At 56.3% G+C, this 137367-nt stretch overlaps 5 protein-coding genes across 8 annotated transcripts in view; 3 read left to right on the forward strand and 2 right to left on the reverse strand.

The window, feature by feature from the left end:
• Window positions 1-1234, reverse strand: part of LOC136302167 (AN1-type zinc finger protein 5-like) — a 9635-nt gene extending 8401 nt beyond the window's left edge. Inside the window, exons 1-2 of the mRNA XM_066205521.1 lie at window positions 1124-1234; window positions 549-830 (exon numbers count right to left, since the gene is read on the reverse strand). The gene's annotated coding sequence lies outside the window, so the exon portion shown is untranslated. The remainder of the gene's footprint in view (window positions 1-548; window positions 831-1123) is intronic.
• A 16383-nt stretch (window positions 1235-17617) lies between these two features.
• LOC136302211 (nuclear receptor ROR-beta-like) lies at window positions 17618-33646 on the forward strand. The gene is made up of 10 exons (XM_066205581.1): window positions 17618-17730; window positions 25101-25186; window positions 25277-25418; window positions 25780-26193; window positions 26672-26793; window positions 27060-27192; window positions 28249-28356; window positions 28750-28860; window positions 29200-29312; window positions 29871-33646. The coding sequence occupies exons 1-10, from the start codon at window positions 17724-17726 to the stop codon at window positions 30030-30032; spliced, it is 1398 nt and encodes a 465-aa protein (XP_066061678.1). The 5' UTR covers window positions 17618-17723; the 3' UTR covers window positions 30033-33646.
• A 3670-nt stretch (window positions 33647-37316) lies between these two features.
• SCAMP4 (secretory carrier membrane protein 4) lies at window positions 37317-57879 on the forward strand. Of its 4 annotated transcripts, none has more exons than XM_066205570.1 (9): window positions 37317-37382; window positions 42022-42092; window positions 42482-42535; window positions 45394-45522; window positions 49210-49366; window positions 52299-52400; window positions 53599-53716; window positions 54808-54905; window positions 55466-57879. In XM_066205570.1, the coding sequence occupies exons 3-9, from the start codon at window positions 42529-42531 to the stop codon at window positions 55623-55625; spliced, it is 771 nt and encodes a 256-aa protein (XP_066061667.1). In that variant the 5' UTR covers window positions 37317-37382; window positions 42022-42092; window positions 42482-42528; the 3' UTR covers window positions 55626-57879. The 4 variants fall into 4 exon arrangements, with proteins under 4 accessions (XP_066061667.1, XP_066061666.1, XP_066061669.1 ...); XM_066205569.1 differs by lacking the exon at window positions 37317-37382 and adding an exon at window positions 37916-38113; XM_066205571.1 differs by lacking the exon at window positions 37317-37382 and adding an exon at window positions 39623-40252.
• A 4247-nt stretch (window positions 57880-62126) lies between these two features.
• On the forward strand, window positions 62127-104808 carry CSNK1G2 (casein kinase 1 gamma 2). Its single transcript, XM_066205417.1, has 12 exons — window positions 62127-62253; window positions 88053-88549; window positions 95690-95730; window positions 96258-96327; window positions 96706-96854; window positions 98897-99131; window positions 99335-99420; window positions 99777-99861; window positions 99939-100087; window positions 100507-100590; window positions 103768-103874; window positions 104299-104808. Exons 2-12 carry the CDS (start codon window positions 88363-88365, stop codon window positions 104351-104353), a joined length of 1248 nt encoding a protein of 415 aa, XP_066061514.1. The 5' UTR covers window positions 62127-62253; window positions 88053-88362; the 3' UTR covers window positions 104354-104808.
• Window positions 104809-107333: 2525 nt separating this feature from the next.
• On the reverse strand, window positions 107334-132378 carry BTBD2 (BTB domain containing 2). Its single transcript, XM_066205609.1, has 9 exons — window positions 131788-132378; window positions 125066-125185; window positions 121490-121646; window positions 117801-117906; window positions 116806-117003; window positions 113068-113260; window positions 111478-111565; window positions 110398-110544; window positions 107334-109926 (listed from the first exon to the last, which is right to left on the reverse strand). Exons 1-9 carry the CDS (start codon window positions 132372-132374, stop codon window positions 109765-109767), a joined length of 1758 nt encoding a protein of 585 aa, XP_066061706.1. The 5' UTR covers window positions 132375-132378; the 3' UTR covers window positions 107334-109764.
• Between the last annotated feature and the right edge of the window lie 4989 nt (window positions 132379-137367).

Here is a 137367-nt window from a genome sequence, read left to right on the forward strand (position 1 = left end):
ACGTGGGTAAGGGGAACGTTAGCATGGTTAGGCTGGAAATAATGGTAAGGTTTTCTTTCCAGCAGTAAGATGTGATTGCAGAATACCTTCCCAAGGAAAACAACTGACACGGTGAAACCTAATTTTAAATTTAATCTTAATAATTTCTCTCTGGATCACATGCAGTTACCTCCAACCCCAGGAACTGACCCCTTCCAGCCACACACGGTGTAGCATTTCCAGGGCCAAACCCACCGCAGTGCTCCAAATGAGAACCATGAGGCACAAACAAAAACCACACACAATTCCAATGCGTGTGGACAACGTGGCTGCAGCCACAGCTCTGACACAGAACAAGGGGAGAGGATGTGTGCAGGAGCATGGTGGGTGAGGGTGGCTCCAGCTCGGGCACAAAGCCACGGCGTTGGTACCAGGAGCTCCCAGCAGTGCTGTCTTTGTGGGAGGCATGAAGTACCCACCACCTCTCAGCCAGCTCTGCCGCTTCCCTTCCTGCTCCTACAAAACTTGTTTCACCGAGGGAATAAACAAGACAAACACGAAATGATTACCCTGCCAGGAGCGCTCCCGTGGGACGGAACCGGATCACCTCTGGTTTATCCCTCCTCGTCCTCGGCTGGGGGATGCGGGTTTTGCCTCCGCACCCGGGGGTCCCTCGCAGAGCTCAGACCAGCGCTCCCATCGCCGCACCGGGCTCCTCCCGGCCCGAACCGGCCTCTCCTCGGGCACTCGCAGCCAGGGCAGCCCCGGCAGCGGCGGATCCCTCGGGGGTCCCGGCTGGCGCCCGCTGCCACACGGACAAACCTTCGGCAGCTGCTGTCGATCGAGCGTCCCTGCAGAGCGAAGGGGGCCGCGGGCTCAGCCCTCCCCGAGCGCCGCACGGCCCAGCCGGCCGGACGGGCCGAGCCGCGGCCCCCGCCGTGCCCGGGCGGCCCGGACCCCCGCCCGGCCGGGGACAGACCCCCGCCCGCCCCCTCCCGGGACCGGCCCCGGCCCGCCGCCCCCGCCCCCCGCGGCCGGGCCCCGCGCCCCGCTCCCGGCCCGCGGCGCTAATCGAGGCCGAGGCTCCGCGGCCTGCGCGGAGCGGGAGCCCCGGGCAGGGCCCCGCTGGCCGGGCCCCACTCACCGGCGGCGGAGGAGGGCGGGCGGCCCCGGGCCGGGCCGGGCCGGCCCCGGGAGGCTCAGGCGGGCGGCGGGCACGGAGCGCTGCCGGGAAACATGGCGGGCGCGGGCCCCGAGCGCCTCCCCCGGGGAGGGCCCGGGACGGGGGGGACGGGACGGGGGGGACGCGAGGCCTGGGACGGGCCCGGGGGGGTTGGCGTGGGCCGGGGGCAGGGCAGGGGCTGTGACACCCCCGGGTACAGGGGCGGGGGTGTAGGGGAGGGGGCTGGGGGTGGGTGGGCTCCGGCAGTAGGGGAGGGGGCAGTGACCCCCCCGGCTGCGGGAACTGCAGTGTAGGAGTGCTCCGGAATAGCGGAGGGGGCTGTGACACCTCCCGGCCGCGGGGACTGGGGCAGCGGGGACGGGTGGGGTGGAGGTGTGCGGCAGCAATAGAGGCGAGGGCTGTGACCCCCTGGTTACAGGGACTGGGGCATAGGTGTGCCCTGACTATAGGGGAGGGAGCTCTGAGCCCCTTGGCTCTAGGGGCGGGCTTATAGATGTGCCCCATGTATAGCTGAGGGGGCTGAGACCCTCATGTGAGTGTATGGGGTGGGACGCAGACAGACTCCGCTGTGGAGAGCGGGGTCTGGGAGCCCCACTGCAGGCACCGGGTCACAATCAGAGCCAGGCTGTAGCAAGGGCGATGAGACCCTTGTCCCTCAAGCTATAGGGGCTGGGATACAGGTATTGCATGAATGTGGATGCTGGGACACTGTGGGGGCTTCAGCTGTAGGGCAGAGGACTGGGGACGTGGCTGTAACTGCCGGGGGAGAGGGTGGACAGCATTCTGCTCCCACCCCATCCTTAGGGGCGGGATGCAGCTCTACCCCAGCGGTAGGAGAGGGGCTGGGACCCCCAACTCTGGGGTCTGGGGCTATACACCATCCAGAGTGTGGATGGGTGGGATGCTCCAGGCGCTTCCAGCTGGAAGGGGTTCCCAACTACAAATTGTTCCTGCCGCTCTTCACCAAGCACGGGATGATGTGGAGGTTTATTCGATCAAAGCTTTGCTCAGGTGGCCTAGCTGGCCATGGGGCCAATTCCCTTTCTGAGCTCGTGTGCCCAGCCCTGCATGCAGGACCCCCCTCCGAGCCTGTGTGTCCGTGCTGGGGTCCAGGACTCCCCTGCCAGCCCATGCCGGGGGTCCAGTCCTCCCCACTGCCATCACCCCGCTGCCCGGGGCAGACCCCGCAGGAGAAAACACCCACTGCCAGCTGTGCTGGGGCTGGGGAACACGGAGCAGAAAAGCCCCCGGGGAGCCACGGCCGAGCTCTGCTCGGGTCTCCCCACCACCTCCCTGCCTGGGTTAGGGTTAGGACCCCTGAGCCCTGAGCTCCGGCGGGCTGGGACGCGGGGTTCGGCCCGGTTTTGGTTTGAGGAGAGGCGCGGGCCGCACTCCGCTCTCTCTGGGGCGGCACAAAGGTTTCTGCGGGGCCGGGTTGGGACATTTCCCGTTGGCACCCACCCCGGGCCGGGGCCGCGCGGCCACCAGGTGGCACCAGGAACCCACGGACGGGGGCGCGGGTACCCGGGAAGGTGCCCGGGGACGGTGGGTGCACGGGAACGGTGGGTGCACAGGTACCCAGGGCAGGTGGATGTACAGGGAACGGTGAGTGTACAGGTCCCCACAGACGGTGGGCACACAGGTATCCAAGGATGGTGGGTGCACAGGTACCCGCAGAAGGTGGGCACACAGGTTCCCATAGAGGTGGGCGCACAGGGGGGTGGTGAATACACAGGTACCCTGGGAAGGTGTGTGCATGAGTTACCAGGGAAGATGTGTGCACGGGTAACCACGGGGGTGAGCACAGAGGTGCCGTGGACGGTGAGGGCACAGGTAACTCACGCACCCGCACCTGCAGCTTCCCAGGCATCCCTCACTCACTGTCAGCCCCATGCTCCAGCCAGCCCTACAGAGGGGTTCCCTGGACCCTACTTTGTTAATGAGGGTCGCTCTGCTAACAAGGCGCCCTTGGCTAGTGAGGGTCCCTTGGCTATTGCAGACCAGGGGTGCTGGGGCTGCCAGCTCCAGCCCAATGTGCCCCGGCTCCTGGGGCTCCACTATGCACCTCTGGTGCTGCTGTCCTGCTCCCCAGGCCCTTCAGCTTTGGGGTCAGGGCACCTTTTGGGGGGACAAAGCCCCAGCAGCCCAGCTGGGCAGGTGGAGCACAGGGACTGCTCTGAGGGCAGTTACAAGAGGACCGGGTGGTCCCTGACCTTGGGGGCTCTGAGATCCTACCTGTGTCTGGGGCAGCGTGGCAGGAGCTGGGGACGCTGTGCTGGGGAGGTGGGGGCACGCAGAGCAGGCCAGGCCGGGCAGTGCGATATTAATACACATTTTCCCGTGATGCTCTGGCACAATTTTCAGAGCCAAAGCCGGAGGGAGTTCCTGGCTGACACAGCCTGGGTTTGTCCCTTCCCTGCTCCACTCTCCCCTCACCCCCAGATCCACCGACCCCCCACTCCTGTGAGTCCCACAGCACCAGGACATGTTGCTGGAGCATCATCTCCATCTGTCCTTGAGCCGTGGGAGAGGAGAGGGGAGCTGCCTCCGTCCCTGCCGGCATCAGCCCTCTCCACAGCATCTTCTCCGCCTGGGTTATCTAATGGCTGTGGCAGAGCCTTTAAATGTCACCCACTAAAGAGAGCACGACGGCGTCCGGGAAGGGAGGGGAGGCTGGGTGAGACAGGATGGGAGAAACAGGAGCAAAACAGTATCGATTTCCAGCCAATTATCACTGTTATCAAAGCAGAGCAATTAAAGGATGAGGCCACATCGCCAATACCCGGCTGCTCCTCCGAGGCGAGGCGCGGGCTCACCAGCTCTGTCAAACACACACAAATAAACACATCCAAGCGCCCTCGTTCCGTACATGTGTGTCCGTGTGTGCTCGGAGCACACGCGTGTGCTCATACACACACACACACACACACACGCACACACACAGGGGTCCTGAGCTCCGCGGCGTCTGCTGAGCTTGTTTTCCCCGTGGAGTTAATCTCCCCAGCCCGCTTCACTGCCTCGTTCTCCGTGCAGCCAAGATGTGCCTCCATCTGGCTCTCGCTGAGCGCAGGGAGGGTGGAGGGCGCTGAGGACGGACTGCCCGAGGCTCTCGCCCGACGAGGGGCTGGAGCTGCGGGAACTTAGCGCATTTCTCCTCCTCAGGTGGTCTAAAATGTTTTCTCTCCGTGTGCCCATCCCTCCTTCTCCCTCCTCCTTCCCGCCGCCCCAAGGTGCGGGGACTGGCTCCGACCCTGCTGCGCCACAGGGCTCTCCCAGGCTGCCAGCTGGGTACTCAGCCTATGCATGTTTTTGGCTTCTAACGCTCTTGCAGGATGGATGTCGGGGTCACAGCTCCGAATTACACCCTCCCTGTCACTCGGTTTGCTCAGCTGGAGCAGAGGAGACTGAGGGGAGGCTCCTCGGGGGCTGCAGCTCCGCCCGAGGGGAGGCAGAGGGGCAGGGGCTGAGCTCTGCTCTGGGACAGGGACAGGAGCCCAGGAAGGGCTGGAGCTGTGTCAGGCCTTGGGATGGAGCTCAGGGAAAGGTTCCTCCCCCCGAGGCTGCTGGGGCACTGCCCAGGCTCCCCAGGGAATGGTCCCAGCCCCGAGGCTGCCAGAGCTCCAGGAGCATTTGGACAACGCTCTCAGGGATGCTCAGGGTGGGATTGTTGGGGTGTCTGTGCAGGGACAGGGGCTGGATCAATGATCACTGAGGGTCCCTTCCCACTCAGAATATTCCAGGATTTTATGTTTCTATGATTCCATCACTGGTGAAATCATAGAATCATAAAATGGTGGGTGGTGTTTGGGAGCACCAAAGATGCCAGCAGGGACCAGACCTCTGGCTCAAAATGCAGCCCAGAGCAGCAACAGGGGTTCCACATCGGTCATACACGGTGCCACAACACAGTGATCCAGTGGCCCTGGCACAGGGTGCCCAGAGCAGCTGTGGCTGCCCCTGGATCCCTGGCAGTGTCCAAGGCCAGGCTGGATGGGGCTTGAAGCAGCCTGGGACAGTGGAAGGTGTCCCTGGCCATGGCAGGGGTGGCACTGGATGGGCTTTGAGATCCCTCCCAACCCAAGCTAGTCTGGGGTAATACAAACACCTGCGGTGTACAGCTTGAGACATGGCAGTGTGGTTCCAGTACTGGGAGGGTCAAACCCACAGCCAGGGTCAATCCCTGGATGGGCAGACCCCAAAGCCTCCCCTTGCCAGCCTGGCAGCCTTGTCCCCAAGGGCTGTGCTACCCACATCCAGTGGCACAGCTCGAGAGCAGCATCTCCAGCTGGCACCCCAGGAGATGCTTCCCGAGCTTCTGGGGAGGAAGGAAAACTGGGCTCTGGTCCTATTGCCTGGGAGGGAGTTTATATGGAAAACCACAGAGGCTGACAGTGGCAGGAGCCCTGTGCTCTTTGTCTGGCCTTGGCCACACTTCTCCGCAGCTCAGGAGCCCCGCACCGTTCTCACCACTGAGAATTGCTCCTTCCCTGGGGAACGAGCAGGACCTGAGCCACAACACCCTGCCTGCTCACTGGTCACCCACACTTCCCAGTCCCCTGGATCCCGGCCGTGCACAGCTAACACATTAACCTAGTGCTGCGCCAGCCCCCGGCCCCGCGCTCGCTGCCTGTGTGACACAGATCTGGGCCAGCAGAGAGGTGTAGGGGGGCATCAAATCCTTTTAAAAGGCTCAGTGGGTTAGAAACCCCCTTGCAATTACCACCTTCTTCTTGTCTGGCACACACAAAGGGCCCTCCGGGGCGCTGGGCATGTTCCTGACAAACCCAACACAGCCGCGGGAGCCGGGAGGAAGGGACGGACGCAGGAGCCTTTTCAGGCTCTGCTATTTGGTTGCAAACTGCTTAATTTCCTGAACAAAATGATATTTTTGTTGTTGTTGTTGTTTTGATGGAAAGGACAGCACTTTTTTGGCATGGTACAATCCCAGGGCTATTCATCCGTCACCACAGCAACGAGCTCCATCAATGGCCATCCGAGATTGCAGATGATTAGAGACAACATGTAAAAGGTGGAAGACGCTGGGCACCTCGAAAACCTCATCTTCCCAAATGACTTGAATTATCCTCATTATTTCTCCCCGGCCAATTCTCTCCCCAGTCCGCAGGAGACGTCGCTGTTATATAAACACGGGAAGAGCCAAGTTATGAGAGCAGGCGGATGAGAAGGGAATGGTCCCTTCTGCAGGGGACTGACCTGGAAAGCTCATGACATGGAGGATGAAACCCTCAGAGGTGTTCAGGGAGCTCTTCTGTGCCTGGAAGGACCATGCAGGAGTGGGGCCACGCTGCTGTCAGGGCAGTGGGGACCATGGCTGAGCCTTGGGGTGGGGTGACCGTGACCTCTGCTTTCCCCCAGTCCTGCAGGACCTCCAGCCACTCTTCCCTGAACTGTGCCAATCCATTCTGGGGACACAGTGAGGAGCTTGGTGTTGGTTTGCTCTTGTAGCACTTCAAGGAGCCAGCCCATCACCACCACCAGTTTTGGGAAAAACCAGAGAGAAAGACGTCACTGGAGCCTGGCGAAGGTGTGACACGTCCCGGCGGAGGGACTTCCCGTTGTGACAGTGTCCTGAAACATGGCAGCCCTGAAACTTTAATGCCCACCTGCAATATTCATGGTGCTTTCGACGGCAGCAAGGTGGGAATTGTGCAGAGCAGCCTGAATATTTCATGGGGGGCTCTGCCCTGGGATTTTGGGGATGGTTTTCTCCACTGCCACCGCAGTCCCACCCCGCCATGGAGTCTGAGCTATCCCGTGTGGAGGAAGAGTGATGACACCCTGATTTGCATCCAAAGAGTCTTTCAAAAACAATCAATGCGTGTTTTGGCCCCTGCCAAGGGTGTGGGAGGAGAGGTCGTGTCCTTTTGGGCATCTCCCTGCTCTGGGGGGATCAGGAGACCCTGGGTGCCAGGCTGTGGGTGTCCAGGGTGACGTCCCAAACCGGCTCTGGTGGATGTCCCCCACTCTGAGTCCCAAAGTTCCACAGAGGGGCCTCAAGTGCCCACCCTGGGCTGGGCTGTCCTGGTGTCACTACGAGGGACAGAGACAGCAGCTGTCCCCAGTCCTGTCCTCTGGCTGTTGCAGGGTTGTTTTCTTGCTAGAAGCCCTTGTCCCAGGGCCATGTAGTGGCACGGGAGGTGACGGTCACACGAGTGGCTGGGATCCAGGTCAGCTCTCCATTGGGACATCCCCACTGTGAGCCAGGTGCTCGCAGACACAGGATCCTGACCTGAATCGACCCAGCCCAGGATAGAAAAAGGTCCCCAGACCAGTGACACTGCAGTGGTGGGGAAGATGATGGTGAGAACATCAGTGATCTCTGCAGATGATGAGAACCCCAGGGAAGAGCAGCCCCTCCCCAGCCCCTCTCTAGCCCCCTCAGCTGGAGCCCTTCCTGAGCACTCCCTGCCTGCTCTGCAGCAGCCTTGGGGGGCTGCTGGGGAGTGGCTGCCTCTGAAGCCCCTCAGCTGGAGCCCCAAGGGCAGCAGAGCCCACCATGGCAGGGACAGGGCTCAAGCACCCTCGTGGTACCAGTGACGCCTCAGAGCCACCACCTCTGCAGAGGCCATCATGGTGCATGTCCCCTCCTCACTCCGTGCCTCAGTTTCCCCTCTGTATCCTGGGGATGAGCCCGCTGTCTAGGGTATTTTCCAGGACCTCAGGCAAGAGAACAGGATATCAGTGGGCTCCTGACTCCATCCAGGGACAGACCCCGGCCCTGATGGGAAGAATGGCCAGGGAACAGAGTGCATATCCTTCTCTTCATCCCAGCACAAGAAGGCAGAGTGTGGGTGCTGCCCCTGGGCTCAGCACCAGGCAGCTTTGCTTCCCTTCTGGAAGGATGCTGGGGCTTGTCCTTGGAGCAGGGGACTGGGGACTGCTGCCACCTCCCCTGAATGGCTCCGGAGGTACAGGGACATGAGGGACATCCCCCAGTGTGGGAAGGTGGCTGTCCTTGGGGCAGTGATTGGTCCTGGAGAGTGAACCTGGCACTGTTTTGACCTCCTTTCTGCTGGAGCCACCCTTGCTGTCCCCCAGTGCCACATGTGAGATGCTGGCACCTCTGCTCTGGGACATTTGTGCCATTTAGGGCTCCTGGCTTGGGCTCTTCCCCTCCTTCAGTCCCCACTGTGTCCCAGGTCCCCCTGCTTAGGGAGGACCCCATACTCAGGACACGCATCCCAAATCCTGCCTGGCCCCAGCTCCCCAAGTTCCCCTTTGGGTCCTGTCTGCTCCCCAGCAACCGCAGCACCTCAGGGCAGGGGAGAAATGGCCAAAACCGCAACAGGGTTTTTGCAGGGAGCCGTGGCTCTGATCAGGCTCGGTTGGAGCCGGTAATTAACAACAAGGGAAGATCGATAAGGGAAGCGGCTGTGCTGCTGCCAGGGACAGGGACTGGGCTGAGGCCCCTCCTGCCACCCAGGGGGTCCATGGAGCCCCTCTCTGGCACCCTCTGCCACCTCAGTGCCGGCTCTCTGCCCACATCCCGCGTTCTCACGGGAGGAGGATGGGAGATGCGCATGTAAGGGCACAGCCAGCTCCCCCGGGGAACCAGCCCACCACCAGGCTGGGGGTGACAACGGGGGGACCTCCCCCCCCATCCCGCAGACCCCAGGCCACACAGGCAACGGAGCCGGAGCCGACGCTCCAGGTCAGGGAGCTGCGGGGTGGGAGAAGGAGTTAATTCCTACACCGAAAAGCTCTTTGCCGGCATCTCGTCTCTAATGGAAGAGTCATGTCGGATTAGCGGGCGGGCGCGCGAGGCGCCGAGCGAGCGCCCTGCCTGCCGGCGCCCGGCCCCGGGGACAGCCGGGGAAGCCATGCGGAATGGCAGATCTGGGCCACTGTGCCAGCGCCGCCGGGGCCGCGCCGCACACGGCCAAGGACGGGCGTGAGGAGCGGCCCTGTGGAGCTCCCACTCGGGTTTCCATCCCCGTCCGCTCCCGGTGCCCGGCGATGCTCTTCCTCTGTTCCCGACCCCGGAGCAAACGGGGTTCGGAAGGGAGGATGCCCCAAGCCCCGGCGGCCCTGCAGCCGCCGCAATCCAATCGCCGAGGGCGAGCAATGCCAGGGCGATGGAAAAGTGGGTCAGGCACATGGGACACCATGTGCTCCTCCTCTCCTTTCACACTCCTTATCGCAGCCCCGATGGTAAATAAACCAGCCCGTCTCCCCAGCAACCCAGCCGGGCGCTGGGCTGTGCCGGGAGCGGAGTCCAAGGTGAGCCACGGTGGCAGCCATGGGAGCCAGCCCGGCGAGCTGGGAGCCAGGGATGAGCAGGATCCCCCAGCCCACGGGCACAGCGCGAGAGCAGGGTCTGCCCGGCAGCCAGGGAGAACCATCCCGATCTGCTGGCGTGGGAAATGTGGGGAAGGCCCGTGCCTCGGTGTGGTGCTGCCTCTGCAAAGGGCACTGAGTCCTCCCGAGCTGTTCACTGGTTCTGGCAGAGCCCAAGAAGGAAAAACTCTAGAAAATTAGAATATTTGCCATCAGGAAGCATAGTGAGGTTTTTGAGGCACCTGGTCTCCCTTGGGATCTGTCAGCAGGAGCAATGGCTGAGAGCATCAGAGCATCCCTGACCCACTGACCTGTAAAATCGAGGCATCCCAGAGGGCCCCACCCTGTATCATCCCACCGAGCATCTCCCTCCTCAGGTAACCCCAGTGGCTCCCCCGAGGCAGGGCTGGGTTGCTGCCACCCCCCTCCAACTGCTTAAATGAAGCAGAGCCCTTTGTTTTCTCCTTTCATATTATTTAATTCTCCTCTCCTCACTTGCACTGCAGGGGCAGTGGCTAAGCCCGGGGCTTTGCTAAGCCGGGATCGTATTAAAAGAACAGAGAGGAAGAGAGTTTCTGGTGCTAAGCTGCTTGTGGTAACAAAGATGGATTTAAGGAAACTGCTCCCATAGCGATATTATTGCCCAAAAGCACCCAACCCCAAGGGAAAGCAGCTGGGGATGCAGGGAAAGGCCCCAGCAGGTTCCTGCTGGGATGCACCGGCAGCAGCACTGCACTGCAGGGCTGGGGGTCTTGTGTGGAGCCACCAGGTGAAGCCCCCGGAGGCCACAGCTGAAGCTGGGACACATAACCAGAGCTGAGTCCCTCAGCCGGGGCTGGGACCGGCCCGTAGGTGCTGGGCAGCAGCGGGTGGCTCACCTGGGCTTTGGTTGCATTAAAAGCTAAGCCCTCCGGCACAGCTTTTTCCAGAGCAGCAGCCAAAAAGGTGCTTACGGGGCCGAGGCGGGCGCCTGCCAAGCCCTAATTAGGGCCGCTCAGCGGTGCAGGCGCTAATGCGCAACCTTTCGCCTCTGGAGACCGGGATTTAACGCACTGGGATCGCCTCGGGGTTGCGAGTGCTGGGCTTGGGGTGTTTGGTGAGAGGGGAGAAACGCCCCTCCCTTCCCAAAATTGCAGCAGACCAGGAGCTGCCAAGTCTTCCTGAGCCACCAGTGCTTGGCATGCCCAAAACAGCGGGATGCAGAGTGACCAGAGCCCGGGCCAGCTGCAGGTTTCTGGGCACTTTCCTCTTCCCTGCTCTTTACCTCGCCTTCTCTCTGCATTAACATGTTAACTTTGGCCAAGAGCTTTTCCCACTGACCTACTGATCTTTCCTATTTCGGTCCCTGGAATTAAGGGATTGCTGGGATTAACTTGCACTAAAGCCTCCAGATCAGCTCTGGAACGGGACGCCCAGGTACGGGCACCACGGGCAGCCCGGGGCACCGGGGGCAGGAGGAGGGAGCCCAGCACTGTCCGATGGCTCCAGCGTGGGTGGGACAGGGCAGCACCCCACCTTTGAGCAGCTCAGGTGCTGTCAGCTCCACTCCTGCATCTCCCATTCCCAGGGTTTGGACCTGCTGTGTCAGGGCTGGGTACCCACACAGGTGATAGGGAGGCTGGGGCGCCCAGAGCCCCCCAGCAGGGATGAATGGGTGCTCTGAGGATCAGGGTCTGTCCTGGCAGCAGGGATGCCACCGTGGGCTGTGCAGCTTCCAAGCCCCCTTCCCCAGGGAGCAACTGCTTCCCACGGCAGAGCCCTGAGTGGGCAGCCAGGACAGGACCTTGACCAGCACCATTTTCCTGCCACCAGCCCCAGCCTGGCGTCCCACAGTCATCCCCAGCTGAGCCCTGGAGGGGGGATGCTCCTGGCACCCAACGAGCACGTGCCTGCACATCCTGCCACATCCTCCGCCTGCCCCACAGGGTGATGCCCCAGTGTCACCAGCCCCCAGAGCCTCACTATCGGTGGTAAAGACAGGGCCACCATCTTGATGGCCTCGAGCCAAGGGCTATCTTTTTGCAGTATTTCCGCAATATTCTAATTTGGGGGCAAAATAAAATCTCCAAATATATCCTTCCCACCCCAGATTGGAAGTTCCCCTCAAAGGCAGGTGGCTTTTCCACCTGGAGGGAGCATCCCACATCCCTGCCCCAGCCCTAGGGACCATGTTGCTGCCAGGTGCCCTGGGACCCCCGTGCTCGCCGCCGGGTGCGGGAGAGAAGCAGCATCACATGAAACTCAGCAATTTTGTGGCTGGGAAGTTCAAAAAGATGGAGGTAAAGGAGGGGCTGGGGGGTGGGGGGGGGGGGCAGGAACAACCCAGCTTTGAAGGTGCCTGGAGATTAACTCAAGGCCATGGTTGAGGCTCGGAGACTTTTACAGCAAAACCTCATTAAGGCGGGAGCGGGGGGAACGGGGGGAGTCAGGAAATCTTCTAAGCAGGAGGAAAAATGTTTGATTCAGCAGAAACAAGTGGGAAAAAAGCCCCCTTGAGTCCCCCCACTCCGCTTTTATCTGTCCCGGGGGGATCGGGGCGGAATGTGAAATCTGCCCCTTTCCTCTTTCCTGTTTATCTCCTAATTATTACGCTGGAGATTCGGCGGTGCCGCGCAGTGCCCGGGACGGGGCCGAGCGGAGGCTGCGCCACCCGAGCCGGGGGCGAGCGCCGGGGGGAGCTGCCCGGGGAGCCCCCTGCACCCCACACTGCTGGACTGAGCCCCCTGGGGCTCCAGGGAGGGAGCGGGAGGCGGGGGGGGGGGTCAGGACCGTCCTTCAAGTGTCGATTTGGGCATCATTTGTGCAATGAGGTGAGTCAGGGCTCTGCAGTCCGGGCCAGGGAGACGCTGCCTTTGCCCCCTCCCCAGGGACCACAGAGCCCAATGGGGTGAGCAGGGGGGTGGGCTTGGCCAAGGCCCAGGGCAACCAGGGATAAAGGGAGCAAAGACCCCCAGGGCAGGTGCTGCACCCGCCCACGGTCACCCAACACCGCGGCCCACTGACCTACTTGGAGCATCACTGCACCAAGGGAGTGCGGGATGGGGATGGAGACAGGGATGGGGATGCAGGAAGGGATGAGGGTGCAGAGGGACAGGGATGCAGGACGGGACAGGGATGCAAACAATGATGGGGATGCAGGAAGGGATGGAGGTGCAGAGAGGAATGGAGATGCAGATGGATGGGGATGAAGGTAAGGACAGGGATGCAGACAGGGATGGGGATGTAGGAAGGGATGGGGATGCAGCAGGGATGGAGATGCCGTGCTCCACCCCAGTGGACACCCACAGCCTCTGCCCCGGGCACAGTGGGGTCCAGCCCGGCCATGGTTCCCCCCCAGCCCCTAACGAAGGCTCAGCAGTCACTAATTGCTTGGGACACCCCTCGGGGTGCAGGGGGGAGACTGAATGTTCCTCCCCCGGCAGCTCTGCTGGCCACGACTCCAATTAGCCTCGTTATCCTGCGTCGCTGCTGATTAGGGGCCGGGTAATTGCCGCGGCGTTGGGTGTCCCTTAGAGCCACATGGCAGCAGCTATTGCATAAGCACCGGGCAGGCATTGCGTGAGCGGGTCAGGCCAGCCCAGGGCTCCGGTTACACCTGGCCCTGCTGCCCCCCAGCCCCCGGCCTCGGGCGGTGACAGGGACAGCCCCGCAAGGGCTGCAGGACTCGGGGGAGCGCCCCACTGCTGCCTCAGTTTCCCCCTTCTGCATACTCTGCTTTGCACTCACAGTGTGCCCAAATGACACCCACCCTGCACCCAAGGCCCCATGACCACACAGTCCCATGCCATGGCCCCTGAACGCCACAGCCCCACACCATGGTCCCACAGCCCCATATCACAGCCTCATGGCCCCACAGCCCCACGCCACAGTCCCATCCCATGGCCCCACAGCCCCACGCCACAGTGCCATGACCCCATGGCCCCACACCACAGTCCCATCCCGTGACACCACAGCTGTTTTCCACGGCCCCATTACCCCATGGACCACAGCCCCATGCCACAGCCCGTGCCAGCCTTTGCATAAGCAGCACCAAGGTGCAGTGACTCACAGCACTGCAGCAGGGCCACGTGCCCAGCACCATGCCCAATCACCCTGGCTGCCAGGACTGGCACAGCTGGCAAAGCCACATCTCATCCTCATGGTCTGAGGGCACTGCCCTGTTTGGTTCGGCACAGCTGAGGGACCCTCATCCTGCACCATCGAGGCGCTTCAGCAGCAGGGCTGGGAGGAAGGGTGACACCGAGGGGACATGTCCACCATGGAGGGGACAAAGCGGTGGGACCCAGCCCCTGAGCAGAGAGTGCCCCCTTGTTTCACCCCCACAGCCGGGGGGACACAATAAGGCTCAGGGGTTGGAGGTGCTGCAGTTCCCCTGCAGCCCCCGGCCCCCACTGCTGCCCCTGCCCCCAGCCCGGTGTGGGGAGACACAGCTGGACCCTCACCCAGCCCTGGGACTGGGGGACAGGACACCCACCCAGCCTGGGGGTTGAGGGACAGGACCCCCACCCAGCCTGGGGGTTGAGGGAAAGGACTCCCACCTAACCCTGGGACCCCCATCCAGCCCCGGGAGTGAGGGACAGGACTCCTGCTCAGTCCTGAGGCTGGGGGCTGCCATGGGGCACATTCCCATGCCTGCAGCTGAGGATGTGATGTGGGGGCACCAATGCTGTGGGCCCTGACAGTGGATTCACCCCGTGACCCACTCCCTGCCGGGCAGGTCAGCCATTCCAGATGGGAAACTGAGTCACGGCGGGTTCCTGGCAGGGCCCCTGGCACAGAGCCCAGGGCAGAGACACCGCGGGGTCCGGCTGTGCCCGCCCGGGGCTCGCCGAGCTCGGCGCTGCTGCCCCTGCCCTGGCCGTGGTCCCCGAGCTGGGGTGAGGGGCTCTGGGTGTGGGACGGGCGATGCTGGCAGAAGGTTCCCCTCTCGCTGGGTGGGGCGCGAGGGAGAGCAAACAGTGATTAAGGCGCGATGGTGTCATCTGGAATTCCTGCTCACCTCCGGGCCAGCCAGGGGCCGGCTGGGCTGATCCTGGTGGCAGAGATGTGCCTGCCGTGGCCACTGCAGTGGGGCTGCCACAGGTTGGCAGTGCCCCGCCGTCTGCCCTGGCCCCGATCACAAAGATTTGGTAGCGAGGCTGGGCCAGGAGGAGAAGTGCTGGCTGGTGGCAAGTGTCACTTTCTGGTTCCTTATCCCTTCCTGGTGGCCATTCCCTTCCTCTGCCACTGGTGCCACCTGTGCTGGGCTGGATCCAGCCCCGCTGGACCTGTCCCCCAGCATTGCCCCGGTGGGTGCAGCTCCTGGCACCGAATCCGGGCCTGGCACCACCCAGGAACCAAAGGCAGCTCTGGCCCTCCAGCCCCGCTGCTTCCCATCAGCAGGAGCAGCCCCAGGGGGATATTGGAGTGAGGGTCTCTGCACCAGCCAGCTGTGAATGCAGCTGCACCAGCTCCTGTCACGGCGTGGGGAGGGGGAGAGGATTTTTTGGGGGCGTTCTGTGACCTTCACTGCTGCCACAGCAGAAACAGCCCTGGTCAAGGGCCCTCCTCTCCTAGAAACAAATGTTACTCCAGGGCCTCAGCCACGACTGAACTGGCTCCTCCTCGCTCTGGCTTTCCTGGGGCCAGGACCCGAATTAAAACCCAGCCAATTCCATGGGGTGAGACCCCACTCACGGGAAAAACGGGGCCTGCTCTGGTAGAGCCTCTCCACCTCCACCCTTGCGGTCCCAAAACCGCGGGGCTGAGTCCCAGACCTGCAGCACCCAGCACATGCCCAGGCAATCCTGCAGCATCGCCCTCTCCCCCGGGCCTTTCCCCGGGCCGTTCCCGAACCTGCCGGTGCCGGACCGGGTGCAGCACACGAGGGGTTAAGGGGACGGCGGCGGGGAGCGGGTGCGTGGTTGCTGCGTGGGTCCCGCGTTGCTCACGGCAGGTGTGGTGCCGCTTATGTAACCTCATACTTTTGGGTTGCGCTGAGCGCTCCGAGAGTATTTTCGCTCTCGCTCTGGCGCGATTCAGCCGCGACTGTCCCAACAGCAGCAATCGGCGACCGCCTTTTGGGAGGGGCGAGTTCGCCGGGGCCGGACCCTGCGTGCCACGGAGAGTCACTGCGCTACTCTCGGTCTCAGTTTCCCCATCTGAAATGGGGCTAATGAGGGTGACCTGCTTCGGGCAGCTCCCGTGACCCCGGGGGACGGCAGCGGCCTCGCCGCGCACGCCGCCGGCGCAGGGGCTGCCCCCGACCGATGCGCACCGGGGTGGGATCTCTGCCTCCATCCGGGGCTGCGCTCGCAGGAGCCGTGCTGGAAGCAGAGCCTGCGAAGAGCGAGGCGAGACGTCGGCCCGCGTCCCGTCTGCGTGCCCATCCATGCGGAGGAGGCAGGAAAGCCGGGAGGAAGGAGCGAATCCGACCGGCGAGAGCAGCGAACCCGTTCCCGATCGCCATCAGCAAAATCATGTCAGACAGCAGCACTGGAGCGCGCTGGGCCCCTCCGCCCCCCGCACCTCCCACCCCCAGCCCGGTCCCCCTCCCCACCACAGCCGCTCCCGCGCCCGAGCAGAGCCGGGTGGTTCTCTGCACAGGGGTGGGAGCACACAAAGTGCCACCACGGCTCAGCCCCAGCATCCCTCTGCCACTGCCACCGGCTTGTGCTGAGCACAGGAGCAGCAGGGGAACCCCTCTGCCAGCGGCCCTTCAGCATCTCTGCACCCCCGACTCGGCTCAGCGTTTGGGATGGATGTGGGTTGAAATTGCCCCCTTCAGCTGCGATCAAATGGTTTGATTTGCGTGTTGGGGGGCTGAGGAGTCCCCTCAGGGCCCAGCTGCAAGGGCAGGAGGCCATCCAGGGAGGAGGCAGTGATGCCCTGTGTAGTGATGGTGATGGTGATGGTGGATGCCTCTGGTGGATGTTGTCTGTACATCCATGGCTGATGTGGCTGGGCTGTGCTTGTGACCACGACTGGATGCCATGCTCATGGCAGATGCCACACTCATGCTCATGGCAAATGCCACATCCATGCCTGTGGTGATGCCAGGACCACGCCCATGGTGGATGCCAGGTCCATGTCTGCAGTGGGAGGTGTGCTCACACCTATGGTAGATGGCTTCTCCACACACATCAGGTCTCCAGGCCAGTGCCACTGTCCCCAGGCATCTCCGGGCACTGCTGAGCACTGACCCTGGCACCTGAGCCCTGGCCCAAGGTTACCAGGACCAGCTGCCTCCACCCCTGTGATGTGGCACCAGGGAGAACTCTGGTGACCTGGTGCACCACAAACCCCAGCCAGGAGACTTTGCCCCGTGCCGACATCTCAGGCTGTGCACGGCGAGGCCTTGTTGCCTGGTCCAGAGCCACCATCTCTTTGCACGTCTTAGGCAGAGTGTCCCAGTGTCCCCTCAGCTGGGGTACAACCCCGGGCCCCAAAGCCACCTGTGCGTATCCCAGCATGAAGAACGGGGTGGGAATGTCTCCCTTACACCTTCAAAGCTTCCCACTACATCCATGGTGCCATTCCCGACCCGCAGGTCTCCCAGGCGGGATGTGCCCCCAGACCTCAGCATCTGCACCCCGGCACGGGCACATTGGGCAGCCGCACGGGGGTCCCGGTGCTCCCGACGCCCCCCCAGTGCCGGGTGCTGCCCCTTCGGCAGAGGTCCCCCGCCTTGCCCTGTCCTGCCGGGGGTTTTTTGGAGTCTCTGCGCCGAGCAGGGTCCCTGGCGGGGACAGCGGGGCTGCACGGGAGCGAAGTGAAGCAAGGGAGCGGTGATTCAGCGGGACACGCAGCCGGCCCCGTGCCTGGGCGAGCCGGGGCAGGACTGGCACCGGCACGGCCCTCCCGGGGGCGGGCAGCCCCGGGGGCAGCTCCGAGCGCCCCGCGGCCACAGCGGGGCGGGGGTCGCGCAGACCCCGGTCCCAGGGAGGCGCCGGCAGCGCCCGCGCAGCGCCGAGCACCGGGCGGCGGAGCGGCGGGGATGGGGATGGAGCGGGAGGAGGAGGAGGACGAAGGGCAGGAGGTGGGGCTGGAAGTGAAACCGATTGGGGGGGGCGGGGCGGGCTCGTCATGTGAACGGCCGCATGCTCGGGCAGAAGTGGGTCACGGCGCGGCGGAGGGGCAGGTGCCAGAGCCGCCCGGTGCCGCCCGGTGCTTCCCGGTGCCGCCCGGTGCCTCCCGGTGCCGCCGCTCCCCGCCGCGCCCCGCGCTGCTCCGGACCCCCGCGCCGCCCCATGCGCCCCCCGGCGCCCTGACCGCGGCGGACACGATGCGAGGTGGGTCCGGGGGGCTGGGGGCTGCGGGGGGCAGCGGCACAAGTTGGTCCCGGTGGGGATCGGGGAGACAGACCTGCATCAGCCCGGCAGAGGGGGACGGGGAGGACCCGACGTCAGCCCGGACGGGGATACGGGGAACGCGCATCAGCCCCGCCGGTGAGGGACGGGGGGACGCGGTGTCAGCCCGGACAGTGACAAGGGGGGATCCGCAGCAGCTTTGCTGGAGGGGGACGAGGGCACCCGTATGAGCCGCGCGGAAGGGACGGGAAGGACCCCGCACCAGCCCCACTGGGGACACGGGGGGACCCGCATCAGCCCCGCTGGAACGGGACAAGGGGGGGCCCGCACCAGCCCCGCGGAGGGGAGCAAGGGGGGAACCCGCACCAGCCCCGCCGGGGCCGCTCTGCCTCCTCCAGCTCCCCCTTCGTTAGGAATAAAATTCTTGTTTATTTTGCTTTGCTTTCCGACGCCGGCTTAGACGCACTCTTAAGCTTTTCCCCGCACTAAACCCCTTAATCTCCTCTTCAATATGTTGCTCCCACCAGGGCTGGATTTATTGTAGTTTTTTCCCCCTCCCCACGGCGTGGGGGGCAGTTTGGGAGGCTCCTGCAGGGACGGGCGAGGGATCCGGTGATGTTTTGGGTGCCCCTTGCCCAGGGCAGGGGTGAGTTGTGCCACCACCAGCCTGGTTTTACCCGTTACCAAAGGCAATTCCTACTCTTCACCCCTCTGCTTTGCCAAGCAGGCGGCGGTGAGGAGGAGGATGGAGGGAGGAAGGCTCCAGCGGGACAATCCAGCGGGGCCTGGTGATGGTGACGCAGCGGTGGCCGGACTCAGCTCTGTTCCCAGCGTGCTGGGAGCACCGCTGCACCCTGGGCTGGGATCTTCATCCTCCTTTAAATCATTTTTTCATCATCCCCTGCCTTCCCCGAGCCCTTCACCCTGCCAGAACTCCTTCATGCCCCTCCATGGGCGTGTTTTGGGGGTGCACGTCCTTAGGCATATTTTGGGGTGTGGGTACCAGGACGTTCATCCCCGAGCTCCTCAAATCCTGCTTCCTCCCTGCGCCGCGGGTGCTGCGGCTCTGCCCCTGCCGCACTCTTGTGTAACGGTGGGGCCGGGGTGGGTGAGGAGGGCGAGGCGAGCCCCCCACATTCCCTTCCTGCTCCTCGACACCCTGGGTTTTCACCTTTATTAGGACAGAGGAAAGCATTACCTCCTGCCTAATTGCGAACACTCCTGGCTCTTACGTAGCACTTGCACAGCCAGCACCGGCTTAATTAGCAACTGGGCAAACTTTTCCTTTTTTAAAAATATTTTTCCTCTCCCCCCTGAATTGCTGGTGTTGACCCTAATTTGGGACCAAACCCTCCTGATATCCCACCATTCCCCCCAGTCGAGCGTTTTTCCCGCAGTCCCGTGTCCTCATCCCTCTCGAAGTCCAAATGCCGCATGGCGACGCCAAATTGATTCAATCTCCATTTTCCTTCCCAAACCCGCCACCGCTCTGCCCCATTTCCCTGGGGGCCACAGCAGCTCCTCACTCCTGTCCTTCCCTGCGCCGCGGCTGCGCCGGGGCCGGGCAAGAGGCTTTGCCTTGTATAATCCTATACGGTTTCCAGCCCTCCTGCTCACTTGTTTTGCAAGCAGCGTGGCGAGGAGCGTGCGGTGGCTCGGCAGCCTTTGCGACTTGTCCTAGTGACCTAGATCTGTCATTGGAAAAATCAGAGAGGGCGGAGGAGGAGCTTCCCTGCCCGTTTCGGCGGCGTGCACACGCTGGCGCGGCCGAGGGCGGCCGGCACCCACCGGCCCTCCCGCACGACGGCTGCGCCTGTCCCGGGTACCACAGCGCGGGGACGGCCGTGCCTGTCACTTCCCAAAAAACAAGCCTGGGGGAGAAAGCTTTCTGCCGGCTTTATGGGGTCCTGAGCCGTCCAGACGAGATTTGGGATCCCCCACCCTGACAAGCCCAGGGAGAGTCAGTACCTGGAGAGGGAAGAGCAGTGGTGGGGGGGGCGGTGGTCCCTGTCCCCGGCCCAACGTCCCTGCTCCCTGCTCCCTGTCACGTTTAACTTTGAAGTCGCAGCGGCTATTTAAAGAGCTGCTAATGTCTAAATCAGCCCGGTTTATCGGATGTGGTGAGCAGAGCTGCTCTCCTGCCTTTTTTTAGCCCCAGGGAGATAATTCCCCCCGGTTTAGCTGCAGTGCCGGATGGGGTTCTCCCACCGCAGCCCGGTTTGTCCCCACCCCGGGCTGGCAGGTCCCCCTCCCCGCTGCCTCACCTTTGCCACCCTTCTGCACCAGGCAAAGTGCAAAGGGCTGCGTCCTGCGCCGGCGGGGCTGGCCTTGGCACGGAGCTGCGTGGCACGGGAGCTGCTGAACCGGAGCTGCTGAACCGGAGCAGCCCGGGCAGGAGCCGGGCGGCCCCGGGGGAGTCACATCGCCCGTCCGGCGCTACGATTTCCCTGCTGGGGGCACACACTGCACCCGGGGACAGGGGAAAACGGCACTTTGCTGGGGACCGGAGAGAATGCAAAACTTCCGTTTGCGTGCCTGCAAGGGAAGATGGCCAGGGGTTGCCCCAGGGCAGGGTGAGAGCAGCTGAGAGTTGTTCCGGCCCAAAGTTTCCAGGAAATCTTTGCTAATCAATTAAGAAAGCAGTTCCCCCTCCAGCATCCCAGCCCGGCACGGGACCGTGGTTGTGTCATCTAAATTTTCCCTACTGCCCACTTGGCCTCGGTGCTACCGGTGCTGCCGTTGTGCCTGGAGCCGGGGCTGTGAACACCCGGCGTGGGCCTGGCTTGTTTGGGGCTCCCCGGGGTGCAAGGATGGGGAAGGGATTTTTTGGCAGCCGTGGCCGAAGTGCTGGGGTGCTGGGAGACCCCGAGGCGCTGCAGCACTGGAGGCTGTTTAATAGCAAAGCCAACAGCAGATGTAAAGGGGTGATAATTCCTTTTATTTCCTTATTTATTCCTACCCCAACAGCAAAACACAACTGTGGATGGTGGCTGTGGGGGAGTGCAGTCACTCCCGGGGCTGGAGGCTGCTGCAGGGGATGCAGGAGCAGAGCCAGAGTTTAGGGCAGGAATGGGAAACGGGGTGGCATCGTAGGTCCCTGCATGTCCCTGCGGGTCCCTGTGCAGCCTGGACTCATCCTCCTCTCCCTGCTCTGGGTGCACCAGGGGGATGCTGAGTGCCCCTGGAAGGGGAGAGGTGGTGGAGGCGAAGCATCAGAGCATCCCAGTGCCCTGGCTGGGGCTGGGGGATCCAGGGGGGCTGTAGGGCTGTTGCAAATTACCAGGGGTGCCTGTCCTGCAGCATTGATCAAGCCTGGCAGAGGGATGGGGCACGGCCCTGCTTTCCCAGCAGGTTCACTGGGGAATGAGCCAGGGCACTGGGGAAGCGCCGGGGGGGATTTGGGGGAGGGCTGCCCCAGAGGCACGGAGCCACCTCTGAAATACTCAGAGCTGGGATGCTCACCCCACTGCCTCTGGCAAGGCCACCATGGCCTCACATGGCCCCCAGGGGAAGGGCTGGCCGTATTCTGCCCCTGTGGGGTGATAGCTGTGCAGGCTTACCCTGGGGCACTGTGCAGGGCATTGTGCAGGGATCCGCCAGTGCACCCCAAAACACGCCCCTCCCAGGACTCCTCACCCCGCGGCCAGGGACACCCAGTAATGCCGATGGGAGGGGGCACAGCTCCAAAAAGCCTCCAGCAGCAGAGGGGTCACAGCACGTCCCGAGGCTTCTGCTGAGGGTTTGGGGCTGATTCCCCCAAAGCAGTGAGGTCATATGGCTGAGGGGAGGGATGTGGGGAGGAGCAGAAGGTGGATGCGACCACCATCCTCCCTGCACCACAGGGGGGTCCGGCCCCCCGTGGCCGCATCCTGCAGGGCCTGCTTTGTTTTGTTTTGGGGTGCACGAGATGCCCGCCCTTGGGGCGGAGGCGATGGAGACGAGGGTGTGCCGGCGTGGCACCAAGGCCGATTCCTGCTCGGGGAAGGGTGGTTCTGGCTCTGCCGAAACCACCGGAGCCTCCAGCACGGTCTGGGGTGAGCGGTGCTGGTCTGGAGGGGACACACACGGCTGGGTCTGGGGGGTGACAGGCGATCTGGGCACTGTGCGGGCACAGGCAGACCTGTGTCCCTCGCCTGAAGCTGCAGCGCAGGGTGGCAAATGGGTGTCCCCAACTGGGGGTATCACCCCAAAATCCTTCTCCCGGTGGCGGGAGGACGGTGTGGCGCCCTGAGCACCAGCCCGGGCCCGGAGTGGCCGCGGGCCCGGAAGGGTTAATGGCTGTGGTTACACAAGCGCGCGTGGCCACGGGCAGAAATTGTGTCAGTGGGACAGGATGGCTCCAACCGCGGGGCCACGCGCAGCCGCCGCACCGGGGGCCATCGCCCCGCCACGGCCGGGCCCCGTGGCCGGACCGTGCCACAAGGCCACTTACATAAGGGCCGGCCGGTGGCAGCGGGCCGGGAGTTGGGCAAGAAGTGTTTACAGTGGGAGGAGAGCAAATACCACCGCCGGGACATTTTAATTGCCGGCTGGAGATCATTATTACTTATTTTTTTTAACCCTTTTGTTGTTTCTTTTATCCTGATCCTTATTTTAGCCCCGTCGGCCCCAGGGTGGAATTTCCCTGCTTCCTCCCCCAGAGGGGGAAGAGGATCACCCCTCCTAAATGCTCCTCCTCCCCCCACCCCGTTCGCAGTGTGGCCGAGGGTGGCACGGTTGTGGTGGGAGGAGATGCCAAATTCTCCGGTGGGGAAACTGAGGCACGGGGGGTGGAGTTGGGGGGGGTGGACGAATATCTGGGATTTGGGGTCTACTGCGATGCTTTCCCTGATCACAGTGGGATTTGCGGGATGCGGGAGCTGCTGTGGCCACCCCACCAGCACCCACATTTCCTTCTCATCCTCCTGGATTTGTCCCAGGAGCGTGTCTGGGGGTCGCAGGGGAGAGAGTTCAGCCGCCTCGGGGGTCCCTGGCTGCGGCACGGAGGGACACTGATGGAGCCGACTCGGTGATTCAGCCGAGTTTACAATCAGAGCAGCAATTAACCGTGCTGGGCTGTAATTGCCATCGCCAGGTTACGGCCGTATCTCCACGTCAGTTATTTGGGGCGAGCGTCTTACGAGCGGGTCAGGTGCCAGTGGCGGGCACGGCCGGGTAATTAGCAGGATGGTAATTAGAGCCCCAAAAGGCTGCGGGCGCAGGGCGGGTGGTCAGGGCTTCTCCTTCACCAGGACAGCATCATCCCCATCACACCCAGCTCCAGCTCCGGGGGGCTCTCGGGGGTCTCCCCTCTGTCGCGGGGGCGGGATTTGGCCATTACACGAAGCCTTTGGGATCGTTGGGGCTTTTGGGGCACTGTGGGGTGGCGTGGCTGGGCTCTGCTGGGTGCCGGCCGTACCGGGCCGTGCTCAGCGCCGGTGTTTGCCGGTGCCGGTAATTCCGGGTACCGGAGTATCGGCCGCGGGCGTGAGGGCGCGGCGCCCGCGATGCATCACCCGCGCTGCCGGCGGCTGCAATTAACGTTGCATAACGAGCCGACGCCGCTTCCTGCCGGGGGTGGCATCCCCTCCCTGTGCCCCCCGCCATGCCACCACCTCGGTCCCATCCCGGGACAGGGCTCGGGGCAGGATGCTGCAGAGGGGAGCGGTCCCTGCGGTCCGGCAGCGCGGGGGCAGATGGCAGCGGGATCCAGGGAATTGGGGGCTGTCTTGGTCGTCGGAGCTGGGTGGTGATTTGTGATTTGGGGGTGGCCGCACACGGCCCTCCTGGTGCCTCCATCCCCCTGCGAAAGGTGGGGCTGCGGTGTTGGTGCAGCTGCGGGGGATGTGAGGATGCCCTGGGCATCCCTGCCCTGCCCACCGCGGGGAAATCAGCTGTGCTCTCCCAGGCCCGGAACCACGGCAGAGGCGTAGGCAGAGGATGTGGGGAGGGGCAGGGATGGGATGTCACTCCCTCGAGTCGGGGGACAACACACAGCCCTGGCAGAAGCCCAGCTCGGCTGCCTGGGGAAGGAGGGGTAAGGCCCAAAATCACCTGGTGCATGTGGGGCATTGGGTTAATCAGTGAGTCAAAGGATGCAGGAGGGATCCATCCCTCCGCTTACACCTGGATTTGGAGTGAGTCCTTCCCCAGCGTGGCCAAAAGCAAACCTGCCCCAGGGGATACAGTGATGGCATCCCTGGGGGTACCAATAGCATCCCTGGGATATTGAGCATCCCTGGCTTTCCTGAGGGATTGATAGTATCTCTAGGAGGGGCCGATGGTGTCCCTGGGGGACCAATGGCACCTCGGCTGCCCCGCTGCCCAGTGAGGCTTCACTGCCCCATCCCAGCCTCCCCCAAGCAGCAAGGGACCTCCGGACCCTGCTGGGTGCTGGGGTACAGGTGGCACTGGCTGAGCACTGCGACTGTCACTCACAGATGTGGCCCTGCAAAACACATCCCTCGCCCAGAGCTGATGGCTCCCAGGGGAGAAGAGAGGCAGAAGGGAATTACCCGAGCGGGGATTTGCACAGGCCCAGGAGATTGGAAATAACCATAATCTGGCCGTGGGGGTTATTTTGGCACGGCGGTGGCTGCCCAGCACCCTCGAGAGCAACGCCAGGCTGAGCCCAGCTGGGTGGTGCGGGGGCTGGAAAAGGGATTAGAGGGTGCAGAGATGCCGGGAGGCACGTACGAGTCCCAGGGGTGCCGTGAGGCTCCCCCCGCGCGGGTCGGGAGGGCAGAGCCAGCCCAGATCTGGAGCAGCTGGAAAATGAGGAGGACGAAGCCTATTAGCAGCTCAGTGCCAGCGAAGCAGAAGCGGGGAGGGAAGCGGATTTGTGGGGGGAAGGGGCCAGGACCTTGAGCTGGGGATGGCTATATTGGTCCTGCGTTTCAAAGGAGCTGCTGCGGGGCTCCAGACCCTCTGCTTGGGCCAGACCTCCAGCAGCAGAGCATCTGCAGCTGCAGGGATGGGGATGGTCCCTGTGCCATAGCTGTCCCTGTCCTGGTGCACGCATCAGTTGAAAAATAAGGGGAGTGAGTCCAAAACTGGGTCCTGGGCAGGCTGGGGCAGAAACATTCCGTGCTCTCCCGGATCCAAGGGCTTTCCTACCCTGTCTCTTGCTGTTGAGGGATGGGGGTACCCCACGCCCTGTGTGAACCTTTTAGGGACCTCTCTGAGGTGTAAGAATCCTTGTGGGTTCTGTGGGAAGGGCTGAGCTGCCGGTGGGTCCAGCTCTCGTGCCTCAGTTTCCCCAGGTGCTGAGCCAGCCCGCGGCTGTCATGGATGGGGGGACCATCTCCCACCTCCCGTTCAGCAGTGACCATTATTAACCCCCGTGGTGTCCCCCCTTTCCCCATGCCCCGCAGCCCAAATTGAGGTGATCCCGTGCAAGATCTGCGGAGACAAATCCTCAGGGATCCACTACGGTGTCATCACCTGCGAAGGCTGCAAGGTGAGCGCCGGGTGCGGGCAGGGGGGCGGCCGCGTGGGCTTGGCTTCTAGCCGGGCACTTTGCCAACTCCTCCCGTCCCATCCCGGGCAGGGTTTCTTTCGAAGGAGCCAGCAGAACAACGCCAGCTACTCCTGCTCCCGGCAGAGGAACTGCCTGATTGACCGCACCAACCGCAACCGCTGCCAGCACTGCCGCCTGCAGAAATGCCTGGCACTGGGCATGTCCCGCGACGGTGAGTCCTGCCCTGCGGGTGCCCGGGGGTCACCTGCTCCTCCTCGGAGAGAGTCAGGCCCTCAGGATGAGGCTGCTTCCCCACAGGGCCAGCGAGGTGCAAGGAGGGTTTGGGAAGCTAGAAATGCTTTTGTGTTTTCCGTGGGAAAATCTAAGCTGGTTCTGGTCGGTTTGACCCAGGGTTGGTCTGGGATTGAGGGGGGAGGTGCATCCAGTGGGTTCCCAGCCCTGCTTGGGGCTCGGAGACCCCCAAACCAGGCATACCCTGGGAGCCACGACGTTTCCCAGGGCAGTGGGCGGTGGTGGCTTTGCCCTGGGGGGTGAAGCTGCCCTGACATGGCTGCTGTCTCTCCCCGGGGCAGCGGTGAAGTTCGGCCGCATGTCAAAGAAGCAGCGGGACAGCCTCTACGCCGAGGTGCAGAAGCACCAGCAGAGCCAGGAGCAGAGCGGCGGCACCAAGGATGAGCCCGAGCCCCTGAGCCGCGTCTACACCACGAGCGTCAGCAGCGGCCTCTCGGACCTGGACGACATCTCCACGCTGTCGGACGGGCTCCTCTTCGACTTCCCCCTGACCCCCGATGGCAGCAGCACCTACTACAACCTGGACCTGCTGGCCTCGGCGCAGCCCTCGCCCGACCAGTCCAGCCTGGACGTGGCTGATGCCACGCTCATCAAGCAGGAGTCCATCTACGAGCTGATGCTGGAGCCGGCGCTGTTGGCACACGGGGCGCTGGAGGGTGCCCAGCTGCCCCCTGACATCTCTGTCCTGGAGATTGGTGAGCACCAGTGTGGTGCCCGGCATGTGTGGGGTGTGTGTGGCCCCCAGGATGGTGCTTGGGGCCACCCCAGCGCCTTGCAGGACATACCCAGCTGTTGGGACTCACACCTGGTCTAGGGGAAGGCGTACCTGCCCATGGCAGGGGTTGGAATGAGATTTGAGATGAATAAGTGGATGAGATTTAAGCTCCCAACCCAAATCATTTTGCGATTCTAAGATAGCGAGCCCAGCCTCAGCTCTTGGAGCGGCCCCAAGGCTCCCTGATGGAGCTCAGCACACCCAAGGTCATGTGGCACATCCCTTGCTTGCTTTAGGCTCAGCCCCGGCTGCCCCATCTGTCCTCACAGCCCTGTGACACCATGTGAGAGCCCCATGACCCCTCCAGCCCTCAGCCCCGGAGGAGAGGAGAGGACAGGGTTGGGGTCCCCAGGGGTTGGGGTCCCCAGGTCTCACCACCCGCTGTCCCCACCTCGCAGACCGGGTGGCCCAGAACGTGGTGAAGTCACACCTGGAGACGTGCCAGTACACAACAGAGGAGCTCAAGCGCCTGGCGTGGAGCCTCTACTCCCCCGAGGAGGTCCGTGCCCTGCAGAGCAAGGTGAGTGCCACTGTCACAGCCCCCTGCCACCGGCAGTGTCCCCTGGGGCTATGCTGAGGTGGGGATGGCGGTGAGGAGGGTCTGTCAGTGCTTTGGGAGCTGCCCAGAAGGGGAGTTGGTGGTGGCAGCTCACGTCCCAGGTGTCCTAATGCCACCATCCCCCGTGGGTGGCACAGCACTGGGGTCTCATGGCTGCCCTGGGGGGGTCACAGAGCCGGGCTGCCGGGGTGTCAGCACACCCTGAGAGTGTCCCTGCTGCGCCACAGAGCTGCGAGGCCATGTGGCAGCAGTGCTCGCTGCAGATCTCCAACGCCATCCAGTACGTGGTGGAGTTTGCCAAGCGCATCGACGGCTTCATGGAGCTCTGCCAGAATGACCAGATCATCCTCCTGAAAGCCGGTAAGAGGGGGGACCCCCACTGCCCCCCTTGTGTCCCTGCCACCTCCCTCGGTGTCCCCACTGTCCCCTCCCGTCCCCAACACACCTCCCAAGCGGCAGCTGTGGGGCCACAAGCAAATCCCATCTTTTCTCTTGGCTGGTGCTTTCCTTTTGGGGGTCCCCTCCCTCACTGCCCCAGTTCTCCCAGTGCTGGGGGAGCAGGTGCTGGGCTGGAAGGAGCTGAAGGTCACATTTAAGGGCGATGGTGAAGGGGGGCACGTGGGGAGTGGCTGCCTTGGGCAGAGGCTTTTCTCCACAGCCGCCCTCATCCAAATGTCACCCAGAAACTGGGATGGAAATGAGAACAGAAGGTTTTCCTCTGGGAGAAGGGGTGCCAAACTCAAACAGGAGCAGGGAGGATTGAGAGAAAAGGGTTGGCCTCTTCTCCCAGCAAGAGACTGGGAAGAGGAGGATGATGGCAGCGCACACCCATGTCCCCCAGCCTTCCATCTGCCCAAGCTGCCGGTGCCCTGCCCAGCCCAGGGAGCTGAATGTGCAAAATCCCCAAAACACTGGAAAAACCTCATAGTTTCTCATCTGTCAGAGCTGGGGAGCTGAGATTAGCACCCAGCACTGGGGACACGTGCCAGTGTCCCAGTGGGGTGCTGTACCCCAAAGCCAGAGCTGGCCATGCCTGACGCGCTCGAGTTTAACTCATTCTTTCATTTCTTCCTTCCATTTTCTTTTTATTTATTTTGTTTTCACCCTTTCCTCTCTCTCGGTGCTCCACCACGACCTCGGTCTCTCTGTGCCTGGCTGTGAATGACTGGAAAATATTTCCCTTTGGTGAAATATTGTGGTCTCAATTGGACACCTAAAAAACCCAACCAATCCCAAAAACCCAAACTGGATTTGTTGAAATATCCATTCTGCTCTTGGGAATGAACAATCTGGACCTCAAACGTGCGTTGGGGGCTCTCCTCTTTCTTACATTTGGTCCTGGGGTGATGGAAACCCCCTGACCTTCCCCGCCCTGCCCTGCCCTGCCCTCGTCTGCGCTCTCTCTGCCTACATCAGGTTGCCTCGAGGTGCTCCTGATCCGCATGATCCGCGCGTTCAACCCCTTGAACAACACCGTCCTCTTCGAGGGCAAGTTTGGTGGGATGCAGATGTTCAAATCTCTCGGTAAGACCTGCCCCTCCCTCGGGGCTCTTCTCCTCCGTCTCCTCCGTCTCCTCCGTCTCCTCCGTCTCCTCCGTCTCCTCCGTCTCCTCCGTCTCCTCCGTCTCCTCCGTCTCCTCCGTCTCCTCCGTCTCCTCCGTCTCCTCCTTCTCCTCCTTCTCCTCCTTCTCCTTCCTCCCCCTAGTCTCTGTTTTCTCTGTCCCTGTGCCTGTATCTGTGCCCCTCCTCTCCCTCTGGAGCCCAGACAAGGCTGGAATTTGCAGCCAGGTGAGTGTCCAGGACCACCCTCCACCCATCTCGTCTCCCCCAACCCTTCCAAGCTCTGGGTGCCGCTGGGTTCTGCTGATGGCTGTGCAGAGCAGTGACAGTGACGTGTCCCTGCTGTCCCCTGCTCAGGCTGTGACGACCTCATCGGTGCCATCTTCGAGCTGGGGAGGACCCTGTGCCGCCTGCAGCTGTCGGATGAGGAGCTCGCCCTCTTCACTGCTGCTGTCCTGCTCTCCCCAGGTACTGGGGGGCCGTGGGGAGGGCCCCATGTCCAGGGATGTCCTGTGGGTACAGGTGACCCCAAAAACTTCAGCACGGCTTCCTTGGTGGATGATTTCAGTTACTCCTGGGAAAGGAACTTTTTGGGGAAAAAAAAATGCATCTAAAGATGCACAAAATGCATCTGTGAAATTTTGGTGGGAAGCGGAACCGTGCCACCCATGGTGGGGTGGGGAGCACAGAGAGGAGCCAAATGTCCCCAAAACCATCCTGGAGAGCAGGAAGGGTTAAACCAGCCAGAGGCCATTGCCCTGTGCCTGGGACAGAGCCTGTGGTGACTCTGTCCTTCCTCTCCCGCAGACCGCCCGTGGCTGACCGAGTCCAAGAAGGTGCAAAAGCTCCAGGACAAGATCTACGTGGCCCTGCAGCATGAGATCCAGAAGAAACACTCCGCCGAGGACAAGCTCTCGAAGGTAGTGGCACAGGGAACCTGGCCAGGGGTGCAGGGGCTGTCTGAGCTGGTGGACGTGGCTGTGCCAGAGCTCATGAGCCACACACAGGGATTTTGGAGAGCGAGACCTCAAGCCTGTCAAAGGAGGAGAATTTCTCCTTCCAAGGGCTGTGAATGTCTGTCGTGGTGCCGGCAGAGACAGCACCGTGCGGCTGAACCTGGCAGTGCATCAGGGAGTGTGGTTTTTTAGGCAAAGGGAGGAATTTTGGGAATGTTTTGACCTGCACAGGGGTGGGAAGGAGCCACCCCCGTGGAAAGATGTGGGTTTGGGGGTGAGGCCGGGTTGCTGCCGGGCTGTCCTAAGGCAGGGAGTCTGCTGGTGCCCCAGCGCCAGGCAAAGCCAGTGATCCCCAAACCCACCCCCTGTGCCCAGGGAAGGGGGAACAGCAGTGCAGGGGACACAACAGAGAACCCAGCGGACCCCAAGCCCCCCTGCTTGTCCCCAGGGGAGGGGGAACAGTGGCAACAGGGCCACAACACCCAGTATCCTAGTGGTCACCAGTTCCTTCTCTCCCTGCAGATGGTTTCCAAGCTGCCCTTGATGAAGACCATTTGCAACCTGCACTTGGACAAGCTGGAATTTTTCCGTCTCCTGCACCCGGAGACTGCCATGAACTTCCCCCCCCTCTATAAGGAGGTTTTCAACTCGGAGCTTCAGTACAGCGACCCCCGGGAGAGCTAAGGCCGGGAGCCAGCGGCCCCCTTTGAGTTCCCCAACACTTGGAGACGAACTGCACTTCAGAGGTTTGGGGCAATTTATTTAAATCAAATAATCAAACTCAAGAGAACCCCGGGGGGGCTGCGGCGCCTCCCTGGCCCCATCTCCTCGCTGTGGATTGCAATAGCTCTTGAATGTAAAGCACCTTGAAGGAAAAAGCAAACGGACTTTGCCATACCAGTGAAATGAATGTGAAATCTCTGCTTGGGAGAGGAGATGCTCCCGGCAGCGGTGAGGGACTGGCTGCTCCCGGTGACACGGGAGGAGGGACTGCCCTTCCCGCTGTCCCGGCTGCACTCTCCACATCCGATTTTTATTTCTTTATTTTTTAATTATTATTTTTATTTTATTGTGGTTTTTTAACCCAAACACCAGGCATGGGATAAAGGAGGGGCGATGCTGACTCGGCTGGGTTGGGTTGGGGCTGGAGCTGAGGAGAGGGAAAAGACAGAGCCTTTGCTTTATTTCATCTCCCACAGGTGCAGCGGGCCCCTGGGAGCTTGGCCAAGAAAGGTCTGGCTGTGGCTGGTGGGGGATTCAGTACAGGATTTTCCTGTGGAGGAGGCTGGTTTGAGGGAAAAGATGTCCAGTGCAGCAGGGGAAATGTTTTGCAGGGTCTCCATGGCCTCCATCACAGCATTTTCCCAAATTCCCAGGCAGCTCCTCATGCAGCTGGGCAACCAGCCGACTTTACAGAGCCAATTCAGCAGGTTCACCTGCCTCGTGCCACCTTTGCGCATCCCAAAAGCTTTTCCAGGCCCATGGGACTTCAGCCGGAGCCCAAATCCTGGCCACCCCACCCTGGAGGCACCTGTGGCCACTGGAGGGGCTCCAGGGCTGTCCCTGTCCCCGTGGGGGCTGCAGCAGCAGTGGCTCTCGGGGTGCTGCTGTTGTGTGTAGTTCTCTTATCAATCCCATTAAAACTGCCCCATGGTTCAGCATCCAGAGGAGGGTTTGTGACCCTTCCTCCGCCCAGCCCTCAGCTGGTTCCATTCCCAGGTTCCCCCTTCCCACACCACACACAGGAGCCCAGACATGACTGCCTGCTGCTGCAGGTTGAGTTTGGACCCAGGCTTTCCCCTCAGTGAGCTCCCTTCAACTGTTATTTTGGGAGTCGATCTTGAGTTAGCAGGATTTAGGAGCTTTTTAGGGGAGAAACTGCCTGTTGGAGTCAAGGGGAATTGAAAGGTCCTCATTCCTTCCCTTCAAGGAATAAGGGTGGTTGGAAGGAATGTGGTGTTTGGGACCTGCTGCTCCTTTTGGGTCGCTCAAAAGGGGATGAAGGGAAGGATTTGTGGGGTGATGCTGTTCTAGGCCACAGCAGCAGAGGGTGCTTGAAAGACTCTGTGGCTCTGCAGATGGATTTTTCCGTCCCTGTTCCTGCTCCCGCTGCAGCGAATGCCAAAAAAACTACAAGGGAAAAATCTGCTCCGAGGCAGCCCCAGTTTCTGCTGACAAAGGGCTAAAATCCCAAGCCCTTTCCTGCTTTGTGCTGATTCCTCGTGCACCCAATCCCATCCTCCGGCAGCTCGGATCATCTCCAAGCGAGAGCCAAAACCTTTGGATCCATAACTGCACCCTTTAAACTAAACAAGCAGCTTTGTTAGTGACGTGAGGGATATTCCTGCTTTTATTAAAAGACCTCCTAGGGAAGACCACGGACCAGCCTTGACGAGGGAGGCCTCCCCAGGAAGCTGATGGGATTTCTGCTCCGCCCGAAGGCAGAAGGAAATGTGGGACCGCGTTCCTCCCCAGCAGCTGCCGCCTGCCGTGTGCAGCCCTGAGCTCCCTGGGTTTGCTGAGCACATCCAAACTGCTTCTGGGAGTAGACTGGAGCCTGCCAGCCTTGGCTCCCTCTCCTCTGGAGCCAAGCCTCTGGGAAAAGGCTGCCGGCCCCCCGACGGCCCCACGCGACGTCCAGTGCCAATGCGTCGCTGCCCAGCGCAGCGTCCACAGGGTGGGGATGTGTCCGGCTCCTCTCCTGCCCTCTCCAAAGCTTGGACAGAAGCGAGAAGTCAGTACTGCCTTTTACGTCCAGAGGGTTGTGCCTTTTTTTTTTTTTTTTTTTTTTTTTATTTTACTGGAAGCATCATTTCCGACAGCACCGTTCACTTCCCACGAAAAGCACCCCCAGAACATGACTGTGCTTCTTCGCAGGGGCGGCCGCGCTGCCGTGCTCGGAGGGAACAGCCTGTGGGTGTTTGGGAACGTTTGGGGAAAAACAGAAAAAAAAAAAAAAAAAAAAAAAAAAAAAAAAAAAAAAAGCACACCCCCTTCTTTTCGCCCTCAGTATTTGTCAGCCAACACACAGCAATGGTCAACGCCACCAACTTCATTTCATTCGGCAAAGAACCCAGGAAAGCACCTTAACTCGGGAACAGGCGGGGCCCTTGCCGCCGGCCGCGCTTCTCTGGCTCACGGCACGGCGTCCATCCCGTGGGGAGAGATTCTGGATCATTCTGAGCAATAAGAGCCCCCCGTGGGAACCTAGGGAAGACTGGAAGTATTAAACACGTGTAACTCGACCTGCCAAACCGCGGGAACCTGCACTTTTCAGTTCTCTTTAAAGGAACCGACTTGATTCGATGATTTTTTTTGGGAGGGGATAAAGTGATTCGGTGTCGATTCGGTGATTCCTGGCCTGGGACGGGCGCCACGCGTGGAAAGGGATGGCGAGGGATGGCAGCCCCTGCTTTGGGCTCGCCAGGGCTGTGCCAAGGTCCCTCACCCCCACTGGGCCACCCAGAGCTCCGAGCTCGCAGGGAAAGGGAGAACGACGAAGCCTGGGCAGAAATGCCCGAAAAAGGGAGATTTCCGCTCTCCCCTGTGGCCAGTGGGGAGGATCCCCGGGAGCCCCGAGCCCCCCGCCGGCTCCGGTGCTCCGTGCTCGGCCTCTCGGAGACGCTCCCATCCCAGCATGGGATGTTCCTTTCCAACAGCCCTGGGCAGGCTCGGCCGCCAGCGATGGCTCTTTTCCAGACCAAGATTAATTTAGTGTTCGTTTGTCTGCTCTGGCAGTTTAGCTGAGTGTCCATTTCCATCCACAGAACCCTCACACTGTGTATAAAGATGGATCAAAAATATATATAATATATATTCTTGTGAATGTTGGTGCAAAAGAGAAAAATATATAAAGTTTCAGTCGGTTTCATGTTATTTTTTATCTCTATGAATGAAAGGAAGAAATGGAAAACCTTTTATTTCCATTTACCACCCCTCCACACACACCTACCTGTAGATACCAACAGGTTTTATGGAAATGTTTTACTTTTTAGATTTAGGAAAATGCTTCTGTTCTCATTGAATGTTCTGTCTTGTAAGATTGTAATTTCTATTTTTTTAAAGAAAAGAAAATAACTAAATAAAATTTCCTCTTTCAGACCAGTCATCTTAGGAAGGGAGGGCAGGGGAGGGAGAAATGTTTATTTAAGGACAAAAAAACTGTTGTTGGAATTTTTCATAACATTAAATAAAAAGTAATATAATGTATGGATGACAACCTTTTTACTGAGGTGTGTTCTATAGGTACATAGATGTATATTGCACTAAATTTACAGGAAGAAAAATAAAGTCTGTTTCACAAGGTAAAAAAATAATTATAATGTTGGAAATAGTGATTTTAAATGTTAGCAAAGAGTGAGAGTGGAAGTGAATCCCTCAAAATGATGGAAAAACCTTAATTTCTTCCATTGGCTCAGGACCGAGCTGGATGAGAATCCCAGAATGGTTTGGGTGGGAAGGGACCTTAAAGTCCATCCATTCCCACCCCTGCCATGGCAGGGACACCTTCCACCATCCCAGGCTGCTCCAAGCCCTGTCCAGCCTGGCCTGGGACAATTCCAGGGATCCAGGGGCAGCCACAGCTGCTCTGGGCACCCTGTGCCAGGGCTCCCCACCCTCACAGCCAACAATTCCTTCCCAATATCCCATCTATCCTGTGCAGGATTTGGACATAAGGGCAAATTCCAGACACTGCGAGGTGTTCTTGATTCGCTTGATGATAAGAGCACAACAAAGTGAGCCAGGAGGAGGCTGGATCAGTGCCCTGTGGGTGTGTGTTTGGTTTGGTTTGGAGCCCTTGGAAGCACTTCCCAGCCCCTCTGCATCCTCCAGCCTGGGCAAGGAAGAGCAGAGGGCTGGGAAGGTTCTTCATCTGGGAATTCTGTTTAAGCACCCCTTGAGCTGAGAGACGAGGACTGCACCTGGCTGTACCAGGGACACATTTTGGGGCAGGAGATTGGAGACAGGTCTGGAGGGATGGCGGATCTGTGGGAAGGAATCAGGGACAGCCGAAGAGCATTTGGGAGTCATTTTCAAAGAGTTCCCAGTCCTAGGAAGGAATGAACACCCCAGATACACCAGGACATTCTACATGGATATTCATGAATGTCCTGGATTTAACAAGGATTCAAGGACTTGGATGCCAGGCACCAACCTCTACTCTGGGACAGGGACAGGAGCCCAGGAAGGGCTGGAGCTGTGTCAGGCCTTGGGATGGAGCTCAGGGAAAGGTTCTTCCCCCCGAGGCTGCTGGGGCACTGCCCAGGCTCCCCAGGGAATGGTCCCAGCCCCGAGGCTGCCAGAGCTCCAGGAGCGTTTGGACAACGCTCTCAGGGATGCCCAGGGTGGGATTGTTGGGGTGTCTGTGCAGGGCCAGGGGCTGGACTGGTGATCCTTGTGGATCCCTGCTAACTCAGAATATTCCAGGACTCTTTGAATCTCTGCTCTGGATGCAGACAGGTCAAAGGAATCACTGGATGTGAAACCTGCAAATCTCATCCTTGCTTCCTTCTGCTTCCCCTGTGACTCTCACCTGGGTGTCTGTTCCCTGCTGCCTGCAACGCAGATCCAGAGCTGCGTCCCTCAGCAGCACAGCTGGGCTGTCCAGGAGCTGTGGAGCAGAGGGAAATAATGGAAAGGGATCCTTGGAAGAGCAGGGTCAGTCAATGCCAGATCCTGTTGCTGCCCTTGGCCATTCCCAGGGGACAACACGACTCCACCTTCCCACCCATTTGGAGTTCAGATATTGCAGGATAAATCCCGGCTGCTCCCAAGAGCTGGGAACAGCCTGAAACAGGGCACAGCTTGTGGAGATGTTGAAAAAGCCATCACCCACTTTGGGGGTGGAGGGAGCGGAGCTGGGATGTCCAGGGAACCGCTGTGTCCCATGTGGGAGCACCAGAGCCGAGGGTGCCACCCCTGGATTGCTGCACACCGACACGTTGGCTTTCAGTTAAAAATTATGTGTCTTTTTTCCTCCCCCCCGTTTCTTTGGTGTATTTCGGGAAAACAAAGTAATAGATTAAAAGCATGGCAAATCCATTTAAAAATTCCTTGTGAAGAGCTGCTCTTTAAACAAACAAACAAAAAAGTTCGGGAAAAATGGCTCCAAGGTGTTCTAAGTAAATAAATGTTTCCAGGGGTTTATGTGTTCAAGGTTGTAATTGCTGTAGGTGGGTGATGTTTCTGAGGGTTATGGCTCCAAGGGAGAAGCTGGGAATTGTCAAGGAGCTTTCAGACCTGAAGTCCGGGCTCAGCATGGGCTCTGGAGGGCCGGGATCCCATGGGACAGGGGACAGGAGTTTGGGGGTGGCGCGGGCGGTGTCCCCTCCCCGGGTCCCCCGGTAACGCTCCCTCTCTTCCCGGTGCAGCCACACCGGATTTACTGGGGCCGAGTGACCTCTGCTGGTTCACACCCAAAACATTCCCTGCGTGTCGATGGTCCGGATGGATGGCGGCAGCAGCAGACCTGACCCTTCCTTCCCAAAAAACACCCGCCCCGCTGGAAAATCCCGCCGGCGGCGGCGCTGCCCGGCCCCGCTTTGGGGACGGTCCCCGGGAAAACGGGGCAGCGCAGCCAGAGCAGCGGCTGAGCGCAACCAGCCAGCCCCGGCAGCTGGAATTCAGGGAAGCTTGGCGGGGTTTGCGGAAATTTTAAGGTAAGCTTTCAGAGAGAGGCCTCGGCGTTTTCTCAGCTAAGGGGGATGAGCCTGACACGCTCCCTGGAGCTGGGAGTGACAGAAAGCTCCCTGGAGCACGATCCCAGCGCTTGGAACTGTCGTTTAAAGTCGGGTTGGGGTTTTATACACCTGAATTAACAGGATTTGCAGAGCTGAGATCTTGGAGAGGGATCCCTACCTACGTTAAGCAGTCTAATGAGGTGAAAATAAGGATTAGGGAGCTCTAAAACAACAACAACAAAAAGCGTTCAGGCTGGAAGGGACCAGACAAGAAAATAAATAAACGAAATAAAATTTCCCCTTTCAGACCAGTCAGTTTAGGAAGGGAGGCCAGGGGAGGAAGAAATATTTATTAAGGACAAATGTGTTGTCAGGATTTTTCACAATATTAAATAAAAAGTAATGTAATGTATGGGTGACCACCTTTTCACTGAGGTGTGTTCTGTGGCTACACAGATGTATATTGCACAAAATTTTCAGGAAGAAAAAGTCCGTTTTACAAAGTAAAAAAAAAAAAAACAAACCAAAAAAACACAAAAACAAAACAACAAAAGAACCCAAACCCCAAACCTAATAATGTTGGAAATAGTGATTTCAAATGTTAGCAAAGAGTGAGACTGACACTGAATCCTTCAAAGTCTTTAATTGGAAAAAACCTTAATTTCTTCTGTGCTCTCAGGACCGAGCTGTACCAGAATCCCAGAATGGTTTGGGTTGGAAAGGACCTTAAATCCCATCTCATTCCCCCCCTTACCATGTGCAGGGACACCTTCCCCTGTCCCAGGCTGCTCCAAGTCCCCTCCTGGTCTTGGACACTTCCAGGGATCCAGGGGCAGCCACAGCTGCTCTGGGCACCCTGTGCCAGGGCCTTGCCACCCTCATAGACAACAATCCCTGCCCAGACTCCCATCCATCCCTGCCCTCTGGCAGTGGAAACCATTCCCTGTGTCCTGTCCCTCCATGGCTTGTCCCCAGTCCCTCTCCAGCTCTCCTGGAGCCCCTTCAGGCCCTGCCAGGGGCTCTGAGCTCTCCCTGGAGCCTTCTCCTCTCCGGGTGCACAGCCCCGGCTCTCCCAGCCATGTCCCAGCCCCTGGAGCATCTCCCCCGGCAGAGCCCCGGGCGGGGTCGCTCCCGGTACTTTAGACAATTCTGTCCCTCCCGGCTGCCGTCCCGCGCCACCGCCCCTCCCCTCCGCCCTGCCCCTCACATGACAGCGGCGGCTTTGCGCCGCGGGGCACGCCGGGAGTTGTAGTCCTTGGCGCAGGGCGCCCCGCGGCGGCGGCTGTTGGCGGGACTCTGTTTCCCAGCGCACCCCGCGGCGGTCCGGGGGGAGCGGGACCGGGCGCTCGCTGAGGTGGGCGCGGGGGGATCGGAGCGGGGGTACCGGGCGGGCCGGGCGCCAAATGGGCGGAGGGATGGAGGAGACGGGGGTCGGGGAGGGGGAGCGCGGGTGGAGGGAACTGGGGGCCGGGAGAGCTGAGGGTCGGGGGGGTGCCGGGGGAGTGGGAGCCGGGAGTCCGGGGGATGAGGGGGAGCAGGGCGCCACGGAGGAGAGACGGGGGAGCCGGGAGCGGGGGGAGCCGCGGGTCGGGAGGGGTCGCGGGTGCTCTCGGGGGCTCGTGGCGTAGCGGGGGCGAGGGGCGGGCCGGGACCCTCCCTCAGCCCGGAGTATAACGGGGGGTGCCAGGGGCGGGGTACCGGGGCGGCTCCGGGGGCCACAGAGGAGGGGGCGATGCGGGAGGCCGGGCTCGGGGCGGTATCGGGGACACGTCTGGGGGGACGGGCCGGCTGTGGGGAGGAATCGGGGACAGCCCGGGCGGGGGAGGGATCGGGAGCGGCCCCGGTGGGAGCCGCTATCGGGGGCAGCGGGCGGGAGGAGCCGGGCCGGGCTGTGTCCTGTGTGCCGCGGGGGCTGACACCCCCGGCCCCGGGGGCTGCCGCCTCCATCGGCTCCCGGGAGCTTCCCGGGAATTGCCTCGCGCGGCTCCTTCCCGCCTTGGCCCTGGGGACACGGCTGGCAGCGCTCGCGGGGACACAGGGGGCACAGGGTGACAGCAGCCCAGCGGCCCCGCTCCCGCCGGCGAGGTTCGTGACAGGGGTTCTCCAGGGGGTTTGAGGGTGAACCTCTCTGATCTCTGGTTCGGGTACCAGAGATGGGTGTGTTGCCCTCGACAGACAGCACCTGGATGTGGTAGTTTTATTTCCCCTTCTGATTTCCTCTTCTAATTTCTGGTCTCGGGGTCTTGTAACTCTCTCAAGAAATTTCCTTGTGGAACCTGTGATGAAGAGAGCAGTGGATTAGAAATTAAGCAATTGGTGGATTAATTTATCTGCATTTCAGTGTTATTCTGGGCCAATTAATATTTTTGCTGCTGTCTGCAGTCCAGTTCTTCTGTGTGAGGCCAGTCTGAGCAGGTGACAAGGAGTGGCACAGGCCTGTGTCCTAAGCACGGGTGTTTCTGTGCTTTCCGTCTTCTTGAGCCGTCTGAGTTTCTGTTCCTGAGCGGCCACGCTTTGCTTCTGGATGTGGTTGTACCAAAATCAATATTTGTCTGCTGTGGGTTTTGCATAGGCAAATTAAGGCTCCTGCTCACCTGCTGAGGCAGCAGGTATAGGGCTGTGTAAACAGGCTGGGGAAGGGATTCCGATTCCCTCAGGGGAATTGCTTCCAATTCAGCTCCAGGGCAGGGGGAGATGGGGCAGCAGAAGTGCCTGTATAGCCAGGAGTCACCACGGGGCTCCTGGAGTTTGGAGCTGATCTTGGAATGACGTGGGAGGGGAATAACTCTTGGAACTTCACAGTTCCCTGCTCCTTTCCTCAGGCCACTGCTGCCATACAGTTTCCCCGTTCTCCCTGGTTGTGCTGAGTGGCTATTGGGGTTTTTTTTTGGCTGGTTGTGTCACTGCAGGGACAGTGTCCCACCCTGTGAAGGCTGGTGGTGCGTCAGGAAGAGGAAACACCACCAAAGCCAGGCCGTGTCAGCTCTGGGTTTATAATGCTGAGCTGGTTGTTTTGGAGTGGCTGCTGCTGCCTTGGGCTCTCTGGGAAGTTCCTGGTAGGAGCTGGGCATCTGGAAGAGGCTCAAACCCAGCCTTTTGTCTTGAAACCAGTGCAGAGTCACCAGTTTCTCTTTAAATTCAACTGGAGAGGTTGTGAGAAGAGTGTTTGCTTGTGTTGGGAGCACCAGGGGCTGCACTGATTCCCTGCTGAGCCAGGTGATTTCAAATCCGGGTCTCCTGGATCTCTGCAGGGGTCTCATCCCTTTTAGGCTCTTCTGAAAGGTCTGGGGTCTGCTGGCTCAGGGTGGGTTCTGAAAGCCTGGTAGTCTGATGGTCCTCCCCCAAGGCTCAGCTTGAGCCACTGTCAGGAGATGTGCTGTGCCCAGGTTTCTCATTCCGCTTGTGTTCCCATCGTGAAATCCCTGTTGTTGAGGGAGTGTGGGCAGTTCTGCTGTGTGCTGGGATTCCGCCCCTCTGTTTGCTGTTGGCAAAGTGCTCTGGGTGAAACCCTGGAGTACAGGATTGTGTGGAAGCTCTTGAGTCAGAGTCCTTAAAGTTGGAAAAGACCTCCAAGGTCTTCGAGTCCATCCTGTGGCCAATGCCCAGCTTGTCCCCAGCCCAGAGCACTGAGTGCCACATCCAGGGTTTCCTTGGACACCTTCAGGGATGGGGACTCCAATCCTCCCTTGGCAGCCCCTACCAAGGCCTGGCCAACCTTTCCATGCAGAAATTCCTCCTGATGTCCAACCTGAACCTCCCCTGGCACAACTTGAGGCCATTTCCTCACAGGTGGGATTGTTGGGGTCTCCTGGTTAACACCAGGGGTTGGACTGGATGATCCTTGTGGGTCCCTTCTAGCTCAGGATATTCCAGGATTCTGTGATACTCAAAATGTGCCTCAGATTCCCTCGGGTATTCCTTCACAAAATTTTCCCTAATCTGAGATGGTGCAATGTTTCGCACTGCAGTCACATTCAAAGGAATCGTGTTGTCTGCCTAGCAAAACAGCACTGCTTGTGTTCGTGTTTTGGTTCGAGAGGGAAGTGGTGTCCCTGGAACTGACACAGGGCATTTTGTCTGCGAGTTTCTGGTGAAGAAAAGCTCCAACTGTCTCCAGTGGACTCCTGAGTCATGTGCGTTGGACTGTAAACTTCGGAGTTATTCACTGACCACGGATGAGCACAGTGGAAAAAGGAAGTTCACACTGGAGTTTCCTTAGCATATGTGAGATTTTCCTCCCTCCTCAAGCAGTGAGTTAGAGATGAAGAAAATCTTTGCAGCGGGTGCAGGGTGTTGGGTTTCACCTATTTCAAATAAAACTGAAAATATCCAGGTGGATAGAGATCTGATTTATGTCTTGGAGTAGGACTGTTTACAAGAGGATGTAGTGACCAGGGGCAAGGGGGAATAGCTTCAAACTGACAGAAGGCAGGGTTGGATTGGATACTGGGGAGAAAATCTTGGGAAGAAGCTCCTTGTCTTTCTACCAGGAACTGGGAAGGTTAGCACGTCTCAGGAAGTGATTACTCAGTGTCAAACATGGCCGTGTGTGCTTATCCTTGCTGAAAGACGTGTTCTTAATGCTGCTTTGTGGGTCCAAACCACATCTATCTGTGGAAGGGGGTGCATCACCAGAATGCTGCTTTGTCTGGGGGTTTTAATTATTTATTTGAGTTAAAGCCTCTCAACAGCACCGCAGGTCTTCTGGAGAGGAGGCCACAGGAAAACCATTGTTTGCCCATTGCAGGAAACCCATTATCTGGCTCTGTCAAGCTAGGAATGTCTCCCTCAGTCTTTCCTTCAGATTTCTTTTCCAGTGGACAGACACCTCTCTGCAGCTGTAGGACAGGAACACTGAAATGCAGTAGCTAAATAGTCCTCTTCTGAACAAGGATCTTCTTTACAGGCTCATTCTTCTGTAAACGATTCCTCTCTCTTAGAGCTTTAGTGTAGCTGGTGTTCGTGGGCCATTTGTTCTCCCCCCGGGAATTCACAGATCTCAACAGGGAGCAGCTGCAGAAGGGTGGGGTGAAGTTTTAATGGTGTTCTTAACTGTCTTCATCCTTTGTTTTCTATTCACACAGTCGAAAAATGCAAAGCAAAAGGCTCCCGTTTCCAAACCATCAGCTACAAAACAGTGTTGGTGTTGAGGGACAGCCCTGAGGCCTCAGCTGTGGCAGGGATGGATCCCTGAGCAGCCCCCAGGGGACAGAGCCTCCTGTCCACACTCTAGCGCTTCCTAGAGACTGGTCCGGGAAAAGAATATGTTCTCCTCTGTGCAGACATATTTAAGCTTGTACATCTCTGCAGAGGGAGAACAGGCTGCTGGTACAGTCCTTGGTGCTGTTGTCTCCATGGGCTGGGTTTGAGCAGCTCAAATGAAAGGAAAAGCAAAAGCAGCCCAACAAAGCAGCTGTGCCAGTGCAAAACTCTGCAGCCTCCAGACCTTACCGGGGGCACAGGAGAGGACAGCACCGAGGTGCAGCAAAGGGGAACCAGCTGCTGTAAATCCTGAGGGATTTGGATACGGTGTGGCTGTTTTGACCCTGCTGCTGCAGCTGCTGTCTGTGTTTTTAGGGGCAGATTTTAGTCTAGACTTCCTTCATTTCTGTCAGACTCCACAGTGCTGGTTTGCAGGGTTGGTTTGTGTGTTCTGTGTTTCCATTCTGGGATTTGCAGGTAGGGGACACATGGTGTTTTTATCCTTAAGGAAGAAGGGGTGGAATTAAAACTCAGCAAAGACTTCTCTGTGTATTTCATCTGTGGGATCAGCTCTGCCAAAATCAGCAACAAGGCTGATGCTGGGTAAACTTCCCAGGATTTGCCTCTACCAGAGTTACAGCCACACTCAGTGGTGGTAACAGGAAGAATGAATCTGCATTTGTGCAGAATTTCTAAAATAACGAGGGGTGTTGGGTTTGGTTCCAGCTAATTATTTTTTTGTTAAGCAGGAGTTTAGTGCCCAGCTAACAGGGATTATCTGTTTGTTCCAGGAGCTGGGAAGTGCCACAGAGAGCCAGGAGCCAACAAGTCTTCTCAACACCTAAATGAGGCATTAAGTCTGGTGAGCTCTACACATTTCTCTTCCAATGTATGAGCTCTGCTGCATCCCACCCTGACCTTAGTAGCTGCCCCTGGGGGCTGCAGGTGTTCTGGCAGGGGCTCCCTGAGCATCATCAGCTTTTGCCAGGGAGAGCCAGGGACACATTTGTTTGCTGCTGGATAATACAAACCTTCCAAGTGACTGAATGAGGTGCTGCCAGAGTTTCCTCTGCACAAGGAGAAATCAGGATCCTTTCTGGGAGCCTTCCTCCTTTGGGTGATTGACATGAGCAGTTTGCAGTGGGAGCCCTGGGCTCTTGTTTGTCGCACACTGGGAATATTCCCGGTTCCAGGAGGTTCTCTGGGTGCTGGTTAGTGACATGTGCTGACCTGATTTTCTTTCTCCAACAGATCTGTTGCTCTGTCTGAAACCTCACCAGGGAACAGAAGCATTAGAAATGGCAGGTAAGAGCACCTCAGATGCAGCACGTAGGGAGAGTGGTTTCAGAGAGTGTTGTTCATGATGCTGTGGTGGATGTAACGTGTCAGGAATGTGACCTGCGTCCCTTCCTGAGACCTTGGTGACCCCTAAAGCTCTTCAGCTACTTCTCTTGCCTTGCTCACATTCACTTTCCTGCTGTGTCCTGATCTGTCACCTGAGGTTTCTGCTCAAATGATAAAGGTTTGGCTGTGACTTGCTTGAAAGTTTTATGAGGGTGGAATCTATTCAGGAAAAAAGTACATGAGAATAATTCCTTCTTTTCAGAGGCTTTCCACAGCGTTCCTAGCTGTGCTATTGACATTAATCCATCCAAATTTTGCTTGCAGTAAAATTAGTAACGAAATTCCAACTTTTTTTTTTTTTAAATAAGAGGAAGTCTGAAATTTGCCTCCAGCTGCAGCTCATGGGTGATGCAGTTTGGGTTTTGAAAGCCTGGGGTGCATTTGCTGATCTGATGTGTTGATCCCAGCTTTGATGGGAGAACTGTAGCACTCCGAGCTCTGCAGTCAGACATGAAACGGGATATTTTCATGTTATTTATTTTGTCTAATCTCAGAAGTAACCCAGAACAGCAGGGTCTCTGGGTGGGAGGAGGTGGGCAGCAGCTGGGGAAGAGGTGTAATCCCCCGCTTTGTGTACCTAGCAAACAATCATGGGGTGTTTGCACCATTCTGTGAACTTGAAAAATGACAAACTGCAGTGGCTGCTTGGTTTTGTCCCCACCACGTGGGAGCTCTGCACTGGGAGCTGGCAGCAGCTCTGCTGTCCATGACAGAAAATGGGAGAGAGCAGAACCAAAGGAACAATCTGCAGCTTCAGCTGTTGAAGAGGGACGGAATAGAAGTTTCCTCATCCCTCAGAAAAAAAAAAAAAAAATTGTTAGAGAATCTGCTTTTACTGCATTTGATTAATCTTGGTCTTACTGCCTTCCCTAGAGACCTGTCCTTTCAGCTTTAAGAGCTGTGTCCCCTCCCTTTCCCTTGATCCAGCATTGTTAAATCCCTGTCCAGGCTGCAGGGACACACTGTGCAGGAGAAATCCCATTAGGTGTTTACAGCAAACAAAAAATTAATGCAAAGGAGTCCAAATTCCTGTGGACTTTGAAAGCATCTGTAGGCCATCAGCTAGCTCTCCATGGGATGGAGTCAGCAGTGGTGTTAACCAGTAACTCAAACCAGCTTGGAGGGCATCTGAATTAATGTAAAATGGGTTTAAGGGAGATGGGTGAGGAGGGGCAGAAGACTTGATGTTTGTTTTTATCAGGACTAGTCAAATTGGGCTGGTGACTTCAGACGTTATTCTGTAGCTACTTCTGATGTATTCCCAGTGGGCGTTCTCACCATATTTTCTGTGTGAAAATATGCATGAGGGAAAGCCTTTTTTCCTTCCTAAAGCCTGGCTGCAGCTCTAGGCTCTTCCCTGCCAACCTTCAAACGGAGCTGAGGAGCTGCTCCTGCAAAATGTCTCTTCAGCCGGAGATAATGGGAAGAGAAGGGGAACTCTTGTGCTGACAGTTCTTGTTCAGACATTTCCTCTTGTCTCCTGCACCATTTGGAGGTTTTCCCAGGACATTCTTCATCTCTTCCTCTGGTTGTTTTTAATTCTGTTTACTGGGGCTGAAGGAGGCTAGAGACAATTAGTCACAATGCCCTGGAATCAAACTTTAATCAGCTCTGGAAGGCAAGAGCAAACATTCCCAAACATGTAGGAGCACACATCCAGGCACACACAGAGACGAATCTGGGAGCTGACAGCAGCAGAGGATTTAGACATTTAATTTCTTGATTTTAAAACAGAAATTCTTCCCAAGGTAGGGTTTTCTTCACCATATAGCTTTTGGCAGCATTTGCTGATTTATTATCTCTGAATGCAAAGCTTTTTCTTTTCTACTTTTTTTTTTTTTTTTTTTTTTTTTTTTTTTTTTTTTTTTTTTTTTTCCCTAGGGCCTAACATTGCAGGAAAGACTTGAATGTACCCTTTTCCCATTAAAAATCTCATGTGTTTTCAAAATAAAATAATCCCTGACACAGAATCATGGAATCACAAAACGGTTGGGGTTGGAAGGGACCTTAAAGCTCATCCAGTTGCAAACCCTTGCCATGGGCAGGGACTGCTTCCACTGTCCCAGGCTGCTGCAAGCCACATCCAGCCTGGCCTTGGACACTGCCAGGGATCCAGGGGCAGCCACAGCTGCTCTGGGCACCCTGTGCCACCCCTCCCCACCCTGACAGCCAGGAATTCCTTCCTGACATCTGACTTATTTCCCTGAACTGGATGATACCTGGGTACAGAATTCCAGTTTGGGGATACCTTCAGGCACCCTTCCTTACTGTCCCAGGCTACAACAGGTCCTAAGGCCTTACCCATGGCCAAGACGTGCTCCTGCCTACCCAGAGCTGGTGCCTGAAGGTAAATCTGCTTGTCTGGACACTCCCCAGCCTTTCTTCCCTCTAGCTGTGGATTTCTGAAGGGTTGTAACTGAACACCTCTGTGCAGCTGTTTCCCCCAGATGTTGCTGACACCTCCCCCTTCCTGAAGAAGCTCATCCTGGAGTTTATTTTAAGGGTTTTTTCTTGCAGCACCTTTTACCACCAGCCTCACACTGATGTGTAAAGGTGTTAAATCCATGTGATGTTTATTAGCTTGTTCCTATTCCCCTCTCAGCCTTGTGTGCAGTAGAATAAATGTCCTGTCCACTGCTGAGGAAGAAAACCAATATATTTGTGGTCGAGGGAGAGGATGAACATGCAGCACTGTTGGGAAGGTGTGGATGATATGACACATTTCTGCTCCCAGCTGAAATCTGTGTTCTGTGTTCCAGAAAAGGTGAATAACTTCCCACCGCTCCCCAAGTTCATCCCTCTGAAACCATGTTTCTACCAGAATTTTGCTGATGAAATTCCCATCGATTACCAGTTCCTGGTGAAGAGAATCTATCATGTGTGGATCTGTAAGTTGAAAAAAAAACAAAAAAACAACCTGTGCTGGAAAAGGGTATTTGTGTAGCCAAACCCCATAGATCTCAATGGCTTATGTGCTTTAAAGTTTTGATGAGGAGCAATGATCCCCCTTAGAATACTCTAATAGAACTTTATGCCTGAATTGTAAGCTGCTGTGCCTTGAATCCTAGAAGGATCTTGAAGGAAAGAGGTTATCAGTGCTGGAAAAGTCTATTAGTAAATCTGAAGAGGGAGAAAGCAGACCACATTTGATACCTTTATTAATGTCAAATGATCACAGAATCCCAGACTGGTCTGGGTGGGAAGGGACCTTAATGCTCATCCCATTCCCACCCTCTGCCATGGGCAGGGACACCTCCCACTGTCCCAGGCTGCTCCCAGCCCTGTCCAACCTGGCCTTGGACACTTCCAGGGATCCAGGGGCAGCCACAGCTGCTCTGGGCACCCTGTGCCAGGGCCTCCCCACCCTCCCAGGGAACAATTCCTTCCCAATGTCCCATCTATCTCTGTCCTCTGGCAATGGGAAGCCATTTCTTGTGTCTTGTCCCTCCATCCTTTGTCCCAAGTCCCTCTCCAGCCTTTTTGTAAGCCCTATTTGACTCCCAAAAATAGCTACCTTAAGGAAATTCCCAGTTCCCCTAAAGTAAGAGGAATAGGAGAATTTTAGGCAAAATAATTGTGGCCCATTTGCTGCTACCTGTCCCCCCACTCACTCTAGGAAGGCTAAACTTCCCTCTTAGCCTCACATTTCTCTTTCCAACGGAAGCAGTATCTTCTAGCTGCATGCTGGCTCTTCCTTAGCTATCCAGAGCCCCCCGAACATTCCCCATCCTGCTGGAGGTGGGAGCTGATCCTGTCACAGCTGGTGATGTGCTGATACTCTGTGTGAACAGGGCCCCTGACCCAGGGCTCCTGTTATTTGCCTCAGCCATTCAGAAACCGGGAATGAAAATTGACCATTCTTCTGCAAGGAATGAAATCGGTGTGGCAGGCCTAGGAAACCACAGGGAAGGCTTTGGAAGATTAAGAATCTTTTTGCCTTGCTTATCTTTTTTTCCCCAAATGCTTGTCATCCTCTTTACCCTTCTCACTGAAGGAAAGCTTGTTTTCTGCCAGCTCTGCATTTGGTGGTGTGGCTTTTATTCCAGATGCACGGGATGTGTGTAGGAGAGAGATTTGTGTGCATAAATAATGGCATAATCCATGGCTCCATTGTTCTTTGGTTATGTGGAGCTGCTGCAATGAGCTCTGTAATTTTCTTGCCTGAAGAAGCTGCCTGTCCCTCCAGACTCACTGGTGCGATGTCGAAGCTGTAAAGCCGCCTTTGTCCTCCTCTCTCCCGAAACAAAGAGTCCCTCAGTCGAGTTAATGGCAGCCTGGAGGAGAGCCAGGGGTTTGGGCATGGCCAGGAGAGCTGCCATCTGCACCAGGAGTTTCACATTTCCATCTCCTGCACTCAGGAGTTTCACATTTCCATCTGCAGCACACTTCCTTGCGGGGGTCTCCCCGATTTTTTGGCGTGGGTTGGAGAGAGACATGTAAAGGGAAGAAGTTAAACAAGAAAAGGCCAGTTTTGAAAGGGAGAAACACACAAGTTGTTGCTGGAAGGGTGATTGCTCATTACTTTAATTGGATGTGAACGCTGGATTAAGGTGGAGGGAGGTTTGGGGAAGGTTGTACCAGAGCTCCCACTGCTGGAGAACAAACTCTGACCCGAGGCACAGGGAGAGCCAAAAGTTCCTTAAAACTTTGTTGTTGGTCTTGTCTTGGTGTTTTGTTGGGTATTGAAAAATAAGTCACTTTGGGAGAATAAATAGCTTCTGGAAATGAATATTTGGAGAAGTACAGCTAATTGGTGTGTAAACAAAGTGTCATAGATTCATGGAATCCCAGAATGTTTGGGTTGGAAGGACCTTAAAGCCCATCCAGTGCCACCCCCTGCCATGGGCAGGGACACCTTCCGCTGTCCCAGAGTGCTCCAAGCCCCATCCAGCCTGGCCTTGGACGCTTCCAGGGGTGGGGAACCTACAAAATGTTAGTTTAAATCCCTAGAATTAATGAATGTAAATAACTAATTTTCTTCCCCCCAACATTACGGCACATCCAAACCATTGTATACAAAGCTTCATTGGCTGCTTAGAAGACATTTTCTTGTCAGTAAAACAATGTTTTATTTTACTCTCAGGCCATGTGTAATCAGAAGTAGCAGCTGGGTAAAGGTTTCATTCCCCTGACTGTGTTGTCAGTATTATTTTGTGGCCATATAACCTTGCAGTTGTTTAGGACCCTCAGGCTGTGTGGAGGCAGGCAGGTCGGTGCCCAGGAGGAGAGGGGAGAGTCAGAAGGGCCAAGGCAGTGATGTGCTGATGAGCTGCAGAGCCATGGCAGGGAGTGAAGTGGGGAGTGGGCAGGATACATTCCCCTGGCACAGGTGAAGAGAAATTGAAGGAATTTAATTTTTCCAGAATTACTGAGGCCAAGGTCCAGCGTGTTACCGTGAGCTCATCACCAGGCTGTGCTGGAGGGTCTTTGGCGTTTGGACCTTCCACCTTTTCCTTTCTCTGTGCTTGTTGATACAGGTTGCCACAAAGGCTTTTAAGAGTCACCACCAGTTTTCCAAAATAGGAGCTTGTAAATTGGCCTCTTTGAGCCTGGCAGAGCCTGGGGGGATGCAGGGACAGCTGCAGGGAGCCCCTGGCTTGGGGCTGAACCCCCTTTCCAGGGATGTGAGCTCCAGGAAAATAGGGGAGCAGATCGCTTCATATACTACTACTTAGTGCAGCACTGCTGTGCTCTGGGGGCCTTTGTCAACTGTTCTTTTTTTATCCAAGTGACAGGAACAGGCATGTGGAACAGCCTCTAAGCCACCCCTGTGGTCCCATATTCTCAGCCTGATTGGAGTTTGTTTATCCCCTTGCTCAAGGCAGCACTGTCAAGCCCCCAAGCTGATACCCAGGCTTCCTCAGAGGCCCAGGGAAGCGGAGAGAGAGCCTGCAAGGCACTGAGCTGGCTCAGAGATGGCTCCTGAGGCAACCCCAGCGTGCACAGAGTCATTCAGAGGCGGGGGCAGGGCTAGGGTTACGCCCCTCTCCTCTCACAAAGGGTTTTGCTATAAATGGAAATTAGACTTTGTTCATAATTCATAATAACACTGGCCTGAGTCGTCTATTGGTCACATGAGTTGCTACCTAAGCTCTCCATGCTTTGACAGGTCATAAAAGAGTTCCCTTATCCCTGTGCTGCAGGATCCCTCTGGAGCTGCATGTTCCTGTGCTCCCAGCTCCAGGTCACACAGGAGCCTGTGACTCGCTCAGAGCAGCTGCACTGCTGCCCCAGGGACCCTTCCCAGTGTAACCTTCATAGAGTCTTGGGATATCCTGAGTTAGCAGGGATCCACAGGGATCATCCAGTCCAGCTCCTGGCATTAAACAGGAAACCCCAACAATCCCACCCTGAGCATCCCTGAGAGCGTTGTCCAAACGCTCCTGGAGCTCTGGCAGCCTCAGGGCTGGGACCATTCCCTGGGGAGCCTGGGCAGTGCCCCAGCAGCCTCGGGGGGAAGAACCTTTCCCTGAGCTCCATCCCTGACACAGCCCCAGCCATTATCTCTCGTTTCCTTTTCTCAGGAAGTCCTGAAAGTGCCCCACTCCATGTTCTCTCCTCTGCCCTCTCCCCAGTTTACTGCATCACGCTGGCTGTGAACCTCATCGCCTGCCTGGCCTGGTGGATCGGGGGAGGCAATGGGGTCAACTTTGGCCTGGCCATCCTCTGGCTGATCCTCTTCAGCCCCTGTGGCTACGTCTGCTGGTTCCGACCTGCCTACAAAGCCTTTCGGTGAGTGTGAGCCCAGGAGGTGCTCCTGGGCCAGTTCCTCTGGAAGTTTCCCCAGTTGTTACTGTGCAGTGCAGCTGGGGGAGATCTCTCTGGCTGGGGTGAAGGTTCAGCACCTGATGTCTGAATGTCTTGTTTACTTTCAAAATGAAGAAGAATGCGGCTACTTTTAAATACTAGATGCAGGACTCATAAGATTGGTGACATAAGATTGGAGGTGGGCAGTTTGCCATTTCTAAGAGGGTTAAATTCATATTTTACTTAAATATCTCAAATTTAGCAGCACCCTCATCTCAATGCAGCATTAGAACAGGTAATTTGGTAAAGCTTCATTTAGGCTTATTTTGATGGAAGACTATTAAGTTATTAGTTTTTGAGAACTCTTCTGATTTCTGTCTCCAGCTACTTGAGAGCTTGTCTGCTTAGCTTTTTAGATAAAAGCAGTTCCCTGGAGTCAGTCCTTCTGAAACTCCACAAATATTTAAAGCCATCCTACATTTTTGCTTTAATTAATAATCATTTGCATTTGCTGTGGACCACGAGGCATCACTCAAACATTAATGTGTAAAGCCTGGCAGAGCTAGGAGGGTTCTGAGCAGTTCCCAGCCTGACACAGGGAAAGGAGGGGCCAGGGGCCACCTTCACACCCCACACACCGCTCAGGGGTTTGCCCTCTGAAGGTGAAGTTCTTCCTAGTAGGATACTCTGGATTCTGATTATTCACCAGACTCTGTGATGGTTTAGATAACAGCAAAAGCAGCTGATGAAAATGGAAGGTGGCAGGTGGGTCCTGTCTAGCACATGATAAATTAATTGTTTAAATGAGTTTCTAAATTGATGCTTTGTGTGCCCACAGCACTGGGCAGGTGCTGTTAAATCACCAGCGGCATCATGGAGCACAGGGGAGGGTCATTTCTACTGGAAAGAGGAGGGTTGGATTTGTCTCAAAGTTCCAAATGACATAAAAGTCCCAGCTCTGAACTCTTGCACTCTGGGGCTGGAGTTTGTCCCCATCCCCAGAAGCTGGAGCTCAGAAGCCCCAGGGCCTCCAAGTGCTGGAGCTCTGTTCAAAGAGGAATTTCCATTCTAAAGCCTGGGAAAAATTATTCCTCCCTGCTGACCTCCCCCAGGCTCCACAAGGGCCGTTTCTCATTATTCCTTGAACGTTGTTTGGATGTGTTTATACAAGTGAATGCTGAGAGCTCCCTGAGGTTACTCTGTGCAGAGACTTGCAGTTAAAAAAAGACTCAACCCCAGGGGCAGAGTGGGGAGCCCAGGGATCATCCCCTGGGACAGCAGTTGGGAAAAGGCATGGAAATCATTGCGGAGGGGCAGCACTGTTGGGATCACAGCAAGAGGTGATTCCAGAGGCAAAATCAGCCTTGCTTGTCCTGGAGGAGGCCATCCTTCAGTGCTGGCACCCTGTCCTGTGAGGATGCTTCTGTACAACCTTCGTCATCCCGCTGCATCCCAAATTCAATTAGCTGCAGAGCTTTGGTGCTAGAGCAAAGCTGTAGCAAATCTGCACCAGAAAGCTGGATGAGAAATCACCTTTTCTCTGCATCCCCACTAATTCCTGCAGATCCTTTCAAATGAAGACTCCTCCAGCCCCTTCAGGTCGGAGCTGCAAGAGTCTGTTTGAAGGCTCAGCCTCGAGCCTAATCCTTGTTAATTGGATTCTGACAGGCACCACTGTCAGCAGGCCCTGCCTAAAGTATTTCTTTTGCATTGCTGTACTCTGAGATGGTATTTGAAGGATGGGATTGTGAGGATACTCAAGGATGACAAATCTTCCAGAACCACCATCTGTGGCAGACACCCAGACCAACACGGGCAGCTCCGAGGAGCGTGGGTCTGACTGGAGGCTTCTCCACGTGCCTCACCTCCCTCATCTCCTCCCAAGGCATCAGGGGCTAGAATTATAAAACTAACGACCATTAGCATAAGAACAATAATTATAATAATAAGCATTTAAATACTTTCAGGGTTTAAGCAGGAACTGGCAGTGATTGGAGCTTTCCAATCACTCCCCTTTGCACCAAATTGCCTCACAAGCACCTGAAGTATTTTTTGTAGATCCGTAGATAAATTATTGGGCCTTTGAGTTCCTTACAGTATGGGAATCATTTGTATCATTAAAAATGATAGTTTGAGGAACTTCAGATGTGCCTGATGTGGCTGGTTTGATGGGATGAAGATGTGTTGTGGCAGAGCCCAGATTTGGGCAGGGCAGTGCCGGGCCCCCAGTGCACCCATGACAGACACTGCGAATGTCCCTTGTCAGCATCTTGCTTGGGGTCATTTTCATGCTAATTATTGTACCTGCATTAACTCCAGGACCTCACCTGTACATCCTGAGGATGGAGAGCCTGCTGAGATAGGAAGTGTGCCTCTGCTTTCAGGGTACCACCCACCTCTCTCATGGCTGTTTTCCCTCCTGTGATGTCCCAGTGCTGGATTATTTACCCTGGGCGTGGGAACATGATGACAAGCGACACTGAGACATTTCCAGCTGGAATTCTCGTGCTCAGTGATCATTTTTAGTGTATGGAGAAGCTCTGCCTGCCAGCATCAGGCCCCTGTGTGCCTCCTTGCCAGGGGCGGAGCTGGGCAGGTGTCAGGCTGGGCTGATGTTTGGTCAGAGAATGATTCAGACTCTCTGCAGGAGACTTGTGTCCCTCAGCCTCTCCTTGTGTGTCATCATATGTGCAATTCCTTGCAAGAGACAGGTTATTGGGACAATCTGTGCTGCTGAGTCATGGAGCTGTGTGCTCTCACTGCTAGGGAAGGGGGAGAAGCCTCCCAACACACGGCCGTGGAGGGAACCCGCTGTAGTCACCACTGTGGAGGGTTTGAATGTGGTGGTGGGGTCAGACATGGGCGTGGGGCAGCATAAGGCACCAGTGCCCCCCTGACCTCCTCTCTTTCTCCACAGGTCGGACAGTTCCTTTAATTTCATGGCCTTTTTCTTCATCTTTGGGGCGCAGTTCCTCCTCACGGTCCTGCAGACAATCGGCTTCTCTGGATGGGGAGCATGGTAAGCGGGGGTGTTCCAGCAGGCCCAGGAGCTCTGAGCTGTGGCTGCTTCCATGGACTTGGAGAGGCTGATGGGAGCCTGCACAAGATGGAGAGGAAGAAGCTTTCTGCTTTCCCCAGTGGCAGAGCTGTATCTGCTCTTGGGGTGCACCATTAGGGTTTCATTGCTGTGTTGGCCAAAATCAAGGCCAAGTTGGATGGGACTTGGAGCTGCCTGGTCTAGTGGAAGGTGTCCCTGCCCACGTGGTCTGGCTGGGCTTTAAGGTCCCTTCCAACCCATACCATTCTGTGATCTTCACCTGGTTGCTCTTTGTAGTCTCTTCCCTCAGTGTCCATTCCTTGTGCCTTTTAAGCCTGTCAGGCTCAGCGTTGCCCTCAGTGTTGGCAGCACATGGTGAGCTCAGTGTGGTGACTCATTGTTGGCCTATGAGAAGTACTGTGAGAGTTCTTCTAAAATAAATGGGAGCTTGTTAGTGTCTGTCCCTGGTTGCGTTATAATTGTTTGGCATTTTAACTTCCTGTCTGTAGAGACTTGAGAGCAATTCGTGCTGAAACTACAAGTAATGGAAAGTCTTAGCACTCCATTTAACACTCTGGTTTCAGAATTGCTGATGCCTCACCTAGGTTTTGCCAGCGAAGGAATGGAGATGGAGTGGAAATTACAGGACCACGGTGTTCCCTGATCCCAGTTCTGGTCTCTAGATGCACGACCAAAAGCACCTTGGGAATATGTCTTCTCTTCCCAAACTCCGTGCAGCTGGCTGTCACTTAAAGCTCTCAGACTGGATTAGTGAGAGATGCTGGCAAGATCTTGGGGAAATACCTGCATTGAATTTCGTCAATTATCTTCATGTTTCATTTCGTTTTGAGGAGTTTAAAAGCTGCCTTGTAATTTCTGGGTTATGAATCACAGAAACCGAGAATGGTTTGGGTTAAAAGGGGCCTTAAAGCTCATCCCATTCCATCCCCTGCCATGGAAGGGACACCTTCCACTGTCCCAGGTGGCTCCAGGCCCCCTCCAACCTGGCCTTGGACACTGCCAGGGATCCAGGGGCAGCCACAGCTGCTCTGGGCAACCTCTGATGGGGCCTTATAAGTGAGTAAACAGTTTTTCTGATAACAAGGTGTAGTGGTTTTGGACTGGACACTTTGAAAAGCAGATTATACTGATATTGTGTCTCTTTTTCTGTTTCTTCCAGTGGATGGTTGGCAGCCATCACCTTCTTCAGCACCAGCGTGGCAGCTGCTGTGTTCATGCTGTTCCCTGCCGTCATGTTCACCATGTCAGCGGTCGCGATGCTCATCTGCATTGTAAGGGTAGGTTCTGCTAGTGGAAGGTGTCCCTGCCCATGGCAGGGGAGCAGAATGAGATGAGTTTTAAGGTCCCTTCCTGCCCAAACCATTCTGGGATTCTGAGATTCTTCAGATCTCTCTCTGCCTTGGAGAATCCCTGCTGTGTATCACAATAATGTGAAGAGGCAGCTCAGCAGCCACCACAAGCCATCACTGCTTTGAAAGGTTGCACAGTGCAGTCAGTTGATGTCTCTCAGAGTTTTTGGAGGACAAATCTAGACAGCACAAGACAGCTCAGGCTGGAAGTTGTCACAGTGTCGTGTGGTGATGTTGCTTTATGCCGTGCAAAGCAAACTTCATGTGGAGCAACCTGAGGCTGTGTGAAGTGGGGAGGTTTGAACTGGATATTAGGAAACAATTATTTTCACAGAAAGGATTGTAAAGCATTGGAACAGGCTGCCCAGGGTAGTGGTGGAATCATCATCCCTGGGAGTGTTCAAAAAATATGTGGATGTAGCCCCTGGGACATGGGTTAGTGGTGAACGTGATAGTGGAGCTGGGCTGATGGTTGGACTTGGTGGTCTTTGAGATCTTTTCCAGCCTCAGCAATCCTGTGATTACATTCCCCCTCAGGCTGCTGGGAATTTTTTCAAACCTGTCCAAACTGTTTCTCTTTGGGATGGTCAATGGTGAAGCATCTGCAGTGGGGACCAGGTGGCAGGGTGGGAATTTGGGCTCTGCAGAAACAAGGATTTGCAGTAGGACTCTCTGGAAAGCTTTGGCAGACAGGGAAAGCAGAAGCTCTGTGGAAGCAGTGGTGTTGGACTCTGTGTTGGAGGGGTTTCAAGCCCCTGGCCTGGGCTGGCTCCCTTGCTATGGGATCCCCCACCCGAATTCTGTGCATGCAGCTGAAATGTGTTAAAGTATTGGGTTGATACTCTCTATCTTCACCTCTCTTCACTGTATTACTGCATTTTCTGTGCTTTGTTCCTCAGAAATCCAGCTCTTCACAGAGAGAGGAGCAAATCCATGATCCTGTTCCCAAGTGGCTCTGAGAGGCAAAGCTCTGGGCTCCTGGTGCTGACTCTCCTCTTGTCCTCCCTTTTATCCCTTAGGTACACAAAATCTACCGAGGGGGTGGTGGAAGCTTCCAGAAGGCTCAAGACGAGTGGAACAGCGGCGCGTGGAGGAACCCTCCCAGCAGGGAGGCCCAGTACAGTAATTTTTCTGGGAACAGCCTGCCAGAGTATCCCACAGTGCCCAACTACCCCTCTGGAAACCAATGGCCTTAAGCAGCAGCAGCTGCAAACTGCCTGGATTCTCTCCTTTTTGGTCTTTTTATTCTTGTTCTTGGAAAAGATCATTTGCATTCCCCCCCAAGCACCCCACTCACCTCGGGGACCTTTCTGGTTCTTGTCTCCTGATCCCTGCGGAACATCCGTGCTCTGAGCCCTTCCCACCTCCACTGCACTGCACGGCCATGGCAGAAAGCTTTTTGTTTGCCTTGAGTCACCAGTATTTGCCTCGTTGCAGACTGAGAACAAACCCTTCACTGCCTTTGCTTGAGGGGAATCCTTTCCTGACCATCCCTGGAAAAGGCTCGGCTTCCCCACGATGGCAACACTACCACAGCTGCTCCTGCCCCTGCTCCTGCTCAGCTTCCATGGAATGCCCAGCACAGCGCCACGCCGTCTGCAGCTAAAGCAATCAGAGCATTAGTAGCAACTGGTGTTTACTCTCACGGATGAATAATGTGGAATTTTTCACTCTAAGGGAAATGCAGCACTTACATTTTGGTACTGGTGACACTGAAGTGATTGGTGAAAGCTCCACCCTCCGTGGGAGGATCCCTGCAGGTAACAGTGTGCCCTGGGTGAGTCCTCAGATGTGCAGTCCCCACAGGTCCTCATTTGCCGGGCTCAGGCTGTTGTGATGGTACAGGTCTTGCTTTCCCTGCTGCCAAAACCTCTTGCCAGATCTGTGTGTTCCAAAGGTACAGATTCATCTCCTTAGGTTCATGATTGCTCGCTAAAGCCTGAATCGAAGCCCAGTGGGAACCAGTGCAGAGCTGACACTTGCCCTTGGTGATGTTTACCCTGGTATAGAGACTCAGCATGAGTTCTCCCCACCATGTAACTTCCAGCCAGGTTCTGTGCTGGCCCACGGAATGCCCCACTGGACACACCTTGTCCTGTTGAGGCACCTTTTTCCTGGGTTCCCGACCAGGAGCTGGATGCAAGATAATTTATAATAATATAATAAGATTTATCTCAGTGCTGGAGCCCCAGTGTGGTTTGGAAATGCTTCTGTTACAATGAATAGTTTAATTCTCCCTTCTGCTGGTGTAGCTGAACTCCAGACATTACAGTGGGGTCTGGGAGACCAAGGGAAGCTTGTTAGTCCTCATGGCTGCTGTTGGCTCTGTGGCTGGCAGAACTTCCATGAGAGAGAGATTCCTGCCTTTCTCCAAGGGTCAGCTGAAGGGAGGATGAAGCTGTTGAGAGGGATTGTTTTCCCTGAGATTATCCTCCACCTTGTCATTCATCTCCATTCTGTGCCTGAGCCATCCAATTCCCTGTGTCCTACAGTGATCCAGGCAGCAAAGGCTGCAGTTTCCTCTTCCCCCTCAGCCTGCTGTGAATTTTTTCAAACCTGTCCAAACTGGGAGGTCAGTTCCCAACTTTTTAATAGGGAGTGAGTGTTCCAAGTCTTTGGCTCTCAAAGTTTTTGCCAATGACCCAGAATGCTCCATTTGGGAGACCTAGGAGGGGTTGGGCACCCTGGGGATCAGACCTGGGGCCTGCTGCCTTGGCAGGCTGTTGATGGGGTTATTCCAAATTCCCAAATTCACACTGAGCAACTGGAAAACAAAACTGGCTCCTGGAAAGGGACAGGGACATGATACTAGCTAGGTGGAATTGATTTGCAAGTGGTCTTTTGAAAATTTTTCTCTACATGTGCCTTATCTAATGAAATCACAGTTCACAGAGGAGAGCTCCCTCTTCCCCCTCGCCCCTGCAGAATTCTCCGTTTCTCTATTAACTCGTCCTGTGTCACACTGTAAATAATGAGGGAAGCACAGGCTGGAGTCTGCACGACCCCTGTGTTACCAGGGCCAAAGCTAAAGCAACCCTGAATGGGAGGGCAGAGCCTGCCCAAATTTCCGTTTACAGCCACACTGACCCCCTGCTGCAGGAGCAACCCTCCCCTGGCTCTGGGACGTGGAATGTGCTCCCAGCTCCAGGGGTTTCTCCTGAAGAGTGTGCAACGTGCTTGGGAGGGCGAGCCCTTGGAGCCTTCTAAACAGAACAAGACCTGATGGCATTGTGAAGCTTTTAGGTGCCTTTGTCTAGTGTCAAGTGTAATTTTAAGTGTTCTTTGTCGCCTGCCATCGGAGTGGTGAAAGAACTGCCTGGTGTTGACTCCCTGGAAATACGATGGATGCACCACGGGGTGAGGGTCAACAGGGCTGAAGGTGGGATTGGCCACACTTGGGAGCCAGGACATGGTGCACCGCAGTCCTGCCCCTCGCCACCCTCAGCCTCTTGCCAAAATTCTTCAAAACCATTTGATGCCTGCCCCATTTCAGTGTGTCCACTTGGAGGTTTCAAAGGAAGGAAGAGGAGAAGCGTTGCTGGGGGCTCCACATCCTGCTTCTCTGTGGGATTTCCCCCGTGGAGAATCTGGGGGCTGTGTTGAAGCACCCACCCTCACTCACACTGGGAATTCTTGATGCAAGGAGAGGGGGTGCCTGGGAGCCTGCCCACTGGAATGGTTGGAGCTGGACACCAAAATCACCCCCTGTTAGCCTGCACTGCCTGAGATCCCTGTGGAGATCAATGCACCTCCAGGTGGGAACTGCCATCTCATCCCCCTCCCTCCTCTTCGATGCCAGAAACCGTAATTCCAGAAAGTTGACCCAACACGCTGCCTGAACAACCGTGGCTTAATTTTTTTTGTTGTTGGTTTTTTTTGGACTCCTCTGTATGTTTTTAAATGTTTACATTAGATTTCTAAAAGTTCTTAACACCATTAACCCGGCCCTGGCTCCTGGTGTGGTCAGGTGTCACGTGGCGTGTCTGTGTGTGATGTTACATGTCACCCGTGGAGCTCTGGGTTTTGTTTGTGTTTTTCTCCTGATCACAAGACAATAAATGCTCATCCTGTGCTTGATGAGGAGAACTGGCCGCATCGGAGAAGTGTCTGTTCCTAGGTAACCAGAGTTATCTGGCAGAGGGAAATGGCAAAATCTCTATTTTCCTCCAAAGTCTCCCACCGCATGTTGTTTTCTTTGTAAAAGAACAGCATGTTGATGGATGAGGCTCATCCTCTGTGCTGGGGATTGGTGTCAGTGGCTTGTTGTGGTTTGTACTCTTAGAGATGCCCCATCAGCTCTGGCCAAAGGTGCTGCCATTGTTCCCATCTTCTAACAATGGGATTGGAGAGCAGAAGTGTGGAGAAAGTCCCATCTCCCAAGCACTGGGGTCATTTTTGTGCCCTTTCCATAGTGCAGAGTCCTGGCAGTGCTGGTGTCTGCTTTCCCCAGTTATTGTCTGGAAGGAGACAGTTACTGCTGGAGTAAATGGGCTTGGACAGTGAAGGTGAGTTGAATCCCTTTAGCATGTGGCTCAATTTATTGCCCCAAATGTTTTTCTAAAGCTATCACAAAATCCCAGAATAGTTTGTATTGGCCATCCAGTTCCACCCTTGCCACGGCAGGGACTCCTTCCACTATCTCAGGTTGCTCCAAGCCCCATCCAACTTGGCCTTGGACACTGCCAGGGATCCAGGGGCAGCCACAGCTGCTCTGGGCACCCTGTGCCAGGGCCTGCCCACCCTCCAGGGAACAATTCCTTCCCAATATCCCATCCAGCCCTGCCCTCTGGCAGTGGGAAGCCATTCCCCCTTGTCCTGTCCTTCCATCCCTTGTCCCAAGTCCCTCTCCAGCTCTCCTGGAGCCCTTGAAGGGGCTCTGAGCTCTCCCTGGAGCTTCTCCTCTCCAGGTGAACAGCCCCAGCTGTCCCAGCCTGGCTCCAGAGCAGAGGGGCTCCAGCCCTTGGAGCACCTTTGTGGCCTCCTCTGGACTCATTCCCACAGGTCCATGTCTTTCTTGTGTGGGGGCTGTAGAGTTGGACACAACACTCCAGGTGGGAATGTGGAAATCACCATTTTGTGGTGTCATACCCCAGTTCCACTCCATGGCAGATATTTAATCCTAGAAGAGCCATTTCCTTCACAGCTGTTGATGTGACATCTGCTGATCTCAGTGTCTTCCCTGTCTCCAAAGTCCTGTGCCAGGTTCCCCCTGCCTGGCCCTCACCATCCCTCTCTCTGACAGTGGTTCCCTACAGCTGCTGCTGTGCCCTGATGTGCTGAGCATGAGGATGAATTGGATTTTCCTCAAATTCTTGCTCCTCAAAAACTTGAGCACGAGGCACATTTTAAGCTCCTGCTCCAACTGATGTTCGAGCAGGACCTTGGCACTTGGAAGGAGACGGTTTTTTTTTGCCTTTGCTACAGGAGGACTGGGCAGGGTTTGTCAGGAAGGGGTGGTTGTGCAGCTGAGGGCCTGGCTTTTCCTTCTCTCTGGTTCTTGCTGTGTTTCTGTCACTCTGCAGTTTCCCAGGCTGGGATGTTCCAGCCAGGAAGGTGTTGCCCACCTGCCCTGGAGCAGCTCGTTCTCCCATTCTCCCCTGCAGTCACAGTCGTCCCTTTGTGTTGTCTGTTTGTGAATGAGCCCAAACTGTCTCGTGCCCACAGGAGAGGGACAGGGTTCCTGGCTGGATGTTTTCCCAACAGAAATTCCCTGGCTTTTCTTGCTCCCCGCGCTGGTTCCGTGGCATGAGCTGCTCGTGTCTCTGCAGGCCTTTGGCACACTGTGTGCTCACCGCTGGAGATTTGTCTTGAAATAAAATCCAAACTCCTTTCTTCCCCACTCTCCTGCTCCAGAGGGTGGTTCAGTTCTCCAGCCAAACGTCTGAACAAATTGTGGGTTCTCTAAGTACGTGAAATCGCCACAAAATCGCAGAGTGAGGGCTGGGATGGGGCAAATAGGAAAGGGAGGGTTCCAGGGTGATTTTATCTTCTCCAGGAGTGATTTCATCTTCCTCGGGGGTGATTTTATCCTTTCCAGGGGGAGGACGTGTCACAGCACCTCACCACCCTCCTGAGCCAGGTCACAGCACAGGAACAGGATGGGAGCAGCTGGAATTCACACGTTCAGAATTTTCCCGACGCTCTAAAATCAGCATTTTTTGTAAGAGCAAACACCCACAGGGAAAAGTCCTCCAGCCAAACATTGTGAGGAGAGCTTTTCCCTGGAACATTTCTGCGACAGGAGAGAGAACCAACTCAAGCAGCTGGAAATGCTGATATGGGTACTTGGGATGATGCTGGTGGCTGGAGACCTGATTGTCCCCCAAACCCACACAAACTCATTTGCCCATTGCCTGAAAATACTTTTGGGGTGCAAATGCTCCGTGTTGTGGCGAAGATGTGACCAGCAGGGTTGTGCAGGGGTGTCCCCTCCCTCCAGCCTTACCCTGAAAGCCTCAAACTTGGGGGGGTTGAGAAAAAAGGCGTGAGAAAGAAATTATCCTCTGGCTGTGCCCTCCTTTGCTGAGGGAGCACGGGGATGGAGTGTTTGTCCCCAGGTGATCCATCAGAAGAAAATGAAAGGCTTTAGGAGGTGGCAGTGGGGTCTGTGTCCCTGCTTGGTTCCTGTCCCGGTAGATCCCACAGTCCTGGAGCTCTGTTCCCTGCAAGGCAGTGGGATGGCAGTGGCTCTTTCCCTCAGAGTGGCTGTGCTCGGGGCTGATGTCCCCCAAAAGGTGATAATGCCTGTAAAATGCCACCCCAGCATCCCTCTGTTCCCTTTGGGTGGGGTGCCACAGCTGTGCTCCCTCCGCGGGACCCCCAGTCCCCGTCCCGAGGTTGCCCCAGAGGGCCTGGAGTGCGGATGGATGTGGGGATGAGGGAACTGTGCCCCAAAATGGGACTGTACCCCAGAGCGGGGCTGTGCCCCAGAGCGGGGCTGTACCCCAGAGCAGGGGCTGTGCCCCAGAGCAGGGGCTGTGCCCCAGAACGGGACTGTACCCCAGAACGGGACTGTACCCCAGAACGGGGGCTGTGCCCCAAACACAGGGGCTGTGCCCCAGAACGGGGGCTGTGCCCCAGAGCGGGGCTGTGCCCCAAACACAGGGGCTGTGCCCCAGAGCGGGGCCGTGCCCCAGAGCGGGGCTGTGCCCCAAAGCGGGGGCTGTGCCCCAGAGCGGGGGCTGTGCCCCAGAACGGGGCTGTGCCCCAGAGCGGGGCTGTGCCCCAGAGCAGGGGCCGTGCCCCAGAGCGGGGCCGTGCCCCAGAACGGGGCCGTGCCCCAGAGCAGGGGCTGTGCCCCAGAACGGGGCTGTACCCCAGAGCGGGGGCTGTGCCCCAAACACAGGGTCTGTGCCCCAGAGCGGGGCTGTACCCCAGAGCGGGGCTGTACCCCAGAACGGGGCCGTGCCCCAGAGCGGGGCTGTACCCCAGAACGGGGCCGTGCCCCAGAGCGGGGCTGTACCCCAGAGCGGGGCTGTACCCCAGAACGGGGCCGTGCCCCAGAACGGGGCCGTGCCCCAGAGCGGGGCTGTACCCCAGAACGGGGCCGTGCCCCAGAGCGGGGCCGTGCCCCAGAGCGGGGCCGTACCCCAGAACGGGGCTGTACCCCAGAACGGGGCCGTGCCCCAGAGCGGGGCTGTACCCCAGAACGGGGCCGTGCCCCAGAGCGGGGCCGTGCCCCAGAGCGGGGCCGTACCCCAGAACGGGGCTGTACCCCAGAACGGGGCTGTACCCCAGAGCGGGGCTGTACCCCAGAGCGGGGCCGTGCTCCAGAACGGGACTGTACCGCAAACAAACACAGGGATGTACTCCGGTGCGGGGCTCACTCACATATGAGGCCCTGCCCCCTCCACCTGCGCCGACACCCCCCCGCGCTGTTCCCTGCAACAGGCCCGTACCCCACCCGGAGGACGGTGCCACCCAAGTCGCGACAGGGGTGCGACAACCCACACCGGAGCCACATACATCAGTGGGGCCGGACCCCACGTGGCACCCTACAGCGCGGCGTGCTCCCTGTGTGAGCGCCGCGCCCTCCAGCCCTGCAGGGCGCTTCAGCAGGGCGGGCCCTGTCGCGACAGCGGCGCTTATCCCGACGGCGCAGCCGGGCAGCGCGGGGTTAAGCGGAGCTGCCGTAAAGCGCGCGGCGCCGCCGCAAAGCCGCGCCGCCGCCCGCCGGCCGCTATTCCCGAACGCGCCCTACGCCAGCGCCGCCCGCCGCCCCCCTCGCGCCCGCCGCGCCTGCGCCGCGCTCCGCCCCGCGGCCGCTATTCACCAAGCGCGGCTGCGCCGCTGGCGCGCGGGCGCGCACGGGCGCGGCCGGGCTCGTACGCCGTTGGCGCAGCGCGGGCCGTACGCCGTTGGCGCAGCGGCGGAGGGGAGGCGAGCGGGGCCGGGCCGGGGGCGCCGCCATGGGGGAGCGGCCGCGGGGCAGCGGCGCCGCCGCCCGGCGCTGAGGGACCGCCGAGGTAACACCGGGAGAGCGCCGGGGGCCGGCGGGGGCCCCGCGGCCTCGGCTCCGCGCGGCCGGCACCGGGGAGGGGCGGCCGGGCCGGGCGGCGCCGCGGGCGGGGGCGGCGGGGCCGGGGCAGTGGCGGGGGGGGGGGGGTTTGAGCGCCGGGAGGGGCCCGGAGAGGGGAAGGGGCTGCGGGGGTCGCGGGGCTGCGGGGGGCGGCCCCGGCTCGGCCTCGGGAGGTGGCCGGGTGGTGGGGCTGAGGGGGGGTCGGTCTGGGCCGGGGGGAGTGGGGGGCTGTGGGGGTCAGCGGGGGATCGGCCCTGGGGGAGACTTTGGGGTCGCCTTGGGGTCAGGCTGGGCCGGGCTCCGGGGGCCCGGAGCCGCCTCGGCCCTTCCCCTGCCGGCCGTGCCTGTTTTGTGGCCCCGGGGAAGGGCTGCGAGCCCCCCAGACCCCCCGAGGCCGGCGGGCGGCAGGGATGGGGGCGAATCCTCCCGGCCGTGTCCCCTCGGCCCCCACCCTGCCCGGCCTGCCCGAGCCTCGCAGGATGTTGGCTCCTTTGTATGTGGCTTTCCTCTCTCCAGAGGGCTTGGGAAGTGTTTATTTGGGGAAAGGACTCTGCTGAACCTGGTATTTAAAACGGCTTTTTTTTCCTTCAGCCAAGCGGGTGAGGATGAATGTGAGAAAAGGGAAAAGTGCCCTCCCCCTCCTGCCCCCAGCAGACAGGAGCCGACTTGAGCTGTTCTGAGGTTTGCAAATGAGGAGCAGCTCTGCCGGGGAGGCCTGTGGCTCGTGTCGCTGGCTGGCAGGAGGGAGCTGAGCCGGGGAGCAGACAACGGGAAGTCGTGGGGACGGTCAGGAAGGTGCCTTTTCTTTTGTGCACCGGGCAGCATGAAGACTTGCCGTGTTCGGTGTGCTTTGGAAGTTAAAAAGCAAAGTTTCGCAAACCCCTTTTGAGTTTCCGTGGTATCAGTCCGTTCCAAACAGTTTGAGTTAGCCTGGACCCGGGTTGAAAGGTGTGTAAAACCTTTGGAAGTTGCCTCGTTAACTAATGCATTTGTTTTCCTTCTGTACAACAAGTGGTTGGAGGTGTGGAATTGCGTTCTGAGGAGTGTGTGAGTTCACCTGCCAGCCAGGCTGCCCTGTCAGGCTGCCACACACAGTGTGCCCCCATCTCCCCACGGCCAGCACACAGGTTTAAAAATTGGGCCTTATGTAACAGATTGGAGCAAACGTTTGGTGTTTGCCAGTGGTCTGACAAAGAATTTCTGCAAATTAGGGCAGGAGGCCTCCATGGGGAGCCTTTGCCGTGGCGGGATAGGCTTGGCTGCTGTGAGGAATTTGCCAAAGATTTGTTGGTTTTGTTTTAATTTGGTACGTTGCAGATAGGGACGTTGTTTGGTTAGTGTTTTATCACTCCTGAGCAGCTTTGGGGTGCTGGGAGGGTTGTGGTGCTGACTGGTCCAACAACAGCGTGTTCAGGTCTGGGGAACAGGAGATCTGCGGAGCCCCCAGTCCTCTAGGGGTTGCCCCTCAGTCTGGAGAGGTGGCTGCCCTCTTGTGCTTTAGGGGGTGATCTCCTCCTCATTAGCTGACAGCTCTGTGAGGCCTTATAAATCACTTAAAAATCACTTGTGCGGTTCCTTTGCCAAAGCAGCAGCTGCTCTGCTCTGCCCCTGCGTCCAGGAGGTGCAGCTGGTGGTGGTTTGCAGGGCAGACCTTGTGTCCAGCAGCTTCCCTGGGCACACGGGATGGAGCTGTGCGCTCTGCCCCTGCAGCGTGGCGTGTGCTGGTTGCTCTTGGTGCAGCTCCTGAGAGGAGGAAGCGGGCCCTGGCAGCTCAGCAGGTTCCTGGGTGCTGGTCTCTGGAGCAGTTTCACAGTGGCCCTTGTTTTGTATTCTGTGTCAGAGCTCCTGTGCAGCCTGGGTGTTGTCAAAACTGTTAATACGGGAGTGACTCAGCGGATCAATGGGAATGACATGAGGGTTGTGCTCATGGACAATCAGTATTTCCTCCCCCCAGCTCCAGCCCCGGTGGGCTGGAAGACACAATGTCTGAGAGCAGCTGCCAATAAACATCTTTGCTGGACTTGGGCCTGGCTGTGCTCTGGAGCTGTCTCCCCCTGCCCACCTCCCTCCCCTTGGTTTTCCTAGCCAGGAGGAGCTGGGATGAGCTGCGCTGGAGCAGCACTCCTGTGCTTGGCTGGTCCCTCCAGGTGTGTGCCAGGCCCTTGAGCCGGGGCCCTGCTGCAAGGCCCAGGCCCCGTGTGAGCCAGGGTGGGTAGGAAGCTGTTTATCTCTGCCTTCAGACAGGAACTGCAGCTCCACAGGCACTAAAGGCTTGGTGGGAGGGATGAGGGAAGCCTCGGGTGGGCAGCAACCCCCGATGTGCTGTTGTGGGGTGTGCAGGAGAGCTGCGGCCCCTGGACTGGGGAGGACACCCTCCTCTTGCTCATCAGGGCCAGGCACCGTGGGGTTTGGTAGCAGAGGGCAGTGGCCTGGTTTGCCCTGTGCTACTCCTGTGACTTCCCACTGCAGTTGGAGGAGTCAAACCCTCTTCCCTTGTAGTGCTGCTGAGCAGGGACAGACTTGGGTGCTAACACAAGAGCTTCCTTCATGTGTTTGCCACGGCTTTTTGCTGAGAGCCTGTGGGAGCAGCTCTGCCCACAGCCCTGTAATTGGGCTCTGACTGGGCAGCCGTGGCTCCTTGTGGAGGCAGTGAGAAGCTGTGAACCTGAGCCTCCTTCCTTGGCCCAGACACAGTGTGACCTGGAGTCTGCTTTGGTCCAGCTGTACCCTGTGATGTGGGAGAGCAGGTCCCAGCAGCTCTGGGGTTCTGCTGGAGAGCAATTCATCTTCCTGTTAGAAAAGCTGTGTGAATAGTTTTGGAGTTTCACGAGAGGCTGTCTCTACTTCCTGCTGGCGGTTGCTGTCTCTGGGAGATTCATCGCTGTAGAGGAGCAGCAGCTTTGGTTGTCAGGGAGGTGAAAAGGTGATTTTCTGCTAGGGCAGCTGAGTGTGGAGCGTCAGGGTCCTCTGTCAGACTCCCCTGTTCACACCAGCTGCCCTCCTCCTCCTGAAGAATTCTAAATTCCTGCCCAGGCTGCAGCCCACAGCCCTTCCTGTGGGCAGCCCCTCCCTTGCGTGTAACATTTGATGCAGTATTTCTAATAAGTGGCTTTGAGAAAGCAACCTGTGCATCAGGAACAGGACAAGGAGGAATGGCTTCCCCCTGACAGAGGGCAGGGTTAGATGGATATTGGGAAGAAATTCCTGGTTGTGACAGTGGTGAGGCCCTGGCTCAGGTTACCCAGAGCAGCGGTGGCTGCCCTGTCCCTGGAAGCTCCAAGACCAGGTTGGATCAAAGGAGCGCCCTGCACTAGTGCAAAGCATCCCTGCCCATGGCAGGGGGTGGGAACTGGATGAGCTCTAAGGTTCCTTCCAACCCAGAGCATTCTGTGACTCCATGAGGTGTTCCAGCACACCCCTGCCTTGTCTGTCCTACTCTGTCAGGTTCCTGGGTGATGCCCGTGGTGCTCAGAGCTGTAAAACCACGGGACATCTCTGCCTTCTGCTCGCTGCGTTCAGAGTGTGACAGCAGCACATCAGCAGCCACGATGAGCCCTGTGTGGGGTAGGAAATGGCTCTTCAGGTAAGCTGAAACTTCTAGGTAAGGCTTTGCAGGGTGTTTCAAAATGCTGCGTGGAGCAAGAAGTCTCTGGTTTCATCCAGCTCCCACAGTAAAGGGAGTTTGCTGCTGCAGTAGAGGAATTCAATTAGTTCTATAAAGACTTTAAATTGGCTTCTTTGGCTCCAGCGAGATGGTGGATAGAAGTTCACCGTGTCTCCAGGAAGATCTCTCAGTGCCTGTGGAGTCTGTTCTGCTGGGAGGTTGGTGGCAGTGGCCTTTCCAAGCCCTGCTCTGCTGACACCTGCCTTCCCCACTGCATCAGGACCCCGGCACCTGAAATGTGGCAGCAGAAACATCCTCACTCCTAGGAGACACAGGCCTTGTGGTGCCAGTGAAGCCAAGTGCTCTCACAGGCCTGTCTGTGAAAGGCTTGTACTGAGATGGTGACACGGGGGAAGCCCAAAGTCCTGTCCAGCGAGGTCCAGCTGAGCTGACCCCGGGCTGGGGAAGGGTCTCTGTGCCACGGGCCGAGATCTCAGCTTCCCCCAGTGTGAGCAGAAACACATCCACTGGGTGCTCTGAAAGAGAGCTGGGCCGTGTTGTGTGTTGTTCAGTGCCTGCAGGGCAGTGGTGGCAATAAGCTGAATGTGAGAGCTGGATTTGGGATGAGCCGGGACACTGTTGCCTTGGAAATAAGGTGCTCCTTGGCCTCCCAGGGTGCTGGAGGCACCAGGAGTCTGGAGGAAAGGAGCGTTAATTTTTGAGTCATTCATTTTTACATGTCCACCGAGCAAAGAATGTCCTGTAGCTCTTTGTTACTTAATGTTATGTAATGCTTTTTAATGAGGCAGACCCGGCCTTTGCTTTCCCAGTGGTGAATGAGACAGTTGGCAGGTGATTGCACGGCCTTTGTCACCCTGAGAGGGATGTTCTTAAGTTAATAAACGGGGGTTAAGGTTGAGCTTGAACTTGGATTTTGTGCAGCTTTCCTGTGGAAGAGCTTTGCAGCCCTGCAGCTGAGCAGTTCTGTGCAGCAGGAGCAGTGCTGGGAGGGGTGTGGGGGTTCCCTGGGAGCACAGCCAAGTCTTTGGGGCTTTATTCATCTTCCCAGGCTGGGGGCTGCAGAGTCTTGCTAAGAGGGGCTGCTTGGGTGTGGGTGGCTGAACGATGGGCTCAAAAAGGTCAGTGGAAATCTAATTTAAACCCGTACAGAGCTGTGTTTGTGCTACAAAAGCTCCATTCTCGCAGACTCTGTCCTTGCCCAATGTTTTCAGGTAAAAAAAATCATGCTGCTTTTGAGGTAGCACCGAGGTACAAACAACAAAGCAAAACCCCCTTTCTCTTTTCCTTTTTTTAGCAGGGACTGTTGGCAGTGGTGAAGTTTACACTCTGCTCGGTTTCCCTGGTTTGATGTGGGGAGAGGATGGTGCTTTCCAGCAACTTCTGTGCCGTGTGTGTGGGCGAGGGGCAGGTTGAGGCTCTCCTGGAATCCCCTCGCCCCCAGCTCTGCCGGTTCCTCTCATCCCAAAGGCGATGCTGGTTTGAGTCGAAGTCTGGCTTTGGTGTTGCCAGGGAATATTAAGGAAGGACTCAGGTGCTGGGAGCAGAGGTGGGGTCCCTGTGCTGGAAGGGGCTGCTCAGAGCCAGCAGCTGAGGAGCGGCAGTCGGCTCTGGCAGTGTGGGGTCAGTGTGCCTGGGATGAGGAGGTGTTGGTGCTGGCAGGTACAGGCTGGTCTCTGCCTTGAGCCTTGGGAATTCCTGCTCAAACTTGCTGGAGCTCGTCCCTCCATGGGCTTTGGTGGCTGGGGAGGGAATAGGAGGTGCTCGGAGCTTTAACATTTCCTCCAGGGTGACTCGCAGCTGGTTTTAAACCCCACACCGTTTTCAGAGTGGTGTCTGCGTCATCAGGGGATCTCACTGAGAGGTTGTCAGAGCCCCCAGCAGATTCCCCAGCTTGGAGTGCCATCATAAGTGTCTTGGGAAGGAATTAGAGAGGAATTCCAGCATAGCAGACCGTCAGAGCTCTCCATCTCACGCAACTACAGGAGATGTTGCCAGGGAGCAGCTCTCCACTGCTCAGTCCCCTCCTGCCTCCCAGGCCCGCTCAGAGCGGGCAGAGCTGAGCACGGTGCTCCTGGGCTTGCAGGGTCCACTGGAGAGAGAAAGGGAAGCTCATTTTACACACCCCATGCTGAATTTAGCAGGATATAGAGCAAACCCCGTGAGCGTGAGTTGGTGTGTAGCACATCGGTGCCATGTAACCTTTCTCGGGGTAACGGTTGAGGTGTTTTCTGGAGAAGCAGTGGGCAGAGCCCTGGTGTTTGGTCAGACTCTGGTTTGGGCTGGTTTTGGCGGGGGCTCTTTGGGACCTTCCTGCAGTGGGGGTGATGGAGCAGCCCCTCCACTCGGGCTTGGATCAGCAGCATCTGGACATTGCAGAGCTGCTCTGGGGTGCAACAAACCCAGCTCTGCAGAGTCATGACAGCAGCTCTGTGGAAAATGCCCATGACATCGCAGGACCTGAGTGCTGCCAATCTTCAGGTGTACTGACCTCAGTGCAGGTTTCTTTTTCCTCCTCACCCTTCCCTCTCCCTTTTATTGTGCTGCCATTTCTCTGACTGCTCTCCTACCTTGCTGGGATGTTTTCTTACGAGAGCCAGCACGTCCGTCAGGAGCTGGGCTGCCTGCAGAGCAGGAACAGCCTGGAGCATCTTCTGCACTGAAGAGCTGGGCATGGCTGGATGGAGAGGTGGGCACCTTTGGGAATGCTGGTGGCGCAACCAGAGGCAAGGAGGACAAGGTGTGCAAATGCCCTGGATGGCACCCACAGTTCCCAGCAGGTCTTCTCCAGTGTCTCTCTGAGGATATGTAATCACAGACCTGGAAATGAGACTCAGGCTGATCGTGTGCCCGGTGCAGAGGATGCACTGCAGCAGCCTTGGCTGGGTGACAGCAGACACCCGAGGTGTGAGAAAGCACGAACAGGGACAATTCCCACCGCTAGTTGTGGTCCTGGCAGGGGACTTGCAGAGCCTGAAATCTGACTTCTCCCAGGAGAAGAGTGTAACACTCAGTGCTTTGCTCCTATTTTTGTTCAGAGCCAGAAATCAAAGTCCAGAGCGGTGCGTCTCCAGCCAGAATCATTGAAAGGCACTTGCTGTTGTTTTAGGGCCAATATTTAACTTGTGCCTTCCATGAGGAATGCCTGTTAGACTCCAAATATTTGCCTTAAGGAAGAAGTTCGGGGGAAGAATGTCCAGTGCTGGCGGGGAAGCAGAAGGGATTCAGGAAATGAGTTTCAGGCTGTGCGTGTCCAGGTGTGTGTGGCACAGCCCGTGTTCCTGTGGCACGGCCCTGGCAGGTACGGGGCGGCTCTGGCTGAGCCGTGGTGCGGGAATGGCTGGGAGGAAATGTTTGTGTGCTCCAGCGCTGGAGCACAGGGCGTGTCTGCTCCCTCAGCCCCAGCCCTGCGCTGCCAAGGGGATTTAAAGGCGCAGGCTGGAGCTGCTCTGCAGCTGGGGCTGGTGCGGGCAGCCGGGCTGAACTTCCCGATAAAAGCAGCTTATCAGAAAAGAAATGCCCTGCTGCTTTTGCTTTCGCTGTGGTCTGTGATGGCAAGGGTTCATTAGCTGTGAAATGCTCTGCAGTGGATCCTGCTAATGGCAGGATTTCCCGTTCCCTGGGCCGCCTTGATGAGGTGCTCGTGGCTTCTCCTCACCTTTCAGTGAGATCCTTCACCTTTCTGTGTGATCCTTCTTGCCCCAACGAGCAGGTAAAGCCTGCTGCTGGTTCAGTGCTGAGCTTGTCCCACGTTTCTGGGAGAGCAGCTGAGCGGGGCCGTGTGCTGGTGGGTGTCAGAATTCGGGTCAGGGTTTGGTGACATCTCAGGCTCATGGGCTGGCTCTGATGTGTGAGGACATGGTGATTGAGAGGAGCCTGACCCTCTTCCCAGCCCCTCTCTGCAGACAGGGCAGGTCAGGAATTCTGGGTCTGGCTGGGAGCTCTGGGCTTCCTTTGCTCCTTGGTAACCCTGTGCCCTGACTTGTCATGCTCTGTGCTGTTGATTGGATGATTTGGGCCCGGCTTGACTGTTTTATGCCTGGTTACAGAGAAAAACATGTTTCCTCTTGAAGCAAAACCAAAGGCACGCGGCTGTTTGCAAGGCAAGGCTTTGCCTGGGCCGCTGTGGGCAGAGCTCAGCACAGCTCTGAAAGGTTGGGAACTTCTTCGTGCCGGTGTGGCAGAGGGCTTGCAAGCAGCCCCTGGGCCCAGCCTGAAGCTATGCCAAGGAGAGCCAAGCCCAGGCAGAGCATGGCTCTGGCTCCTAGTCACAGTTTTGGTGCTGGGGAAGCAAAGAAGCGTGAGAGCCCCATCCAGCTTGGAGGATAGTGGGATGCTGGGCAGCTGTGGGAAGTCTTGGTCCCTTTCCATAATGAGAGTTGATGGTTTTAGGCCCACAAATTGGCTGCCTAATGAATGAGGGAGCCAGGGGAGCCATATCCTGTCTGCAGAGGTTGAAAGAGGTGATGTGAACTAGAAACATGAGTAATTAACTCAAAAAAAAAAAAAAAAAAAAAAAAAGGAAAGGTTGGGGTTTTGGATGGAAGTGTGTACTAGAGGAGGGTGAACGTGTGTTGGCTGGGATTTCTGGGACAAACCAGAGAAGTGGGAGCCCAGAAATGAGGGAGAGAGGACAGTCTGTTCGTGCAAATAGTGTTCCAGGTATTAATAGCAGCAAGATGAAATGGGTCCTCCTGAGGGTGTATCCTACGAGTTCCTTCATTGGAACAATCCCTCTGATTTTATAAATTAAACCTTTGTGTAGTGTTGAAAGAAGCAGGTGAGGGGAAGGGAGGAACCACCAAAGTTGCCCTGGATGTGCCTGTTTGAGAGAGTCTTTGGGATGAACCCCTTGAAAGATTCCTTTCCCAGTGCACAGCACCACCTCTTCAGCTGTAGCCAGCCCTGTGCTCTTCCTGTTTCAGTGCTGGCCTTCTCATCCCCTGCAAAATACACGCAGGTGGGGGATGAGGGGAGATGGGAAAAAAAACCTTTGGAATATGCCTTTCTGATGCGGAGGTTGGTGCAAACCAGATGAAATCCTTAATCCACAAAGCAGTCCCAGTGCTTAATAAAGAGTTGTGAGGCTGATCCTCTGTGTGAGGGATGGAGGAGTGAAAAGATCCTGCACAGCTTGTGGTGTGGCTGGGAATGGGATGTAGGTCTCTGGTCCCTCTGTTTTGAAACTTACCTCTCCCTGCAAGCCAGCAGACTGGGGTGCTTGCTGGGCCTTAAAAATTTGTCCCAGTTAGTCTCCAGTTAGTTGGGAATTGCTGTTCTCCCTCCTCTTTTTTTTTCTCTGAGATCACAGATGCTTCCATGCCCATCTGTGAAATAAGCAGGTCACTTCCATACCTTTGAGAAGTTGCAAGGAAAACTGTAATGGATTGAGCTGCTGATGGTCCTGTAATAGATGGGGTGGGAAGATGAACGCCTCGTGGATCCCTTGCTGCTTCCCTGAAGATGCTGCTGACTCTTGCACGGAAGCTGATGGATGTTGTCATGCCACAGAGCATCCCTCTGCCCCAATTATTCTGCAGGAAAGATGAACTGCGTGGTGCTGCTCCTTCCTCCTCGTGGTCTGGGCTGTGGGTCCCGCCTGTGGCCCTGGAATGCTGTCCCTGCTGGGTCATTGTCCCTGCTAGGGGGGAGAGCTGGGAGCCAGGGCAACAGCGAGTCAGCTCCTGTGTGGCTCTGCAGCAGGGAAGTGGTTTTGGCATCTCAGCACATGGAATTTGACAGTTATTGGGAGAGAGGTTTCCCAGTTTGCCCCACTGGATGCTTACCTTTCCTTCCCCCTCTTGTCCCCCCCAAATCTGTAGGTTTGGCAGTCATTTGAGGGGAAATGTGTGGGGCATGGAGCAGCCTCGGGAAGAAAACAGAGGGGAAAAATGTGGGACAGCTCAGCTTGGCAGAGCTGCAGCTCTGACACCCAGAAATGGAAACAGCCCTTGTCACCAGTGGGAATGACATCCTTTCCACCCACCCTGCTCCAGGACTCTCCAGGACAAAGGACCTGCTCTGGAGCAGAGGGACTGGGCTAGGACAGAGCTGAGCTGGTGGTGCTCCCCCTTTCCACCTTAGGAGAGGTGGGGAAGTTGTGATAAGCTGTGGTTTGGTGATTGCAGAGATAAGTGGATCCAGGCACCCCTTTTTTCCCCTGCCTTGCCTCACAAAAGGCCACCCCAGATCTGCCAGTGCAGCTGCTTCCTAACCTGGTTCTGTCAAGAGGATATGGGTTAAGGGAAAAAAAGAATCCTACAATTAAAAGTGTTTCTGCCAACCCAGATCCTGCTGACAGAAAAGGGGTTGGGAGCGCTACACATGACAGGAGGCCAAGCAGATCTGTGCAGAGTGACAGTCCCCAGATGGCTGAGGAGCAGGGAACCCTGCTGGCACACACAGCTCTCACCATCGCAGTGCTCAAGCCTTTGGCAGCCGGGCTGGAATTGTTCCGAATCCGCTGAGTTGGAGTCTTTGTTTCCCCCTTTAAACTGTAGCTGGTGTGTGCATGGCTCGTTAAAAACCCCTTCCAGAGTACCCAACTCGCCCCATTCCCTGCGGGATGAGTAGCTATCCTTTATCTTGGAGGTGGGAGATGAAACTGTGGTTTTCATTCCTCCAGTGCTGTGTGTTGTCTCTCCCTCCCCTGGTCCCAGGCAGGGCTGGGAAGGAGCCCTGTTGCTTGAGGTGCTGGGCAAATCTGTGTCACAGCTCTAGCCCGTGGGAAGTGATCACAGAATCCCAGAATCATTTAGGCTGGAAAAGACCCCAAAATCGAGTCCAGCCTGACTGATCCCCATGTAGTGACTCAGCCCAGAGCACCGGGTGACATGTCCAGTCTTGCCTTAAACACCTTCGGGGTGGCAACTTCACCATCTTCCTGACAGCCCCTTGCGGTGTTCAACAACCCTTGTTAAGAAGAAATTTCTCCCGATATCCAGCCTGTGTCGATGAAGATGAGAGGTTCTCTGGTTTCTCAAAGCCACCCAAGTGAGCTTTGGCTCTCCTGTCAGGAGCTGGTTGCTTTGTCAAACAGAATTCCCAGCCCCTCACCGGGGCTGCTTGGAGCTGCTGGACTGATGGATGGCACCTTCTTCTGGCTGAGCTTTTGGATACACTGCAAGTGCCCCCAGTGCTTCCCTGGCTCTGCACTTGGTTCTCGGGGCGGTACACAACAGCTCACCCTCCCAAGCTGTTGGATTGGGCATCCTTCCTTGCCCACACCTCTGTTGGTGACAGCCCTGGAGTGGCAGAGCTGGGCAGTGCCCGTCTATCCCCTGGCAGGAGGGCAGCTACTCGTAAGCGGTGATGGTTCTCTGGGGTGGCACAGGTCAGGAGGAGGGAATCGCTGGCTGTGGACATCTGCTCCATCCACCTCCTGGAAATGTGAACCAGGAAACAAATCTGAAACCAATCTGGCAATGTCCAGGTCAGGCCTCTGACCTGCTCCTGGGGCAGTGCTGGGTTACTGTGCTGAGCCAGGTTACTGCCCTGCCTGGAGAAGACACCTGTGCTCAGGGCCACCATCCCTGCAGGTGACCTTAGAGGGCACAGCAGCCTCTGGATACTGGGCTTTTCTGCCTCTTCTGCTGCTGCTTTCTGTGTGACATGTGGCAGCGTTGTGCCTCAATTCCCTCTGCTGTAATGACACTTCCTTGGTGACGTACTCTGAACCAGCTGCTACAAGGAGCAGTGTAAGAGCTGGGGGGGCATTGGTCTGGAAAGCCCCTGGAGCCTGTGATGAGGGACACGGGGTAGATAAGATGGCTAATGCTGCTGCTTGGATTGTTTCCCAGCCTGCTGGGAGGGAAGGAGGTGTGTGTCCAACTCCGAGAGCCATATGGTGTGGATGCCAGCACAGGAGAGCGGATGGGATCTCTTCTGGGGTGTCCCACCTAGTATGTCATGTAAAAAATTTGCAGTGGCAGTGTCCACACCTGATGTCATCTGTTCTCCCTGGTGGCCTGGACTCTCCTGGAACAGAGGGGGTTTTGTCATGCACGGCTGCTTGGAAAGCTGTGGTTCAGATAAGACAAGGCAGTCTGCTGTGGCCGTGCAGCAGCTTGGATAGCGGGGATGTCCTGGCCTCCAGAGATGGTGGTTTCCAGAAGAGTGAACGTCACCTGTGTCCCTGGCACAGAAATCGTCAGGCTGGTGCAGTGTGCTGATGGTATCCTCAGATTCCTTGTCTGGCCTCCTGTGTTGGGATTCCCTTGCCTTGCATATGAGGAGGCCATGCAGACAGAGTGGAGGGAGTGGTTTTGCTCATTTTGTGCTCATTAGAAGCTGCAGGGAAGGGAAATGGAACCACTTCTAGTTCTCTGCAAAATTTTGATCTCCTGCTCCCTGGAAGTTGGGAGCGAGCTGGGTTACCCTGGGTTGTTCAGTGATGTTCAGCCATTAGTGCTGTGGGGAGGCCTGTGGTGTGGGTGGGGGCAGTAGTCTGTTCCCAGTCTCCTGCTCCTGAGGTTGTGTAGGAGCTGGTCCAAAGGCTGTGGGGAGGAAAAAGTCCTGAGTGTGTCACTGTGGTGTCCCACTCCTTCAGGAGGAGAGTGCCAGGCTTGCCTGTGCTGGTTGTCAGTCGAGTTCTGTAGGAAGGAAATCTCTTCCCGCCGGATGAAAGGTTTTCAGACCCAACTTGGGCTTGGAGGAGGAAGGGAAGGGAGACGCACGCATCCAGAAATTTGCTTTTGTTATGGCAGAGGTGTTGGGAAACCTCTGTTATCCTTTGGAGAACAAATGTTGATCCCCTCGCCCTGCCTTCCACTGATCCTTTGCGATGCCGGAAGGAGCACATACGGATTTGAGGCTGTGGGATCTCTGAGGACATCCTCGGATGGGTCATGTTCTTCCTCTGCTCTTGCACGTCTCCCACCAGTTGACAGCACTCCCTGTGAGACAGCACTTAGATGGCCCCGTCATCCCTCCCTGCTGCCGCTCCTGGCCCGTGGGATGCCAGCAGGGTTCATGCTCTGGAAGCAGAGCTCTCCCACGGCGTGTGGGGGGACATCCCACCCCACCATGTGCTCAGACCCTCTGACTCACGCTCACCAAAACGCCTCTGGAGGCTCCTCTGGAGCCTCATCCTGCTGTGACAAGGGCGGATCATCCCGTGGGCAGTGTCCCTCTCCAGAGATGCCCACGGCACTAGTGGGGTGGCTCCCAGAGGAGAGGGGTGGGTGGGAGGCAGGGCTGGCTGAGGAGAGCAGTGCTTCTCCAGGGCGTCCCATGGGACAGAGAAGGCCATAACTGAGAGTGTGGGGGGCTGCAGGGGGTCCCCTTCCTTACTGTGTGAGAGCTGCTCTCAGCTTTCCCATGCGTGGGAATTGATAAAGGAGTTGATAAAGCTGTGTCAGCGGGGAGCTGTTGGTGTCATGTGCTGGCTGCACTGATGGCTGAGAGTCCAGGGCTGCCTGCCACAGGTGGTGACTCGCTCTGTAGCGTGTGGCAAGGGGTGACAATGGCACTGCAGCCCCTCCTGGGGCATTCTCACCTGTGAGAATGGCTGCTATCCTGTCCTGCCTCAGTTTCTGTCCTCAGGGGCCTGTGGCTGCATAAAGGAGGAAGCTTTTGCTGTAGGGCCTTCTCAGTGGGTTGTAGTAGAGAGTGTGGACTCTGCTTTCAGTGCAGGGAGAGAAGCAATGACTCCATACACAGCACAGTGTATGTGGTGGGGCTTTGATGGACGGGCCTCGTGGTGATGTTTGGGCTGTCCCAGGACAGGGAGAGCAAGATGCCTTCCCATCTTCCTGCTTTGGTAGGAAAAACAGATTTCACGGACTGGGATTTGGAGATCTCTGGTCGCTGTTTCAACCATCTGGCTTGGCACTAATGTTTAAATACATGCATGTGCTCTCGTGTATTACTGAAAATTCAGTGGAGGGAGGGAAGACCCTGAAGTTTAACAACAAGAAGTGCAGAGTGGCCTGGATACCAGGCTTGGAAATAAGTCCATCCCAGTGTGTTGAGAAGTGGATGGCCTCTTGCCAAGACAGCTGCCCCTCCTGCCCTAGTGAGGTGTGTCAGCAGTGCCAGCTCTGTGCTATTCTCACTGGGTCCCTGTGCCCACTGGCTTCAGGAGATGCTGAGCAAGTAGGCTCTGCTTGGATGGGCACATTGTGGCCTCACAGCTGCTGCAGCGTTCCCCTCTCTGCTTTGCTGGGCCGTTCTGAGCCAGAGGCATGTTCCTCTGATGTTTCCTCCTGCTGCTGCCTGCATTTGTACCTGCTGTTCCTCTGGGCGTGCTGTCAAATCCTCTTGCAGCAGGTTGTCCCTAAGCCTTGTCCTTCAGCTGGGCACGTCCTGCAGCCCGTGCCTGGAGCTCTCCCGAGCCAGGGCAGCTCCCAGCTGGGGAGGTGGGGAGAGAGCCTTCCCCTGTTCTCCCTGGGAAACTGATGGCAGCTCTTCTTCCACATCCATTCCCGGGCGTGCTGCCGGAAGTGCATTAAGATCCCTTATCAAGGGAAAGGCGAGCAGCACTTCATCTTGTTTTTCTGAAAAGTGTTGGCTTTTGAGGGCGTGGGAGTATTCAGGGACAGGGCTGAGGAAGTAGCATGCTGGTAGAGATGGTCTTAACCTTATTTCAGGCTACAGCAGCGCAGGAGGAGGTGTTCCAGCCTCCGATGGAAATGGAAGCTGTTGTTCCCAGCTGCTGGGTGAAAATTATCTATTTGTCTAGAAGCCTGTTTTTTCCCACTGCCTGGTGACTGTGAAGCAGGCTGTGAGCTCTGGGTAGGGGAGGAGGTGTAAGGAGAACTTGCCTGCTCAGAAACCTGACATCTGAATCCAGAGCTTTCTTGCCTGGTTCTTGTGGCCCAGCACAGCGACTGTCACGGCCTGACTGGCGATGTGGGTTATGGTGGTGTTGAATTTGTGTGTTTGTGACGCATGTGGAATCATATCTTTCTCAGAAAGGCTTTGCAGGGGAGTCTTAGAGCTGCCACCTGAATGCAAAGGTAAATCTGCTCTAGAAAATTCTGTGGAGCTGGGGATGGAGAGGACTCAGCAATGCCTGTTCCGGCTGTGCTCATGCAGCTCCCATTCCTCATCAGCCAGCTGCCCTTGGGCTGGATCCCCATGGTCCTGCAGGGCAGGCAAGCACTTGGATCTGTCCTTGTTCAACCTCCCAGGGTAGGAAAAGGGTACCTGAGCTGTCAAGACTGTCCCACAGCATCTAGTGGCAGAGGTTCACGTATGGGATAGGGCTGCCTGCCCTGAAGGTGCTGTGGGCTCTGTAGTCTGTGCTCAGCAGCTCTCCTTGGGCTTCTCTGCTTCCCAGGGTGAACACACACAGACATGACTCAGTGATTTGGGATACGGACGGTGCTTTGGACACCTGCTTGCAGGCAAAGCCTGTTTTGCAGAGAGTTACCAGGTGTGAAAGCAAAGCTCAGGTCTTGCAGGAGGTGAGCACTGGGGACCTGCCCTTTCCCAGGGTGTCAGTCAGATCTGCCTGGGTTGTTCTGCTCTGAAACTTCTCAAGTTTGGTGTCGGTAGAGCAGCCTTGGGCTTTATGCTCTGGGCGTGGGTGGATTAAAAGCAGTGTTGGGTCTTGACTAGAAAGGAAACCTTTGCAGGCTCCTTCCCAAGATGAGCACGCTTGTGATAATGGATCCGTGCGAGAGCTGGGCAGGATGGGACTGGTTGGAAAATATAAACATAAATGTATGGATGGAGGAGCAGGAGAAGCAGAAGCCATGGGACTGGTAAACACCGTTTTGCTGGCCAGCTGCTGTGGACTTTTGGAAGGCAGCTGGTTCCTCTCTGCAGCTCGGTTTTCCAGCAGCAGCATGGATTTAATTAGTATCCGGTGTCTCCCTGGAGCTTGCTGCGTTGGGGGTGTATCGTCTCGTTTAAATGGAAAACCCCGTGGCAGGGCCGCCAAACCCAGCACATGCGAGGGGCTGAGGGCCGAGGCCACTGGGTTGAGTCAGTGACTGTGTGAGAAATCCCTGAGAGGATCCAGCTCCTGCCGTGGCGAGCGGGGGCTCGAGAGAAACGTCCCGTCTTGGCCGGGGAGGCTGCGCGCATCCCACGGAAACGCTGGAGCAGATGGGAAGGGACGAAGCCCTGGGAGCTGGGCTCTGCTGTCCTTTTAAGGTCTCCCCGCCGCAGACTCGGCTTTGTCCGTAGTGAACTTCCTTTCTTCCGGTGCTACAAACTCTGGCTTAGTAAAACCGAAACCAGCTTGACATCCACACGGGCTTTTTCTGTGCTGAACTGGTGAGATAGATTCTGCAGATTTGCTGTGCGGGCAGAAAGGCAAACCTGTGCCTTTGTTGTTCAGAAGGAGGTTTCCTGCTCTGTTACCTGCCTGCTACCTGTGCCCTTCCTCTTAACGGTAAGAGCAAAGCAAGTTGCAGTTCCCCAGACAGAAATTGTCCCCTGTGAGCAGGGACACTGTGGTGGTGCTGGCACAAGCAATGGGCTGGAGCTGGGTCATTTGCTCATCTTGACGTCTTCCACCTCCATGCCAGAGCTTTTCCTGGCCCAGCACCCCGAGGATGGCTGTTGCTGGTCATGGGGAAGGGATGGGAGCGGAAGGTGATGGTAACATCCCAGGGGCATCATGGCAGGGCTGGATGGAAAGGTGGGAATCGGGAACCAGTTGCTCCCTGCCTCCCTCCTGCAGCCAGGGGTTTTGCACTCCCACCACCCGCAGTGCTTTGGTGTTCCTCCTGTTTCTGTGCAGTGGATCCCACATGGGGACCGTGGGAATGGGTCCCAAGATGGACGTGGCCAAGAACTGGGAAAGTGCTGCCCTTGGGCTTCGTTGGGCACAGTCGTGTCAGAAAAGGCGTAAATCAAAAACGCAGACTCTTTTGTGGGGTCTGAAAAGTCAACCAAAAAGCTACTTCTTTTCAAGTCATTTCTCGTAGAGCTTCAGTGTGTTTTCTGATTATGAATTCTGCAGCTGGAAGTTTAAATTTGTGCCTGATGAACCCAAAAAAGTGAATCAACTCTCTTGGGCACTTGGTTCATCGATGGGTTTGTCTGACTCGGGCTGGGTTTGTTATTTCCAGACTAGTTTTCAGATATGATCTGATTTTAGCATGCGTGTATTTACCGATACTATTTTTCCTAGAGAAGTATTTTCAGCTTTTTGCTTGGTTTCTGTGCTGCTGCTGCAATTTCCATCTTGGTATTTCCGGCTCCTTGGTGGAGCACAGTTTAATATTTTCCATCCAGGTGTAGCTGCTTTGGATGAGGATCCAAGGAAAAGAGTGAAATTGTGCATTGAGCTGGGAGTGAATTGGCAGCTCATAGTGGAGATGCTTCATGAGGGCTTTTTTTTTTTTGTGGCTGCTAAGAGATTTAGAAGTGTCCTTACCCTGCAGGCTGGTTTCAAAAACATGAGGATCTGTGTTGTTCAGGATTTGGACTGTCCAAAGCACATTGATTTCTTTCTGCTCGTATGTGCAGGGAGCAAGTGTTCATCCATCAGTCCCACTCCTGTTGGTTGAAGAGGGGCCTGGTTCCTCCTCAGATATTTTTGGGTGCAAAATGACTCCTGCTGACCTGCTGCTGGAAAGCCGACACTTGTGCACGCACATATCGCTGCCAGGCAGGGATTCTCCTCGTCCACCCTGAGCTGTGGTGAGAGGGGTGAGAGTTTGGGCTGGAGTTCTCCAGCTGCTGCTCCAGGGGTGTTCTGGCACGTGCCTTGTGCAGCCCTTCTGTGCTCATCTTGAGAGGAGGAATTTTTTTGGGGTTAGGATTCTACCAGCGTAGGGAATTCACACCAGCTCTTGAGTGGTGCCTTGTGGTTCCACTGGAAACTGAAAATTCTGCTACTGGTGGTTTACCCCCATCTTTTACTTCTTTTTAAAATTCTGTTGTGTTTGGAGAACAGTTTCCCTTTTGCTCCCACTCCCTTTAGGAGCCCTTGCACATGGGGACACTGTGCCCGCTCTGGGTCCATGGGCACACCCAGCTCATGGGCTGCAGGAGCCGGGGGAGGTTGGGCTGGAACTTGAGGGACCGCTGAGATTTTGCTTTCAAGGCAGCCTGATGAGTTTGCCTGTCACCTGGTGTCCTTCAGAGATCTCTGTGAAACCACACACAAGTCATTACTGGTTGTGTTGTGAGTATCTGTTTGTGGGTGAGACTCCGAGGTGGGAAGCATGACCCCCCCTTCAGCAGAAGCATTTCCCTGCTGCCTTGTTGAAACTCTGCACTCCTCGTTGATACAGAGGAAATGATGTGGCACAAACATTAAAAAAACCCTGAAAATTCATAGCAATCCATTAAAAAGCCATAGTTGGGTTCAGAGGCTGGGAGAAAATAACTTTGAAATAATTTGGAGCTTGTTTTGTTGTAGGTTAAGAGCTGACCAGAGTTCACAGTGTCAAAAGTCTCCTGGGGAAGGGAATAGCCAGTAACAAGAGAACATTTCTAATTTAGAGAAAAGTTTAGTAGATGTGAGAGCTGGAAGAGGAAGCCAGAAAGAAAAATCCATCTTCTTCACGGCATAACTTAGCTCTAGGGAAAAAACCAAATGCTTTATTATTTTTTAGATTATTTTTAATTAATTTCTTTTTCATCCTCTGGTTTTGTGCCTTGGATGTTTTTATGGACGTGGCCAAGAGCCGTGGATGGATACCTAGGCGAAACCCTGAGGAGCTGAGGCTGTCTGATGGCCTGTGCTGGGAGCAGGGCAGCACCTGCACGTGGTAACTTCTCTAGTGTCTGACAGGCTCAGCACGTTCCTGCCTTGTTTGCTGAAGTGATTTTTGTTTGTCTGTTCTGTTCTGTTTGTTACCTGTGCGGCTGGAGGTGATGGGGTGTCTGGTTATTTGCTCTGAGAGTGTGTTTGTGTTTTTAATTCCCGTGCTGGGAGCGTTGTTGGCTGTGTCTGTCCCTGGGGCCATGCAAGGGGAGGGCCAGATCCTGGCCCCAGGGCTCTGGCTGGGCTGGAGGTGCCAGGAGTGCCCTGTGCCCACTGCTCTGGGAGCCGGGTGTGATCCTCTCTCCTCACAGACACGCTGTGTTCTCAGTAAAGAGCTGGGAAGCCGGGAAAGGAGGAGAGGTTTGGAACAAGGATGCTGGGATCATGTTGGATTAAAAGCTTTGCTGCCACAGTTCGGGGTTTTTGTGGGTTGGTTGTTTCTGCTGTGTTTTTTTTTTTTTCTTCCTCTGAACACTAGAAGAAATTCTGATAGAAACATTAGCCTCGGCTTTATTCTTGTCTTCTTTTCAAGAAAGAATTTGGAGGGAAAAAAGCATGTTTTGGACAAACTGCCCGTGTAGATTTCTTAATTGTAAATATTGGGGCGTCAGAGTGAAACCCCACTTTTTGGGGGTTTTTTGGGGTTTTTTTTTCTGAGAGGGAAACCAGCCAGCACTGTCAGTGCATCAAGCACTCCTGGTGCAGTGACCATGGTGACAGAGCTGTGTCTGCCATGTCATCCATGACTCAGCTTGGTGGCACCGCTTGGATGAGCCAGGTCCATGTTTGGGGGATGAGGGATGCGGCAGAGTCAGGGAGGTGGGCTCAGCGCTGCCCTGTGGGACCGGCTGGCTGCGGGCCTGCTGGAGGATCCGAGCAGTGGATCTGTGACCACTGGATATTCCTTGGGCTGTGTGCAGGCAGCAGCAGCACGGGTGGGGTGGGTGGGTTTCACAGGGTGCTGTTCCTGTCTGGTGGGGCAGTTCACTCAGTTCTGGGTTCTTGTCTCTGCAGATGCCTTGAAGCAGGCAGGGGGGGCTTGCTGAGCTCTCAGCACCGTTCAAAAGCTGAAAGAGAGCCAGACATCTCTCCAGGGACCTCAAGTGGAGGAGGCGGATGCAGGGACGTAATTCCAGTGTAACAGGCGGAATGTGGAGGGCCAGGGACTCAGTAAACTCCCAGATCACCGGGGAAGGGGTGGCAGAGCCGAGAGCTTTTAAATCCCTGGAGCTGAGCTGCGAGGCTCTCTCGGCTCTCGGAACGCGCTGCACGTTCCGCGCGGGTTCCCCGGTGGCTCTACGGCAGCAGTTAAGTAACAAACTATTTAACAAGAGCTTCCTGTTGTGCTGACACCAACACCAACGTACAAAGGAGCAAGTGGAGTAAACAGAGCTGTGCTGGCTCCTGCCTCGCTGGAGGCTGGAAAAGGGCTGGAGATGGGGAGGAGGCTGTGGTGCCGTCGCTTCTGAACCCAACCTGCTGGGCCAGGGGTGATGTTCTCGTGGCTGCACTGGGCAGAAACTGCTGGGAAGGTGGCTGCCTCCAGGGCTGCTTGGTTTTTAAGGGCATTTCTGGGCTGGATAAAGGCCCCTTCACCCCTTGCCCTGCTGCTCCAGCTCCTCCACTGGTGCTGTCCCCAGAGTGGTGCATCTCACATCCAGAACTTCCATCTCCAGCACGTTCCTGGAGTTCCCCATTGAGAGCACTGAAACTCCTGGTTTCTTGTGGGATCCAGAGGAAATGGGGCCAGAGCAAGCCAGTCTTCCTTTGCCATAAGGAATGTTCTGCTGTGCTAGTAGGTTTGCCAGTCTCCTGTGACTGGAGCTGTCGTTGGTGGAGGCCCCAAGGTGGAGGGGCTGCACAGCCCCTCTGCTTCTCAAGCCCATGGAGGAAACTTCCTTGTGGGGTCAGGATGAGTTTTCTCCAAACAGCACATCCCATGGACCCGAGTTCCAGCCTGTTCAGCTGCCATGCCCAGCTCAGAGGAGAGGTGCATGTCCAAGGGTGGAGGAAGGTCAGGAGGTCTCTCTGGGGCCTGTTAGATGGTCACACTCCTAGGTGGAGACCAGTGACAAGTGGTGTCCTCAAGGGTTGGTACTGGGACCAGTGCTGTTACCTCTCTGCTGGTGACATGGACAGTGGGACTGAGGGTACCCTCAGCAAGTTTGCTGCTGTCACAGACCTGGGTGCAGCAGTCACATGCTGGAGGGACGGGATGGGGCATCCACAGGGACCTGGAGAGGTGGAGTTGTGCCAAACTCATGAAGTTCAGCAAGGCCAAGTGCAAGGTCCTGCCATAGGCTGGGACAATCCCAAGCGTAAATGGAGGCTGGATAAAGAATGGATGCAGCTCAGCCCTGGAGAGAAGGATTTGGGAATTTGTTGGATGAGAATCTTGTTGTGACCCAACCTTGTGAGCTGGCATCCCGCTTGGTTGTACCCATTGCAGGGCTCCTGTGGGAGACCTGGTGAAGCTTTCCATGACCCCCTGTTTTGGGAGAGCTCTGTGTGGTGACATGGCTTTCCCTGCTCCATCACGAGCAGGGCTGTCTGCAGCTCTGCAGGCTGGAACACGTGTTTAACAACAAACCCGTGCAGACATCATTTGGGACCGTCTGTAACTCGCTCTTAAAGATGTTTAAAGACTTTGCTTAATTTTAAGACTTTTGATCCTCCTGTAAGCTCAGCCTCTTCAACTTTTAGAATTTATTGGGATTTGATTTCAGTTGTGTAAGGCCACTGGTTGCTTTTTGGTCTGGATTTTTGTGCTGGGAGCCAGCTGATGGGTCACCCTTTGGGACATCGGGGTATTTGTGATTATTTTTAGCCTTTAATTGGCAGTGATCTGTACTTGGAGCTGCAGAGTGTCAAGGGCTTTTCTCTTTGTGCTCTCAAGAAGCTTTCCTTTCTCTTTCATCTGGATGCAGCTGTGTTTCCCTTCTGCTCACAGAGCTCAGTACATGGGGAACCCAGCTCCACGAACCATCCCAAAGGCTGGTAGGGCTCAGGGAGCAGCGCCCGGGGATGCCGGCTGCTCCAGGACACCTGGGCCCTGTTCCAAGCAGCACCATGGACCTGCTCCCTGACCTTCATCAGCCACTTCCCTGCTCCAGGCCGCTATTTTTTTTCCTCTTCCTCTCCTCTTTTGTCTTGCCCCGTTTAGCTGTAACCTCTTTCGGGCAGGAACACGGTGTGTGTGTTCATATAAAGGGCTGAGAACAATGTGCCCCAGATGGTTTGTACAAGTGCCTTCTCGGCAGCCACGGGGTTTCATTCTACAGGAAAGAAATTCTTAAAAATACAACTCCTCAACATCTTATACTTGCAAATATGGGCAGGAACTTCCCGAGCCTTGATATTTTGGTCCAAGTCACAGAGACAAGGGGTAGCACTAGAACTGCTGCTTTTCTTCTTTTAAGGAAAAAAACAACTCCCCCCAACCCCAGTTCCCCTTTTCTCACCCCTACATCTGCAGGGAAAAGCTTGTAAATGTGACTGGAGCAGCTCTGACCTGCTTAAAACCAGATGGCAGAGAGAAAGGACCCAATATTTCAACAAAAGCACTACGAGCTCCCTCTTGGGAATCAGAGGGTGTGTGGGCTTGCCCCCTTTTTATGGCACTTTCGGTGCTTCTGAGGTTCTGTTTTGGGGGTGCTGAGGCACTTGCACTTGCCTGCAGTTTGTTTCTCTTCCAGGATCCCTGGTTCGGGGCACCGGCACTGCAAACACCACAGGGCACTGCTTATTTGTTTTAAGACTACAGCTTGCTTTGGAATTTCTTCTGCCAAACTTCAGGCCAATTCATTTTTTTTTTTCCTTATTTATCCCACTCCCTCACAAAGAGAGAAACAAGTTTTCTTAGTCTCATCTTGCATCAGATTTGATTCCAGGCCAAAAAATCCAGCCTAGAAGGTGCTTTCCTGAGGCTGCTTGCCTCACTGTGACCTTTTGGGAGAGGATTCCTGTGCAAAATGGAACGATGTGACATCAGTTTTATCCGAGGAGTCTTCCCCCACGGTGCTGCTGCCTGGGGAGGATGGGTCAGGTCTGGGTTCCTGTTGCCCCTCCAAAGGCTGCTGTGTTTTAACAAACACAGGGATTTTTTTTTTTTTTTGCTTCAGAGCAGCGGGAGTCCTGGGATTTTACCAAAAAGTTTCTGTTTCTAATTAGGTTGTTCTCAGTTTTAAAGGCCAGTGATCCCTTTATGGCGCGGGGTGGAAAACCTGAGCAGTCACTGACACTGCACAGAGGTGGGTCCTGCTTTTGTCCTGAGGTCCAGGGAGCCACTGTGTCTCCTTGGCACTCCTGGGGTGAGAAAATAAATTCCTCCCAGCCCTTGGCTCATCCATGGGGGAGGCCGGTGGGCAGAGTGTGGGGGAGCATCCCTTGCCCTGGCCTGACTCACACGGATGCGGTTCAGGACTTCCTGCTGCTCTGACCGCCCGGCTTGGGAAAGGGGGAATTGCAGCGTGGCACGGGGGGCTGGGCTGTGCCCTCACTCGGTGTGAATCTGCCCCAGACGCCTGAAGTGGGGGTTTGGAGCTGGGCCCCTCCAGGAGGGCTGCTCCTGAGGCTCCGCAGGCAGGACCAGAGTTGTGCAGTGCTGCTCCCTGCATTTTTCTGGGTTGGGTGACGGCAGTGTAGTCTCTCCGTGCTCACAGGAAACAGGATTTAATTTTTCCCTTCTGTCTCACTTCATTGTCTGAAATTCCCTTGCAGAGGCTGGCCCATAACTCTTCAAAGAAAATAATCCCAAGCGCCGGGGCTGGAGCTCCCTCTGCTCTGGCTGTCGGCCGCCTGACTCTGTGCAAACAGTCTGGGCCTGGAATCCCCTGGGACTGAGCATAAAGGTCTGATTCAGAGCGAAAACAGGTTATGGAGTAGCAGGGCCTGTGCATCACCAGCTGCTCCCCTTTCCCAGCGTGTGGCTGGAGCCGTGTCCAGGGAAAGCAGCTCCCAAAACGCCAGGCAGAGCTGCCTGCTCTGGGAGCTGGGAAGCCGTGTCCTGTGGAGGTGGGAGAAGCATGAGGAGGTCGGGAGGGCAGCACCATGTGCTGAACCCAGAGCGGAAATTATTGGGGGAGCGAAGAATGAGCAGGATGTCACGTGCGGGCCGTGCGCGCTCAGCGCTGGGGCAGAACAAAGCGCAGGGAAACCCTGCTCCTGCCGCTCCCACCCCGCTTCCTGCTGGCACGGACACGCTGCGGGGGGAAGGGAGCTTCGGGGCAGAAGGCAGCCCGTGGCTGCCCACCTTGGGGAGAGCTGGAAGGCTCCCCGTGCCTCAGTTTCCCTCGGCTGACGCGTGCTGGGTGCAGCAGGATGGGCCCCGGTTGTTGGTGTGCTGGGGGTGGCCTCGGAGGGCCAGGCTGCTGTGCCCTAGGGATGCTCCAGAGGTGGTGGAGGGAGCCTGGAGCCTGAGGAGGTTCCCATGATGCATGAAAGCCTGTTCTCCTGTGCTTGAACGGGCAGGTCCCACAAGTGGGACCTTAGCACTCTGTGCCTTTGGAGCAGCTCTGGTCCCTCCTGGAGGGCAGTGGCAGTGTGCCAGGATGCTGTGGAGAGGGAGGATTTGGTGTCAGGAGGGGGCTGGGAGCAGGACAGCCCTAGGGGGCTGCCTCAGGGGCTGTCCTGTCCCTGGACCCTTACCCAGCCAGCCCTTCCCCCTGCTGAGCTCTGGGGTCTTTTTCCCTGGGGTGCTCTCAGAGCTCCCACATTTCCCTCTGTGCACCCTTGAGTACAAGAAGCTTTTTTTTTTGGTTATTAATAGCTATTGAGAGCCAATAAAAAGTTTTACAGGGTTTGGCCAAGCATCAGAGCTCGCAGTGTGTTCATTTCCTGGAGCCGAGCACTGGAGGGGGGGTTTGCTTGGATAACCCACAGGGTCAGCGGGAGTCTGCGGCGCTGGGGGCTCCTGAGAGGCTTTCAGTGGTGTCACAGGGGCCTGGAGAGGAGCAGAGGGAGGTGGGCAGGGGGAGGGTAAGGGAGAGGTAGGAGATTGGCAAGGGTCAGGCTGGAAGCAAAACCAGAGCGGTGGGGAAATGGAGGTTTGAGTCTCTCATGTTCCCTCCCAGCGTGCGCCCGGATCCTGCCTGACCCTGTGTGTCCGTGTTTAGCTTCCTGACTGTCCTTCCTGCCTCCCACACTGGCATCCCTGGGAGGAGGGACCCTGCCTGACCTTCCCCCAGTGCAGGGGAGTCCCTCTCTGGTGGAATGCTGCAGGGAGGGAGAGCACAGTTCCCTCTTGGCCACCTGGTTCCTTGAGCACAGAGCATGTCAGTGGTTCTTTTCATCCCAGTCTTGTGCCTAGAAGGAAGCGAGGGATTGGTTTGGCCTTGATGTCAGGCTGTTGTACCCATGTGAGGCGAGGCAGCTGCACAGGGATATGTGTGGAGTTGGAATCATGGAGTAGTTTGGGATGGAGGGACCTTTAAAGGTCACCTCATCCAGCCCCTGCCGTGAGCAGGGCTGTGCACACGGGAAGCAACTCCCTGATTCAGGGGGCTGAGCTGGGTCTTGCCTGTTTGTGGGAGCAGAGGGGAAGCCAGATAACCCCACCAGCAGCACAGGGCTTTCCAGCAGCCTCACTGGGAGCGCACGAGGCAGGCAAGGTGCTGCAGCCCTGAGCAAACAAGCTCCCACGAGCATCATTTGCCCTGGTGAGTGTCACAGCATTCGCCCAGGCTGCAGCCAAGGGGCCTCGCTCCCAGCTTTGCAGCTAAAATCAAGGTTGGTTGATAAGAGCAGAGGAAGAGGCAGTGGGATGTTAGTAAGTTCCTGTTTGCCAAGTGGGTGTTTTCCCCCAGCCCACGTGGGCTGTGGTGGGTGCCCTGAGCGTGGCTGTTCCCCAGGAACCATGTCCTGGGCAGGGCTGCTGGCACAAGATCCCGGCCCACCGCAGTGGAGGCTGCTGCTGGAGTGGGAAGTGCTCCAACTCCACTGGCCCTGCCCCTGGATCCACAGGGACTCTCCCAGCCAGGTGAAATCATTTTCACTCCATGGGCAGCCCCATGCCTGGCATGGTGTGCCTGTAATGCTCTGTTCACCTGTCCTCTGCTCTTGGGGGCTCTGAGTCCCTGGCTGGTGCCTCTGAATGGTTCCAGAAGCTGCCAGCAGCCCTTCCCTGTGGGGACAGTTTTGTCCCTGCATCACTCTTAGCTGGCTTCAACACGGAGACGCTCATCAACCATTTCACCTCCGGCTGACCACGTTTTTTTTTTAATTCATTTGTTTGTTTGTTTAAACCAACATCTCAGGCATGGGGCGCTCTGGGACCTGATGTTTATCCCAGCTTCTCCCACCCTTCAACTGTGGCACTGTCATTGCTGTAGGAATTATCTGTCTGCAGGGACGGTGCTGGAGGGGCTCTGCAAAGCTGGGGGCAGGAACCCAGAGTCACAACCCTCTGTTGTCCTCTGCCTCCTCATACTGATTTTCTCCCTGTCCTTTTCCACAGCTGGGAGACCGAGGAGCTGCGCTGGGAGGACCCTGTCTGCAGGATGTTCTCTTCACCAAAGAACTCCCCGTGACCAGCGATGATGACAGTCCCGGCGGGACCTTGGGAAGCACTAACATTTCAGTAGCCCAGCACCCGTGGACGGCCTCTTACCCCTCCTTCTCCAGACCCCGCCCTCCCACTGCTCACCGGGATGGTGTATTAACCAAGAGGAGCCCTGCTTCTTTCCTCCTCACCCTTCCATTTTCGGCAGCTCTGGGATTTGTATGGCAGCAGCGTAACCGTGGAGAGGCCGGGGTATCACAAACTTATGGATTTTGATAAGAGAGGAGGGAAAGGGGAGCTGGAGGAAGGTAAAAGGATGTCCAAGACAGGTGGAGGAAGGAGTGGTCATGGAGGCCGTGGTGCTGGAACCAACTCGGGAGTCTTAATGGTGGGTCCCAACTTCCGTGTCGGCAAGAAGATTGGATGCGGCAATTTCGGGGAGCTCCGTCTAGGTGAGAAGGGTCATCTTTGTCCTCGCTGTACCCACTCGTGCTGGGATTGCCCTGGCATCCTCCACCTGCAGAGGGAGGTGCTGGCACAGGCTGTGGCCGTGGGCACTGACAGGCCACACAGCGTTGAAGCATTGCCCCTTGCAGGTCGCCCTTGTTCTGTCACCGAGGTTCTGCTTCCTTAATCCTTTCACACTGTGCTTGATCTACCAGGGCCCATCCCTGCCCAAAGGACTGATTGCAGAGGTGTTTCCCATCTCCTCCCCATGGCTGTTGCTCTCTGGGTCTGTCTGTTGTAAGTGGTGGTGGCCGTGGAGATCTGGGTGTCCCCCAAATCCAGGAACACTGCGTGAGGAATGGTTCGGGAGATGCCACTGTGTGCTCACCAAATCTCACCCCACTTGTGCTCCGGGTGCTGCCCTCCTGCTGTGCCTTGGGGCAGGGGATGGAGCGTGGGTGCCTGAGGGATGTTCACTCTGCTGGGACAAACATCTAGGGAGGAGAATCCGTGTTTTTTCCTGGGTGAATTATTCAGTTGTTCAAACTGGTTGTTTGAGAGACTCTCCTGAAATTCTATACAGGACAGAGAAAGGGAGGAATAAAACCCAAGCATCTTCCAGGGTCACTTTCTATTTTGAACCAAGTCTATCAGGAAAGTCCTCAAGCAAACTCCTGTTTGGAAGGTGGGGAGGTTGCTCCTCTCTCAATTCCAGGACTGGCAACGTCCCTGGTGACCTGCAGCAAGCTGTTAACCCTTTGCTTGGCATCAGGCAGCTGGGAGTGGTCTGGCAGGGCCCAGCAGTGCAGTCTGCGTGTCTCCAGGAAGACCCCATTGGACATGTGGGTGGAGTCCCTGCCAGCTGTAGCGCTGCCCTTGGCCGTGAGTGCTTTGGGAAGGGGCTCGTGCTCTGGGAAGAGGGGCAGAGCCTGTGCCAGGCCTTGTTGCTCCGTGATATTTTAAGCAGTGCCTTCTCAAACCGAGCTCTGAGCTAAACCTGACCATGGGCCCGGGGAGGAGCCGCGGCAGCCCTGGCTGGGGTGGGTCAGCTCCCACCTCCCTGTGTGGGGAGTTAATGTCAGCTCTTGCCGGTGGGACAGACTGGCTGGTGCCAGCCCCGTCCCTGCACTTCCCGGCGGGATCGCCACGTAATTGCAGAGCTGGGGAAATGCTCTGGTTAAAATCCAGCCAAGCACTTCTCATGTGCAGCTGTCTCTCCTGGTGTCGTGAGGAGCTCTGAGCCTTCCTCCAGACCCAGGGCTTGTGGAAGGAGAGGTGCTGGAGGATTTTGCCACACCAGCTGCTCCTTTCAGTTCCCTGGGTGGATCCGGACACTCCTGCTGCCAGTGCCTCCCTGACAGAGAGCCCTGAGCTGTGCAGGGTCCACCGGTGTCCCTGCACCTCCTTTTCCTTGCTTGCATTGCATAGTGGAGCTGTTTCTGGGTGAGCTGGATCCCAGGATCCTGCTCTAGGCAGGAGCTGGAGCAGTGTTGCTTTGCCGTGCTCAGTTCTGAGGATCAGTGTGATCCTCAGAACCTCCCCCCACCTTGGCCTCCCCCTCATTTTCCAGGGGCAGCAGCGAGGGGACATGAGTCTCACATGGATCTGAGGAATGTCTGTCAAACTGACAGCGGGGTTGCTGCAGGGACCTGGGAGCAGTTGGGTTTGGTGTGCGCGTGGCTCCAGGGACAAGCAGTGAGCTCTCGCTCCAGGCTCCACAGTGGTCGATTCTCACAGTGGGAGATTGTCCTTGCCACCAGCAAGAGAAGCTTCCAGTCCCTTCACGTGGCTTTTTTTTGCTCTGTCACACCCTGCAGTGCCTGCCCATAACACGATACAGGCCTGAACACGAGATCTCATCACGGCAGTGGAAGCCACAGCTATGTGGCTTCTCTCCTAAAATCACATCTCTCTTCCTTAGGTGTGCCTTCGAACTGCATCAGGGCTCAGGAATGTTTCAGGATTTAGGGATTCCTCCAACTGCAGATGAATAGCAAGGGACCAGAGGGCTCCTGCTGTGAAGTGGTGGCATGAGCAGGGATGCTCCCCAGCTCTTGCTGGGCACTCAGCCTTCCACTGGGAATAGAGAAGTCAGTTCTCAAGGCTTTAGAGGTCTTGAGGACTGAATTCTATTCAGCTCAATATTTAAAAGCTCCCAGATCTTTTTTGGCCTTTTTCCTCTCATAACAAAGACCATGAGATCTTGAAAAAATGTACCTGGAGGTGTACCTGACTCCTCCAGCTCCCAGTGGTGGGGATGGAGGAAGGGTACATTGTCTTCCTCAAAAAGGTACCGCTTTGCCCTATTTGTCCACCCCACTGAGAGGCGTGGGGTGATCTGTCCTTAGGGTGCTTCAGCTCAGCTGCCCCAGGTAGAGACAAATGTCCACCCACGTCGGAGGTGTCCAAAATCAAGTGATCTGTTTAAAGGTGAAATATAAAAAAACAATCGGCATAAGGCATTTGTGGGAAGCCAGAAGGGGAATGACGTGGGCAGGGGTTGTGGCTGAGCCAGGGCTGTGCGTTTGGATCCTGCTTCTCCTTGTCCCTGCTGGCCTTGGCATCCTGGGCAATGCAGGGACGTGGTGCCAGTCCCGGTGTGGCAGTGCTGCCAGCCAGTTCCGCACTGGACCAGTGTGACTGGAGAGCTGGGCTGGGAGCTGGAGCGGGGTGGCTGCTCCAGCCCTCTGGCACAGAGGGGCAGGCTTATGTTGTGCAGCTACTGGGTCCTGTTACCTTCTCGTGTCCTGGAGCTTCCCCCGGAGCTTCCCCCTGGGCTGGTGAGGCTCATCCCTTCCCCTGCCAGCCTCCAGCTGTGGTCTGGCACCAGCCTGGCTCCTTCTGGGGCTTTCCAACAGCATCCCAGGGAGTGCCTGCAGCCCCCTGAGCTCCCCCTGCCCACGTGCTGCCCGCAGCCAGCCCCACTCCATGCCAGGGTGGGACGCTGCCCTCTGAAACACAAGGCAGCAGGGCGCTGGTGGCAGCGGGGGACGGGAGTGTGGCTGGTGGCTCGTGTGCCCTGGCACTGGGCACAACCGAGCTGCAGCCCTGCCAGCTCCCTGTGCCCCGGGAGCAGGGCCAGCACACTCACGGGAGGGTTTGTTGGAGCAGGTTCCCCTTAGCAGCTACTCAGGAGTGCTTGGGATGGGCTGGGGTAGGGGGAGAGAAGGAAAGCCCAGACATTAAGCAGAAAGGTCAAAACTGAGCCCAAAGCAGCTGCAAGTCCTTCCCTGGTGCAGGGCTGCCTCAGAGCCTGGAATTGCCCTTAGTCCTTTCATGAGCCTGGCCCAAGGTGGGTGTTCCTGCCATGGAGCTGCCCCAGGGCAGCCTCAGCCTAGAGCTGCTTCTCTTCTTCCAGCAGTAAACTTCTGCAGATGTGCTTTTTGCAGCTCCTCAGTGCCCACCCCTCTCCCCCAGCCTGCTGCGTGCATTGGTGCTGGCAGCTTGGAGCCACAGCGGCTGTTTTCCTTCAAAATTAAAAGCTGGAAATTAATTACCTTTTAAAGTAAATTCAGGATTTTGGAGGGAAGAGCACGGGGGGTGAATCTGTGTGCAGTGTGTGAGCCAGGAGCAGGTCACTGCTGCATCTGGGCCAGGGCCATGCCCCAGCAGAAGGGTCACATGTGGGTGCTGGGGACATTCCCTGGCTCTCCTGAGCGGTGGCTCTCAGGCCTGTCGTGCAGCCTCCCAGGAACTCACAGGCAGTTACTTGGGGCCACAAGAGGTGCCTTCAGCGCACTTCTCGTGACACCCTTCTCGTCTTGAGCTCTGCAGAGACCTCCCTGTGAGCAGCTGCAGTGTGGCTAAGGGCTCAGCCACCTCCCGGAGGTTGGAGCCACAGACCCACCACGCGCCACAGGTGGTACACAGGTGTCTTTGGAGGCTTTGGGAGAGAGGAACCCACACAATTCCTGCTGCTCCTGCCTCCCTTGCTGAAGGCTCAGACTTGCTTTTTCTCCGGGTTGTTCAGACCCTCCTCTAGAGAAGGTCAAGCTGTAAAATAACATTTTTCTTCTGATGGTGTTAAACCACAGAGCTGTCATTGCTTGGCCTGCTGCAGCCGCAGTCACTGGAGCTGCAGGGCTGGCAGGGCTGGGCCTGGCTGCCTTTCCGTGGAGCTGCCTCATCCCCTATTCCTGCACTGCATTCCCAGGTCTGGGAGGCCAGATTCCCATCCCAGTGCCCAGGCACAGCTCTGTGCTGCTGCAGCTGCACAAAGGTTCCCGGCGTGGGCACGGGCAAGGGGCAGCCTCAGTGCACGCTTTTCCTCTCACAGTGAGGGGCTGGAGCCCCAGGAGAGGCTGAGGGAGCTGGGAAGGGGGCTGAGCCTGGAGAAAAGGAGGCTCAGGGGGGACCTTGTGGCTCTGCACAACTCCCTGACAGGAGGGGACAGCCGGGGGGGTCGGGCTCTGCTCCCAGGGAACAGGGACAGGAGGAGAGGGAACGGCCTCAGGCTGGGCCAGGGAAGGTTTGGATGGGATATTGGGAAAAATTCTTCACTGAAAGGGTTGTGAAGCATTGGAACAGACTGCCCAGGGTAGGGGTGGAGTCACCACCGCTGGAATCGTTCAAAAACACGTGAATGTGGCACTTGAGGGAGGACACAGGCTAATGTGAACGTGGTGGTGCTGCTGGTTGTTGCTTGGAGTGGTGGTCTTGAAGGTCTTTTTCCACCTGAATGATTCTGTGATTCCATGATTCTAAGCTGCTTGGCTGGGGATCCAGCTGGGAGCCCAGCGCAGACCAGGCTCCTCTTGGGCTGCCCTGACGTGCAGGAGCAGGTGCCGGCGCTGCTGCCAAGTCCCTGGGGAGGGGACAGCAGAGAAAGCCACGTCTGCCTTTAACACGCCCCGGCCCCAGGCCTGGCTGCCTGCTCCTGCCTTTGGCCCCTTCTGATCACACGCACTGCATCCTGCAGGTGCTGGCAGCTGCATTGGCAGGCACCTCCAGCACCGAGCTGGGCAAAGGCCCCTGCAACGCAAATATTTGCTTTCTGCAACCCATCTCCCCGCTCTCCTCTTTTACTTCCTTCCAAAAGCACCTTCTGTGCTGCAAGTCCTGCCTGCTCTAGTCCTCCCAGGCACTCCCTGGGCTCTGGCACATTTCAGTGTCAAAGTTGCCCCCTTGTGAGCACTGGGGCAGAGCGGGTGGCTCCAGGAGCTGGAGCGGGGAGTTCGCTGGCATGGAAGGAGTCCTCCCTCTTTGTTCTTTTGCTTTTTCTTTTCTGCTGGTTTATTAATCTCATGACAGGCCAGTTGTGCTATTTGCACCTTCTTTAATTCAGAAAGGCGAAGTGGAGAATGGTGGTTTGGCCTCCGCTCTCCGTCTTGTCCACCAGCTGTATCCAAACCCCCCAAGGAAGGGCTGAACCGTGGACTCATGTTTGGGCTGGGAGAATGCTGACAGCTCCAGAGCCTTGTTGCTGGTAGTTCTGGATGCCAGCGATCCACAGAGGTCATGTGTGCTGGGGACAGGACAGATGCCACTGCTGGGGATTCTCCTGCCTCCATCCCTGCTCCCTCCCTGCTGGGCTGAGTCCTTTTTGCAGTGTCCCTCTGGTAGTTTTCCTGCCATGTTATATTTTTCCCCTTTCAGATCCTGCCTGACCTCAGGGAAAATCCAGCCGTGAGTTTTCTGATCGCATGTTGCTGCCCTGAAGGCAGCAGTAATTGTTTTGGACTGAACTGTAGGGCCCTGTGGAGCCATGTACAGGTGTGGGGGTGTCCCACCTGCTCCCCAGGAAATGTCAATGCGTGATGGGGCAGACGCCCTGGGTCTGGCACACGCTGTGTTCACCAGACATTCCTCCCTCCCTCCCAAATCCGCTCCTCCCTAATCACTGTGAAGGGATTTGCTTTATGCAGAGGCAGCAGACAGAGTGGCTTGGCAGAGGTCCCTTGGGATGGGAGAGGGTCAGGGAGGCAGCAGGATTGAGCCCCTCCTTGGCTGCAGAGCCCATCCCTGGGAGGAGCTGCTCCATTAATATCTCCCATTCATCCCTCTTCCTATAATCCTGCCGCCGACTGTGGCGCTCAGCAGCTGGCTCTGATGTAACCCAGCCAGGATTTATTGCTGCTTCAGGTGGAGAGCAGCAGTCTGAGCAGATGAAATCTTACGCCAGGAGGAGCTTGTTCCCTAAGCGAATTGCTTGGAGAAAATCCGAGGAGACAGATGCGGCTCCATCAGATACCCACATGCCAGGCAGCGGGATCGCTGGGATCTGGAGTCTGCTGGCTCTGGAGGGAGCCTGCTGCCCTTAACCCCGGCCTGCCTGAACTCCTGCGGGCTCTTGCACGGGGAGCACTCAGAGCTGGTCCTGCAAACCTTTAATCTTTGTCTTTATGGGCCTGGGCAGAGGTTGTGCTGATGCTTCCCAGGTGTGACCCCTTTTTCTCGGTCCCCTGGGGTTGGGGGGATGTGGAGGCACCCTGAGCTCAACCTTCCCGTGGTTATGGTGTGAAAAGTCCCCTACGGGTGTGGAGCCCTCCGGGAGGTCCTGCACAGCCACGGCTGCTCCTTCACTCCCCTGGGCTCTCCCTGTAGCCTTCAGCTCCTCATACAGTCTGGGCCATGCCATGGATCTGCCCCTAGCTTCCCCTGTGCCCTTGGGTGGGTGGGAGCATCCCCAGGGATGAGGTTGATTCACACGCAGGTATGCACGTTCCCAAGAGTGACCCCGGCCAGGGGGGAGAGATTTCCACCTGCCTGTGGTGCCCTCAGACCTCTGCTGGCTGCCCCAGTGCTCCCGGGTGTCCTTCCTCCCTGCCACCCTTTGCAGGGTTCCACTGGCCATAACTCGGTGTCCCCTGACTCTGGCCATTCCACCAAGTCTCAGCCTTGTCCCTGCCTTGCCCAGTCACGTCCCTGCTGCTGCCCCCTCCCATCAGCCTTGGCTCCAGCCCCCGGGAGCCTCCCCATCCCGGAGGAATCCACATACCCCACCTGGGGATAATTAGCAGGCATGTTGCAACTCCCCACAGTGGGTTCTGCTCCCGCTTGTGCCTCCAGGCCCCTTCAGGTGCTGTGGGAGCGGCAGAACCTGTTCAAGGTGTTTTTGAGCCCAGGAGCCCTCAGGGACCGTGGTGGTGTGTGGTGGGAGTGATGCAGGGACTGCTTTCATCACCTTTTTGCGTCTCTCCCTGCAGGGAAGAATCTCTACACAAACGAATACGTAGCTATCAAATTGGTGAGTAGCTGTCAAACCGGGGAGCTCCTCTGTGGTCGGGGTGGGGGATGTTCCAGCCGTTGGGAAGGAGGTTTCTTCCCCTGCCCCGGTGTTGGGGCGGGCGGTGTGGGTTGGGATGTGCTGGGTGGCTGTGGGGGAGCTTTGTTCCTGTTTGGAATTGAGGGCAGTCTGGGAACACACGTCACTGTAGGTGGGGTGATCAGGGGCTGGGCAGGGAAGAGCTGAGTCTCGCTTCTTCCAGTCCTCACCGTGGCCTGTGCTGTGCTCAGCTAGTGCCAGCAGCAGAGAGGGTGGCCCCACTGGTACCTGAAGCCATTAATGTTTTCCCTCTCTGGATGAGATGATCTGGCTCCCATATGGGCTGATTTTCTCTCATCATCCCCTGAGGCTTCATCTCCATTTTATACCAGTTGCTCCCAACCCCAAATGCTCTCAGTCCAGCTGCTGCCAGAGTGTGAAGGAGGTAACACCCAGACCCCCTGAACATGCTGCTTCCTCCTTAACTGTTCTCCTTTCTCTCCTCCAAGGAACCCATAAAATCCCGGGCCCCCCAGCTGCACCTGGAGTATCGGTTCTACAAACAGCTGGGCAATGCAGGTATGGGGCTGGGCTGAGCTGCCCTGGGGAGCTGCCTGCCCGGGGCACTGCTGGGAGAGAGGCTTTCCCTAAATGTGACTCTGCAACTTCACTCCCATCTGCTCCACAGGGAGAGGCTGGTTTTACACAGACGCCTCGCCTCATCTTTGATCTCTTTTGATTTAGTTCTTTCCCCCCACCGCCCCCGCAGCAGAGTCAGGGATGCAGATGGAGCTTCCTCCTTCCCCTGCTGCCAAGAGCAGAACCAGGCTGGCTCTGCAGGGAGGGCAGTGCAGGAACATCCCCCCTCTGCAGCCCCTGTCCCTGTCCAGCAGTGGCGTGGCTGTGACAGCGTGGCCCTGCTGCAGCCCTGCACAGCCCCTGCTCTTTGTCTTGCAGAAGGAATTCCTCAGGTTTACTACTTTGGCCCCTGTGGGAAGTATAATGCCATGGTGTTGGAGCTGCTCGGGCCCAGCCTGGAAGATCTCTTTGATCTGTGTGATCGGACCTTCACGCTCAAGACCGTCCTGATGATCGCGATCCAGCTGGTGGGTGCAGCCCCTCGGCCTCCCCTGCAGCCCTGCACGGCCCCCCTGGCCCCAGCTGCCCCGGGGAGCAGGAGGCGTGTGGGCACCGTGGGCAGGCAGCACGGGCATCCCACAGGGAATGGGGGGAAGATGCTGGCACATCCCAGCCTGGCTCACCCATACCTCACCCCCTCCCTGCTGGGGGAGGGCTCTCCGCCCCTTCACATCCCCTCTCTGAGCCTGGACAGGCATCTCACTGTGTGCCCAGAGCATCTCACTGAGTGCCCAGAGCATCTCGCTGTGTGCCCAGAGCATCTCACTGAGTGCCCAGCGCATCTCACTGAGTGCCCAGAGCATCTCACTGTGTGCCAAGAGCATCTCACTGAGTGCCGAGAGCATCTCGCTGTGTGCCCAGAGCATCTCACTGAGTGCCCAGAGCATCTCACTGTGTGCCCAGAGCATCTCACTGAGTGCCCAGAGCATCTCACTGTGTGCCCAGAGCATCTCACTGAGTGCCCAGAGCATCTCACTGTGTGCCCAGAGCATCTCACTGTGTGCCCAGCGCATCTCACTGAGTGCCCAGAGCATCTCACTGAGTGCCCAGAGCATCTCACTGTGTGCCCAGAGCATCTCACTGAGTGCCCAGAGCATCTCACTGTGTGCCCAGAGCATCTCACTGTGTGCCCAGAGCATCTCACTGAGTGCCCAGCGCATCTCGCTGAGTGCCCAGAGCATCTCACTGAGTGCCCAGCGCATCTCACTGAGTGCCCAGCGCATCTCACTGTGTGCCCAGAGCATCTCACTGTGTGCCCAGAGCATCTCACTGTGTGCCCAGCGCATCTCACTGAGTGCCCAGAGCATCTCACTGTGTGCCCAGAGCATCTCACTGTGTGCCCAGCGCATCTCACTGTGTGCCCAGAGCATCTCACTGAGTGCCCAGAGCATCTCACTGTGTGCCCAGCGCATCTCACTGTGTGCCCAGAGCATCTCACTGAGTGCCCAGAGCATCTCACTGTGTGCCCAGAGCATCTCGCTGTGTGCCCAGAGCATCTCACTGTGTGCCCAGCGCATCTCACTGAGTGCCCAGAGCATCTCACTGAGTGCCCAGAGCATCTCACTGAGTGCCCAGAGCATCTCACTGTGTGCCCAGGGCATCTCACTGAGTGCCCAGAGCATCTCACTGAGTGCCCAGCGCATCTCACTGTGTGCCCAGCGCATCTCACTGTGTGCCCAGAGCATCTCGCTGAGTGCCCAGAGCATCTCGCTGAGTGCCCAGAGCATCTCACTGTGTGCCCAGAGCATCTCGCTGAGTGCCCAGAGCATCTCACTGAGTGCCCAGAGCATCTCGCTGTGTGCCCAGCGCATCTCACTGTGTGCCCAGAGCATCTCACTGAGTGCCCAGCGCATCTCACTGTGTGCCCAGAGCATCTCACTGAGTGCCCAGCGCATCTCACTGTGTGCCCAGAGCATCTCACTGTGTGCCCAGCGCATCTCACTGTGTGCCCAGAGCATCTCACTGAGTGCCCAGAGCATCTCGCTGAGTGCCCAGCGCATCTCACTGTGTGCCCAGAGCATCTCACTGTGTGCCCAGCGCATCTCACTGTGTGCCCAGAGCATCTCACTGTGTGCCAAGAGCATCTCACTGAGTGCCCAGAGCATCTCACTGTGTGCCCAGCGCATCTCACTGTGTGCCCAGAGCATCTCACTGTGTGCCCAGAGCATCTCACTGAGTGCCCAGAGCATCTCACTGAGTGCCCAGCGCATCTCACTGTGTGCCCAGAGCATCTCACTGTGTGCCAAGAGCATCTCACTGAGTGCCCAGAGCATCTCACTGTGTGCCCAGCGCATCTCACTGTGTGCCCAGAGCATCTCGCTGTGTGCCCAAGGTGCAGCTGGCCTGGGGCAGTCCCCCATCGTGGGAAGGAGGCGATGTTCCTGTCCTTGGGGCTTGGGCCAGGCTGAGGGGAGCAGGGGCGAGGTGGCTGAGCAAGGCCCAGGGTGGGTCTCTGCCCAGGACACAGGGTGGGTCTCTGCCCTGGAACTGACATCTCCTTCTGTCTCAGATCACACGGATGGAGTATGTCCACACCAAAAGCCTGATCTACAGAGATGTCAAGCCAGAGAACTTCCTGGTGGGGCGGCCGGGCAGCAAGCGGCAGCACACCATCCACATCATCGATTTTGGCCTGGCCAAAGAGTATATTGACCCCGAGACCAAAAAACACATCCCCTACCGAGAGCACAAGAGCCTGACAGGGACAGCGCGTTACATGAGCATCAACACCCACCTGGGGAAAGGTGTGTGGGCACAGGCAGCCAGCCCTGCCTCCGGGCTGAAGGGAGGGACTGCAGGGCAGGGGTGCCAGAGGTGGGGCTGGGGACAAGCTGTCTCTCCTGCTCTTCAGGATGCTGGCAGGGACACATGGGATGCTGCAGGATCTGGGGGGACAGGGACAGTGGCTGTAGTGAGAACTGACCCATGTCTCTTTCTCTCCGTGCAGAACAAAGCCGCAGGGACGACCTGGAAGCATTAGGACACATGTTTATGTACTTCCTCCGTGGGAGCCTTCCTTGGCAAGGCCTCAAGGTAACTGCCAGCTCCTGCTGCCCCTGGGCATGGCTTCCTGTGGGTCTGGCTCTGCCCTGGCATGGGGAGGGAGAAAGTTTGGCCCCTGGGGCCTTGGAGGCTTGGCACCCCACCAGCTCTGAGCTCCACGTCAGGCCCTTGCAGTGCTGAGCAGCTGCAGGTCTCCCTGCATACCCCCAGCTGCTCTCGCAGTGGCTGTCCTGGAAACCCTGGGATTTGTCCTCCAGACTTGCCTGGGGAGGGAGTTACCTGGGAAAGGGAGTCAAAGAAACCATCTGTGGTGTGACAGCACCCAGTGCCTTCCCCTGCCCGGGGCGCTGCCTGGCCCCTGTGCTGAGCCGCCTTGTCCCCGCCAGGCCGACACACTGAAGGAGAGGTACCAGAAGATTGGTGACACCAAAAGAGCCACCCCGGTGGAGGTGCTCTGTGAGAACTTCCCAGGTGAGAGCGCGGCCCTGCCCTGCCCCCATCCCCGGGCCCTGTGTCCCCTGTCCCCCTGAGCCCCCGTGTCCCCGCAGAGGAGATGGCCACGTACCTGCGCTACGTGCGGCGGCTGGATTTCTTCGAGAAGCCCGACTACGACTACCTGAGGAAGCTCTTCACAGACTTGTTCGAGAGGAACGGTTACGTGTTCGACTACGAATACGACTGGGCAGGGAAGCCTCTGGTGAGTGCAGAGGCACTGGGGGCAGAGCGTGAGGCACCCCGGGGAGCAGGAGCAGCGGGGTCGGTGGCAGCAGCCAGGGAGGACGTGGCTCTCAACCATCCCTGCCACACACACTGTGTCCAGGGGATCAGCTTTGCCCTCCTCACCAGTCACCACCTCCAGGGCTGTGACACAGGAATTTGAGGCTCCTGGAGCCGGGGGGACCCCAGCAGCCAGGCTGGCACCTCATTCTCTGCCACGGGCACATTCCTTGGGCTTGCTGCAGCCATATCCCAAATACGGCACTGCTGGGATGGGGGTAGGGGCGGTGATGAGGCCCCAGTTCTGGGGGGTTTTGCATGTTTGGCTGGAGGCTGGATCTGTCTGCAGGGTGTTGGGAGGGCTCTGTGCTGCACTGACATCGTCCTTTGTGTCCCCAGCCCACCCCCATTGGCACGATGCACAGCGAGGTGCAGGTGCAGCCCCCGAACAGAGACAAAGCACAGCCACACACCAAACACCAGGTGAGCAAGAGCACGGCCTGGCTGGGCGTGGGGCCACAGGCATGGGCAGCTTGGGCTGCAGTTCCAGAGCCATGGAGCCCAGCAGGGATGGTGGCAGAGACTGGAGCGTCATTTTCCCTCAGTGCTGTCTGTGGGAAGAGTTCTCTCCCACAGCTCTGGGTCTGCGGCTCGCTGGGGGCCCAGGGCAATGTCCCTATGGCCTGGCCAGAAGAGGGAGGAAGCACTGGGGGGGCTGCAGCATGACTGGGGGGTGCCAGGCCTGGACATTAGCTGGTGAGGGGCAGGGTCCAGCCTGGGCTGTGGGGGAGGGCTTGGTGCAGGCTGAGCCACCTCTGCTAAGGGTGACTTGCTGCTCTGCTTCTGATGCCCTGCCATCAACGGGACAGTGACACGGGGCAGGGGAGGGCAGGATTGGTGGGGCAGCTTGGCAGCACTTTGCCCCATGCTGGGGCTGCCTTTGTTTTGGGAATGGGCAGAGCACAGGGGGCCCAGCCTGGGGCAGGGGTCGGGCAGAGCTGTGTGGGAAAGGGGCCAGGCTGCTCAGAACTGCTCCAGTGCTGTGGCCTGTCCTGTCCCCACGCAGGACACGTGTCTCTGGCACTGCTGTCACCAAGAGCAAACCTCGTGTTTTCCAGCAGTGCTGTACAAACCCTCGTTCCCCCAAACCTCCCTGGGGACAGAGCACCTGCACAGGGGCTGGAGCCGGGGCTGCAGCGCCCTGTCCTCCCCAGGCTGCTCCGGCACAGGGAGCCTGGCACAGCCCTGGCTCTCACTGGCAGCACTTCCTAGAGAGGGGGAAACATCTTCAAATCCCGTCTGACTCATTTCTGGGAACTCACTCCCGGGAAGGTCTGCTCTCTGCCCCCAGCAGGAGGGAAATGCCATGTTGGACATCTCTTCTCCAGAGCAGGGGGAAAAGCAAAGCACGGAGCTCCCAGAGCATGGGAGCAGTGTCCAGCTTGGGGACGCAGGGTGTCCCCACAGCTGTGGGGCCGTGCAGTGCTCACTGGGGGAGGGTTTGGCTGTGGGGCAGCCGAGCCCTGGAGGAGCAGCCCAGCTCGTGCCACACAGGCCCCACCAGGTGCTGCGTCGTCCTGGGGATATGGCATCACCTGGGGCTGGCTGCAGCTCTGGCCCTGCTGCCTCAGCCTGCTCCCAAACACGGGAGCCCTGCTGGAGCTGGCCCTGCGTGGGGCTGGCCGTGGGGGGTGTGTGTAGGTGGCAGGGGCACACGGACCCCCGTTGTCACCACAGGGACCGCTCTGGGAGCCGCCAGGACGGTGCTGCACGGGTGCCCTTGGCAATCAGCAAGTCGAGCTGCTCCGGTCACGTTTTTGCTTTTGCATGTCTTATTTTCTGGACTCCCTTTGCCACTTTGCCTGCCCCTTCCCTCCACTTCTCCCTTCTCTTCCCCATTCTCCCTCTTTTCTTTTGTTTCTTTTCATTCTGTTCCTCCTGCCTGTCGCGAGCAGCCGCCCGAGGGGACGGAGTTGTGGGATCCTCAGGCCGGTGGGCAGCCTGCCGAGGAGCCTTTGGGAGCTCACCTGGCAGCCGGCAGGCTCGGGGGGTCCGTGCAGGTACATGAAACCACGCGCCTGGGGCAGGGGCGGGCGCGGGAGGGAGCGGAGCCGCCCCGGGCCTCGTGGCTGCCCTCGGAGCCGGGATCAGCCCCGCTCCCCCGCCCCGGGGCCACGCATCCCAGGGTCCTGCCCCGGCTGCAGCACGTGCTGCCTGTCCCTGTGGTGCGACGGAATGCTCACGGCTCGCAGACGAGGCTGGTGCTGCTTCCCGGGGGCTGCTGGGCTCCCTTGGTGCTGCCAGGGGGAATTAGGGGGTGGTTGGAGATGGATGGATGGACGGATGGATGCCACACTGCAGCCCGGCAGCTGGGTGGGCATCGCTCTGCCCCCAGTGCCGCTCATCTGAGCAGGGACTTCCCTGCGCCTCCTTGACTGGAGCCCTGGCTCCAAGCCCTGCTTCTTCCTTCCCGGGCACTCCTTGGCCGTGTCCCCCTGCCGCGGTCCCTCCTCCATCCTGTGCTGGCGCTGTCAGCGCCGCCCTCGCCGCCTCCCACCCGCTGCTGCTCAGCCCTGCCCTGGCCTGGGGGTCCGTCCCACGTGGATGGTGGGACACCAATGGCAGGTCCCCCGGCTGGGCCTGCGCTGCTTCCTCCGTCTCCGCTTCCGTCCCCGCCGCTCTTGCTCGTTCCTGCTGCTCCACAGTGACTCTGCTGGTGCTCGGCCCCAGCCTTGGACACGGCTCCCGCTGTTGCCATCGCGGGGCTGGGCACTCCACGGTGCCAGGCGGGCCGTGGGGCCAGGCACTGTGAGGGCCCAGCTCACGCTCTGCCTCCCTCCTCCTGTCCCTCGTCCCCGTCCTCCTCCCCACTCCTGCTCTGCAAACCCTCCTGCCGTGCTCCGCCTGCGCCCGGCACCGCGGGGATGACGCACAGGGGTCTCTGTGCTGGTGTCAGGGCCCGGAGCCTGATGTGGCCCTGCTGGCTGGGCTGGATGTCGGGTGGCAGGTCCTCCGAGGGGCTGGGCAAGGCCGAGGCTCCTTGCCGGGGCCGAGCAGCTTGGAGAGTGTTTGGCCTGTGCATCCCCAGGGAGCTCCTGGCTTTGCCTGTGGACAGCGGGCACAGGATGGTGGTTCAGGCACCTCGCAGTTGCCTTGGTGGCTTGGATGTCCTCCTGGATGTCCTCCTCCTGCGCTGTGACTGACCCTGCTGCCCTGGTGAGCGGGCAGAGCTCAGGGATACCTGAGCCCACAGGGTGGGCACTGGGCTGAGTCTCGGTGCCGGGAAGCAGAAGTCGTGTCCAGATGCTCAGCTGTGGGAAGGGCTCCTTAGAGCTGTCGGCTTTCCCAGGCCCTGTCTCCCACCCATGCTGGAGCTGGCTGCCAGCAGGCCCCTTTCCTGGTGCAGGGGCTCCCAGGAGCTGGGATCCTTCCAGGGCTGTTTTAAGGGGCTCAGACCTCTCTGTGTGATGGGGCTCTCGGGTAGAGCTCAGCACTGAGGCTGAGCACCACGGTCTGGGCGAGGGCACCATCCCGCCACCAAGGGCACCTCAGTGCTCCTGGGCAGAGCTGGGTGGTCTCCTGGGTGGCTCCTGTGCCCCGTGGGGAGGGGAAGGGCTGCAGACCCCCGGGCTGCCCCTGCTGACACTCGTCTCTCCCCAGGTGATGAGCTCCACCAACGGAGAGCTGAACACGGATGACCCGACGGCAGGACATTCAAACGCCCCCATCACAGCCCCCACCGAGGTGGAGGTGACAGACGATACAAAGTAAGGCCCCGACCCCGCTGTCCCCTGGCACCCCGTGAGGGGCGTCCCTGCAGGGCCACCACCACCCCAGCCCTTCCCACCTCTCCCTGCCCGAGGCTCCTGCACAGAGGGGCATGGATGGATCTGGGACTGCTCTTCTCTGGAGTCCCTGCCTGGCCCTGCCTCTGGCCAGGTGGCCGGTCTTGTGTGCCGTGGTCAGTGTCACTCCCCTGGTCGGTGCCGTTTGCTGTGGCCAGCGTCACTTTTGGTGGCCGTTGTGGTGCTCCTAGTCCAGCCCCTGCCCCGTACCCAGGGCACTTGGTGGAGCAGCTCTGCCCACGTGGGGCTCACCAAGGCACCAAGGGGTTTCTGTCCTCCCTGACTCCGGGGCTGCTGCACCCTCCGGGCCGTGACCCCGGCGCTGACGGGTCCCCTCTGTCCCCAGGTGCTGCTGTTTCTTCAAGAGAAGGAAGAGGAAAACCACCAAGCGTCGCAAGTGAGCTGCCGGGGCCGGGCGGAGCGGCGAGCGATGGCTCCTCTCCCTCTGGCCGTGGCTGGATCTTGACCCGCGGAGCCGCCGGCCCCTCGGGCTGGGCGGGGACGGGGGGGCCGGGCCGGACGGGCTCCCCCAGCGCCCCACGCGCAGATGGGGAGCGGGGCCTCCCCAAACTGCTTGTCCTTTCCTCCGCCACTCGTGGCCGTTTACTCGAACCAAGCCCAACTTCGCTGAAGTTCCTGCGTCCGTCAAACAGAAAAAAAGAAGAAGAGAAAAACCCACGGCGTCACTTGTTTTGAGTTTAAGACCAGTCTGAAATGGGGATCAACTGCGGACTCTGACCCGTCGCTGTCAGAAGAAGACGAAGACAATTTCGAGAGCAGTGGGCTAAGGAGGAATATTTTTTTTTTTCTGTTGCTTCTTTGTCTCTTAAGTTAATTTAAAGTGAGTCTCGGTGCAGAGTGCTGAGTCGTCAGTCTTTGACCGTCATCTTCAGTGTTACCGAATTCTGCTCTTCCTTCCGGCCCCGCCGCGCGTCCCCGCCGGGTCCCCCTCGGTCAGGCCGGTGACGAGCGTCGGGCGGGGAGAGCCGGGGCCGCGCGGGGCGGGGAGAGGAAACGCGTTTACAGATCATTTACGATGCACTTTTGCGAGCAATACAGGCGCCGTCCGGTCCCGCCGAGAGCAGGTCCGAGACTCCCAGGGGCTGGGGGACACAGGGACAGGGACGGCCGAGACCAAAGGGACCCATGAATGGCGGTGGCAAGGCAGGGAGGGGAAGCAAAGCAGCCTCGTCTCTGGTGCTGCCGTGTCTCGGGGCTGGATGTTTCCGCAACAGCCGTAGGTGTGGGCAGGGCTTGATCGGCCTCTTGGTTTCACAGCCTGAGCCCCCCGAGGCCCCGCGGCTGCTCCCGGGGGGCCGGGGCCAGGCTGGGCGGTGAAGGGCACCGGGGTGGAGCGGCTCTGCCAGCGTGGAATCCCCCACCGCGGCATCCCCCCACCGCGGGATGCTCCTGGCCTGCTCCGGGGGAAAGTGGAGGTTTTGGAACTGACACCCAGACACCCCCCGCACCCCCGTGTTCCTCGCCACCCCCAGGGCACTGCAGCTCCCCACGTGACTGACCCCGTGCGCTGTCGTGTGTATTGATCGTGACACTTTGGGGGGGGACACACACTTATCTTTACCAAAACCCTGTTGTTCTGCCCCAAGAGAAGGGGCTGAGGCTGTGCTGGGGGGGTGGGGCGAGGGAGGGATGGGACCATCTGTGGCTGCTTTGAAACATTTGTCAAAACTGACCATCTCGGGGGGGGGAGGGGGCTGGAGAGCCCGCACTGTGGAGGGGCTGGGGGGCGTGGGGTCTCCCACGGGGCTGTGCCCTCCCCAGGACCCCTCTGCATCCTGAATTCGGGATTGACCCCGGCTTTGGCTTGTCCGGGCTGCGGCAGCCAGGGCAGCCCCAGCTGCTGCTGCGTCCCTGGCCGCGGCGGGAGGGGGACGTGCAACGTTTGACCTCGTGTCCCCAGCGAGGCGAACAAACCAATTTTAAAAATCGCCTTAAAATTTTCACTGGAAGTGGTCCCTTGTCAGCGCGTCGGCTCAGAGCAGCCCCGGCAGAGGCCGAAGAGGAGCCGCGGAGGGGAAGGGAAAGCGGCCACGGGGTGTGCCCGGCACTGTCCGCACACCCTCGGCCGCCGGGGCCGTGGCCCGAGCCCGGGACTCTCTGTCCTTCCAGCGAGGAGTCCAAATACTGCGATTGTACGTGAGAGCGTTTGTTCCATTGCGAGTTTAGTTACTGCTTTAAAACCAAGTGTACAGAAATGGCATTTCAATTTCTCTGATGCTTCCTGGAAGCCATAGAATTTAGGGGCTTTTTTTTAATAAAAACAAAATAAAAAAATAAAATAAAAATCTTTAAAACCCAACACGTCGCTCTGTGTTTCGCTGTGTGGTTCCCGAGGGTGACACTGGGAACCCAAGTACCCCTTTTTTATTGCAGGGTCCCTCAGAAGCGGGTGGGAGCAACCCCAGCCCCTCGCAGGGGCTCCCTGCCCAGAAGCCTTTCCTGGAGCAGGAGGAGGAAAATCTCGGGGGGACAGGTCAGGCGAAGGCGATGGCTCCGGGCAGCCCTGCCCAGGCTCCCGGCGGATGCGCCGGTAAAGCCCGCGAGTGAGGAAGGTGATGGTGGAGGAGGGTAATTCCCAGCTGAGCCCAGGGGGAGCAGGGCCAGGGGGTGGAATGAGGGTCCAACCTGGGACCACAGCCCAGAGCCGGGTACAGGAGCTGGGAGAGCCCTTGGCATCGTGCCTGAGGAGGAGGAGGAGGAAGGCCAGGACATTGTGCTGAGCCCGGCGTGATCCCGCCGAGGCCGCAGGACCGTGCGCCTTGGTGAGCGCAGTGCGGGCCGGGCCGGGCTCCCCCCGCTCCTGGCACTGCAGGGCCCCGTGGCCGAGCTCCGGCACGGTCTGGGGCACTGAGAAGCTGCCCCGGGCCCAGGGGCTCCCGTTCACCACGGCCCCACTGCTCCCTCCAGGCGAAGGGCCCCGCGGTGCTGAGCGACAGCGGGAGCTGTGCTGGGCACAGGGGCTGGGCCGGGCAGAGCCCAGCCCGCATCCCTGCTCCAGCAGCCTCTCCCTACTGGGAATCACAGGCCAGAGGATCTGCCTTTCCCCCCCAGGCGTGGACTGGCCCCTGCGAAGGCTGAGGAAGCCTTTAATTGTCAAAAACCTCCAATTCAGGTTCAAGAAATTCCATCATAAAATGACAGGACCCAGACCAGAGTGTGCCCAGCCTGTGCCATCCTGCTGCCCTCCTACCACCACCTCAGAGCCTGAGGGTCTGGACTCCCCCCGCAATGATTGCCAGGCTCCAGGATTCCCAAGGAATTCTTCACCCTCGGCTGGGGGAGATGGGCCAGGAGCCGGCTTGACCCAGACCTCCCCTCCACCAGGGGCCATCGTTCTCCTCCAATCACAAAGAAACTTCGTAAAGACAACCTCGATGTCTTTATTGTTCTCCTATTTACAAATCACAAAGCTGGCCAAAAAGCAGAGTGTGAACACGGGACGAGAGCATCGGATACATTCATCAAATAGCACAGGAGCCGGGCCGGGCCCGCTCTGCTCGGAAGGTGACGTGGTACAACAGAATGGCTCATACTTCTAGGAACAGGCATGTCCAACAAGGAATTACATTCATCTATCTACAAAAGCCAGAATTGCATCAAACTGCGGAAAAGCTGTAAGAACAGAAGTTGCTCAGGTGTAGTTCAGAGTTTGTCTCCTCTCCCTCCATGACAGGACAAGCTGCCAGACCTGCCCCAAGGGAGGGCAGGAAGGTGGGATTTGGGAGGAGAATTTGTGTAACAAAATAATAATGAGAACAGAACTTCCAGGGAACAGCCAGTAGGATGCTCCCACTCTAGCTGGGCAGGGCCAGCCCCAGCCCTGCTCTTCCCAGAGCCAAGTGCACAGCTCTGCTCCTCTCAAATTCCAATTATTCCACTATTTCCACCTGTACCCGACACCCCAAGGTGCAGAACCCAGATCAGACCCCCCCGGGGAAGGTGCAGGCCCCAGCATGGGCCCCAGCTGCCAGCAATGACATTCCCACCGCCTTTGGGAGAGGGGTGGTGACAGGAGTGGGCACAGTCACGGACAGCCCGAGGGACACAGAGCCTGGGCTGTGAATCCATCTCACAACACTGTCTGCATTGCACAGAGTCGGGTTCAGGCACCAGGTCATGGACCCAGGGTTGGGGTTTTATTCTATTTTTTTTAGTACTGGCCGTATTAGAACCATCCCAGCTGGAAGCAGGCTGACAATACACAGCTCACACCACCTCCCTGGAGCACGGAACACACCCTGGCCATCTCTAACAGCTACTGGAGAGGAGGTGCAGGGCATTCCCAGGCTGCTGCTGCACGGCTGAGCAGGAGACTCCAGCCAGCACAGCCCCAGGACCCCGGCTGGGGCAGTGGGAAGAGGAGGAGAAGCCGTGCTCCAGCCAGGGACAGCCAGGATTTGACTTCCAGCAGTGAAATCCAGCGGCAGCAGCTGCCCATAGAGTGGCAATGGCCCTGTGTGCTGGAGCAGGAGGTCGGAGAAGAGGCCCTGAGGCAGCACCACCCCAGCCAGTCCCACACACGCTCCGGCAGCTCCCGTCTTTCCGCCAGGCTAAGCTAAATTCCAGCTTCCTCTGCAGAGGTCTTCACTCATGGGCAGCGAGGGTGGGGCTGGGCAGGAGCCCAGGACCAGCCACCCTCTCTGTGACAGCCACAGCGACAAGCAGCTGGCCCTGAACGGGTACAGGGGGTATCTTCCCGCTCCCCAAGCTCCACAGGTGATGTTTGTGATCTCCCTCCTGTGCCTGGCCAACAGGCAATGAGCAAACACACACCAGCACGGAGAATATTCCGCGTTTTCCTGACCCGTTGGGTAAATCCTCGTCCATTTGCTGTGTTACAGGTAACAGGCAGGTGCACATGCAGCCTCTCTTCCTGCTTCCATCAGGGCAGCAGGGGCGGGGCAGCAACGCACAGGAACAGAGGGAAACGCATGGCAACGTGCACGGAAACTGCAGGAATGCCCAGGAACAGGTGAGGCAGGTGCCCTTCTGCTTCAACTGACAAACCCTGGCACTCTGCAAAGGACAACGACCAGTAACAACAGAGCTGGGGCTGAATACAGGAGGGCCCACCGGGCCAGGCTGCTGCCCCTTACCACTCTGCAGGGAGGTCACCTCGCTGCCGCCAACTGCCCGAGGTGAGGATTGTCACAGATCAGTGAGAAGAGCAGGAAAATGCTGCGGTCCCTCCACAGGAGCTCAGGTTTGAGGTCTCCAAGCCCGTGTAGTGCTGGAACAGCAAAGCCTCGGGGAAAAGGCCACTTTCCGTGACTTTTGAAGGCGGCTCTGCGTGCTGAGGCTGCTGGCAGGGAAGGCGCCAGACACGGGCTGGCCAAGCCCTGCAGTCTGGCCTGGACTGCTGAGCTGGAGCAGAGCAGGGCCCACCCAGCCCTGACCGAGTCTGTCTGCAGGACCATCTCCTCATGGCAAGTGAAACCACAACCAGAGCCACTCGTCGCCTCGCTTCTGACCGGTGGAAAAGCATCTACATTCATTACAGTCCAAAAACGCACGTTGTTAGATGGGGTTAATCAGGAGGTGAAGAACAACAAGCCACAGACAACCTACGAATGGTACTGGGACACCAGCTGGCCTGCACTGGGACACCAGCTCGCCTGGCACCTGAGAGCAGCAGCAGCAGCACTAGCACAAGGCAGAACATGAGCTTTGAAATGATTTCACTGAGACCTTTGGCTAGTGTGGCTCCAATTGGTGTGGTCAAACTCAGCCAGAGATTTAGTTTGGGAGGTGACGGGGAAGAGTCGAGTCCAGGGCGGGCTGGGCAGTGGCACTATGTGTAGAAGATGATCTCTGGGATTTGTCCATCCTCCACGGAGGTGCCGTTGTTGTTCCCAGCCGCGTAACAGAACGTAAAGCAGGTTTTGGCTCCCGTCGTTGGTGATTCATGGATCACTTTGCGCAGTCCTTTGGTTCCATAGTGGGAATCTGGACCCTGCAGGGGTCACGGAAGACAAGAACAGGTCAGGACTCTGCTGCTGCCCAGGCTCTGTGGTGGGCTTGGAGCTGTGGGGATCTCAGTTCCTCCTGGATTTGCACCTCAGGTATTCTGAGCTCAATCTCATCTCTATCTAAACACTAATTTAACCAGGTCTCAACAGCTAAATATGAACTTTTTGAGGCCACTACAGCAGGCTCTGGATTACACACCTGCAGGACTGACAGCTCGGCTGTACACACACAAAAAAAACCACCCCATCCCCTCCTCAGTGAAACAGCTGTTCAGTGCTGTGAGACAAGTCAAAAACCAGCTCTGAATGCTGAGCTCATGGCAGCAGCAGGTCACACAGAGACCTTGGAGATTGTACCGCTGGCCTCAAAGGACACAGAGCAAGGCCCAGGTTGCACTGAAGACCTACAGCAGGTGCCCTCACCTGCCTGCACCTCACCCCACCCCACGTGGTACCTTTAGAGTAGCACAGGCCGTGTAGTTGACATTGGGTAAAATCTCAACAGGCTCCTTGAACATGACGCGGAAGGTGTTGGACGATCCGTCACAGCTGAAGCCGGTGTCGTTCTGCCCCAGGACCGTGTTGCTGTCCGTGTGGATGATCTGCAACGCAGGGTCAGCCCTTTATCTGCCAGCCCTGCCCACGTGAGTGTCCCTGAGCTGGGCTGAGCCCCAGGCACTCCCAGATTGACCGGCCCTGTGATGACTGCACTGTCCATTACTCGTGTCCCTCGTCAATGCCATGATCACAGAACCACACGATCCCATGTTTGGGTTGGAAAGGACCTTAAGGATCTCCAACCCCCCTGCCAGGGGCAGGGACGCCACCCACTATCCCAGGTTGCTCCAAGCCACATCCTGGCCCTGAACTTTGAGGGATGGGGCAGCCACAGCTGCTCTGGGCCCCTCTGAGCTCACCACAGAGCAGTGGGCTCAGGTCCCAGACAGCCCAGGACACCCTCTCCTCACCCCCAGGCTGGCAGAGCCCTGCAAGCCCACACTGTGCTTAGACCCTTCTCCCCCAAGAGCTCAGGGCAGCAGGATGAGCCCTGGCAATCAGGGAAGAAATGCTGACAGCCTGTGCTCATCACACCAGCCCTGTGTGCTGGAGTAACTCTCCTGGGGACAGTCCAGTGATCCACACTTGGGGTGGCACACGTGCACCCAGAACAGGCACACAGCACCCATGGGATCCACCCGGTCTTGGGACAAGATCATGATGGACTTGAGACTACTGAGCCTCCCCCAGCCTGCTCAGGGTGGGAAATCATGCACAGCAGCTTCCCAAACTGCCTCCCAACTGCCCCAAAGCTGGGAGCATTCCTGGGGAGATGCTGTAGTGATGTGTGCAATAAAATCAAGAGCAATAATCCTTCTGATCCCCAGCGCCTCATCTGGCCCTTGCTACATCTGCCAGCCCCCCTGCCCAGGGACACACACAGTCCCTCTGAACCTCAGGTTTTGTTAGAGATTCACTAAAATGTGTTTGTCAGCCCCTAAAACAGCCAGGATTTTTAAGGTAGCAGAGAGAATTACCTGTATGTTTACTTGGTAATCCGTTGGCCCGTGTATGGATCCGTATAATCCAAACCCAACTACAAATATCCTTTTGTTTACTGAGAACCTGCAGGAAAAGAGCAGGAAAGTCAGTCCTAACTTGCCACTCCTGTGTTGCTCCAGCACAAAGCTGATACCAGCACAAATATCTCCACTTGTGCTGATTTTACACCTATGGTTTAATCAAACCTACACAGATTTAAGAGCAGCCCTTGGAGAGAGGTGAAACCCTGCACAGAAACCATCAGCTGCACACTCACACCTCAGATTGGCCCAGTGGGCTGGTGTGAAACACGAAGCTGCACAACACCATCACCAGATTTCAGGGTCCAGGCACAGGAAGTGTTTCCAAGTTGTGGCAAAACATCAGCATCCCCAAAGGTCCACCAGGCCCAGGCAGGGCAGTCTGGAGCGTGGAACAATGCCCACCTCACCGTGCTCTGTCTAGCAACCACCACTGGATATTTCACTGCTGAGCCCTGGGGAATTGTTCATGTGCTGCTGGGTATTTGCTCATTCCAAATTTACCAAGAGCAGACATAAGGATTCAGTCACTCCTGAATGCACGAATCCCTGCTGCCCAAGGAAGAAGGGGAAGGCTATTTACCCCACTACAACTCCACCTTCTCAGGCAGCAGAAGCCTCAGTGCCTGCCAAGCTGCCAATGGTGTTTCTTCATCTGTCCACCAACCCTTTTAGTCCTGTTGTGTTTCCAGAATAAACTGATCTGCAGCCAGCATGGAATGTTCAGTGTTGGAACTGACCCTGATGCTGCAGAGGCTGAACCTGAAGTCAAACCCAAGCTCCACAAGGTCTGCGTGCATTACAGGTGGGAGCAGGAGGTGTTTGGAGCTGGCAGCAGTTCCCGCTGCCAAGGGTCAATGGATCTCACCAACAGCTCCAGTGCAACAGAACCATCTTAAAAACTGTGAAGAGCTTCATTGCTGCGAGTCCCCTCCCACCCAAGATAAACACGGATCAGGAAAGAACCGAGGCTTCCTGATTCCCTCCTGTCCTGTTCTCATTCCCTGGCCACACAAGCCTTGGAAAGCACCATTTTCCAGCCACACCTGCCAGTCTCTGTAACTGGGCTCTGCTGGTTCTCCACAAGCTCAGGTCTGAACAAACAGGGTGTAGCAGAACTTTATCCCAACCTCTCTTTCCAACAGGAGGGGTTAAGGGGCTACAACAAGCCACACTGACACCTGAAGTAGGGAACCAACCTGATGGAGCACTGGTTACCTGTCCCCCACGAAGCACGGCAGGGGGACAACTGGTGACAACTTATTTATGTGCCCCTAAGCTGCAGGAGGCCTTTGGGGGGTTATTTCCCTCCCTTTCCAGGGGCCTGTGCTGGGAGCCACATTTCCTTTGCCAACGGAGATGCAAAGTGGCAGCAACATGCGGGTCAGCGCTTCAGGGGATGGTTCTGCCCAGCAAAACAACTCCCCTTTGGGTTTTACATGGTGGAAAGTCGGGGTAGAGCACAGAACCTTGTGTGTTCAGAGCTAGAGCAGTGGAAAGCTCAGGAACACGAGTCCAGGGGTGGGAATGGGCGCGAGAGCTGACCTGATCCTGTCACTCGTCCCACTGTACCCCCAGCGGCTCTCCACCTGCTGGAAGCGGCTGATGCTGCACTCCTTGCCCCGCAGGCAGCACCGGGGCCGGTCGATGAACTCCACCCGCGGCTTCGGGTTCACCGTGAAGTGCAGGAACAGGCTCACCACCTCCCGGTCCGTCAGGATCCCCGACTGGGCAGGCCCTGCAGAGGGGAGGGAAGTGGCAAAGCCATCAGCCTTAGGGAATCACACAGTCCTGGAATATCCTGTGTCAGAAGGGACCCAACAGGGACCATCAGTGCAGCCCCTGTCCCTGCACAGACACCCCAACAATCCCACCCTGAGCATCCCTGAGAGCGTTGTCCAAACGCTCCTGGAGCTCTGGCAGCCTCGGGGCTGGGACCCTTCCCTGGGGAGCCTGGGCAGTGCCCCAGCAGCCTCGGGGGGAAGAACCTTTCCCTGAGCTCCATCCCAAGGCCTGACACAGCTCCAGCCCTTCCTGGGCTCCTGTCCCTGTCCCAGAGCAGAGCTCAGCCCCTGCCCCTCTGCCTCCCCTCGGGAGGAGCTGCAGCCCCCGAGGAGCCTCCCCTCAGTCTCCTCTGCTCCAGCTGAACCAGCCAAGTGCCCTCAGGCTCTCCTCAGACCCTTCCCCAGCTCCGTGTCCCTCCTTTGGACACTCTCCAACAGCTTTGGATCCTTCTGATCTTGTGGGCCCCAGAACTGCATAAGCAGAAGGAATCCCTCTGGGGTTTTCATGGGGAAACAAGCCCGACTTGCAGCTGGGAGCAGGCTAAACCCCCGGCACAGATGGGATCCCAGCGTTGTATCAAGATATTACACCCCAGACAAAGGTGCTGCCCTTTACCCACAGGGCCGTCATGGGCTGCAGAGCCTTCTTGGACATGGAACTGTGACTACCTGCCCAGCTCTGTGGAGGCCAAATGCACTGGGCTACCAAAAAAACCCAAAAGCATGCAGCTGATCCTTGCCCCACTCCTGGAAATGGTAACATTGGTGAGAGACAGGGACTCCATACATCCACACCGGTGATTCAGATACAATGGGGGAACATGAGGAGCAGGGAGAGGGACTGTCACACAGTTACTATCAACTCAAAAAGCAGAAGAGTATTTTTACTCAAGACAAAGGTGGTTCAGCTCATTTCTTCACGCATTTAATCCACATTTTGTATTTTAACAGCTTTATTGTAGAACCTTGGGAAAAATGTTAATGATTTTAGCAAGAGCTGGAGCACGTTCTCATCTTTTCTCCAGTAACAAGACATTTTTTCCAGAGTGATCACAGAATCACAGAGCAGTTTGGGTTGGAAGGGACCTTAAAGCTCATCCAGTTCCACCCCCTGCCATGGTAGGGACACCTTCCACTGTCCCAGGCTGTTCCAAGCCCCCTTCAACCTGGCCTTGGACACTTCCAGGGATCCAGGGGCAGCCACAGCCGCTCTGGGCAACCAACTCAGTGATGCTAAACTCAACCTTTGCAAACTACTTCAAATACTCTCAAAAGGGAAACCGGATAAAAATTGGTCTGTCAGCCTAACACTCAAAGGCCTCTCCACAGCTGTTTGCACAAGGCTTTGAACAGAAACAAGACCACTGAGTATTGGGGAAAGAACAGCAGTTAAATGCTCTTTAACATGATGAGCAAATGCCCAGTTACTTGTAGGTCAAAACTACTCATAGCTGGTTAAATTCAGAATGATCTTACCCAGACATAAGCTGGTCCAATGATGCAATGGGGAGAGACTCCAGAATTCAAGGAAGTCGACTCCTCAAAGGCAAATGAGCATTTGGATAGTTTGTTCAGCAAAAAAAATCAGCCCCATCGATCATGTCTGAACTTATTCCCTGTTGCTGCAACTCACTTCTGCAATGTTTCAAATTACCTGCTCTAAGGGCAGGGAGGGACACATTTGCCAGTTAAAACATCTTCATGCAAAACCCCACGTTTGATACCAGATTATACAATAAACTGGTGAAACCACTGCTGTAAAATTCCAACTTTTCTTGGGTTTTGAGAGAGGGGTGGGGAGGGGGAAAGTCTCTCTCTCCTGTCTCTGCTGTGATCATCACAGAAATCAGAGTCACTCAGAAACTCAAAAAAAAGGAACAAAGCTGAAGGAATTCCAATTCCTTGTTTAAGGAGCAGCTGATCATTGCAGTCCCCCAGGTCTGGGGGTTTTGTTCATCTTTTGGGTTAAAGCGGATGGAGAAAACTTAAGAATTTCTCTTAAAGCACCAAGGTCCAAGTGGGACAGGAAGTTTGTGACAGACAACATGGGGAGGGGCACTGGCACTGCTAGCTCAAAGCCTTCAACCCAAACGTGCCAAAATAAACACTTTCCTTCCAATGAGAGAATAATACAAGGTCACAAGGAAGGGCTGAAAGAAATGGGACCTGCAGAAAAATGCAAAGATCTCTGCTTCACTGAGCAAGCTCCTTCTGAAGAAATCCACATCACTAAGGCCACATCACAGCCGTGACAGGCCAAGCAGGCAGTGGGGACCAAGCCTGAAGCACAGATTTTCTCCTTACTAACAGCCCTCCTCACGTGGGAACAGGGACATGAAGGACTGACCAGCTGACGCCAGCGCTGCCTTGAGACGTGACCTGCAGCGGAAGGGGGTCAGTGCCCCTGTTTGCTTCTGTGTACACAGCACTGCAGCCTGAAACAAGCTGCAGTCTGGAAAATGGCTCCACTGTGTCTTTTTTAGCATGAAAACTATTTAAGCCGATTGCCAGCTTCCAATCCCCAGGGAATCACCAGAGGATGAAGTGAAAGACAACAAGCGATGAAAACAAAACACGGCAATCCATAGTCCAAGCTGTGAAATGAGTTAGACACCTCTGTGGATGGAGATCTAAATGTAAACTTGAAAAATGCTTTGAGACACAGACTAAACAATACCAAGCCTGCAACTCAAAGAACATTTTCAAAGTTTTTCAGATATGGGGCTCTGCTCTGAACAGCACTGGCAAGACAGGGCCAACACCACCACAGGCAGAGGATGGGGAGAAACATCCCCACTTCTCTTGGGAACAGGCTATAATCAACACCAATTATTTGCAACTCCATTAGCTTTGTGTAGTTTAAACGCTCAGGATGGCTGGAAAGGGGAGCAGGTGAACCCCAGTCTGGATCTTTGCTCTCAGCTGAATGGGACAGTAACCATCCAACCACGCTGTGAGAGCAAACACAGCTGTGATCCCCCCGTTCCTCCCAGGGGAGCACCACAGGCTTCAAAATGAGTGAACGGGCATGGATGAAAATGGCATTTAGACAGTAGATTTTAATCACAGAATCACAGAAGAGTGTGACCTTAAAGCTCATCCAATTCCAGCCCTTCCCACAGGCAGGGACACCTTCTACTATCACAGAGCACTCCAAGCCCTGTCCAGCCTGGAGTCACAGCTGCTCTGGGCAACCTATGCCAGGGCCTCACACCCTTATACTACAGAATTTCCTTCTGATATCCAGTCTAACCCTGCCCTCCTTCAGGAAGCCATTCCCCCTTGTGCTACTCCAGGCCCCTATGAAATGTCCCTTTCCAGCCTTCTTGTAAACCCCTCTTAGGGGGAGAATGAGGGAAAATGGGGAAGAATGTGGGGGGAGTCTCATATTTAAACCACTACAGCATACACAGAGAAAACCCTCTGTCACGTGACTTGACTCTCCGTAGCTGAGGAAAAGCAAAGCCCAGGATTGCCAGAAACACCTTTGTTGAGTTACCTGCTGCAAACTCCTCAATAGTCATCAGTGGGAAGCGGATAAGGGAGAGAGCTTTGCCCAGAACCTTCCGCTTGTTCTCTGGAATCACCTGGAGCTGCTGCCGCTGACACTCGGCCTCCGACCAGCGCACCACGGCATTGAACAGGCGAACCTCCCGGATCCCCAGGGTGTCCCTCTCCAGCACTGCCACCAGGGTGTCTGCAGGGCAGGACAACAGGCACAGCTTCAGGCTCTAACCCCAAATCAGCCCCTTTCACCTGGCCAGGAGTACCCCACGCACAGCCAAGGTAAAAGAGGAAGCGGCTGAACCAACAGCATCTCCCAAAAGTGCTGCCTGCAGCTGCTGAGGAGGATTTATCTGCATACTCCATCAGCAAGGAGCTCACTGGAGCAGCAAACAGAGCCCATTTAATTGACATGTTAATGCAAGTGCAGGAGGAAGAACTGCAACTTGCTTGATGTCAAATTTGGATGAAACAAGCAGCATGAAAGCCAGAAGGTGATCCGTGCCTTACCTCCACAGCCCACCCCATTAGAAGAAGGTTAAAGCCTGAATTTTGATGTTCATTAACTGTGCCCAGCAAGTTTGGAAACTGCAGATGGTAATTAAAATAGCCAGTCCTTTCTTCCAAAAACACACCACCTTTTTAACTCCAAAACCTGACAAAGACTTGGGGAACAAAGCCAACTCTAAAAAAAGGCAAGTTTACTCCCACCCAAAACCTGCCAACATCAACACAGGAAGCGGGCTTTGTGTCATGCCCAGAAAACTCAAGTTGCACCAAAGTAAGCAGATTCCAGGGTATTTCTGCAGGCAAGGCAGCAAACTCTTTGGCAAATTCCCTGTCTCCAGCCACTTTGTGCCAGAGACTATTCAACTGATTGCTCCAGAACAGCCAAGCCACAAGTGCCAAGCATTATTAACCAGTAACAACTTTAGAGACGAGCTGGTTATGAAAGCACGGAGAGAGAGGGAGGGATGGAAAAGAGCTTACCCAGGTCAATGTCTGTAAACCCCTCTGCATTGATGGCATCTGAGGTGTTTTTGTCTATGTTCTCCAGGCACAGGCTGGCCAGCTGGGGCTCATCAAACAGCCGGGCCTAGGCAGGAAAGAGCATCATTAACAGAAAAGGTATTTTAAAGTTTACACTAGGAACCCCCCTTCCCCTGCCACAGCCCATCTTCATTAGCAATACCATGCCTGACTGCACCAGGAATCCACTGGGCCTTTCACAAGCAGTTAAGCATGACAAGGCAAACACTAGAAAATTCTGCATTTGGCAGCAGCCCTGGTTCAGCTGTGCATGTCTTCAGGCACGTCTTTGTTTTAACACAGCCTGGGTGCAGGCACTGATCGTGCTTTCCAGCACCACACTGACCCTGTCAGCTGAGCACAGGCAGTTTTTACATCATTTTTCTATTTACAAGGAAGCTTTGCCCGGTGACTCCAGGCCTGCTTGCTCTACGAATAATGCAGAGGCAGCTTATTCTGTAAGAGCAGCCACACTGATCTTGTGTATTTGCAAGAAAAAGCTCTAGCAGCAGCGCCTGTGTGTCCTGGGGAGCCCTACAGGGTACACAGCCTGCTTAGTGCATTTCCATGTTTTGCACAGAAACAGCTACTCTAATCCAGTTACCTTAAAGAATTTGTCCCAAAATAGGTTACTATTCCAAGCAAAGCCTGTACACAGCCTGGAGAGCCGCTCAGAATTTCTCTGCCCAAATTAAGTGAAGTCTTGTAACAATTTTGCTGCCGCTTCAGATCACCCTGGACTGCTGTGCGTTACCAGCCCAGCACCCAGCATAAGCAGAAATGGGTGGAAAACACAAAAAAAACCCACTAAATGACCTCTTACTTCAGTGCTTTGGTTTTGTTGTTTAGGAAGGAACTGCCTCGACATCACACCTAACAAGAACACACTGGACTTGAACTCACTGCCACAGGTAAGGTTTAAAACTCATGTTTCGGGCCGGGAATTTCATCACTCAGGAGGCACCTTTGAGCACCTTCTGCTTCACCCCCTGCTTGTGGCATGCAGAGCTCAGCAAGGCCAGCCTCTCTGCTGAGACCTCAAGTGCAGGAAGCTGAAACAATTTCTCAGGGCCCAGGGAAACTTCAGCAGTTGTCACCTGCTCCAGGGACTGGAGGGCTGCCAGTGCCTCTATACTCTTGGCATCAAGAGCTGTGACTGACTCAGACTTTACTACTGTAGTGGCTCTTTGGACACGTGAGGATTTCGATTACATTTGCAGAGCTCTTCCCCACAGCAGCTCCAGGCAAGCTTTATTTCCTTGCTGATCAAAGTGACACTTGGACATACGTCTGGCATGAGAGAGGATCACGGTTCACCACGAGGCACAATCAATTCGAAAAGCTCTTTGCCTCTGATATTTCTGCCACTGATCAGCAGTTGCTTGAGACAGACAGTGACACAGCTGCTGGACCAGCAGATTGGGCAGACACACACAAAAAGGGGTTTGCAGCTCTACCTGGGATATCAGGTCTGTGATCTTAAGACTATGGGCAATGCCCTGTACAAGATTTATCTCAGGTCTGTAATTTACTGAAGAGTTTGTTGGTTTGATGCAGAGAAAGCAGAAAACAGGCAGGTTTTCACACTGGACCAGAAACAAGAGGGTTGTGAGAAGAGATCCTTCCAGTGAGGTGCAGCCAGTCATCGAGATCAGGAACGTTTCTCCAACAAGACCTGCCTCAAACATCTCAGACTTGACACAGAGCAACAGTGGACCTAAAACTAGATGGGAAACACTACTGATAATTAATCAGAGTGGACAAGCCACAAACAAAAGGAATCAGGAAAGCCTTTCCCCACCTGGCATTTCACCTGCCTCAGTGCCACTGATCAGAGTGCCAGGCGGTAGTTTGCTTTTGGCACCTGAAACACAAGGAAACCTTCCTCCTTTGCCAAAGAAGGACCTTTGTGACCTGTAAGGAAGTCACCAGAAACCTAATTACCTTGCCAAAGCTACAAACTCAAGTGCAGAGACACAGGGAGCCACAAAAAATCTCTGCATAAGGAATACCATTAAAAGCCAACACCTCCAACCCATCTTGAGGCAGTGGGTAGCTTAAGACGCCTCCCCAAAACTTCAGCCTGCGGGAATCATCTGTTCCCAGTTGCTGGCCAACAACTTCTGATCTTTCAGACTGCAGCTGCTGAACCCAAAGAACAGGAGAGCTGCAGCCAAGGAGCTGCAATTGTCCTACCATGCACAGATGGGAGCACAGCTTTGGCTGCCATTGCCCAAACAAGAGCCTTCAAGCCCTGAATCTGCCTCTGGGAAGTGCAGTGTGGATACCCCCATGCCTCAGGGGCTGCCTCATCTGCTCACGGCATGTGGGAAAGGGCCAGGTTAAAGAGGGTGTGTAAAGAAGGTCATGGAGTGTTGCAGCAGTAGCTGAACACAAGCTGTAACAAGCGTCTACAAGGGCAGTGTGACATGGAACTACTTTGAGAACTGACCCAAATATTTAAACTCAAAAAATAATCCCAGCCTAATCCTGAGCAAAGAGCTCAGCAGTGACTGCTTCAATATCTGCACAACTGCTGGTGTAGCCACTGCCACCCACATGGCACCGACAGCCAGAGCCTGGGAGACACCTGCACTCCTGACGAGGGGGAAAAATCCAGCAGACAGGAATGCCGGGCAAGGCAGGCAATCCCTCAGAGCCAGACCACCTTAGTGTGCTGGCCTGCAACTCACTGCAGCTGGGAACTCCTCTGCAAGGTCTGTTTAACATCAGACATCACAGCAACTTTCCTGAGCTGGCTGATGAGAAATATCCCTTCAGAGCCACTCCAGTCTGCCCATTCCCTAAAGGAAAGAAACTCACATACAATGCCTGTGTGTTTCTTATTCCTACGGCTCCCAGAACAGGGTGTCCCTGGCAGTGCCAGACTCCACCACACAGGTGACAGCACTGTGGATGCCACCAATGTGGCATCAGCTGTCTGAGAGAGAATGGCAGTGACCAGAGAGAGAGGATAGGGCTGGGAAATGGGGACAACAGTGATGCTCACTTAATCAACCTGGATGCCAAGTCTGATCTTTTCCAAACTAAGCAGAAGTTGTAAACATCGTCTCCTACTTCGCTGCTTCAAGAGTCGAATGGAAGGTGGAGGAGTCCAGCCTTGAGAGACTGGATCAGATCCAAGGCCAAGGAACAGGCTGAGGAAAAGAGCATCTTGCTCCTCTCCCAGGAAAATAAACCAAAGTACTCGTGAAAAGGTTTTCTTTCTCCCCACTACAGGAAATGTATTGCACAAAAGTCCTTCAAGGAATGGCTGAGCAGCCAGACACAGCACTGAGAGAAAGCTCAGCATTACCAGTCCTGATTCTGTAACACATGGAAATCCTCTCATTCCACTTTTCTTCTTGCAGATGAAATCTTTCCACCCTGTTAACTCCATCCCCAGCCAGCTCACACTCTAGAAGGAACCACCTGCCACAGTGAAACAGAAAGATCTGAAACAGCAGCAACGTTTGCTGTATTTTCTTGTTCTTTATAAGAACCTGCTCAGCAGCGCTGGATTCCTGTGAGGAAGAACTCAAAATGAACCAGAACTGTTCCACTTTGGATGATCAGCTCTTTAACACCCAGAAACCTCCCATTTTCTGACTGTGCCAGACCTTCCTGAAGGCAGATGATCACAAGCTCACCTGAGTTAACAGCATGAATGCGTTGTCTGCTCGGAGGTTTTTTTTAAGAAACTCCACACAATGAGCTTCAAGGGCTGGAACTGCATATTTCTTAGCTGTGTAAAGTGTTGTCATAACAGTCTCTGGTCCGATCTGAACTTCGTCTGAGTAAAGAAATCTGAAAACATGTGAACAAACATTGCTGTGGTGAATTAAGATAACAGGGTTAAGCCCCTCCAATTCACAGAAAACATGTTTGTGCCTCTGCCCGTCATCCTGGTCCATTTCCTCTGCTGGAGAGATAGAAGGGTTTTCACATCCTTCCCACTGACTCTGGTTTACCAAGATTTACTTTTTTTTTGTAACAGACATTTTACAGTATAACTTTGAACAGCTGGGATTTCCACTGAAGCAGCTCAAACCGCATTGCACCCCACCACCAGTGAGTTCTTAGCCTGCCACTTATACCAGGCTAAAACAGACTCTGCCTAAGTGCACCCCTTAAAGTTCAAATTTTTGGCTGTTCAATTAGAATAAACAAGGACAAAGATCCAACCTTGCCTGCCTCCCTCAGAAGAGAAACTCCATCTTACACTACTAATTCAGAAGTGCTGAGAAGCACTCAGACATATCCATCCACTGCACGCGGGGTGCTTTACACACACTCCCCTTTCTCACCTCTTCGCTTTATAGATTGAACTGCTTCATTTCATGACACAGATATTTAAGCACAGCTCACAATGTAACTTCAGCATAAAGCAAGAGTTAATTCCAGTGAAAAACAAGGACTGCCATGCTGCAGCAAAGCACCAGCCTGCACTGTTAGGCCAAAACAAGGAAGCACATTCCTGATCTGAAAAACAAAGGAAACCTGACCAAACCCCCTCATACCTGAACTCAGTGACCAGAGACAGCGACACACTGGTGTTAGTCCTTATCACAGAATTCCAGAATGGTTTGACTTGGAAGGCACCTTAAAGACTGCCTTGTTCCCACCCCCCACCATGGGCAGGGATACCTTCCATAGGTTACTCCAAACCCTGCCCAACCAGGACACTGGCACTGGACACTTCCAGGGATCCAGGGGCAGCCACAGCTGCTCTGGGCACCCTGTGCCAGGGCCTCCCCACCCTCACAGCCAACAATTCCTGCCCAATCTCCCATCCAGCCCTGCCCTCTGGCAGTGGAAACCATTCCCTGTGTCCTGTCCCTCCATCCCTTGTCCCCAGTCCCTCTCCAGCTCTCCTGGAGCCCGTTTGGGCCCTGCAAAGGGCTCTGAGCTCTCCCTGGAGCCTTCTCTTCTCCAGGCTGAACAGCCCATGCAGAGGTGGTTTTTTTACCGTATCTCCTTTAACCAGTGGAGCATTTGCCAGTCAGGCTCTCAAAGGCACAAAGCACAGAGACTGTGTTAACTGTGCTTGGCATTCCTATTCTACAGGATATTTTGGAAACTCCAGCGATTTCTTGCTCTGCATTTCTCTGAAGGGGACACAGCAGCAGGTGGTACAGCTGCTACTCCTGGAAGCTTCATGCAGCAGCAGGGCTCTTCCAGGGGGATGCCAGGCAGCATTCCCATCTGCAGCAGAGGAGCTCCTGCTCCTCCAGCCAGAGAAAACCGGGATGCCATTCAGGGAAGCATCAACAGCGTGATCCACAGGCAGGGAAGCACTCCCACTGCTGAAAGCAGGCTTTTGTGCTGCTCCAGGGCATTTGTCAATAGCAGCCTCATGCCACAGGTTCATCAATGCATTTTGCACACATCCCTTCCCAGCCCCATTTGCACTGAGCAATCCTTTCTATTCCAAGATTAAAAGAACACAGTGGCTTTAAAAGCAATTATTTGTTTACTTCAGTGACTGTGTCAGTATCTCTGTTTACCACAGTCCAGTGTGTGCTGAGACAACAAGAGAGGCTCAAACTGTGGAAAAAGCCCAGTGTCAATTTAAAAGAACATTTAGACTGTAACCCCAGCCAATCAGACATGTTCCCATCTTTGGGTTAACATGAAAATAATAATGAAGAAGAATCTCTTACACAATTACAGCATTAAAGGTCACTAGCTCACAAACTCCGCTGCAATCCAGCATCCAGATGGGACCTTCTGCAGAACACTCAGGATGGGCACTCTGTCCCTGGATAAGCTTCTGATCCTACAGCATTAGATCATGGCTTGGACCAAGTTCAGAAACATGTAAGGATCAGCTGCCATTGCAGATCAGTGTTTGGAGGGACTGGTTTTATTCCAGGAACTCATACCACATATTTGGTCAGCATTCTCCTGGAAGCAGCACCCAAACTTCCTCTGGCACATTTAAGCTCTTGAGCATTTTAAAAGCAATTTAAAAGTTCTAGATTAAGCACTCAAGTTGTCACTGGACCATGGGCACAGCAGCGTAACTGCAAGCTCAGAGGCACTGAGGTAATCCACCAATGACTTCTCCCACAAAAAAAAAAAAAAAATTCTCCTGAAATCCACCTAAAGTCATAACTTGTCTTTTGAGATGATGGGTCTCTTCTGAAATCCCTCTGCTTAATCAGGTGCTGAAATCTCAGCACTGGCAGGGAAACGACAGGGTTTCTGCCCCTAATTCACTGGATATTTGGGCCTCACTAAGATTTAAAGGTAGTTACAAGCTCTGCACTCCAGAGAGATCCACATGGCTGATAGGCACACACCAATTAGAGGGATTCCCCACGTGCTGGTGTCTGCTTTAAAGCGAGCCAAAGGGGAAGGGGCTCGGGGCTCCCACTTATTTCTGGCCTCTCATTCTAGCCCAGATCAATTTTAAAGTATTCTAAGATAGCACAGGCAAAGCCAAAGCACTTTCTGAAGGTAAAGCAAAAAGTGTGCCAGAGCTATATATAGTGACTGCTCCCAACAGGAAGAGAGTGGGGAACATGTCAAGAGCACAGGACTGGAAACCCCTGGAAGTAGGTTACAGAAATCCTATAGAAACAGGACAATGACTTTCCAGCATCCATTCAGGATTGCTGCTGGATGCTGTACAGCACCAGCCGAGCTTAAAGGAATTGGTGAATAGGATATTACAGCCCCTTCCTCCTCCTCCTCCTCCAGCACACAGACTTGCAGCACACCCTGGAAATGTAAATTCAAACCCAGCTCTCCGAAAGAGGAATAAAGCCCACACAAAGGGTGATACCCTCCATTCACATGGAATGGCTGACATTTATTACACACCCCTGCTTACCTGTTACAACTTGCTTGTGACCTAAACAAGCTCCAAGTATTTGTAACCTACAGAGCTTACAAAAGATCGCTTTTCCCCTCTTCTCTCAAAGAACATTTGGAAACCAAACCAATTAATGAATAAGAAGCTGTAAGACAATGGCCCATATTTTATATATATATGTATATACACACACAGAGTTTTATGCAGTAGCTACAGCAGACTTTCACCCAAGAAAACAAGGATTTAACACCAGCATTTAAATACTGTTGAACAGATCAAAGAGGCATTCATTTTGGAAGCTAACAATCTCCACTCTACGAATATTTCCCTGCTTTCATTAAAACCATTTTTTTTTCTACACTAAATGTGTGCATCCCAGTTATCCTGTGCTTTAGAAGCAGCTTACTTGAGCAGAGCTAGGAAGGCAGCAGGCTCCACGTCAGGCAGCTCAATCTCTGTGGAGGTTGTGGCCATCCCACCATTAAACATTGCATCGAAGACGGCGCTGCCCACGGCCAGCACAAACCTAACGTGGAACAAACAAACATGCAAATAAAACCTTATGTTAAAACATATTTATATTCCAAAAAAAAAAAAAAATCCCAGGCTGGTTGCTAATCCCCAAAGCCGCCCTCAGGGAAAGTAAATCGCTTGTGGAGTTAAAGCAAAAGGATTTTGCAAGAGCAGGGAGGGTCAGGCTTTCTGCTCCTTAACTGCAAAGCACCAAAGCTGCAAGGAACTTTCCTTCTGAGCCCTGTCCTGGCATACGGCACAGTAAGGGTTCCCCAAAGGTCAGATTTTGGGAATTATGGAATAGAATACACATGGCTGCTTTATAAAGTCCCTGTAGGAGGCTATGTATCATCCCAAGGTTGAGAAGCAAAGAAAGAGCAAAGTTAGGGAGTACAAGTTCTTCCAGTAAGCAGAGCCCAAGTCTTGCTGCTATTCCCCACAGTCACCTACTGGAATCACTTATGGAAAACTTGTCACTGCACACTACCCATCCTCCTCCACAGGCCCAGGCACACATCTTTGGTGATGACAGAGCAAGCTCCCAAAACGCAAAACTGCACCAGCAGCTGCAGATCCCAAGCCCTGGCACAGAAGCTGCCCTCCCCAGGCACGTGGCTGAGTCCTTCCATGGATAACCTGCTCTGGGCTCAGCCCAGAGGGAAGAACAAACCTCCCCCAGAGCAAACCAGCACAGTGAGGTGCCCATGAACCCTTCAGCACTGCTGGGAACTCACATGGTAATTACTGGCACAGAGAAGGATGTTATCGGCTCTAAAGAGACTGGAAGCAGAAACTTGCACAAAACAGGTTTGAGACCAAAAATTACGTCCCAGCACTCCCACACAAACAAGATGATTTTCCCTTGAGAGACAACATCTCCTGTTTTAGGGGGAGGCCCAGGCCTGAGGCCTGTGTATATTTAAGCTGCTGTACCTGCCTCAGGACTCAGAAAGCCATTTTGAGAACTTTCTTGTTCAAAAATGCAGAGATGAGCTTTTGCCATGAAGGATTCCTGTGTCTGCCACCATGCAGCTCCCTGAAGTTAAAATGAAAGTCACAGCTCAGCAGTGTGGGGAAGCAGAGCAGCCCAGGCTGCAGAAGATGACTACAACCACTTCTCTACCAACTAAGAAAAGGAAAAAGCTGGAATATTCCAGGCCCTTGCTGCAGTGGTTTGATGCACACTTCCAGAGAAGCAGCAAGAACTGCAGGCAGAAACCCACATGAGACAGCAGGCATGGGGCAGAAACCTCCAGCCCAAGGAAAGTCCAGCACTAAGGGAGAATTTCAGTCAGATTTAATCAGAAATGACCTTTAAAAGTAGGAAATTTCCATTTAAACAACGTTTTCATTTTCTCACTTTTCACTCCCCTCCCATCCAAAGGAGGCTTCCCAGGGATACAATGGAGTGAAGCTCCAGGGATGTGCCAGGCTCGTTTGCTGTGACGGAGTTTGGCTGACCGAGCCGGTTTATTGTTCCTGATGGGCTCAGGGAGCTCGGGACAAACCACAGTGGTTACAAAAAAGTACACACATGCATATTTCTGTCAAACCATTCTCAAGAAAAACGGCAAGAACAAATAAAAACCTTCCTCACAATACCAGAATTGCCAGATGAAACAAAAATCCTTGTTCCTCCAAAAGCAGCGATGGTGGCAAAACAATCGCTCGCTTTGTCTGATACTAAAAATTAACATATATTAATTGCGCTCTCAAATTTTCATTCTCACAGCCAGCACAGTATAGGTCCTCAATGAGCAAGAGCTTTCAGAAGCTATTTGAAAAGGGCATTCATTTAAAAAAACTCTCAAATGTTTGCTTCCATTTCAGTCGGGGACAAATCAGTCGGATTTTGTAAACTGCTGAGCCCTAATAGGATCCCAGGAGGTGCCAGAGAAACACAGGACTGCACACTTGAAGTCCTCTTAAAACATTGAGAGAACATAATTAACGCAAGAAAATCCCTCTCTCTCCAGTGTTTTCTTACTCTTCCTAAAATGAACATTTAAAGCTGCTCTAAAGACATTCCAGGAAAAGCAGGGATGCACACCATTCCTCCTACACGAACCACCAGCTTCCCCCAACTGTGTAGGTCTGCAGGAGGAAGAGATAGGGTTTGTTTCAGATGGGAAAATCCAACAGAGGGTTATTCTTAAACACTTTTGTGGCCAAAACAGAGTGGACTACTGAAAGGAAGCAGAGAAATAAGCAGAAACAGAACTAAAGAATTAAAAAGCAACACCTGATTTCTCCTCATTCCCTCTGCACCAGGAAGAGCCAAAGCAAACTGACTGTCAGCAATCACAGTCACAGGAACTTCCTTAAGGTTAATCTGATTTGTCTTCAAAAGGATCCAAAGCTGACTCTACAGGCTGTTGAAGGCCTGCAAGAATATCACTTTCCTTCTGCTATTTTGCCTCCCATCACAACTTTCACTGCTTCCCGTTCACTTTGGCACCTCCACTCGTCACCTGGTTTCATCTGCACACCCACCAGTGCTGCTCCCTTTCCAGGCACTACAGTAACACCAATGAAAGAAACCCCTCAAAACCCACAGCTACCCCACTGCAGCTGCACAGCTCCCTCCTCCATCCGCACCACTGCGGAGAAACCTTAAAATATCTGCTCCAGAAGAGCTGGCACAGGAACAGAGCAACACGTGACGTGCTGGAGCTCGGTGACACCGTAGGTGACGAGAAGCTGCTGCTGATGATGGTGTGCTGGCTGCAGACCCCCAGTGAAAGGAGCAGGAGGCAGGAGCAGCCCTGCACAGGAGCAGGAGCTGGGACACCTCAGCACATGATGCTGCAGGAACTGTGAGTGAATACAGGCCCGAGAAAAGAGAGGATGGGCTAAGAAGAGACTCCTGGAAACAACAGCCAAAATCTTACTCAGGCTGTCCCCAAGCTGTAGATCTCCCAGGCTGGAGCACACACAGGGTTGCATCCCCACATGCTTGCCCTGCTCACTCTTGGGCCCTGTTTTCTGGCCAATTAACAAGTTTAATTATGACACCCACGCTGCTCCTGATTTAGCTGATGAGGTTTAGACATTCCTAATTCCATCGATATTGTGCTCAATGAAGCAGATCTGGAAAAAGACAAAAAAACCCTTCCCTCTTACTGCTGGCTCTAATCAATGTGTTGACCTTGGCCATGCTGGCACCATGAAGCTTTGAGGCAGCTGCTCAGCCCGGCCTTGACATCGAAAAAAATTAAGGCCATCCTATCTTCATGGCTTATTCAGCAGCAAGAGGGAACGAGCTGAAGGCTCAGAGACAGGGCCTGCTTCAGGGTAGGCAAGAACTTCCACAGGGTCTGGAGCCTCCTCCAGGTGGGAAACACCTGATTTCAGGGCTGTAGATGCTTGGAGAGCACCCTTCAGTCAAACTCTTTTACACCTTTTACCTACAAAGTGGGTTCTTACACACAAAATGAATGTTTGCTCTTAGTTGCTCAGTGAGGTTTGTCTGTCTTTGTGGCTTGATACGAACTGCTGAGCCACAGAATCCTGAAATGGTTTGGGTGGGAAGGGACCTTAAAGCCCAACCAGTGCCACCCCCTGCCATGGGCAGGGACACCTTCCACTGTCCCAGGCTGCTCCAAGCCCTGTCCAGCCTGGCCTTGGACGCTGCCAGGGATCCAGGGACAGCCACAGCTGCTCTGGGCACCCTGTGCCAAGGCCTCCCACCCTCACAGGAAAGAATTCCTTCCTGATATCTAATCTAAGTCTCCCCTCCTTTCAGTTCAAGGCCGTTAACTGAATTTGCCAAGCACACTCAGAAACACACCTGAACCTACAGCTCTGTCAGAAACCTCTTCCTGTCGGCAGCATCTGTGGACAAACATCACCTGTGCTCACTGAGCACACACCACTGCATTACCTCAACCCACAAACCCACCACATTCCCTTGGCTCCATCCAGGAGGAGACTGACCAGGAATCACCTGCACCATCACTTCCAGCTCCCACAGGACTGCATCTCTTGGATTATTTGTGCTGCCCAGTCTGCTGCCAAAGCCATTCCCAGCACACCATGAAGCCATATCGAGGATGACAGGCAGGATGCCGCAGACCACTCCTCAAAGCACCATAAGGAGCTGTCCAAAAACCCTATTTAGGAACTGCTCCTCCTGCAGCCATGCTTGGTACCTGGCTTGGTCTGAAAATTTATACAATTAAATCAGACTGCAGAAATACTTACCTGGGAGCTGTGCAGAATTGTGCCAGGGGAGGTTTAGATTGGATATTAGGGAAGAATTCTTTACAGAAAAAGTTGCAAAGCATTAGAATGGGCTGCCCAGAGTGACGGTGGAGTTACCATCCCTGGAAGTGTCCAAAAAACCTGTGGATGTGGCACTTGGGGACATGGTTTAGTGGTGAATGTAGTAGTGCTGGGCTGATGGTTGGATTTGATGATCTTAAAGCTGTTTCCCAACCTTAGAAACTCTGCGAGTTTATGATTTCAGGCATCTGACAACGCACCAACACCTGCCCCGGTCGCTGAAGCAAAACTCCACCGCTCCAACTGAACCCACGGTTGCTTTGCAACTCAATTCCAGCACAAAGTCTCTTCTGCTGTTGAGCTGCTGTGGGAGAACTGAGCACAGAAGGGGTCTGGGTGGTTTTATTTTAGGCACTCTTATTTCTGAAATAACCACAGTACTTCATGAATCACCAGGATATCCCAACTGTAACATCACAGGGACAAGTTTTACTAAAACCTCTAAATCCTTAGGTGGGAGGTCACACCATGACACACTCCATTCTATCTTTACCACCCAGAGCACCAGATGAATTTCAGAGCAATTAAGCAGCATCTCACTTTGGGGACAATTTTTTTTTTTCAAAGCTTCATTTATTTTCCATTTATTTCTGGGCTGAACATCACCTGACCCCACCCAGCAAGCCTAGCTCTCAGGACAGGAGCAAACCTACACAAATACTAATTAAGCTTCAAATTATAAGACAGCAAAGCTGACACCCTAAACACTCAAACCATCCTAGAACAAGTGTGGTTTGTTCTAAAAGTGAGAGAAAAGGGGGAAATCTGAAGGGGAAACTTCTAGGAATGGGAGCACTTAGGAGAAAAGCAATAGTTTGAAACTGTTTGGAGTGAGGCTGCCTTTGCCGAGCACCACTTCCAGGTACACCAAGGAACATCTCTCACCCAATTAAAGCTGGTTCCATCTCTGAGCTCCTCCTTGGGAGGCCCTTCCCGGGGCAGGGGGAAGAGGGTGGCACACAGGGATTCACTGGAGCTCCCCCAAGGAACCAGCTGAATGTCAATCAGCCACATCAGATCTGCATCATCCAGGTGGAGGCGATTCCCAGCTCCTCTGAGCTGCAAATTCTTAAATGGCAGCTCAGCCTTAAGCATTAACCTCCAAGGGTTATTCAGGCCCAGGTGCCATTCTCAACACAGCTCTTGCAACTCCTTATGCTAGTGGATTAACCCCCAAAACACAGGGCTTCAGAAAAGATTCAATAAAGGTAATTTTAAAATTAAAATGTTGTACCTGGAATCTGGGGTCTCAAATCATTGTTCTTTCATTTCCATCCCCAACTGAATCTCTCTCACTGATTTTGGTGATCCCTGTCAGCAGGGATCAGGCAGCCTGGGAGACTATTCCTCCCCTCCTCTGCTTTCCACCAAACCAAGGGTTACTTCCAAGCGAGATCCAGGGATTTGGGGTTTTCCATGCTGTGCCTCTGGGAAAAACACTCCCACCCAAACCCTGGACCCATTCCAGGCTGCTGACCGAGAGGAGAGGCATGACACTGACCCAGGGGCTGGGAGAGACCCGGGGCAACGCAGACTGACCACAGTGGGGTCCTGTGCTCAGGACATGTCCCTGAGCAGGGGGTGAAATGTGGGGTGCAGTTATGTGAGCCCCTTCTCTCTCTTCACAGGGGAGATGCAGCACCCAAACCCTGCTCCCCTGTACCCCACTGATGGCACATCAGCACCCGAGGCTGCAGGAGAGCCCACAGCGCTCCCAGGGCCATCCCTGAGGGACAGTTTTGGGGATGAGGGGCCATCCCTGATGGAGAGTGAAGGGATCATCCCTGAAGAACTGTTCTGAGAATAGGGAGACATTCCCTGAGGGGCAGTTTGGGGGGCTAAGGGGGCAATTCCCTGAGGAGAAACACGAGGGAGCAAAGGGAGCAATTCCTGAGAAGCAGTTTTGGGGGATAAGGGAGTGACTCCCTGAGGAGCAACGCAGAGGGGTGAGGAGAGCAATCTCTGATGGGAAGTGAGGGGGCTACGGATGCCATTCCCCGAGGGAACATGCGAGCAACTCGCTCAGGGCACAACGTGGGGGGCAAGACCAGCAATCCTTAAAGGGCAATCTGGGGATGAGGGGGGTGACCCCGACAGGAGGAGGAGCGACGCCTGAAGGGCAGATTTGTCAAATAAACGGGCGACTCCCTTTATCAGTACGGGGGGGGCGAAGAGGCGCCCCCGGGGCCATCGGGCCGGCCCCCAGGACCCTGCCGAGGCCCGGAACCCGCGGCCGCCCCGCAGGCCCGTGGGGCCGGCTCCCCCCACACCCCGCATCCCGCCCGCATCCCCGGCTCCCCGCGCGTGGGATCCCCGCGCCCCCCGCCCCACCTGTGCGCCGGGATGCGCTGGGAGCCGCGGCCCTTCCCCACCAGGAAGTGCACGTCGCTGAGCACCTCGTTGTTGAAGAGGAACGCGAACCGCTCCTGCACCGTCGGCTTCGTCGCCTGCCAGTTGTACACCGGCTCCCGCTGCAGCGCCCCGCCGGGACCGCCCGCCCCGCCGGTCGCCCCCGCCGCCCCCGCCGCCGCCGGGCCCCCCGCGCCTCCGCCGGCCGCCGGCGGGTTGGCGGCGCCGCTCTGGTTGTAGGTGAGGCCGGGCGGCGAGGCGGGCGCGCCGTTGGTGCAGGCGGCGGCCGCGGCCCCGTTGCCCGGCGGGGGCGGCGGAGGCTGCGGGCAGGAGGAGGAGAGGCCGCCGGGGCCGCCGCTCCCTCCGGCCGCCATCTTGTGCGGCGGGGCCGCGGGGGCGGGCGGCGCGGGGCGGCGCTGCAGCAGCACCAGCACCAGCAGCGGCGGGCGGGACACGGCGGCGGGCGGGACGGGGACGGGGGCGAGGGCGGCGGAGATGTCGGCGGTGGCCTCGATGGCGGTGGCCTCGATGGCGGTGCGGATGCAGAGCGCCGGGCAGCAGCGGCGCATGGGGCGGGCGCCGCCGCCGGCCGGGCACGGGGGGAGCGGCGGAGGCGGCGGCGGGGCGGGGAGAGGGCGTGGGGCGGCGGGCGGGGCCGGCACGGAGTGGGAGGATGGAGGGCGATGCCAGGGGGAGTGAGGGGGTGGTCGCCGAGGGGGTGATTCCTTAGGGGGCGATCCCTGAGGAGGATGAGGGTCCCTCCCCGAAAGGCAGTTTGGGAGATGAGGGGGCGATCCCTGAGGAGGCCGAGGGGCGATCCCTGAGGGTAAGGGGGCATTTCCCTGACGAGAAGCGTAGGGGAGCAATCCCTGAAGGGCAGTTTTAGGACAAGAGAGGATGCGACCCTGAGGAACCAATGTGGAGGAGTGAGAGGGGCAATTTCGGTGGTGATCCCTGGGAACAGTTTGGGGTGTGAGGGACAAAGCCTTTAGGGATGACCGCTGAAGGGCTGATCCCTGAAAAGGATGGGGGCTATCCCTCAGGGGCAGCTTGCGGGACAAAGGGGCGACCCTTGAGGAGGCGAGGCTCATTCCCTGAGAGACAGTTTCGGGCGTGAGGGGGTGATCCCCGAGGGGCAGTAAAGGGATGATCTGTGACGATCCATGAGGGAGTGATCCCTGAAGATGATGAGGGGCCAAACCTGAGGGACAGTTTTGAGGATAAAGCACCATTTCCCTGAGGAGCAATCCTTGAGGGGCAGTTTTGGGGGTGAGGGGGCGATCCCTGAGGAGGATGAGAGCGCATCCCTGGGGTGAAAGGGGCCATCTCTGAGGAGCAAGGAAAAGGGAGGGATTCCCTGAGGAGCAATGAGGGGGCGTGACAGAAGCAATCCCTGAGAACCAGTTTGGGAGATAATGGCGTTTCCTCAAGGAGCAAAGTGAGGGGGACAAAGGGGAGCAATCGCTGAGGTGCAATTTTGAGGCATAAGGGGAACATCCTGTGAAAGGGGTTATTCTGAGGAAGATGAGGGATGAGGGAGCCCAGAGAGCAGTTTGTGAAGGGATGAGAAATGGGGGTGCAATTCACAAAGAAGAGGTTGGGAGTTAAGGGGCTGAAGGGGGTCAGTGCTGGGCGTGAGGAGTCGGGCAGGTTTGGGCCGTGTGGAGGTGAAGGTGAAGTGGGGGTTTTCCCTTCATGATCTCACATGCCATCCATTCCTTTGCAGCCGACGGAGGCCTCCAGTATCCCCAGAGCCCTGCTTCATACCCGGCATGCCCGTTCTTCACAATAATCAGCTCCGAGTTACTGGCTGCTGCTGACACAAGCCTGGAGAACCAGAGGATGCCACGTTACCAAGCCCGCCACAGGTGTTACCCTGCACAAACCCAGGAGCCACAGCACCCTGATCCCTCACCTGGTCATGCCCTGCTGCTCCTGCTGGACCTGCTTGGCCAGAAACCACTGGCCAGTGTTGTCCCCACCGATGGCATCTCCTCGCCAGGCAGCGCGAGGTGGAGATGGCGCGGGGGCAGGAGCCGGCTGCAAAGCAGAAGATTAATTAAGAGGCTGTGCCACTGCCTCGCTGTGATCTCAGTAACTGAACCGTTAAAGTGATTTATTCTTCGCAGGGTAATTACATTCCCCCTCTCTCTTTATCCACCCCCTGATCTGTGCTGCACACACACACAGTCAGGAGCAGGCGTGTGGTCTGTGAGTCGATGTGTCAGAGGGGAGATGGCCTGGCTGCCCCTTCTGCTTCCTGTGCCTTGGTGTTACAGCTTCTGTAACACACAGAGATGTGCTCTTTGTGTGGATTCAGTGTTTCCAGACCCTTGCACAGCTCTGGGATCTCCCCATGAACCACTATGGCCAGACACAGCAGTGCTGCTACACCACTGATTTTGATTCAGAGTTTCCAACCTGGCTTTGTATTGTGTTATCAATACCCATTTCTGCTGCATTCTGTGTTGGCAGTCATTTTTAAAGCTGTATTTCACATGGACAAGTTTGGGAAACTCCTATGCAGAGCTCTCGTCCTAACAGTCCCAGTGCAGGCAGGAATGAGTAGGAGCCTTTAGAATCAGAGAACCATAGAATCATTAATATAGGAAAACATTTTTAGGAACAAGTCCAACTGTTACCCCAGCACCACCACCATGTTCACCACTAAACCATGTCACCACATGTTTTTGAACACTTCCAGGGCTGGAAACTCTTACAGCATTTTAGAGTATCTATTTAGACCACTAGAAATAGTATTTTTCAGAGGATCAGTCCTTTTTCCTGTGAAATCTTTCATTTATTAATAATAACTAGGCATTCAGTACAACCATATTCTCTCTTAAAACCCTGCATCCTTTACTTTTTAACACCATTTGCTCGGCACGTCACTCCCCCCCTTTCTGGCCCAGCTGCTTCCACAGAGTTCGGCGTCACGCTTTTCCCTCGGGGCCGCGCAGCCTGGCCGTCCGCCCGCTCCCTGCTCAGGCCTGCCCTGCTTGCGGACGCTCCTTTCGGGCCAGAAACGTTAGAGGGAGCTGGAGACTCGCTGTGCCCGGCTGGATGGTTGGACGTGGCTGATGGCTGGCAGGAATGGTCTGGAGGCGCGTCCCAAGCGCTGAGGAGCGCTGGCTGTGTCATCCCGCACTTCTCCAGCTCCAGGAGTGCTGCAGGAGCACCACTGTGCGGCTCCTGCCCTGCCTGGGAGGTGCAGGATCATCCAGCCCAGCCCATGCTGCTGAAGCTTCTTCACCAGGGCATTCCGTGCTCCAAAATCCGAGCAAATTCGTCCTCGACAAACTGCGGTGCCTCCGAGGGGTCGGTGTGCCTGCCACAGAGGATGGGTGCTTCTCCATCGCATGGGGAAGGGATTCCGCACCCATTCAGTCCTGATCTTCCCAGCACCACCAGCCTGCTCTGTGCCATGCTCACCGCGCCAGCCCTGCCACCCTGCATCAGACAGATCCTGGTTATTCAGCCTGTGCTGAACTAAGTCAGGGCGTTTTGTGTTGTGGCAGGAGCCAGAGGCTTAACTCGGGACCAGTGTGAGGAAACACAGCTGTGGATATCAGGGATAAATGGCCCAGAGATCTGTGTGGGACACTCACCATGGCGCTGTGGGATGGGGTGAGGGGTTTGCTGCGGCACCCCAGCACCAACCCCGCGGCGATCAGTGGTGTGTTTGACCAGAGAAATAAAAAGACAAGTGTCGTACAGGAGACTTTACCATCCCAAAAATAAACCTGGGAACAAACGCTCCTATAAAAGGGCCTGGCGTCATTATTTCTGGGTCTGGTAGCCAACAGATTCCTTCAGAGATCAGGCACTGGGCAAAGGCAGCGCTGTTTTAGCTGGGCCATTCACAGGGTGAACAAAAGCCTCACCCCAGCAGTAACCCTGGGCAGGGAAATCGCTGGGGTTCAGCTGGTGGGATGAAGGCTGACCCCATCCAGGGCTTGACATGAAAGGTTTCACGAGGCTGTGAGCAGCTGGAATGAAACCACAGTGGGACTGGAGTGCTCAGAGTTGGATAGCAGAGAACATCTGGCTTTTCTTCACCTCGTGGAGGCAGAAAAAAAAACATTTAGAATGTGTGCTCCAAGCAAAAGCTGGAAATGTGTGTCCCAAGCAAAAGCCAGGCAGAGGCAGCTCTCCCCTGGCTGAGCAGCTCACCTCGAAGGCGGCAATTTAGGGTGTAAGGAAGCTCTGAGGAAGACTGCATGGCAAAGACAGAAACATCCCCAGTGTGAGCCGGAGGAGAGCAAAGTGTGACCCGCCAAACCCTGTGCCTTAGCACCAAGCCTTGATCTAAACCTCCAGGCAGGTGAGAAGGTGACTCAGGAGGCCCAGGGCCCGCTCCATGGGCACAGCTCTCCCGGGTTGTGGGAAAACCTGACCTGCTGTGCTCCCGCTGACCGACCACAGCTGCCATTGCCCCTGCACTTCCACCCGGAGCTGGATCCTGTGGGAAAGGCAGACCTGCACCCCACGGCTCTCCAAAATTCACACTTCACCATCCAAAACCACAAACAGGGCTGACCAAGGCCTTTTCCAGACAGGGGAGGGAACAGACGTGCCATGCTGTGCCACTGCCACCAAGGCTCCTGGTGCAGAGGGAGCAGTCACAGGAAACACAGGCGGAGCCAGACCTGTGTGCTGGGCTCTGCTGGGGTGCACATCACTCACTCCCTGAGATGACTTCAGAGGGAGAACCTGCGCACATCAGTCAAAATCACACCAAAATGGCACATCCTACCAAAAAAACACCCCAGACTGCTTTGTTTGGGTTGCCTGGATAGGAGACATGATTCTCTGAAAAATGCACAGGAGTTCTTTCCTTCTCTGCCCCATCTCAGAAAATATTTTAAACGCACAAAAAGGAATTTTTTTTTTTTAACCAAACCAGCTGTTTTTCATCAAAACAGACTTCACACCTTGCACTCCACATTGCCCAGTGCGGTTTTGGGGTTCACTGGCGGTTCAGGAGAGCAGTCTGGGGGTACTCACTCCAGAGTGGTTTTGTGGGGAGACGTTGAATCAAAATGTTGGCTAATCACCCAAATCATCATGTGTCACCCGCAGAGCCGGGCTCAGACCCAAAATACTGAGGACACTTCATCTTTGCTCCTGCCCAGCTGCCTCGGTGCCCTGGGCTGAAGCCAGATGTGACCCCACCGGCCCCCCCAGCCCTGCAGCCACTCAGATCCAACCACGACCTGATGGCTCCATTAAATCCTGACCACAGGCAGACTGGCACGAGCCACCACGTCACCCAAAGCCTGGCTGACCCCCTCCATCAGCCAGGCCACCCCGGTGGCTCTGCAGTGGCCCCTTCCCTCTGGGCCGGCGCGGGCGGCGTCGGCGCTGCTCCTGCTGCGGGGCTTTTCTCCAATGCAAATCCCCGCCAGGGTATTTATAGCGCCCTTATCCCAGCGGAGCCTATTTTGGGCTGATGCTCAGGCACCAGAGCAGCACAGGTTATTTTAACCCAGCGCTGGGTTATTTTCAGAGCTGCCCTTCTCTGCACGTGCTCAGAAATGGTTTCCAACTACCAGGCACCTT

This window comes from Chamaea fasciata, unplaced genomic scaffold, assembly GCF_029207755.1.
Source record: "Chamaea fasciata isolate MVZ Bird 193981 ecotype frontalis unplaced genomic scaffold, bChaFas1.0.hap1 SCAF_28, whole genome shotgun sequence".
Classification (NCBI taxonomy): domain Eukaryota; kingdom Metazoa; phylum Chordata; class Aves; order Passeriformes; family Sylviidae; genus Chamaea; species Chamaea fasciata.

Coding starts and splice junctions, on each gene's coding strand:
- CSNK1G2 (XM_066205417.1), top strand. CDS start 88,363: ATGGATTTTGATAAGAGAGGAGGGAAAGGGGAGCTGGAGGAAGGTAAA. Junction 99,862..99,938: donor GCTCTGTGAGAACTTCCCAG/GTGAGAGCGCGG, acceptor GTGTCCCCGCAG/AGGAGATGGCCACGTACCTG. Junction 100,591..103,767: donor AGCCACACACCAAACACCAG/GTGAGCAAGAGC, acceptor GTCTCTCCCCAG/GTGATGAGCTCCACCAACGG.
- LOC136302211 (XM_066205581.1), top strand. Junction 25,419..25,779: donor ACTGGGCATGTCCCGCGACG/GTGAGTCCTGCC, acceptor TCCCCGGGGCAG/CGGTGAAGTTCGGCCGCATG. Junction 28,357..28,749: donor GCAGATGTTCAAATCTCTCG/GTAAGACCTGCC, acceptor TCCCCTGCTCAG/GCTGTGACGACCTCATCGGT.
- BTBD2 (XM_066205609.1), bottom strand. CDS start 132,374: ATGCGCCGCTGCTGCCCGGCGCTCTGCATCCGCACCGCCATCGAGGCC. Junction 125,186..131,787: donor CAGCGCATCCCGGCGCACAG/GTGGGGCGGGGG, acceptor GTTCCACGTTAG/GTTTGTGCTGGCCGTGGGCA. Junction 110,545..111,477: donor ATTACCAAGTAAACATACAG/GTAATTCTCTCT, acceptor CCTGCGTTGCAG/ATCATCCACACGGACAGCAA.
- SCAMP4 (XM_066205570.1), top strand. Junction 45,523..49,209: donor AATCTATCATGTGTGGATCT/GTAAGTTGAAAA, acceptor CCCTCTCCCCAG/TTTACTGCATCACGCTGGCT. Junction 52,401..53,598: donor TTCTCTGGATGGGGAGCATG/GTAAGCGGGGGT, acceptor TGTTTCTTCCAG/TGGATGGTTGGCAGCCATCA.